The following is a 144,179-nucleotide window of genomic DNA, read 5'->3' on the forward strand; positions in this document are numbered from 1 at the left end:
GCGTGCATACATACAGATGGACCTACTCCTGAATCATATAGATTTAATGATTTTCAAATTTATTTTGTATATTATTAACTTTTGAATAAAGTTTTCTTCATCTTGCATTTTAAAATTACATTAATAAATAAAAACCATAAATGTTTGATTATAATGTTTGAAAGATAAAAACAAATATTAATTGTAATAAATATTCAATTGTTTATTTGTTTATTATTTACTTATTAAAACATAGGCAATATAAAATACTAGCAGGTAGGCCCGGCGTTGCTCGGGCAAAAGTAACGATAGCGAAGATTAAAATTATTACTTTATAGTCACAGAAGAAAAAGAGTAATTTCATCAACAAACTAAGTATTTCTAAAGAAAGGTCGAATTTGAAAATCGAATGTTCTAATATTGTTCGATGTTCACAACGTGTTCTGATTATATTGTTCAATTTTTATCGAATGCTCTAAAGAAGAAAGGTCGAGAAAAACCGAACTAATGTGTTTAAATTTGAAAATTGAATATGTTTTAACATATTACTCTTTTTTCTTTCTTTTTTTTTCTCCCGCGCCGGTAAATCTGGCACGTCGCTTTCTCTTGTTCTCCATTGTCACGTAACACTTCCATTGTTACGTAACATTTCCATTGTTATTTCACACTTCCATTGTTACTTGACACTACCATTGTTATTTAACACTTCTATTGTTACTTAACACTTCCATTGTTGATGGAAGTGTTAAGACTTAATCCTGTCTCTCTCCCCCGAGGGGAGGTATTTTGAAAAATCCCTTCTTAGTGTGCGTCCTCGTGACGTACTCTGTGTACCAAATTTCAACTTTCAACTCCTAACCGTTTGGACACGTCTCGATAATGTATATAGAAGCCTTAATCCTGTCCCTCTCCCCCGTGGGGAGGAATTTCGAAAAATCCCTTCTTAGTGTGCGCCCTCGTGACGTACCCTAACTGTGTACCAAATTTCAACTTTCAGCTCTTTACCGTTTGGGCTCTGCACTGATTATTATTATTATTATTATTATTATTATTATTATTATCAACTCGTCTCAATTATACATATAGATACTGAAATTTTAATAAATCGTGAATTTTTAACAAATAGCAGTTTGCGTTGACGTCATTCGAATTAAATTTCTCAATAATCAAATATTATTACAGGTAAACTAAAAAGTGAATATTTTTAAGTAGAAACTATTTATTAAAACTGGAGACATTCAAGAGGGAAAGTAGTTATACAGCTTTATTGACACTATGTCAATCGGTGTATATTTTGTAACCATCGATGATAGAAAGTCGTCAAAGTAAACTTCCTGTCGTTGACAAGTGCCTCAGAAAACCATTTTAGTACATTTACTAAAATTAAATATTATATTTTGTATTAATGTATTATTAGTACTTGGCCTTGATGATTAATATTTTTTTTTTTAAATAAGAGAAGTGTATAATCTGTACGGTTTTTAATACACAAATTAATAAATTTGTGAATTATAATATTATATAAGCATAAATTAAAAGTATATTTACTAATCAATAGAATATATTCAGTATTTATAGAGCATTTTATACTAGCTTATATCTGCTGTAATTTAATCTATATTATATTAAATATAATCATATAAATTATAATTTCTATTTTAATTTTTAATTAATTTACTCTATAGATTTATGTATTCTTTAGAAATAAATCATTGTCGTTTTAATGTTTAATTATTTTCTCGCAAGTTAATGATTTCAGGAAAAAATTTAATTTTTGGCTAAAACAAAGACATTAACTCATTTTGTTTCTACTCGAAAAATAACATATTTTTCGCTAATTATAACTGTGATTTTTTCTTTTCTTGTATATCTAGATATAAATCACTTTAAATGTTTATTACCATCATATAAATTAACAATAGACACTTCATAACGTCCCTAGAGATGAGATCGAAAAGCTTTCATGATTATTGTTTATTAAAGCTACAATTTTAATGATTTGAATCAAATAGAATCTTTATTAATTTGTTTTTCTCAAGAAGTGATATCAGCCTTAATCGTTCAATTTATATTACAAATTATGTAAATTTGTGTCTAAACGTCATAAAATTCTATTCTAAATTAGGACTTTTAATTTTATTTCAAGTCCTTGATTTAAAATAAACGAAAATCCTTCGTATTGTTTACTGTCTACAAATTTATAAAAGGAAACATTTGAAATTTTGATCTTAATCAGTTATTACCTTCTCTGTTATTTTAATTTACTTAAACTAGCTTCATAATAAATGTGTCAAACTATAAGTAATTGTAATTTTCCAGAAATTGATTAACAAAACTCGTGTTTTTTATTGATAAAAAATTTTTGCATGAGTAACGCTAGAATAAATAATAGTTGTGTAATGTTCTTATCTACACATAATCAGTTATATCATACCACTATATTTTCTTAATCAAATATGTCATTCTACGAAGCGACAAAGGTATTAATATTAATAAAACAATAATAAACTTCTTATTTATTATATTAAAAATTGAAAAAAAATTATAATAAAACGATATTTAACAGTCGTTAGTGTTTTTCCTTTAATCCCATCAGATGAATAATTAAACAGTTCGTAGACTATATAAAATTGGATTAAGTTATTTAAATTCCCAAATAACTTATACAAATTTAAAGTTATAGCATAGTTTATATGTATTTTAATTATAAAAGAATAGCAAATAAATACTTTAAAAAGCTTGCATTCTGCTAAACTGATGATGAATAAATTAACATAAACAGCTTAGGTTCTAATCCCGTTTATTCGTTTTAAAAATGTATAATATTGTTATTAAGATATTTAAGAGACAAAATAAATATTTTTAATAATTAAAAAAGTTTTAATCTTTTTTTAATTATTATTTTTTTTAAAGTAAGTTCTGTGGAAGCTTTTTTTAAATTTTAAATAAAGCATTTTTGCAAAATTTAAGAAATTAAAATAAGTTATAAACAACTTTCTATGGTCTTCACTCAATCATTCTAATTAGGAAAATTTATCTACAAAAAGTTAGGAATTCCTTTATTTATTTAAGTATATGATTATGTTATTAGTATGGAGATAACACACATTAAATAAAGATATTTGTCTAATTACATCCTCTAAATAAATATCATATTAAAATATTCAGAAAGTAGTAATTACATTTGTCAATTTTTTTAAAAAAACGTCTTGAATAAATTTAATACACTACATAAATCATTTATTTAAATTTTCATATTAATTAAAACCCCCCATTAATGAATTGAAATCAATAATAAGTTATATTCATAATCTCATTTCAAAGTCAGATTATAATTTTATTTTCATTAGAATATGAACACGAATGTGAATTAATTTAATAAAAATATTTTACTACTGGAGAAACACACACAATAAAGCAAAGAAGGATTAATAATGAAATCATTCACCTAAAAACTATGTAATTATAGTTACTATAAGCATTCTCTCCCAATCAGTGGCTCGCAATTCACTGGTTAGTAAACACTTCTGAATAATTTCATTATTCTCTAGGATTATCCATGAAAAAAGTTTGGAAAAAATTGTTATAGACAATAACTATTTTTTCCGAATTTATACTTTATAATATTTTTTCTTATTTAGTATAAACTTAAAATATATTAAATAACATATGTAAGTCTAACATGTGTTTAAAGGCGAAAACATTTCATCAATCAATAAAAATTCATTTCAGATTTTAAAAAAATATATACTTTCACATACTTAAATAAATATTAATTTATATTCTAAGTCGTATTAATATTTAAAATTTCATTAACATAGAGTAAACAAAAGAGCAATTTGGTAAAATTATTACCAGACTAATTGTTATTTTGGCATAATGAATGCAAAAGTGACATTAATTGCTATTGTTTAATAGTTTTTTCCGAAGGCAACCGGTCTACCCTCGGTCACTATCTTTGGATACTAGCCAATTATTTATTACCTTTGACCTTTCTAAATAAATGACGTCATACAGATGTGAAATAGAAATTGATCCAAATTATTTCGTTTTCGTTTTACTTTTTTTTAAATAGAAAAAAAAATTATTTTTAGGAAAAAATAATTGTTAAATTATTTCTAAATTTAAAAAAATAATAATTATTTTATTAAATTTGTATTATTTATTATAATTTTATCATTAATGTGGTAAAACTGTGCTTACCTATTTTTCCTTTCCCGATTTCGACCAATTAAATCATCAGAGTTTAATTATAAAAAAACGAAAAAAAAAGGTGAAATGTGATTGGTAATCGGTTGCTATAGCGACTAAATGACGTCACACAGCGATAAAGTAAAGAAGCGAATCGAATTGTAATTTTGTAGAAATCCGATAGGTGGCGAAGAAGCAAATATCTACTAAGTACTAGCGTTCTGCTCAAAATTTATCACATAAAGTATTTGTATTAAGATCTATTCTTAATACTAAAAGAATATATTTAAAAAAAAAAATTGAATTTTTGAAATTAAAAATCGATAACGGATGCGATTAAACAAATTTTATTTTAAATGATAAACCAAATAGATTCGGTTTCGAAGCTGAAATTTGTGACGTCATATAGATATTTAGACATATGAAGCTTGAAATTAGACGTCACGCCCACGTGGTATTGTTTGTTGGTTTCATTTCAACTGTCATTACCTTTCATTTTCTTACGTAACGTGGATTTCTTTTATGTTATCTTCTGTTTCTATTTTTATTCTATTAACTTACAGAACATTTTACGCGTTAGCTTCTTTTACAATACGTTAATTTGCATAATTTTAAAACGAATTGTATGCAACGATATTGTTAAAAATACACTATTCACAAGCTAACGATCGATATAAACATCGCATTTCTTACGTAACGATGTGGTAGTTTGAAATTTAATTGTACTAAGACGTACGTCGTTTGTCTGTCTTACCAGTTAAGTCTATTTATATTTCGGATCATTACTTTCACTTGGGATTTTAAAGTTATAATCATTTAATGCTTTATTTATAAATTTTTTTTATATAATTGCAGATATCTTCACTTAAATACACTTATTTATCTATTAACGTATGCATACCAATGAATTAAATATAAAAAATTCATATAAATGAGAGAATTGATACCTTTGAAATTTCATACACAGTTTCTAAATTGAGCTATTAACGTTTATAATACTTTAAATAAATGCATTAAGAATAAAATATTACGATCAAATAATGAGATTTTTTTAAGAAATTAAAAATTTTCTAGTGTAGAAAATAATTCAAAATTGTTTTATTAAATTGGAGAAAAAAATTTAATCGATAATGTATGTCTATCAAATCTACAACCGCTTTAAATTAAATTTATTAAATTGTGAAGCATTTTAATAAAATAATTTTAAGAAATCTCGAAAACAAAAACATTTTACAAATTGTTCGAAAGATATAATTCGAAAAAAAAATAATAAATAAAAATGTGCAAGTATGCAATTGGCACTTGCATATTTTAATTTTTAAGAAGAAACTAGTCAAAAAAAATGCATATTCTTTAGCATACGTTTATGCAAAAAAAAAAAAAAATATATATTTTAATTTAAATGATAGTTTTATTACTGTTTTATTCACTTATTTATCTTAAAACATTGCTGATTTATGTCTTTTTCTAATATAAATTCAATGTATAATTTCTTTCTGTTTCTATGAATTCGTTTAATAAAATTAAGATGAAATTCAATTAAAATAAACTGTGGACTTTAAAGAAATTAATCCCGAAAGATTAAAATCACTTGAAGAAAAAAAAAATGAAATTTTTTATATCCCAAAACAAGATCTTTCAATATAAAATTTAATGATATATTTTCTATAATAAAGTCTTCCTTGCAGCAATTAAAATAGAAAGAAATTCATTTTTGATTTTAACGAAAATTAACTGGAATAAAAATATTATAAAGACATAAATTGCAAAGAATTTCCTATTAATTTATTTTATAATAAATCGTATTTATTATAAATGAAATTTTTTCACTCGGACAATTATAAGGAATTTTTGATTGTTTTTTTTTTTAGGCTTTGTGCCAAGCAATATTACTTTCACTCTTTTATGATAATCAGACTATAATGTTCTCCTGGTTGAGATAAACTGGAACAGATATTCTTTAAAACAGTCAGATTTTAAAAAAGTAGGCATTATCATAAACGATATATGGAGTGATTTATTATAGATTAATGCAAAAAAGGAATTTTTATTTAAGAAAATATTCATGTCAGATGTACATTTTTTATTTGTATTTTGAAAAGATTTGCTCGAGAAATACAATAAAATATTTTTCTGTCATAAAAATGCATATTTATTATTTTTGGATTCCTTCATCGGAAAAGTAATCTTAGAAAAAAATAATAATAATAAGTAAAATGCTATCTTGACTTCTTTTTTACAGTTTGAATTAAATTTCTGAATATTTTAATAAAAGAAAATCCGGCTGAAATTTATAAATAAAAACATTCTTCTATAAATAATTTAATCATAATACTACAATGATGACAAGCATAAACTTATAAAACTTCAATACTTATGCTACCAGCAATGTAAATATATTAATATCTTCTGAATTTACTATATCTACTTATAATTCTAATAAATTATCCAAGTAATTTTATATTATATATTTAAAATATAAATAAATTTAAAACTTATAATAAATACTATATTAGATTCGAGTTAGAAAAAAAAAAATTAATGTTTGACGTCCTTTCAATTGAAATAATAAAATAATAAAGATTATTTTATTATAAATGAAAAATGTTATACGAAAAATAATATAATTTAAAATTTATTTCATTATAAATAATTAACAATTTGGATATTAAAGAAATCTATAATTGTATTATATCAATTATAAATTATAGCTGTGATATAACAACGTGTGTTATATTTATTTGATAAATGGTTTAGTTTTAAACAAGAATTTAATAAAAAGTCTTTGGGGAAGCATCTCCTGTTCTCGCTTCTAGACCTTTTTTTTATTATCATATTGATTATAAAAGCATAAAAAATAAATAGGATGCGTAGTGACTTTAATGTTATTCCTCCCCTACGGACAAAGCAGTAATTCAATTAATTTTTCAGCGATTCATAAGGACGTTCCGCCTGTCTGGAGTAAAACATACAACTCCATTTGATTATTGCCATTTCAGAGAAAATAGATGAAAATATTGACATAAGCGAAACATAAACTTTAGATATTGTATTCTGTGTGCTAGACAAACTAGAGGAAAATATTAATTTAACAAACATTTTTTGTACACTAAAAGCAATTTAACAAAACAGGATAATAGTTGAATCTATAATCCAACTTGTCCCGCAGGGAAAACTTAAAGAAGATTATGCTCCCTAGAGATTTTTGGAAACAAAAAGTAAAACGACTTTTTTTCCACTGAAATCTCTATTTTTTATTTAGTAAATTTCATATATTTATATACGACTTTTATATTCTTCAAAAAATCATTAAAACAGTAATTATCTTTACTTAATTGGAATATCCTAAAATGGTCAGTTGACATATTTTCCGTATCCAAAACACATAAGGATGAATTATGATATAATATTTTCGTTATTAATTAAATGAGAACAAGTAAACAATCGATATTAAGCAAACAGATTGAAGTGAATAATTTATGGAGGAACTAGCTTTAAAAAACTGAAAATTAAAGTTAAAAACAAAGTAATAATTTTATTTATAATTATATTCTGCGTTAGTCTACACCTTTATTTACAATGCAAATATTTAGAAATTTACCCATCGTTTAGTTAATTCGAAAAGTTATCTCTTTTTTTAAATATTTATCATTAAATAATTTTTTTCGAACGAAAAAAAAATATACGATTTATAATTTTTCTGATGATAAGAAGATTAGAGAAATGTAACGTGTAATCTTAAAATAAGCTTAAAAAGTACTATTTTATATATATGTTCCAACAAAGTTAACTTTTTTTCCCTGGAGTACCTGTACAAAATCACTTTTCCAATATACCGAACACGATATTTACTTAAAAGAATGTTTTGTATTTATCTTATTTTTAATGCTAAATTTATCTTTTATCGACTTTGCAAGAAAATTTACTTTGATCTATTTCTAAGAATCGAAATATTTTCGATAGACAAAACATAAATTAATCGTAAATAAATCAACTGCCTGGTAGAAAGGTTTGATGAAAATTGAGACCTAGAAGATTCCATCCATCAACGGACATAATTCGAGCTATCAAATCGTGTTACATAAGGCATGATTAATATAACTTCTTAATCATTATTCATAATAATTTTATCAAATAAAGTAATTTTTTGTTTAATATTTTAAAAATATTTTTTCGCTTTTATCAAATGATTATGTTAAACCAGAAGCTTTGTGAATTGTCAAACTTCTACAGTGGGATTTTTATATCTAACCTATTATACCAGAAGCTCCATCAATCCATTCTTGTAAAAAGAGAAGCCAGTCTTCTATCTGACTCTGTCGATATTTTATATAGACTAATAACTTTTCTTTGTTTCTCCATTAATTCTGTTTCTGTAGCGACAACCGCGATATTATTGTTATTTTTCTTACAGTGGTACATTTACCGATGCTATCGTTTATTTACACAGAGTAAATGTCTTTCTCCAAACAATGCTTAAATATTATCGTATTAGTTATTATTTATTTTTTAAATTAAATTTGCCAATAATCTTTTATAGACATTACCTACTTATATAATTCGACTAGAATTCCGATAGGACATTTAATTTACGTTTACTTAACGAAATATCGAAGATTTATATAAAAGAACGTTGACTCGTTTTAAAATTTAAAATAGATGTTTATTTATTTTACGTAGTACTTAAATTTTTAAAGAATCTTTCTGTCCTGAAAATACTGAGGATTTTATTTTGTGGACTTTCTGGGCACAGCGCATTGTAGTTCCATGGGATCTCAGGCAAATTTAAATTAGGGGAGCCCATGTACAGTGTTCACTTCAGACACTTTTCTTCGAGGGAATGTTTTGAAGAATCCCCCGATATTCTCGTTCGTTTTTAACGCAATCTTGAAGGGTTAAGTTCTGCACCTGCACCACACTAGCCATCTAGGGTCCCTCGATACGGCGCCAAATTTAAATTTCGATATTCTTACTATAATAATGAATTCATAAAAGATTGATTTGTTGGGGCCCCGGGCAATTGCTCTTTTTGCCCATAGGATAACGCACCTCTGTTTATGAGATCGATGAAGTTTACAACGGGAATTGCTGAGTGGATTCGACATAACCCCTATGAAAATTGCTTAAACAATTCTCCTACAGTTTAGAACAATTATTACGTTAATGAATAATGTAACAATCATGAAGTATTATATTCTAAAATAATATAAAAGTTTTTTGCTGTCGTCTCCTTTTATATAAAGCAAAACCAAATGCTATGAAAGATCTCATTTAATGTAAACTATTCATTGATCAAAATAATAACTACAGTTAAATGATATCTAATCAACAGATAATTACTAAAGGATTTATAATTATTCTATGCATAATTAAAATATCTTAACATGTAATGCAACTCGACTCGCGTGTCTAATTACGTGAGAAGCATTAAGTTAACACAATCGGTCACACATTTCATAATCGAATTGTATTACTCTTTAAATTAATTCTTAGCTTCTCTGTATTGACAAACTTTTGCTGCCAGGAATAAAATATTACATTCATACAGTAATAAAGTCTTTATGCAGTTTTGTTGAGTCGAATACAAATATATTTTAATTAGTCTTCATTAAATTCTCATTTTCTGATATAAAGATCCACAAGCTTCTAAAAATATTAAGAGATTGATTATTCTGCTCAACATCCATAACAAATATCTATATACTGTACTGTCAAATGCACACACACTGGATGTCCGGGAGACAACTATTGATTGCCTGGACTTGCCTGGAGTAATGTTTCAAACATATCTTAGCAGGGTTGTGACAATTGGCACAAAATTCTCTATGACATTTCTTTATTCTTCCTTCTCAGAATGATTTTAGAATAAGAATTTATTATAAAAGCTTAGATTGTGATTTTAACCTTTAAGAAATGTTAAATCATTGAAAAAATAACGCACTGACGACTCTTAACCTTTATAAGTCATTAAAAACTAGAAATAACATTAACTTTCCTTTTAAAATCAATGCAGTTTCCTAAACGTTTGCATAATTACGTGCTCAGGAATAAATTCCCAATGTGCCAAACTCGTGTCTAGTATTATAAATGATCATTTGTCATCAGTACGGTGTAAGCGATATAACATTCCCATTCCGCACAAATTCTATAAACAAACTCGGCTGACTTGTTAAAATTCACCTATATATTATAAACTTATAAAAGGAAAGATATTCAATATATAAATTTATATACACTTTTTTTTTCTAACCTGTCAACGTCGAAAAGTAAATCTTTTCCGCTTTTCTCCGTTGTTCGAGTGTATATTTGTAGTTGAACACGGATTATATATTCTACGTCTTTATAAATAAACACATGCTTTATATATAAGATAAAAATAAGAAAAAAAAATCTCTGATTTATATAATGTACGTATCTACTGGTAAAACTTAGAACGAGAGGGTATTTTAATTTAGCATAGAGTAATTTGTTTACGGTCGCTTCTGTGGGATAAGCCCGTGTTTACAGTATTTTGGCGCCTTCCGGTGAATTCTCTAAGGAATTCTTCTTTCAAAATATATGAAATATTCATTTTTCTGATGAATAATTCAATATATTTCGAATAAAACTTTTATACATTTTTACAGGTTATAACATTAAAAGTTTCCATAATTTGGCATTTTTAACGGTGATCTTAACATTATTTCTATCGAAGTAGTTCGGTGTTTTAGCAAACAATTTAATAAAATTTTAACTATACTCAAAAAACTGTTAGCGTAGAATCATTTTTAAATTTTATTGATGATATGACATAAATTTCTCGTAATTTATAAGATATTCACAATGCTTTTTTAGCAATAGAAGTGGACGAGCAGAATTTAAAAATCTTTATAAAGTTAATTTAAAAAAAAAACAAAATAAAATAAATGAAAATATTTTAAATCTGTCATCTACGTGGAAAAATTCTTAGAAAAATAAACGTATTCCAAAACAACTTATAATTTTATCCTTGAATTGATATTTCTATCATAAGGTCAAACGAATCAACTCTGTAAATAAAAACGGACTTGTTGACAAGTTTTCTGTCATGTTCAGGATATTTTTATTTTTCCATAATACATTTCACAAGCCATAAATATTATTAATTGATACGTACGTTAATTTTAATCTAGGTTATATGTGCTTAGAAGTATGTAATGTTACTATAATTAAGTAAATATTTAGACAAAAATCATTCCAAAAAATGATAAATTTTGTTCAAATGGCTAACTTTAATTACTAATAAAATCCTGTATTTATTTTGAATACATTTTATGTCGATTAACAAAAGTTTATTTAGAAAATAAATTTACAATAATTTATTACATTTATATTGACTACGACAATTCAAAATTGTAATCATAATATATAAATTTGACAACAAAAACAAATAATATATTTAAAATTTAAACAATGTAAAATATAGTATTTGAAAACAATATTTTTTTAAAAAAAAAGCATTGCCAAGAGGTGAAAGCATTAAAGATTCAAAGATATGACTAGATTTCTTCGGATTGTTTTCTTGTATAAAATTTTTATCATCTCATTTCTTTTAAATTACTTCGTATAAACATGTTTTTTTTTTATTATTTGTTATACGAAGGAAACGTCTAGGTAAAACTTAAAATAATGCTTTATGTTTTGTTCGATTTGTACAAAAAGAATTTCGATATTAATTGAAATATACTGAATTTGAATGGAGTATCAACAATTTTTAATGATTCATCTACAGATTTATTTATTTTGTTGGTTAAATTTTAAAAATTTAAAACATTAATTTCCGAAGCAAATTAGTAAATAAGAAAAAATGTAAACTTTTAATTTCAATCTTCTCTTATTTTTATGTTTTTATTTAAATATATCTACGTGTAAACATGAAATTTTGAATTCAATTTTTTCTCCCCTTCTTTCTTTCGCTAATATATAAGTAAATTATTCACAGATATATTGAAAAGTAATAATATTCCATAGACAATGTAATTTATTTTTCCCCCAATAAGTCTGATAACAGTGGCGTAAATACAAGGGTGTACTTGCAATCAGGGCCCTAACAAGATAAGGGTCTTCGACCCGAGATAAAAGGGAAATAATTACTTAAGACTTGAAAATGATTAATTTTGCTAATGATAATGAAATTTTATACTTTATGAGTAGGTGTTTTTGGTCATTTTGTCATCTTAAACTGGAAATAATTGCAATTAATTAATTTCTGGGGAAACTGAAGGTAATGAAAGCAAGTTTTAAAAACTCTTCTTTTGTCTCACAAACACTAGGTGAGGCATTTTCTAAAAGACTCAAATTTTTATTAATTAACATTAGATTTTTGAAAATTAAAGCTTTATCAGCTTATCTTTATATATATATATATATATATATAAATCAATTATTTCTCGATAGTATGGTAGCATGTGTTGATTACATACCTACATTGAATGGCCGGATGGCCAAGGCAATTAAGGTGTAAATACAATTAATTTTTTTATAGCACAAAAAAAAATTATTATTAGGGACTATCTTTTGTTTCCGCCACTGTCAAATAGTACTGTAAGACATGACAATGAAAAAGTTAAAACAAACACATCTGATCCGATGCTGTAATTTTTCGTAAACAATAAATAGTCTGCATACAAATAAATAGATTGTATACGCGATCTATGCAAAACTCCACATGAAAAATGGTTAAACTAGAATGCCATAAAGTGTATGAAAAAATGAACTAAATACTTTTTGAATAACTTTGAAATACTATATGGTCTGGCTTTCATCCGTGTAACTCCGTTATCGAGATTAAGGAAAGACAGACAGACGGACGACAGTGGAGATTTATAGGTCTACAATTTATGCAGGCCCAACAAAGAAATAAAAAAATATTTGGCACATATTTCCACTTTAACTGAGGTGTATCAGAGTTAATTATTTTAAAAATGATAATGTTTAAGTGCAAAAACACAAATTTTGCCAATAAAATAAGAGCAAATTTTTATTTCCCATACTTGGCATGACATTCTGATTTAGTCACTTTTTATGCTAGAAGTTTATACCTAACAAGTGAGATAGGTCATGTTGGCTCTAAAAATCATATAAATATAGTTATAATTTTTAGCTATAAGTTATAAAAGCCATATAACATGATTTTTTTTATAGCTACAATCATAAACCAAAGATGGCGAATCTTTGAGTCTGCGTGCCAAAATAGGTATATTTTACCCTTAAAAAAAATTCATGCGTGCCAAAACTTTACAATTCAAACAGCTATTTTTAACATATTTTAATTAGAATAAATTACAAAAAGCTAATTGAGAAAAGAACGGTGATATACTGAACAGAAAATTAAACTAATAAAAAACGAAAATTAAGATAAATTTCAATTTATGCAGTAAAAAATATACGTTGCGTGCCAAGCAAATTCTTCTGACGTACCATAGGGTCACCATCCTTGTCATAAACGATAATTATATTAAATTTTCACATTTTCTAAGGACTTTAAAAAATGTTTTTACTGAAAATTTCATATCATAATTGACATTATTGTTTCCAAAATAAAATTATGTAATTAAGATTTATGTTAGGAAAACTATTACACTATTAACTCATAGTAAAATTCATTCAAAGAAAACAGAATATTTTGAAATTAAATGACTAAATAATTTTTTTAAAATAAAAACAAAAATTCACTTATAAGTAACGACAAACACGAAAATATCTATGTTCTGATTATGATGCCATCTAATGTTAAAAATTAAAATTTAAACTCGTGAACGGTATAAAAAAAAATATGGCCAAAATGACGTTATTTGACACGCAATTATTGTATCTCGATACTAAAGTACCTGATATTTTACTTCACTCAGTTTTAGAAACTTCCGTTATTAAAATATGTAACTTATATAAAATATATATTTTAACAATGATAATAACTTCCGGTGGGATTTCCTAAGAAAATATTATAAGATACTTGCAGCGTATTGGTGTGTATCGGATACATACTTTTCAGATAAAAAGTCACTCCCAGACTTACGATAACAGTAACTAGTATATTAAAATATTTTCGAGTCCCAACAATAGACATACTTGTTATTGGTATAACAATGAAATGTTAAATGTTATACCAATAAACAATAAATGCACTACCGGTATATAACAATAACAGGCAAGTTTATTGATGTTTATCTACAAGTCATATTGGAATCATTATTGCCCCAAAAAGCAAGAATACTTTCTGAGTCTAAGATTATCGGTCTAATTTCAACTTTTTTATTCATTAGATTATTATTTAACCTTATAAAATTAAAATATCAATCGATTTTATACGAATTTCAGTATATTTGAAACCATTCAAATGGGATTAGCAAAAACAAGAGAATGACAATTTGTGTTATTGAGCTGCAATTTGAAAAAAATTGTAAATCTATAAATTTCCACTGTCGTCCGTCTGTCTGTCGTCTTTCCTTAATCTCGAGAACGAGACCAGATGTGAAACCTTAGGGAGAGGAGGCCCTAATTAACTATATATGCAAACCAGAAGTCAGGTTTTTTCAATTCAAAAGTTAAATTCTAAAAAAGTTAATAGATGACCGGCACGACTCTATTGTTAAAGGAAAAGTATGATTTACAGGGGCAAGTCAATACTAATTTGAGATGGAGAGCATATATTTTAAATTAAAAATTGTAGCCCGGCAAACTGTATAAAATTTAATGATTTTGGGGAGAGTTGAGTTTTTTGGACACCTGAAGAAGAGAGGGGGTTACGAAAACTTGAACCAACTGGGACAATGAGGGAGAGGGAGTAAAAATTACAAGAGAAATGTGGACGTAATTTATGGACAGCCTTTAAATTGGAGACTCACTACCTGTACTTGGTTCGAGATGCTATCATCTCTAAATTTTTCAATATAGTTATAATTGTAAGCATTTATAATTGTATTTTTCATAGTGTCAAAATGATAACAGATGATCTTCGAAATAATTCGTAACGGAGCTTAAACAGAAACAGTGTAACAACAATTCATATTGTATTTCTGTAAACTATCTGTATAGATATATACACACAGACGTCTGCAGAAAAATTTTTCGGGGCAAAGCTTGGAGACATAATTACATCAATATATTTTTATTGGGCTGCAATCTGGAAAAATTGTAGACCTATAAATTCCACTATCATCCGTTCGTCTGTCCTTCTGTAATCTCGAGAACGGAGTTACGTGAAAGTCGAGTCCAGATATGGAAAGCTTAGGGACAAGAGGTCCCGATTAACTATATACGAACATCCGGTATAAACCAGAAGTCATATGATTTCAATTCAAATATTTTCTCCTGAAATCAGTTAGATAGACAACCGGCATGACTATTGCTAACAGGAAAAGCATGATGTACAGGAACAAGACAGTACTAATTTGAGATGGAGAGCATATATTTTAAATAAATTAAAAATATGTTCAAAAATTGTAGCCCGTCATTGTGACGATGCCATAATAAATAATTGCTCGTTTAATTATTTAACTTCGCGTTTTTTCCCCACAAGTACATTATAGAACACAAAGATAGCCAAAGCATCTTATGGTCGAAGGCGCAGGGTCACTTTTAAGATTATAATTTTCGAAATTTTTTACCCGATTCCAGGGACAGCAAAGTACCCCGCTTGTCCCCCTTTGTAGACGCCCACGTACAGTATATATAATTAAAAACACATTGCCCATCTTATTTAATTTTTAAATTTGTTAGAAACTTTGAATAAAAACACGCAAACAAAAAAAAAAAAAAAGATTTATGTTAAAAATACACCTTCAGTTCGGTGAACAGTTAATGAATATTCTGATTTCCCACTATATAAAAGATGGATGGTGTTTGTTACTTAAAGTAGTTGCTTTCCTCGCATTTAAAAGTTTTTAAGTTTAATTAAACTTTCGTTTCCCTTGCCAGATTGGCATCAGAGATGGCCATATCCGAATATTACGGCATTCATCAAAAGAAGTGAAACTTCTCTAGAATATTAAACCACAAGTTCCTTAAGCGCTAAACAAATTATATAAAATTAAGTATACGTTTCTTTTCACAAGTGGTTCATAAATAAAATTTGCTTCTATAACACTTTCAAGATTTTCTCGCAAAACTCTAACCGAAGGTCGTTGAACTCTTAAATGTTTGCAATTTCATCTTGATAGATTAAAATAAGGATATAACTCACATATAAATTCAAAATAGAAAATCAGCAGTAAAAAGTTTTTTATATTCCACTAAAATTTTCTTATTCTTATAGCAAATATATTTGAATATATATTATATTCAAATTACTCAATATAAAAACTTTCCGTCTGCAGTAAATAAAATTAAGAAAATATGTAAAAAAAGCATTAGCTTATTTTTTTAAATTGTTACATAATGAGAATGATTTGGAAAATTTTAGAAAACATTTAGTAATGGTTAAAATAGAATTTAAAATAGTTCGATTTGACCGTTTGTTTTCTCTTTATAGTATCGAAGTTACTTGGTAAAACAATGTTATGTTCAAATAACCTAATTTAATAATGAGAATTACCTTAAAACTATATATAAAATATGTATTATATCAGATTATTAATGTAATGAATTATCTAGTTTTTATCTCTGTGTAGTCCACTAAGGAAATTTTTAGAGTGAACCCATACAATTCGTATATTCTAGTGTATGATTACTTAAACGATTTATCAATATTTCGTAGTAATTGTTACAAAAAACAAATATTTGAGAAAATAAAATCCTCTCCGTATTTTAAAGAATATTTTTCTTTTTCTACACTGCTATAGATAGCAGTTTAAAAAGCTTTATAGTTCAGAATAGGAAATTAGGCGCCATTAATTCTTTCACGTAGGTTATTATTTTGAACGAATGCCAATTTTTTCTTTTTTTAAAAAAAAAGAAATTCAACAATTAATTCACCTATATTGATTCCACAAATTACGAATTCTTATTAAATATTCGTGGGCGTTTAAATTGCTGGAACGAATGAAGAATTTGAACAATGCTCTCTTATTATTCCATTTATCAAGCAATAGTAATCACAATCTGATGCTATCGCATTCGTAGATGGGATTACAGGCATGTAATTTTCAACAAGTTTTCACCTTTTTTTTCCTTCAAAGTTCGATTTAAAATTACTGTTAATTAACGTCGACATAATTATACATAATTCTGAGCTGACAAATTTAATTATGACCCGCAATGTCATCAATTTACTTTAAAAAAAACTAATTCCGAGGATAGCTGTAATATATTAAAACTTGAATTTGTTTTTTTTTTTCTTTATAGTTGCGTGGATTATATTAAATTTTCTCATGGAAGACACTACGTTACTGAACAAGTTAAAGGCGACATCTCTTGATGTAAACGAAAAACATTTTGTAACCGGATCCTATCTCTTACAGTTTTAGTAATCAATGTGATATCGATCATAATACATCATTGGGGGTATTTTTTTGTCGTCCGATAATCGATTCTTAAGTAAAGCCTAAACTTATTTACTAAATTAAAAGATAAGAATTCTGAAGTAAAAAATATATATACTAAAATTCATTTATTATATGTAATAATGTTAACAGATTTTAAAATTTACTTTTGCTATGTACAGTACTTCTTGTAAATATTTCCGTTTAAAAATATCTTTGAAAAGTGGGATTTTCATAAGCGGCATTAAAATTTATGTCGTCGTCGCTATGATTTCCAGATAATTCCACCACTCTGCCCGATTTAAAAGTTTTAAATTCTCTCGTGGATGGAAATCTGTCTTGTAGACCGTCATTCATCGAAGGTTCTCCAGTGGAACATTTAGAAGATCCACAATTTTCTCTGGGAATAGAATATTTGTTCCTGTCTAATAATTTGGGATCGTGCAAATATTCGGTAGACGACAAACTAGCTCTAGGTATTCTTGTCAGAGTATAATCCGATAATTTCACGTCGAACGTCGATATATCAAAGACTGGCTTTTTCTTTTTCGCGCACCTCAAGCCGAAGATTATGCAGGCTATCAAGAGCACCGTAGCAAAAGAACAGGCCACAGCTAAATAAGCTAATGTCTCTCGGTCTAAGAAGCTGGCAGGAATTTCATCTTCATTAACGGGAATTTTTTCGGCTTCATAACTTTCGACTATATCGAATTCTCCACTTCTAATCGATAGCGGTTTTAATTCTTGGATTAATTTGGCAATCATCGCTTCGGAGGAACCATTTTCTGAAATGTAATTTACGTTTATATACAAGATACAACCGACTTTTGTGAGATAACGCGATGTGAATTCATCGGAATTTTCAACGGAACAATTTGATTTCAGCACCAACACATTCCTTCGAAGAGTAGAGACGTTGGTATGCGAATGGTTAGTTTCTTGTTCCGGAAGTGAAAAATTAAAATGGGTTGTTGTATCCTCCGCACTTCGATTATATGTTTCCTGAGTTCGAAAACTCGTATTGTTAGATATTATATCGGTCACATTTCTATTTATTTCGTCTTTTGATACCTCCGAAGAATTTGCAATTAGCAATATTAATTCTTCTTCGACGGTAAAGTTGTCCGGTCGAGAAACTTCAGTGAAATTTATAACTTGAGTTATATTGCTTATGATATCGCCGGAACCTGTTTCATTTTCAAACGATGTTTCTATAAAATGAAAATATTATATGTATATACGTTACAATTTACACTTACAATAATTAAATAACTTAATAATTAATCTTACCTTTTTCGGAAAAAAAGTTACAGTTATTATTGAGTATTTCCTAATAGAAACAATTATTTTTATATATATATTAAAATACTTTTATGTCTCAATATTTTAACGGTTAATATTTACCTGATCAGTACAAATATTTGTAGTATTTTGATCCTTTTTCGTTTCTGTAGCATTCAAAACCTTTGCAAAAACTGAAAAGAAAAGGAGATTTTTTTTTCTTTATCAAAGTTTCTTTCAATGTGTAAGTTGAAAAAATTTCTCTATCAAAAACTATTACCTATATTTTGACATACAAAAAACAGTAAAAATCCCAGAATAAAAGCCATGATGAAAGGAGAAGCGAGATCAATTCAAAGATAGCATCTGAAAATAAAAAGAACACGTTTACGAAATTATTCCAAACAATTTTTATAGAGATAAAATTAAATGTTTTCCTTTATAAACTTATATTAAAAAAACAATATTACAATCAGCATTTTCCGTCAATTTTATACATAAATTTAAAATATTGTTTCAGTAGTTATACTTATTACAACTTACTAAAAGAAAATAAAATGTTTAAATTTGCGTTATTAAAATATAATTGATTATATATAAAAAAAAAAATTTAATAATAGGAAAAAACCATCTAAAACAACTTTAATAACGAAGGTGATTAGAAACTGCTAAATGAAAACATTTAAGACAATGTAAATTTAAATCAAAGGATAAATAAATAAATAAAAATATATTATCCAATTTAATGAAGCACAACTACTGTACGTTGAGACACTACGATTTACTTTTAGTAAAAAATTGATAATGTGAAGTAGTTTTCGTTCCAGTAACGTCAAAATAAACAATCAATTTTGAAATTTAATTGTTAAAAACTTTATTAAATGTAGGTTTATTGATTGCTTGCTATCAAATTTTTTCGCTAAGTGAACAATGACTAGAATTCAATTATTTAAATGAAAAGTTTATAATTGAATTATAAATTATTTTAGTTCTGTTAGGAAATGAATTCTTTCCAGTTATTATACTAAAAACTCTCAGAAAGGAGGAAAAAACCGAAAAAATTCAGGTTATATGTATTTAATATGTATGCAAGTAGGCCTATGCTTAATTCTGTAAATAATTACGATGTAGCTGTACTATATATCTCAAACTTGTAAATGCTATGTTGTGCAAACCATTGCTTTACAACAGTTTCTCATAAATTTACATATGATAAATTTAGACTAAAATGACTTTTTTTTTTAAATAAAACATTTCGCTTGTATTGAATTTGTAACAATAAAGAAAAAGTCAAATACCGATGCTGAAATAAGAAGCAAGAGGCAGAATAAGAAGTAAATAAATAATTTACTTATTCGTTACGCACTCAAAAACATCTGGAAAAAATATTGATTTAATTCGATTATTAAAATTTGCTACAACTAAAAGTGCTTGCTTGTTTCCATAACTATCGTGGGTTTGGCCAGGCCCAAATGGAGATGACCGAGTGGTGAGGAACAAGAATCGCCCGTGAATAATTTCTAAGGTGTTTTTTCGAGTGCCCGAATTCGATCGCGAGTTTCTCCGAGCGCCTTGATCGCCTCGGCCATCCGGTTGTCAATACAAAGGTTTACCATACGTAGTGTCATTATATGTAAGAGGAAACAAACTTAGAGAAAGGGTATTAAGATTTTTTTTATCTTGATACGATTTTATATATTAAGAGCTTTTTATTTATAGAAATTACTGATGTGGTTTGTATAAATTAATTTTTGATTGAAAACCTCTTACACTAATGTCTTTATAAGTAAAAACAAATCAATTTAAATTTAATTCTCCTTGTCTTAATGCCCAAAATAGGAAGGAAAAAAACATGAATTTGTCCAAACCTACAATGGAGACAACCGGGTGGTGAAGGACGTGGCCTAACCAGGGCATGGGCAACCTGCGGCCCCCGGGCCGCATGCGGCCCGCGTTAGTATATTGTGCGGCCCGCGTCGCACAAAATATTACAAAACAATATAACGGTCTATAAAATAAAAATTTAAAATACTAACATCTACTCGTCTGTAATCGTACTAAATACCAAGAACCCGCTTCGTATATATATTCGACACAGCTAGAGACGGCCCTTGGGTTGATTCATTTTTGCGTTTTTAAGGGGTGCTACAATTGTTTACAAATGCACGTGTACTTTTGTTGACTATCCATACGCGCTTGACCCTTTTTCAAGACTAAATGAAGCTCGAGGGAGTAATATGCATTCGTAAACAATTCTATTGCCCCTTAAAGACGCAAAAATAAACCAATCCGAGGGCCAACTCTAATTGCAAGGTATCTGGTAATTTAACCCGACTTCACACGATACTTCATATTGAGCTGTAAAGTTTTACCAACGCTTTGTATCGTTGCATTTAATTTTTTGGTATTTTCTACATTTTTACTATTAATCTACTGTGGTTTGTCCGAATTATAGAAAAAGGTATGTTAAATATTTGAAATTTTACGAAAATAGAATTTTTAATGTGGAATTTCGAATTTTAAATATCCAAGTTAGAATTTCTGTTTAATAATAAATGTTACTATTAATTTCCAAAATTGAAATTAAAAATGTTTGAACTAGAGAATTATTAATATTTTAAGAACAATTTAGACTTAGAACTGGACAGTAATAAAATACAAAACCCACATATGAAAACGTTTCAACTTTGCATTATTTTCAATGCTAAAACTGTCCTTGAGGTTCGCACGTGGTTTTGTACAATAAAAGCTCGATATAACAAACGGTTGCTGATGTCGGTCTGGCCAAAAGTAAAAGAAAATTATTAAAAAAAAAAAAAAAACTCATTCCTTGTAACGGACTCCTGCTACTTCGGATTATTTTTTAGTCCTCGCAGACCATGGTTCTTACGGACTTTTTAGTCGCCGTTTCATTTAGTCAAGTCATTGTTTTACAGTCACTTCTCGAGTTACGATCACCTCGTCCGAAGTTGCGGAACCGAATCCCGTCGTAAGTCGAGAAGTGACTAGTTATTTCCCCATAGTCGTAGTTTTATTCATTTTATTTGACAAAAGTAAACGCAAAATTAATATAAAGTTTATTTTAATTATTTTTTCGGTGTAGATTTTCACCTTACATGCAGTTTTGGTTTTGTTTTCTGATCGACTTGTTTTTGGACTGCAACTTGAAAAATTTGCAAATCTATAAATTCCCACTGTCGTCCGTCTGTCTTTCCTTAAACTAGGGGCAGGAGGCCCCAATTAACTATTTACGAACTTCCGGTTCAAAACCGAAGTCACGTTATTTCAATTCAAAAATTTCCCCCGAAAGGAGTTAGATAAATGACTGGCACTACTAATTTGAGGCGGAGAACATATACCTTAAAAATTAGATTAATTAAAAATGTGATTAAAAATTGCAGCCCAGCATTGTTTAGTTTTGGTTTCATTTCGCCATGAGTGATGCGTCGTGGATTTCAATTGTTTGTAAAGCGAAGATATGGATCATAAAAGAAGACGATAAGCTTTAGATTTAATACAAAAAATAGATATATTTCGTTAGATTTAAGATGGAAAATATCAAGATGAAGTTGGTAAAGAAATGTCTGGGAATAAATAGACAACTTCAGACATTTCGATAGAGAGAGAAAAATAACAGACTTTTCTTAAATATGACAGTTCTACTAAAACTAAAAAGTCTTTTACTTTGTCTGATATAATTTAGGCTGCGTAATAGGGTAACATTTTAAATTAAGAAAAGTACAGCAGTAGTAGCCGTTTTTACTCTTCGTTTTTTGCTTTAATCTAACAATATTTTTTTTTATGTAGACAATTTTGATACAGGTGGTAATTAGTCTAAAGTTGAAAATCAATTTAATCAAGATCCCGTTCTAACGTGATTCTACTATATAATAATATACTGTTCGATATAACGGACGAGTCCGTAGTAATGAGTTATCGCGATAAAATGGACTTTCATTGTGATGAACCAATATCTTCAATTCCATAGTAGTTTGTTACATCGAGCTTTTACTATATTTATTAGTGCAGTATTTTATTCATTTTATTTATCCTCAATTTATAGATGTCAACAAGAAAGAAAAGAAAAATTGAAGATGAAAATCGAATTTATAATGAGTCGTGGAAATATGATTACTTTTTCATTCATTATGAAAAAAATCTTGTTTGTTTAATTTGTTCGGAAAGTATTGCAGTTTTTAAGGAATATAACGTTAAAAGGCATTACACCACTAAACATTCCAATAAATACGACCAGTTTACTGGAGACTTAAGAAAACAGAAAGTGGAAAAACTGATGAAAGCCGTAACCTCCCAGCAAGCATTCTTAATGAAAACAAATAATGAATCTGAATCCGTTACAAAAGCCAGTTATGAAATTTGTAATCTATTGGCAAAAACTCTTCATTGTTATTCTGATGGAATGTTTATAAAGCAATGTATTGAAAAAGCAGTTGAAATTATATGTCCTGATCAGAAGAAGATTTTTTCTAATATTAGTTTATCTCGACGAACAGTTGCGAGAAGAATCGATGAAATGGCAGATAATGTTGACGAATCATTAAAAAAACGAGTAAAAGCCTTTGAATATTTTTCCATTTGTTTGGATGAATCCACCGACATAACAGATACGGTTCAACTTGCAATTTTCATTCGAGGCGTTGATTCAGAATTAAACATTACTGAAGAATTTTTAGATTTAGTTGGGCTAAAAGGAAATACTACAGGAGAAATTATGTACGGGGCTTTAGAAAAAACCTTAGATAAAAATGAACTCTCACTATTAAAACTGAGTGGAATTACAACTGATGGCGCCCAGTCTTTCAGAGGAGAGCGACGCGGTTTAATTGGTATTCTCTCGAATAAATTAGCACAAAACGAAAATCCAAATGATTTATTTATTTGCCATTGTGTTTTGCACGTGGAGAATTTATGCGCTAAGAAAATTAATATGGAACATGTTATGGATATAGTAGTATCCACAGTGAACTTTCTGAGAGGTCGTGCATTGAACCATCGTCAATTTAAAGAATTTTTGTCTGATATTGATGCTGAAAATAATGACGTTGTTTATTTTACTGACGTCAGATGGTTAAGCAAATCTTCAGTTTTACAAAGATTTTACAATCTCTTACCAGAAATAAAATTATTTATGGAAATGAAAGGAAAACCTGTTAAAGAACTTTCAGACTGCGAATGGCTGACAGATCTTGCGTTTTTTGTCGATATTACAATGCATTTGTCAGAATTAAATATAAAAATGCAAGGAAAAAATCTTATCATATCTGAATTTATAACCTTTATAAAAGCATTTATATCCAAGCTCAAATTATGGAGCACGCAATTGCGTAACAAAAATTGTCACTTTTTCCCCACTTTATTAGAACGCACCGAACCTAAAAATTATTTTAAATATGCAGAGAAAGTCGAAGAACTAGAACAAGAATTTAAAAATAGATTCGAAAAATTTCTTAGCCGAGAAAACGAAATACGAATAATTACGGCACCTTTTTCAGTAAACATAGAAAACGTACCAAATGAACTTCAATTGGAGTTAATAGACTTGCAAAGTAATTTAGATTTGAAAGATACTTTTAAAGAAAAAAATTTGGTAGATTTTTATAAAACTTTTATCAAAGAAAATCAATTTCCTAACTTAAGAAAGTATGCGGCAAAAATTCTGTTTTTATTTTGTACAACTTACGTATGCGAACAGTTTTTTTCTGCAATGAATTTAGTGAAAAGTAAAACAAGAAATCGGCTAACAGACTCTCATCTAAAAAATAATTTAAAATTAGCAATGACAAATATTCAGCCAAATATATCTGATATATTACATTCGCATCAATTCCAGCAGTCACATTAAGTACAGTATACCTATGTTAATTTATGAATAAATATTTGTGATTTACCCAATCAATTTAAATTTAATTCTCCTTGTCTTAATGCCCAAAATAGGAAGGAAAAAAACATGAATTTGTCCAAACCTACAATGGAGACAACCGGGTGGTGAAGGACGTGGCCTAACGCCCTAACCTATGAAAAATTTTTCAGAATTCACCAACCGGATTCGTTCCTGTGCCCCTAGAGTGGCAGGCATGCCTTTATAGCCTTGGCATCCGACCTTCAACTTAAATTTATTTATTTATTTATTTTTTTTATTAAATCTTACACAATTAACTGCAGATTAAATATTTGCTCTCTTATTTATCGTAAATTATATACCTTATATATAATATATTATTAAAAACAATATGTAATTTGTTAAATAAGATTTTCGTCTTTGATTTCATCTCAAATTAGTTTATATTACAATTTTATATTTGAGTATTCCTTAGTATGAAAATTATTCCATTGTTCCTTAAAATGGCTATTATATATGAAGTCGATCCCATCAAATTCTAAAAAGCGTAGATGGTTTAAAATTTATATATTAAACATTTTTATTATGGTTTTCGATATTAAAAATGACGGCAATATTTTACACAATGCCACTAGCAAAACAACATTTTACTATTTTTATCACAACACAGATACAAACGAAATGAGATATCAAAAAATTGTATATACTATGTAAATTTCTCTTCACAGATTTCGTTTGTTTGAATAATGGAAGATATTCTAAATTTTTTAAGGTTGTCTCATTACTGTGCTTGTCAGATTCTTACTCAAATGTACTCACGCTTATATACTTGACACTATAATCAAAGAACGTAACTATAAAACCAGATTAGTAATTAAAATTTGTGGAAAAACGATTTAAAATATGCGCGCCGAGTAAACTATGTCATCAAATCGATGTTTGTGTTAAAGTTTTCCACAATGTGCTTAATTAATTAATGCAACACCTAAAGCTCCAGAGCTTTCTTAGCGATATTTATCTTTTCGAATTAAAATACACTAGAAAAAGTTTAGCTATATTAGAAATGACATTAGAGTAATATTAAATTAGTCCATATTTTTAAATAAATTTGAGTGAATAAGCTGTAATTTCTCCTCTTCTCATTGTATAATTTCTGCTTTAACAGCTATTCTAGTTGAAGCAGTGAGGAAATAAATTATAAAATATGTATTAAATATATAAAGTAATGCAACGTGTCACGTTTACATGAAAATATTCGAACTTTTAACTAAAACTAAACTTGCTAAAAACCGGAAAAAATCGATAAATTTTTCAATACAGTATTTAAAAGCAGGAAAAAATGCAACAAGAATTTCAAATAAAGAAATATAGAATAATTTTAAATATATATTACTACTTTTGAGTTACAATTTTTCATTATTTTTCGACTCGAAAAAGTGCTCGTCTCTTCTCAGCCTATAATTTAATTTAGAATACATGACGTGCTGTTTTTTAAGCAGCAAGATCGTTTTCTTCATTGCAGTTTTTAATTTAAAGATGTGTAAATTAACAAGAAGCTTTAGATTTTTCTTAGAGTAATTGTTTAATCTAACGAGTTTTTAAAAAAATATATATACTTGTAATTTAATGTAAATTTCGTCACAAGTTAACAAATTAATGTTTGAATGAATCTAATATCGTTTTGCAGAATATCACTCTTTTTAGATAGGTAATTCTAATATTGTTACAAGTAAAACTAAGTTGTACACTGTATACATTTAACTTTTATTTATATATTGTGTATTAAGATAATATTGAAATGAGGAAAATAACATTAATTATGGTTTTCTAAATTTTAAAAACTTACTTTTAAATTAGAAAATCATAATATTTTTACGGAAGAATTGCATCCACATTACATTACAATCATAAAAAAAAGCCAAATCACTCTCCAAAATTAGATATAAACAAGAAAAAAATATCCAAGATCAATCTTCTTATGAATAATACAAGTTTTCAATGATGAATATTGGCAATGTTAACATCTCAAATCAATTTACGCTATAAAATTGAATAAAAATCATTTCCTTTATAATATAAATACGAAAATATCAATTTTATCACAAAGCATAAACAAAGATATGAATAGAAATAAATGGTTTTCTTCAAATCTTTGCTTTCGAGAAAGTTTTTCCATTTTTCTAACTCCTGTAGCTACCAGAATCGTTTATCGATATTTTTAAAAGTTGATAGATGGATGCGAGTGTAAGAATAAGTTATTTTCTATTCAATGCTTGAATGTTGAATATTTTTAATGAATTTGTATTTCAATACTGTTAGAGACTTTCAATTAGTTTCATTAGCAGAGTAGAACGAAAACGAATCTGACTTCATTAAAATATTGGATAATTTGACATCCTTAATTAGGCAAAGAGATAATCTTATAAATTGAAATAAGAGTAAATAAAAGAATTTTAAAAAATAAAGAGTTATACGCTTTTCTTTCAAAAACATTAAAATAAATACAGGGGATGCAAAAGTAGGTATACAGTTGTTATGGAAAAAACATGCAGAAAAAAACGAAAGAAAAAACATTTATTCATTTATTTTTATGCATAAATTAAATAGCAAACATGGAATGTAATAAATACAATACAATACAATGTAATAAAAGATAAAAATAAACATCGTTACAATGCAGGGCTGCAATTTTTAATTTATTTTATTTAAAATATATGCTCTCCACCTGAAATTACTAGTGAGTTGCCTCTGTACATTACACTTTACCTTTAACAACATGGTCATCTATTTAACATCTTTCAGGTAAAAATATTTAAATTGAAATAAGATAATTTCCGGTTTGTATATAGTTAATCGAGGTCTCTTACCCTAAGCTTACCATATCTTGTCTCGTCTTCCATCTATCAAACTCCGTTCTCAAAATTAAGAAAAGACAGACAGACTGACGACAGTGGGAATTTATAGGTCTACAATTTTTTCAAATTGCAGTCCAATAATAATGAACACTAAACATCTATATTTCTCAGATTCATAACTGTGTACCTATTTTTGCATTTCCGTGTACCGTATTTATCTATAAAATCACTCAACTTTTAAAATGATCTTCGATATTCGATGAATTAACATTCTTCAAAAGTTGGGTTTTCCATATTACTAAATCAGACGAAACGATTCTACTTTTATTTTTAAAAAAATAGTTAATTTGTTTTCTTCTAAACTTTCTTTTTATTTTAATAAAATCAGTGTCAAAAACATAAGTCACTTTCATTTGAATTTGTATAGAAATAATTAATTTTCGTTAACTGAAAATACAAGTTCAATACATTTATTTCGAATTTACTTAGTCAAAATATAATATAAACTACTTTTTTACTTAAAAGTCCAGTAAAATAAAATAAGACAAAATTTATTTAGATTACTCGGAAATTTATCACGAACATTGGCTAGAACTTCAAAGTTTCGAAGACTACGATAATTCAAAAAGTCAACTGTGGAAGTAGCGACTAGTTCAGCAATTGTCTTCAATGATAATGTCCGGATTTAATGTTGTGTGTATATTGTCTAATGCACACCTTATTGACTCATTGACCACACGTCAATTTATGATGGATGCAACACTGTATGCAGCAAGATCAAGAGAAAATTAACGCTTCGACTTTCCACTAGATATATTCATCCAAATCTTGACAATGCTGTACTAATTACACTGTATGAAACTATATCTACAATGCTTCAAGTTAGACTAAATTTACGTTACAAAAATAACTTTTTTATATCCAGCTACATGTGAGGCCTTTCAAAACCGAACTCGATTCTGCATCCCCTTTTATCTTGTAAAAACTTTCAGTATTACACCAAATTTTTTTTAGTATGGACTGTCTTGCTACAACGATTGCTACAAGATTCTCTGCAAGTCCACTGTATATAAATACAGTACGGGACAAAATATTCGGATGAGGGTTTTCAACAATACCGAATTTCTTGATAGTCTTGAGTTTTGTTGTATAGTCGTAGTTAGCCGCGCGATCGCTTCATTATGTAGTTCTAGTGTGAATGCAGGCATACTGTGTATTAAAAGCAGTTTCGTTCATTAAAATATAAAATAAACGATAAAAAGTAAAGTATATATTTAGCCTGTGTACAGGAGAAAGCCGGAAAATCTAGAAATCCGGAGCACTTCCGGTTCCACTTGTCTACTTTAATTCCTACGTCAAATAAAGTATTGATTGATTGATAACCCATTATATAATTCACACAAGTTCATTTATAGGGGTATCGTGAATATGATTTGGAAATTTTAGATCAATATTTTTACCATTTTTAATTTGCAATCGTTTTTTAGTTATTGTAAATTTTTTATTTTTGTAATTTTTTGGCTCTGCACACTGTAGACACTAAGAGGACTTTTCCATACCCATCCTGGGTTTGGCCAGATTCACAATGGGAACGAGGTGGCGAGGAACGGGACCAGGGGTGCATAAACTTTTCGTTACAGATGGATCGATCTGTAAGATCGGATCAGTCTAAGTCTCGTGATACAGATCGCTTCTATTGTGTGTAGTTGGCGGAAAGTATACAAGTAAGATCGAATAGAATTTATTCCGTGAATAAAACTGCTGACATAATGGCAAAATGAGAGAGTGCACGCCATGCATTCTTAACGTACAATCTCGCAAAGCTGTCTCTTAATATTTATTTTTTTCATCTCAGCTTATCGGATATTTTAATAATAAATGATAAGTAAAGACAAGTTTTAAATACTTTTCATTGTCGAAAGTTAAACATATTTCTTTGCTGTCAACTATCAGCTTGACTTTAACCATGGAGGTCGCTATCTTTAATCTTTTTTATCCTATCCAAATGATCCTACTCTCTGCCTGGATTAGTTTGATCGAGATCCAGTTGATCCTAGATGGCGTTCGTACACACGGATAGAGATTGATCAGATCGCCAAAGTTCGTTTGTATACGGGATTTGAACGATAAGAGTAATCTTGGATCAGTTTGATTCCAAATGTATAAGAACCTCACATGTATCCGAAAAAGATTGCCCATGAATAGCTCCTGGAGAGGTGATAGGAAAGGAAAAAATAGGGGAGGAGGGGAAAACTAGGGGGAGAATAAGATTTGTTGAAAAAACAGATAATTTGGATTGGGTTTAACTAATAGGATAAAGCAACGCAACACGTGGGCTATCTATTAATAAGAAATGCCTCCCAAGAGGTCTTTAATGAAAAACTGGTCCTCTTTAGGTGTTAGACACGTGAAGAAAACTCGAAAAACTCCACGTTGGCGAAGCGCAAAACCGCGACCAACTATTAATGTTTAATAGTTTTATCTATTCGGTCATTGGGGTGGAGATAATAAAATACTGTTGCTTCAAGACGTTAGGAAATGCAGACAAAATAGTTTCTACATTTCCTATTTTGGTATCATAAAAATAGGAGTAAATAGAGTAGATAAGGAAACATTGTGGCGAAATGAGGAAGTTCAGGAGGCAATTAGAAAGAAGAAAGAGTTCTTTGAAAAGTTCGAGCCGAATGAAAACGGGAACAGTAATTTAGAGTATAAAACAGATAAAGACGACGTAGTACAATATATATGAAAAGTTAAATGAAATATAGGAAATTAGTTTCTAATGGTTAAAGGCCATATAGAGAGTAGCAAGGTTTAAGAAAAGAAAAAGTAATGATACAGAAAAGATGAGTTTACTGAAAAGAAGAAGAGGGTAAGATATTAGTGAAAGGAAAAAAATACTCTAATAAGTTTCTAAATGAAGGTGCAGATTTAAAGAATTACGCAAATAGAAGTCAAAGACTACGATTGAAAACAAACAGTTTCAAAGGACTATCTAAGGACTAACATGGTATTTCCAGATGTTCTTTTTTTAAAAAAAAGCTAATAGGATCTTTAGAAGTCATAGATGGCAGGAAGTAGAAGAGGAATATGTACCGTAATAGTAGTATAAGATACTGTACATACCTCAAGTTGAGACATGATAGACACGAATATAATAAACAGAATAGATGTAGAGTGACAAAAATGGCAGAATCCAAGTGGAGTGATATATGGAGGAGTACCAGTTAGATTAAAAAGGAAAGTTTTATAAGACTGTTGTTAGGACTACAATGTTGTATGTATTTGAATGTGGAAAGTAAAGAAATCTCGGGTTTAAAAAAAAAATGCATATAGAAGATATGAAGATGAACAGGTTTATATGTAGAATTAGTTTCCTTAGATGATAGGATTAAAAATGAGCACAAATTAATTTATTAGTGATGGACATTAGAGAGAAGCTTGTGAAATATAGACTTTAGTGGTTTAGACATGTTAGAAAACAAGACGAATTGGCTAGAGTGAGGAACTAAGAAAAGTAGAGGTGGGAAAAAGAAAATCTGGGAGTTTTTAGGAAACATTTTTAAGAAAGTTACAGTTAAATGAAGAGATAGCCGAAAATAAAATATTTTGGAGGACGAGCGCATCAAGATCAGACTTCGGAGGGAAAGGGATGAACGATGACTTGCATAATTTTAATGATAATATAAACAATCCAATTATCCCATATTAATACTATATGGAATTATAAATATTTATATTATTACTAACTCGAAATTATATGATTATCTAATTTTAGTTTTAATAATTACTCTAATGATATAATTATTTTTTTAATATTAAAATTTTCGTTTATTAAATTATCCCTTTGATATTCGTATTTATTATTATAAAATTTTACAACTATTAGTTAGTATTAAAATATTTTATCAACATTGAGAAGAAATTGGAGTAAATCAACTAGAAACAAACAAATAAATAAAAAGTTCACTATCTGTATACGAAATTCAACTTGTGACTCAGGCCCTGCCCGCGTTGCAAACAAATTTATCAAAATGTTTTTGCCTTTACGACAACCTTTCTCCCATCTCTTCCCCATTTATCGATCTACTGCTGCAAATTCGATTTCGCCCAAACTCTAAGAATCTCCCCTCATTCTTGCAATAAATTCTTCCGATTTATTGATAGAATTTACAATTTTGATTTCGAATCGATACTATTAAATATACAATTCATATTATCTTAACACTAGTTCACATTCTATTCTCTCAATAATCAATTTTAGCAAAATTTGAATTCGTTTTTTTAAGGGAGTATTAAAAGAAAAAGTTCTCCCGTTAAAGCTGAAAACACAAGTAAAACAAAACCTCATTTTAACACTCGAGTTTATGTTTGAAAGGAATTCGAAGAACACGCATTAAGCAACTGCAAGATCCAATACGAGACACAATTTTTATTCAAAATGGCTAATTCTAGGGAATATAGTTTATTTTATTTTTGTTTTTTCAACTTTAAGAAAGTAATAAAACTTTTTTCTACCGGAAAAACGAATATTTTAATACTTTTGCTTCCAAAAATACAATAAAAGCTACAATACATCTGTGTAATTCTTTATGAAGACAGACAAAAAGCAGAGAGGTTTAACACATAAAACAAAACATTAAAAAAATTTTAATTAAAGATAAAACTAATAGTAATAAATCGGTGTTTAATATGCAAATTTTTTTTTAATATAAAACTTAAACGATTTATAAAATATCGCTTCAGAAATGTATTAAACAACAACATGGCTACTTACGTCCTAGTGCCTATCCTCTAAACGGTGACTCGTCATCTTTATATACTGTGACAAAAATATTTCTAAACATGAATAGATCGTTAATTTCGAAGTGGAATTATTAATACAGACACGTACTGTACTCGCGTATCATCTAATATTATACATCGATATTTACAAGTTGTTCAACGACTCCGGTGAGATTTTACTATTAATTTACATGATATTATAATATAAAATTCTAGCGTGAAAGTTAATTACAATTAGAGTTTGTAGCTGTAATTTATTTATTATAAAATTGAGATTTTAATTAATTAAAATGCCAATTAATTTTTTCATTCATAAATTCCACTTTCAAAAACTATATTATTACTATTTATGGTTTAGAAGGAAATGCTCCTTAATTATTTCCTTTATTTTAACAGTGAAATATCCGGCAAAACAGCTATTTTGATATTACATTTAACAGTCAAATTATATTCATTTCATTACGAAAGTTAAATGCTTTTATGGATTAATAATGTAAAAGTCAGGAAATCTTGAATATATTAATATTAAATTAATAACAAATTTAATCAACACGTGATTGCACTTTTAAATCTCGGCACATTTATGATTTAAATGACACATTATTATACTCGAAATAAATGAAATTATATCGAATAAAGACAAATTCCATGATAAAAATGGAAAAATCATGTTTAAACTAAGTAAAACATGTTTTATAGTTACCTGCGTTGTCGAAAACTAGTCTTTGTGTCTCTTCCAAGATTTACTAATATTGTTCTCGAAGGCGCAACACACACCCCTACGCTAAAGAAAGTAAAGTATAACTTCTAACAAAAACAGGGGAAGTTCAATTCTCGTCGAGGGTAAGACGGGAATAGTCACGTGAGCACCAGGTGTCTTTTAAGGTCCATTCAATAGTTAAGGGCGCGAACAGACGGCCAAATTGGTCCAAGTATAGACACCGGAAGTAAATAAACGACACCAAGTCAAAGGGGGGGACTTAATCGAGATTGTATATAAAGCCTTTCTTAACTGATTTCAGATATCATTAAAAAAAAACGAATATCTCTAGATAATGCCATTTTCTCAATGTAAATATGCATACAAAGTATATTATTTACGATAAAATTTATTAACAAAGAAGAAATAATCATAAACAATTTCAATAGAATCTTAAGAATATTTTTTTTAAGGATTATTTGCTATTTATAACGGAGTTTCTTATGAGATTTGTTTTTTTTTTGAGTATTTACTTTTTTAAATATCATATTTATAAATATTCTTTTCCTTATCAGAATTTTGTTTACGTCGTTTTTCCACGTTTATAAATTTAATACGTTTCAATGTTTAGCAGAGTACATATTTAATTCTTTGGGGTTTTTTTTAACACTACAGTTGTTAAATTTTTGACAATTATTAAATTTAATAAAAATATTCTTAATAATTTAAAATAAAAATTAATATTTACACTGCAACTTAATAATATTTTCTAACATAGATAAGTTTTTACTGTTTTCTCCCTGTGGACCCTTAATGGGTCTTTCCCTTAATGGGTTCGGCCAGGTTCATAATGGGGGCCGGATGGTAAGGGAAGGGGTTCGAACTATTCGGGATGGACCACCTACCCTGGAGTTTTCGGCCTTCCCAGATGATCTCGGATCCCCCCGAGCGGTATGCTAACGCTTGACTGCATCCACCTTCATAGATAAGTTCGAATTTGTTGTTTAGAATCAAGACTTTTTAAAATCAGTTTTAAAATATAATTTTCCAAGACATAAACAAAATTTTAAATAAGAATTTTTTTAAAAATATGATTTTTGTAAGAAATTTTTTGAAATAAAGTTGAATAATACCCGAAAAAAATTTTCATATCAACATATAAACAAATTTCAAATCATCTTCTGATCTGCAATTTGTTTCATTCTTAACTTGTATTTTATTGCGTTTGTCCAGAACTTATTTCACTGTCAATTTCACTTTGTCATTTGGATCCAAGGTGACTTTCTATAGGAGTAATGTCGACATGACAACAAATTCGGATGTGGATTGTCTGTCCCGTGTATCCTAGCTAAACTCGAAAATAATGTACAGCAATTCCAAGTTATTATCACTCTGCAACGATCTCAAAATTATTAGAGATTTTACTCTCACCATATTGAAAACTGTTTAAATTATTAATAGAAGTAAAACATTATTTTATATTTGTTATATTTTTAATAAGAATTTATTTTAATTAGTGTTTTTTAAAAAAATCACGGTACATTTATCGATATAGCTCTTAACATTCAATTATAATTTACATTAAAAACTGGTTGACGAACGTATGTCTGAAATGCATACGTTTTTTCAATTTAAAATTTGAAGAGAAATATAAAAGTTTATTAAATCGATCTTTGTGCGAAGATGTAAAAACGTTATTACAGAATATGAGACAAATATAACGTCTATTAAATTTTTATCTATTATATACAATTCTATATACAGTAGAGCGTCGATAAGTGGAACCAATTGGGGAGTGGGGTCCTTCCAGTTAATGATTTGTTCCAGTTTCCTACTTTGTACGAAAAAATACATTAACCTGACCGATGTTCCACTTATCGACGCTCTACTGTAATATATATATCAGAGCTTAACTCGGCTCCCTGTCACCCGGGGCAAACTAAGATCCTGGCGCCCCTCTGTTGTTCCGGAAATTTGGGACGTCGAGGACAAGAATGAGTCAGTTCTCTCTACTGTTCCCCTTACACACCCTTTCTTTTCGGTGCCCCCTTACTTGGTGGCCGGGATACTTGCCTCCCTGTCTCGCTAGTTTCATCTTTGTGTGTATACATATGTAGATTCTAAGGTCAGAAATAAGCTTAAATTTCTCATAAATGTGCTTAAATTCCGCTTCTAACCTGCCGAATAGTCATATCATAAACCAATTTTAAATCTCCCTGAAAAAGGATACCGCTGTTAGTTTTCCACTTCTGTATTACTAACGTGTTCAAACTGAAACTTTATATTAAATGTTAAAAATTGCTTCTGAATAAATGGAAATTGAACTTGTTTTGATAGAAGTATTGAGCTTCAATTGTTTTATAAAAAGTAAACGCCCATGTCCGGACATTTACATCAATTCTTATAAATTATTTTGTTTCATTTTATAAAAAATGACGTGTTATTCGAAGTGAGTTGACATTGAAAAACTTTGCTTTCCAACTTTATTTTACTGTAAAGCGGATGGTTACTGCAAAATCTTAAAGTGAATAAGGCTTTGTTTACATTTATTACAGTAAGATCTGCAGTACTTGGGCTACATTTACTTATCTCGATCCGTTGACAGTAGCATAAAAAGTCGACAATTGTAGTGTTCGTACTTTGGCAGGAAATTTGAAAAGTATCTATTACTGTTAGAGTAGATCTCGAATACCAAGCGGAATTTGAAAAACATTTATAAAGGATTTTAGGTTTATTTTTGGCACTAAAATCTAATTCCTAAAAATTTGGCAGGGTGTTTCGTTACACCCTGTAGGCTATATCACTTCTATGGTGTCTAGTTAAAATAGCTAACAAATCAAGAATAAATTAGCTAAAAAAAATTTAAGTATTGGCATCAATTTGAAAAAATTATAGACCTATAAATTCTCACTATTGTCTGTCTGTCTGCCCTTCCTTAATCTCGAGAACGGTGTTAGATATATGTAAGTCCAGACAAATATGAAAATCTTAGGGGCAGGAGGCCCGATTAACTATATAAGAACTTCTGGTATAGACCAGAAGTCACATAATTTCAATTCAAAAGTTTTCCCCAGAATGGACTTAGATACATGACCAACATGACTTAATTGTTATCAGGACAAGTATGATATACAGGGGCAAGACACTATTAATTTGAGCTCGAAACTAAATTAATGTTAATGTTACCAATAACACAGCTTAATGTTATCCAAACAAGTGTAACATTAATCTGTGTTATCGGTGTGTCAACGTCTATAAACTTCTTCACAATGTGACGTGTTTAATATTGCAGCTTTTTATAATGTTATTATTAAGGTTTAATGTTTCTAGACTTTTGTGTAGTGTATGTGGTATAACACTGGTAGAAGAGAGGACAACAGGTACAATAAATACCTTATCTATCCTCCAAATCTATCTTATTTCTTGAGCAAGCGAAATGTACTTGTTGATATTATTATTATTTACTAAAATATATACTTTAATTATTATCATTTACTTATAATTTACTCATTTAAAACATTCAATTCAATTAATTAGGAGGGGGAATACACATTAAAAAAGAAATTTATGTACAATCAATTTTAAATATGCACCCGATTTAAAAATAAGAATATAAGAAGACAGTATATAAAATCTGGCAGTGATATATCAGTTTCTTACGAGTATTTTACAACGAGAAATTTTCATAGCCATAAAAGGAAGCGAATGAACCTCTTCACAGCAGCAGTCGAATTTATTCTACAGTACATAGGAAACGACCGACAGTAGATAGAAGTCGAATTGAGGAGCTAGATTTAATACAAAACGGAAACTGAAGTTCTAGCACAGAAAATAGAATATAAAGGAGCTTTCGAGATGCTAGTAAACAAGATTTAAATCAAATACTTCAAAGGTTAGAATATTATTATTCGAGGAAAATGTGATTTTTGAATGAATCTATGTTCGATTGCTTTAAAATGTTCATAATTAGTAAATGAAGCTATTCTGGAAAATTTTAGGAATAAGACAATTCGTTAAAAATTTATTTATTTCTCAAAAAATGATAACAAAAATAAATAAATAAGATTCTCTCGGCTCATAGATAATTTTCTATTAGATTAATAATTAAATCGAAATAGTAAATAATAACACTATCAAGTAATTTACCAGCATATTAAATTAATATCTAATTATTTTTTGTGTACAGATATTTTAGAGTAGTAGTCTTAAAATATCATTATTTAACAATGAATTCATTTGTTAAAATATTAAATCTACCCGACAAACCAAACATTTATTTTAATATCTTAATAGTGTTCTCCATAAAATTAGATTTTCCTATCATATAAGAATAGAATAACATTAATTTATAGATTTAAATTAAATTTTATTCTAGATATATTATTTTTAATTATAATTATTCCTAAAAAATTTGTTTCTATAATTTGCCAAAACAAATGATGAACGTGGAGTCATTCTTCCAAATAAGATGTTTGCTGATCTCTTAGAACGTGCAATTTGTAAACGTCATTTCTGTCGTCACAATTGCTGTTAGGATTCGATAAAATCACGTTTTGAAACCAGCAACGAGTTGCTCAACTTTCCCGGCAACATTTAAAACTTTGCTGGCGCTATCTGTTATAAAACGTTTCTAAACAAACAACATTTTTAAACAAACGTTTTTGTTTAAAAATGGAAAACAAACCTTAATTTTGAGGCTAGGAATGAGTTCTATAAAAATTGCAAATGCTAATAAGGAGTAAAATCGTTATTAAGTCTTACCCTAATGGAATACGATACATACGATCCTCGTTATCTCCCCACCCCGTCGACCTTTAACCACCAAAATTTAATAGCATCAATCCCCCTAACAAAGAAACCTCCCTACAAAATTTCAGCAATTTGACAAAAAACACACGAGTTATTTAGCTTCAAAGAGGGTGAACAAAATCGTGCCCTTCCCCCAACATTCATACATACAGAAATTACCCCCGAATTTTTTTGAATTTCTCGACGTTTCAAGGTGTCCCAAGTCCAAAACTGTAAAACATCTGGGGGGGGTCATTTTTTGCCGGATCGCCATACTCTCCCTTTGTTATAACAGCCGGGAAAGTAAAAGTTAACAGTAAGTAAAATTAATTTAAAGACTACATTCAGATATAAAAGAAATATTTTCATACCATTTTTGATATTAAAGATAGCTTAAATATTGACAATATCATAATATTTATTTGAACGTATAATTATTTAAAAAAGCAAATGATAAGATTTATAATAACTAAACATATTTTTAGATGATATTCAAAAATTCTTGAAATATAGGACAATTATAGTAATTTTCGTCTTAATTCCAATTCTGTATATTTAATGTATTTATCAAATCTATAACATACATTTCATCCAGTTTTGATGGTGCTAATTACTTCTTAATGGAGACATTAAAATCTTTTCATTTAACAAATTAGTTTCTCGTTTGAAATGATGATTTGTATAATTTACAAGAATAATAGCTTTAAAAATATACAAAAATTCATAAGCATGACTTATCTAAAGCAAATAAACATCATAGTCATCAATTTTATTGTGATAAAAGGTGTAAATTAACTATGGTTTTCATGGCAATATTGTCGTGCTTCCACAGTCACAACAAATTGCTTCGAGAAGTAAAATTGCTGATAAGGAAATGATACAAAAATCTAATCAATTATAAATCTAAAACATTCGATCCCTGGTTAAAAGGGTAAAAAAAATGGCCGAAAAATTTCATAAAAATCATTCGTATCGATCGAGATAATTATGTCTTTATCATCTACGTATAAAAATGTGTTAGGCTTTTACTAACATTCTCATTATTTCACTTTAGGTTAAAAAAAAAAAAAAATGCAAATAATGGATCCGGTAGCTTCTAATTTCAAATTATTGATAATAAATATTAACACAATTATCTTTTCTTTAGCAATCTTAATGATTATTTTACATCGAAGTGATACATCTATAGCGTATCAATTTAAACTACAATTTAATAATCGCAAAAAACTTTTATTAAACAATTGAACACAATTAAGTAAATAATGTTATTCACTTACATATTGCTGAATTACAGTATCAACAATGTATCATTCGTATTTTACTCATAATGTTGTCAAACTGATATTCAATAAGCGGTTGGCCGAAGTTGTTAAATAACGTTGTTTCAGTCACGTTCGTCAGTTTTAGTTTTAGGTTACGTTCAGCTAGGCTCTTCTTACGTTATGTTTGCGCTGGCCAATCAAAGAAGACATTATTTGTAACATTTAAATAACGCCTTCTTGATTGGCCAGATACAACGTAACTTAAGAAGATCCTGTTTGAACGCAGTCTTATTCCTTATATACGTGAAGTTTTAGTTTTAGTACTAAACTATTTGGATGACTAAAATTAAGTTTTAGTTACTTTTTTATATCCGGCCAATATTGCTAATTTTAGCTTCTTATTAAGTTTTAGTTTTTGTTTAGGATGTCCGCCTATAGTTCTGGAGATCCGCGATCATATCCTGCGAGCAACTTCAGGAATTTTTCATGGACGATCTGTCTCCGGATATTTTGGCGTCAGAGACGGGCTCAAAATATCCGGGGACAGATCGTCCATGAAAAATTCCTGAAAAAAGTTGCTTCATTGTGAGCATGGCCGAATGGAGTGGATAAAGGACACCACAGTCAGAAAAAAAACGAAAAAATTTAGCTTTTTACTAACTACAAGAGAGCGAAAGGATATAACTATACTATAAAAGACAGGGCTACAAACAAGATTTTTAAAAAAGTACGTATTTCATAATGTGGTTTATTAATTTTTGTCATATAGATATATAAAGTAACACAATTCAGTAAGGATGGAGAATAGATCTAAGAAAGAACTGAACGGATGCAAAATGAATACAGTATAAGTTAAATACAATATACTGTTTTATTAACATGCAAACATTTTTCTGTTTTGAATTGGCAAATTCACCCGTGACACTCTCACTAGAGACTCTGCGGATGTTCAGTCGATCTTCCGACAGGGAATTTCTAAAACATGTTTTTAACCACCGTAAGCGGAGAACGACCTTTACGCTGTTGCTGTGATAACAGGCTAAACGGTTGGATTTTCAAAATTTTCTTACACTGAAAACTCTTCACTTTCTTTACAAATGTCTAGTGCTTGAAAGACGATATCTTTCTTTCCACGAAATCTCCAATTCTTCGTCACACGATTACTTCTGCCATGAACCGTTGAACGTCGATGCATTCAAAAATGCATTCCAGTTTTGAAGAGGGTTTGACAGTTGGCTTCATAAAAGTTTGTCTGCTTTTGAGGTAAAAAACACTGCAAACTGCAAAGTATTTCTCTATGCTTAATGAATCTAGGTTTAATATGGTTGTTGCTGCTTCCTACCTAATCTTTGAATACTGAGAGCGTTATTATGATTCTCCATAAGAATTTTGCGCCTCAAATATATTGCGAAACTCTTCAGTGACCTTCTACCTCGTGTTTTTTAATTCCTTTACGGAATTCTGTGCAAAGAGTATTGTTTCAGCTAGGTATAGGGCTTTCTCACCGAAAACTCACTCAGGGGTGTTACGATGGAGTGACATGCCAGAAGGATTTGACATTCCATAAATTTGGAATTACCACAAATATTTATTAAAGCTTTTACTTTTGACTTTTACTGTCCTGTGAACACTAAGTAAACCCTTTTCCACACCCATCATAAACGATTGTCCCTCTCAAAGTAATCAGATGCTTTCTTCTAATTTCTGTATGGTTTATTTACCAATCCTTTAAAAGAATGAGAACTGACACCGTATTTTTAGACAGAAATACTGTACATGTCCTTTACAGAAAGGTGCATCTTCATTCTGGAGTAAGCCAACCAATACAGTCTTCGGTCAATGACTTTGGAAACGAAAAATTCTTTTTTCGGAACAAGAAATTCATAACTTTTGGAGAATATCAGATGGATTTGTATGCATGTTTCCAATTTATTCTTAAGAAAATAAACAAATAAACGCTACATCTGCACAAAATTCATTCCAAGGATGAGTTTTGTGTACGCTGTCGGTTGATTAGTTGATACATGTTCTTGTCAGCAGTTTCATTAGTCAATTCCACTTGTTTTGAGACTTCACTGTCATCATATAACAGATTTATGCTCGACACACAAACTGATACGACACACGCCACTCTCTTACGGATGCTAAGAGTGGCACCTAGAAAGTTTCTCTGCAATCATTTTCCACCAGTCTTCAATGTGGCGGTGTTCATAGTGTTCATTTTCCACCAGTCTTCAGCATGGCGGTGTTCATAGGACGGTGGTTTTTCTTATAACGATATTTCATTTTTTCGTTTTTTAAATGAAATAATAACATGATTTTTTTTTTACAAATCATAAAACCATTGGTAAGAAAGTCTTACATCGCATATATCAGACTTTCGAAATTTGCAAATTAATATATTTGATCTACCGAATCAAATGATTTTGAACATGAGCATCGATCCATGTAAGACAGATTTTGTTTTTGTACCAATCTCCCGATGTTTTTCACGCCAGAAGGTTGACAATCCTATGGATCTCTGACTATTTTTCTAAATGCTTCGTAGCGTACGTAGAGGTCTTTGTAGTTTCGGCTTTAATTGTAAACTGCATTCGTCTTCTCTCCCAACGTGTTTTTATTTTATGCCATACTACAAAAATTAAAAAGAGAAACGAGTGTGAGGCTCTGGACAGGACCGAACCCTCAATAAAATTTGCGTTAAAATAGTTTTTTGAAAGAAAAAAAGGAAGCTAGAAATAATTTTTTGTATGAAAACGCGACGCGAACTTTTAAACAATAGAAGAATGTAAGTCCTGAGATCGCCCATCACCGGTTGGGGATCGAATTAAACATCGATTTTTACCTCTTCCGCGATCTGAGCTAATATCTCGTTACACTTAGTAACGAGTGATCAACCTGTTAGAAAGCTTGAACGAGGAAAAGCGACCAACTGGAATGGGCAATCGAGGATAAAAATTAATAAACCTGGGAATTCAAGAACGGGCTTCTTCACCCGGAAGTTTTAAGTGTCGGACCGATTGTTGCGTGTGTGTCTCGTGCCCATCTTTGTTTCCGTCTCCCATCCTCGGATCGACATCTTCCCATCACCGGAAGTCGACCGCATCGTCCCGGACGTCGAGAGAACTGTCTTTCGCGACCAGGGACACTCCATCATTTGTGACTATCTTGGAAAGAAGAGGAAGACCCAGAAGCCGCTGCCGACTTAAAACTTTCAAGATGGCGGAAATCTTGTATGCTGCTTTCGTGTCAAATAAAAAGGTTTCTTGTAGCCGTAGAGTCTATCCATGTTTCTCATAATCTATGTATCTTATATACTTCAAAAGCATGGACCCCATGCTTTTGAAGTATATAAGGAAACACTACCAATAACTTTACTTTTACCAAAATTTTTAGTTAGATAAGTATGATTAAATCAATTAGAGCATGTATTGTTGATGTTTTTTGTCTGAAACTACCAATATCTTGTAGGATAGAACCTTCAATTTTTACCATAACCCGACATTATTTCTTATATATAAGTTTTTCAAAAATTCTGCTTATAATTAAAAAGTAATACAATGGACGCTAAGTAGATATATCTGATCTATCACCTTTTTTAAAACATGTATTATATTTTTACAAAGATTTAAGGAAAATAACTAGATATAACAGATAAATTAAATTCGTAAGCTAGAGATTTCGAGAAATATCTGCCAAAATTTCCATTAACTTTATATTAATGTAGTCCCAATTGTACACGTTAGTTTTGATCTTACGAATCTCCTCGTAAACTGTAAAAGGAAGAGAAATTAATTCGTGCATATCATAAGTAAATGAAGTAAATGTATCAACAAAAGAGGAATTGATTCCTCTATAATCATTGCAATAATTAGTAAATGCATTTTCAGTTTTACTCGATTCTATATATTGATTATCGTCTACTAAAATTTTGTTAATTGTCGCAGCAGTTTAGCGTTTATTGGAAAATTATGCAATTTCCCCAGAAAGAAAATCGATTAATAATTATAGTAAGATCTTTCGTCATTAACTACAGAACGTCTAATTTTCAATGTTAAGTTTCTAATTTCAGATTTTATCTTGGCTCTCAATACCATCACATCTTTTTCGACTTCTATTCCTAAATAATTTTATCTTCTTATTATTAATTTTTAGTATTAGTTGATTTAATATTTTTTAACCTACATTATTTCTAAATTTCTAAGAAAATTCCGGCATATTTACGTAAGTCCAAAATTCCACATGGTAATGGAACTGGTATACAAACATACGAGAATGAGTATTTCGCGTATGCGCATATTCGGCGACGTCAGCCAAAAATCAGTTTCTACGAAAGTGATGCCAGCTTAAGGTTTTTATTCTAAATTTAGGGGGGAAATCAGCAGAATGGAGGAGATTTAGGGAGAAAATGTAGTCTGCTCATATTGGTTCGTGAGGTTTCAAGGTCGAGTAGGAGCTTCCAAAAGTCATATTACTTATATTTGTTCTCTCAGCGAGATCCGGAGCAGGTCACTTCATCACATGATGCTTTTGCTCAACTGTACCATTGTCGCCTACACTCTAAAGTGAAAGCTATGGATTGTCAAAAGACTAATAACTTATGTTTCTGATATGCATTGCACTTGAAACAAAGCTATTTAAGGGAAATTTGTTTTAATTTTTAAAAAAACTCTGCAAGTTTTAGGGGAATTTCAGGTTTGTTTAGGTGTTTTCACGACAGAAGGTTAGCAACCCTATGGATCGTCGACTATTTGTCCAAATGCTTCGTAGCGTACGTAGCGGGTCTTTGTATCCCCAGCTTTAATTGTAAACTGCATTCTAGTTTCGAATGTAAGCAAACAAATGTACAAAAGTTTTTAATTAATTAATTTATTTTCATAGATTTAATTCTAATAAATAAATAACTTACCTTTTTGGTCTGTTATTTTCTGCGAAAGTAGTTTAACAAAGAATTCGGTCGTTTACCGGACATCTTCCAGTAAAAACACCGAAAAACAAGATTGAACTAAAAATGAAAACGTTTACATCAACTGTATTTCCTCTTTTATTGAATCACAACATTATTTATTCAAAAACATTTATTTAACAACTCGACAAATTTTTACAATATCTCTAAGTCACTATTTCACTTCTTAACTCGACGATTTCTAACCGTAAAGTAGAATTTTTTTTTTTTTTTTTTTTTTTTTTTTTTTGTTATTTCTCGTGTCAGTAATACAATACTGAATTTTGGCTGGTTCTGAGAATTTTGCCAGGTGACACTGGCTATTTTTTTCTTTTGTCTAATTAATATAAATGAGAAAGCGGGCTCGATTCATCTTAGAATATTTGGCAGTAATTGTTTGATAACTTTTATCTACGAAGAAAGAGAGTACATCAAATTAATTTTATTTTTAGTAATTACATTTTTAGATTCTTAGTACAGATGATGTTTCCTCCTTCCAGAAAACAGTTGTATTTTTAAAATATTCGTTACTCCCGGAAACGAGTTAACCCTTCTAGACAATTGGAAACAGTGGTATTGCATTGTCATAGATACCTTGCAGACAATGGCTAACTCAAAAATTAAAAATATTGAATAATTAATAAGTATATTTTTGTTAAAAAGCGCACGACGATTCTATTGCGGATAAAACATATTATATCGCCGTCGCATTGTTTTTTTTTTTTTTTAAATCACGTTTTGAAGTTTAAACAATTAAATTTTAATTCTTTTTTTGTATCAAGAAAAGGGCTCAAGCTCCTTTAGCCCTCGTCTTGTATCCAAACAATGAAACGATGATCTTGATAAAAGGGTAAAAAATTGATAAAATATAACTTTTGTCATCGGGAAGTCAACCTTAATCAAATCCAACAAATTATAGTATTTTTATGATTTAGAATTTAGCTGTAAAAAATGCTCTAAAACTTTCTTTTTTGCGTTAAACAAATTTCTGGTTTGTAACAAGCCTTATAAATAGCAAATCTTGAGATTTATTTTCTGTTTAATGTGCTTTCTACCAAACGAAAACTTGTTCCATTTTGTAGAAGGACCGTTTGGGCAGGTTTTACTATATCTATTGCTCATTATAAAACAATAAATATTTAATATCTGTATGTGCCTTTTTATATACACATATATATCTTTTTTCCTCCTTTATTTTTCTTCTTTTATATATATGATTCCAGATTCCTGGTATGATAAACGAGCTTTCTACCGTGCAGCCATCCGGCAGCTCTCGTTTTCGAGAGTTTTCTATAAGTTGACCAGACGGCTGCACCAAAGTCATTATAGATGCTGGAAATAATTGACATTTGTCTGTCGAGAGACCATTCGCTGTCTTTTCTATTTTTAGAACGAAAAACTATTCACTAATGTTTGAATGTTACCCAAAGACTATTATTTCATGTTTCTATATTATACCTATTTTGATGTTTTTCATTATAAACTACATATATATTGAAAAACGCAATACATTATAACAAAAACGAAAATAGAATTCATTTATTTCACCGTAATATATTACTTAAAATAGATTCTATAAAAATAATCGCACGCATTTTATTCACGCACATAACAGGAATTTGTAGATTATACAATTCTCTAATTTAACAAATTATTTATTATAATTATATAAGAAATAGATATTATCAAATAGAGAAAGTAACATTTATTATATACAGTATATATTTTTCAGAATAAATTTTGAAAAATTCATATGAAAAAATTTATCTAGTTTAAAAGCAGTCGGGTAATATATTATATGCAGCACGAAATTGCCAACTGGAAAAACACCAGAAAGTGTGAATAGCAACAAATCTAAATTGACTTATGGCAGCTTCATCAAAAATTTTACCTTTTTTAACTGAAGAAATTAGTATTAACATCTACAGTCTCGATTTTGTTAAGATAACTAAAATTTGTAAACATTTTCAACCAATATTCCAAGTCAATTTCAGTATATAACAGCAAAATTTTCATCAAAAATCAAATATTTAAATAAAGTAAAATCAAACAAATGATAAAAGAATTACACTCACTTTCATTTCTTCTCTTTTTGGTGGAACTATCTTATGATCATCTACTTTTATTTCACCCGCTGGCATTTGATTTAAACACTGGTCAATTATATTAAGACTTTGACGCATTTCTTCAACACGACACAAATATCTAAATCCATCACAAAATAATTTATATTAGATAAATGCATATATTCAAACTGAAGCTTATCATAAACTTCATATGGTTGTGTTTTACGAAGATCCCATTTGATTCTAATGAACATGCAAAAATACATTTACCTGAAACCATAGTTCAAAGCATCTTCAGCAGATACTATTCCAATATCAATTGTGCGCTGTTTCCATATTCTATTATTTGTTAATAAATCTTCAACTTCATCAATTCGTTGACCAAATTTCTCAGCCCATTCATATATATCATCCAGTAATCCAATTGGAAGATCCTGAGAAACTCCACCTGGTCTAACATAAGCTGCATGCATACGAGCTCCCGAGACTCTCTCATAAAATTCCATTAGTTTTTCTCGTTCTTCAAACAACCAAAAAATGGAGTTATATCTTGCAACCTGTTTATGTCTGAAAATGTTTCTTGTTTCTTTGAGATTCAAGATAGACAGATTCAACTGTATATATATTTTGTAATTACCTCTAATGTATTTTGCACGAACAGGGATGTCAATATTTAATAGCTTTTCAACTGCTAAGGAATAACATTCTTCATTACACATCATTGAAACATAATCTAATCTGTCAAAATAAGGCAAAACAAAAGTAACAAAATTTCTCATTCGTTAATTATAAGTTTATATAAACTATAAAGTATAGTATTTAAATATTTGGGTATAATTTATTTTGTGCATTATGAGCTCTGTAATCGCCGAATGTTTTATTTTATCAAATGTATTGATCACCCAAAATCACATTGTGACGTAAATAATGTAAATGTTTTTTTTTTGGGTCGAGTTTAAAAATTTTACTTACAAAGAATTTAATGATATTTATTGATAGCGGCATTCAGAATGCGATGTTTAAACGATGGAATTTTTCGTACTTCTTTCTGTACTTCGATGGTTGTCGCTGAGCGAATCGATTGCTAACATCCGACTCCCTCTGGGGTTCAATAATGATATTTGAAAACTTTGATCGACTTCCAGCAATTATTTCTTAAATATAAGTACTTAAGTAATATTAATAACAACACATTTATTTAAATTTATTTTTCCTATAATCGTTTTTAAAATTAATTGAATTTACTTAAAATTGAAAATAAAAATTTTTATCATTATCATTATCATTATTATTATTATCTACTTTCGCGACTGTTCGATTGATTATTTAGGCTAATTACAGTAAAATAAATAATGATAAATAGCTCTTATTTATAAAAAAATCACTTAATTTAAAATTATTATATTGTTTTAAGTAAAAAAAAAATCTGAAAATTATTACAATTAGACAAGATTAAAAAAAAGCCAGCAACGAGTTGCATAACTTTCCCTGAAACAACTTTCAAAATTGCGTGTGGCGCCATCTATTGTGATATTTTATTTAAAATAACTTTTTATATTATTAATTATTATAAAATGGAGCTTAATTTTGAGGATAGAAATGAATTTTATAATAAAAAAACATCGTAAATGCTAATAACGAGTAAAATCTTCATTAAGTACGGTCCTTCTCGGGATATAACACTATCCCTATATCTCCCCATCCCGTAGAGTCGTAGACCTTTAACCATCAAAATTTAATAGCATTAATCCCCCTAATACACGAACCTCCCTGCAAAATTTCAGAAATTTTCGACAAAAGATACACGAGCTATTAAGTTTCAAATAGGATGAACAAACTCCTGTAACATTTATACATATAGAAAACACCCCGAATTAATTTGTATTTCTCGACGTTTCAGGCTCCTCTGACTCCAAAAAAAAAAAAAAAAAAAAAAAAAAAAACAATTGGAGAGTCGTTTTTTTGACCGATTGTCCCACCATACTTTCCCACTGTTATGTATAATAGCCGGAAAAGTAGAAATAAATAACTAACAAAATATATATGTTGATGACACGAACATTTTTCAAAGACGTCTAGAAAAACTATTCCAACGATATATAAAATACGGAAAGAATAATTAAAATTTTAATTTTGGAATTTTCCAATTTCTCTAATATCAAATAAACAGGCGCATTTGTAAATATTTGAGACGATTTTTATTGAATTTGACAAAAAAAAAATATCAATACAGGTTTAAGATTCGTATGGTTATCACGAATCTTGAACGGTAATAATAAGGAAAGGGAATTGAGCGTAAGAATTTCACTTCTCTGACAACTTTTGTAGTTTTAATTACACATATATATCGTAAATTCTTCCAAAAATGAATCGTAGTAAATTTTAGCAAATGTAAAACAGATAAATCCCATTCAATTAACACAAAAACATTTATAAAATAATCCAAAAAAAAAGCTGTTGCCTAATACATCTCCAGTCCAAAAAATATGTAGTAATACTTGGAAATAATGGGTTTTTGGCAATGGTTTATCGTTGTAATATATGGACTACTTTTTTAATACCAACCGCATGAATATAGACTATATATTACAACAGATAAGCTTGCCAAAAACCATTATTTCCAAGTATTACTACATATATTTTTAAACATGTATTATACCCAACAGATATTTTTCTTAAAAACAAAAAGATGAGTATGTTGGATGTACAGTACATTAGACAACCACTTTTTTGATTATTTTGAGGTTGATTTCATGTTAATTGGCTAAGACTTATATGAGTTTGCTGTTAAAAACTAAGATGTACAGTACAGTACATACGCTGAGCAGTGGATATTGGTTCCTAAATGCATTCGTATGAAATACAGTAGTACTTGGAAATAAGTTTTTGACAAAATTATTCGTTGTAATACAGTTTATAAACTGTCTGTACGATTGTTATTATAAAAGAACATGTGAAAAAGACTTTGATGCTCTTTTTAAGCAATAATGCTTCTTGTGGTTAGATAAAGTATAGTTTTTAGAAATTATTTTACAATATTTTTAGTGAAAATAATGAAAATAAGAATTTCTTATATCTTTGCAAAATGCTCGAAGGACGCTCTAGGGCAATGTTTCTCAAACTTTTTGGACCGCGACCCCCCTTCTGCAATTAAAAATTTCAAAGGACCCCCGAAGAATGAGTATGTGTCGAAAAACATCCCGGAGGGAGGGGTTAGGCTCGTATTTAAATATTTATATTGTTTTTATTATTTATATGTGCAATTATTAAGTATGTGTTATTATTAAGTAAAAATTATTTTATATATCTTTTATTTCTATTATTTCTAAACATGAACTCATAGTAAATTTATAAAATATTTGAAAAAAATTGATCTGGCATCAATTTTTCAGCGACCCCCCAAATATTTTTCACGACCCCCACTTTGAGAATCACTGCTCTAGGGTACGCGAATACAATTTGACTACCATTGCTCTAAACTAATTACATTATTTAATTTTTAATATTCTGCTATATTGAATTTATCAACATGAACTAAACATTTAATTTTGAGTTGTTCGTTGTTGTAATTACAAAGTCGTGCAAACTATTACTTTCCTCCTTTGGTAACCGAGGTAGTAAAGATAGCCGCTCTAAATCAATTATTTTGCACTCAGGTTTACGAACCCCCTGGAACTCGCAACAATGATCCAGAGGGTCATGCTTAAAATTTCCCTTAATTACGTCATCGAGCTAGAAAATTGAACCATTCACGAATAGACAGTAATTATTTTCAGACAATTCATCGATGACTGGGGAGAACTATAAACTAAGCGTGTAATCTTACGTTATCAAAACTCACTCCCTCTTCCCATCATCAGTAATTATTATATACAAACGAATCATCCTTCCCTATAGATTGCTGACGTAATACTTCAATGGTTCCTTAGTAATGATATATATTAAAATTAAACATGTCGGAAGTCACTCAAATATAATGTTATAGTTAAATTTACGAAAAATGATATTTCGTTTTCGTTGAATTTTAATCTACTATGCTGTACATACAATATGAACTATTTTCGACAGATACAAAAATTATTTTTCATAATTATTCTTATGATAAAATAGTAAATTTTGTTAGACTTGACTGTTTTCATTAATAACTCGTACTAGATGGTCATAAATTTAAATATATATATATAATGAAGTGCGCGACGTCAATCACTTCGTAGAGTTGAAAATTTAAACAGAACTTAAGGTCTGTTTGATTTCGTGATTACATTTTTACATAAATTCGACCTTATTTCGTCATTCGAAAGTTATTGACGTCAAATTGATGTGCTCTACTTCAACCAAAGTTACATTCAAAACTATAAATAGTCGAAAAGTTTTGTCAAGATTAATTAATAACAATGAACAAATATAAATCAATAAAGAATACTATTAAAAGAAGTTCTAATAAAATCATTAATCAATGGATTGAAGATAAGAGTTTGTTTCGCCGGGACATACCATAAGCTTATAGCTTACGTGAGTTGATATTTGTTATGATTTGTAGGCCAAAAAGTGGAATATTTTTTCAGCTGAAATTTACATCTGTTACTATCTCTTGTTTTCATCATTGCATTATTCAAATGAAGGTTTCCTTGTGGCCTTTTCTTCTTTCTTCTCTATTGATTTTCTTTAAGCAATTTTTATGCGCTGTGTTTTTAAGTTGACATTATTTTAATAGAATTATCCTGATCTTAAATGGAAAATTTATATAATATTCGCAATATATTATGTTACATCCTGTATAAAATATAGCATATCGATCTCGTAAGGACTAAATGATTTTGGAATTTCTTCTTGTTAAAGGTTTATATTCTTAGACTAAAAGGAATAATATAAAAACGATTTAAGTTTGTTATATTTTGCCTATGACTACGAATTAAAACTCGCTGTCGAGGGTTTACAAACTGATATACAATTTTTCATAATTTTCCTACACACATTTCAGAATGTTATTTATTTTTTCCATCACGTCAGATTTTGTCAAATCGATAAAGTATAAAACCCATATATCAATGTACACCAACGTATATTTGACTATATGGCCGAGACGGTAAAGGCATCTCGGCCATAACCTGCTGCTCTGGAATTTTTCGAAGACCTCACCAAACGACTCCTTCAATTGTGGGCCAGGTCGAACCCACGTTGGATCTGAAAAAAGACCCTCTTAGTGCCCACGGGATGGAAAGAGTAAACGTATTTGTTATGACTTGTATGTGCTATGATCAGTTCAACAAAAAATTATCTATTTATTATTGTTTTTAGAGAAAAACTTATGTAATCAACATAAACATCAAGACTGTAAGAAACTAATGAGGGCTTTCAGAGAAAGAGAACTCGAAGATAACTTATTAGACTTAAGACCTTACTGGTTACTCGAAAGCCAATTCAGCTAGAAAAGAGGTTAATGAAGTCTATATTTTCATAAACAAGACAGGTAAAAGTGGATTTGAATCTGGAGTCCATTTGTCTCGAAAGACCAGAAATAAATGACTCTCTCTCTTTCTAAAAAAATAGTCCTGTATAGAGACGAACTCTGTTGTTTGTAAAAGCTTACGAATGAAATTCAAAATTTGAATATTCTAAATAAATTTTATTTCATGATATAAAAGATTTTACTTCCTTTTGATATGATTACTTCTAAACTGTTTTAAAATTAAATTAGTTTCTTCATATGAAAATTTGTATTTTAGATATTGTATATGCGGTATTTGCAATTTGATTTATATATTTACACAAATCTCTTTATTTAGTTTTTCGTTGTTTATTTAGTATTGTTTATGTAATGTTGGAAATAGAAATGCACGTTTAGAAACCAATACAAAAAGTGCTGAATAATAATAGAAATTTCTTTTAATTAATACAAAAAGTGTTCGTTCCAAAGGCAAATATTCATCTTTTGTCTTTGGAAAGTTTCCTTATAATACTTAGTAAATTTATTACTAAACTTTTCTCTAGAACGAGCATAATTTAATGATGCAGATTAAATTATAGTTTCTTTAAGTTCAATGGGAGATTTTTGGATTTTTCTTACATAAAAATCACGATGACTTGCCAAATTTTCAATCAGATTTAAGTTCTGGAAAATTTCCAAATCAAAGAAAAAAAATATATATATTATGAAAAAATTATTTACGTTCTTTCTTATCATGAATAGATAAACTTATTGATAAGATTTATATATATTTAACGAATACATGAAAATTCTGACAGACCTATTTTTACCATATTTTTTCTTATTTATTTATTTCTTTGTAATGGCAAATAGCTAATTTTTCCTTACTTTGTTGAACACAAAAAATAATAATATCTTCCGAATAATGGATGCTAATTCACGCTGCATTTATCGATCAATTCATTAGATAAAGTGTTTATTCTTTATAACGAAAGAAATATTACTTTAAAAATAATGATATTTCATAATAAACGAAATAAAATTTCCGCTAAAGAGATTCATTATAGAAAACTATCGATCTCAACCGACAACATTCAACTTAGTCAATTATGAATCTTTTAGGAGAAAACTTAATATGACTTAATTGAGAAGTAATTCTCAGTGGTTAAGCATCTGAAAAGCTTTTCAGTAAGCCTACCCTTCCTAAATGTTCAACTTTATCGGGAGATTGAAAATTTCACTTTAGCATATCGAATAAATTTGTTTTATTTGCTGTACATGAGGAATCACATCTATCACATTTTTGAATTTATCTAGATTTCCTGTAGAGGTTTCATCGCGTAATAACTTCCAAACCCTCAAAATATTTTACTGGAGGACATTAAAAACTAAAAAAATGTTCATATAATCCCTAGTAAAGTAATTTTAAACATTTCGATTTATCTTAGAAGAAACGTTAACAATACGTAATATTGAACAAGTTTTACCGAATTAACATTCTGAAACTTTTTCCTGGTGATGAATTGAAAGGTTTGCAAGTAGCTGAAATTTTGTAATGTGGTCTTTCAGTTAAATAGTGAAATAATTTTTAATTTTTAATCAAAAAAAGACGTGTAAAACTTTTATAAAAATTAACTATATCTTGTAATTTAATTTAGAATTTAATATAGGAAACAATGTATTTCGTAATACAGCATTTGGATTGCCAAGTGTGTTTAAGCTTATCGCCCAGTTTAACAAGTTATAAAAATTCCATTGCCGTTCTCATTCACAAGAGAATCATTAATCTAATTCACTGTATTTTTTTCTCTTGAAAAGAGAAATCTGGAGCATTATTTGTTGTGACTGAAAAAGAAGCGTGTGCGACACCGTAACACTGTAAAAGGTGTAAAAATATTTTAAATAAAAACAATTTAAAACTTAACAATTGCACGATGTACATAAATATAATTTTTTAAACTTTTATCTAAATTATAATTTCACAAAAATGTCTAAACAGCGATACATGTTCTTTAACGTTGCTCGAGCAAAAAGTAACGATAGCGAAAATTAAGATTACATTATAGCCAATCTTACCCGTTTTGACAGAATGCAAGAATTAGGTCCCCCTGTTTCCAGACTAATTACAGAATTTTTAGATGGGTCTAAAAATACGTTCGATTTCCCGCAAAAACGCAAAAAAACACATCTGCGCCTGTAAATCTTGCACGCCGCTTTCTCTTAACACTTTCATTATTACTTAACACTTTCATTGTTAACACTTCCCCGCGGGAGAAAGTGTTAATAACCTCTCTCCCCCGGAGGGGAATTTTGAAAATCCCTTCTTAGTGTACGTTCTTATGACGTACCCTAACTGTGTACCAAATTTCAGCTTTCAACTCCACCGACTTCCGGATTCTCTGTGAGACGATGTCCCATCACTCCGACTCTCTGGTCCCCTCGCTCTAAATCTATCTCCTGATGTTTACTCATCTTACTCTTCGAAAATCGCGAAACAGCTCAACAACGCAAACGAAAGCAATAGAAAACAGAGTATTGTGGCTAACAATAAACTAGCAATTGTTGAAAAAAATGAAAGTTTTTGTCTACGAATTTCATTCTTTTCTCCTTTAAGCGTTTATACAATAGATTTAAAAGAATATTTTTAAAGTAATCATACAAGAGCTTTTTTAAATGGTTTAAAGAACAGAAAAATTTCAAGTCTTAAATTTAGTCATTTATACGAAGTAATTCAGACAATTCATGAAATAAAATACAGTAGGTGATCGGTTAACAAATATAATCCGTTCCAAGACTTTGTTCGCTGTCCGAATTGTTCGTTAACCGATTATCGATTTACCATAGGTTTTTATGGGAATTTGATTAATTCGTTCTGGAAACCCCCAAAATAAAAAATATATACTTTTTTACTACGTTTATTTATATATAATAATAAAAATACATACATACACAGTCTTGCATTTTTATTAGTCATGCTTTTCCATTTGTGGAGATTAAAGAATCTGTCTAATGTCAATTGCTTTGCTCTCTTCTTCAGGATTCTCCAGAAGTAATTAATAGCATTGTAATTGTAGATCCCTAAGCCTATTAACCTCAACCTGGTTGGATACATTCTAAGACCGTTGTTCCTGACATCCTGCCACTTCAAAAGATCTTTAATAGCAGACATCGGCATTAATCCTCTTTTTCAGAAGAAAACATATCTCGCCGAGTTTCTTTGTGTATTTCATTCAAGAGTTCTTGGCGTTTTTCTGTCGTCAGATCAGTTTCAGGTTCCATTATGAGCTCTTCAATGTTCTTTATTTCTCAGATGTAATTTTTGTTACTTTAGCTGCTTGAGTCTTCTTAATTATACAGTATCTTTCTTACATAAGATTGAACTGCAGCCTACTGTAGAACTGTTCAAGCCGTACTGCCTGCCCAGCAACATCAGACATCTTCTGCCCACCTTTGCTATTATACTCACACCTTTCGAAAATAAAAACCGACGCAAAACTTAACGAGTGCCCGCCCGACAGTCTCGTGAATACTATAAAAGAATTGTTTCTGTCAGAAAAATAAAAGGCTGGAATTACAAGGGACAGTTTCAAAGCGGAGGAATACTATCCGATCAGTATATACCAGGTTAAGCATCGATGTCGACAACTCCCATGCTCCGAAAAGTTTCGAATTGTTTCCTGAAGACAAGGGAAGACCAATCGGTATTCATTACTTTACGTCGCTTCTTCTTGTGTTTGTTCTGTGAGGTGTTCGTTTCCGAACATAAAAATCTTTCGCGAAAGTGTTCGTTATCCGATTTGTTCGTTAACCGATCACCCACTGTATAAAATTAAAAAATACAAGATTGCAAAGTGACAAATGTCAGAATAAATTTCATGCAAAAAATTGTTCGATTTTAAAAGAGTAATCAATGTTTTGAGTTTATATATGTAGAAAATAACAATCACAGAACAATAAAATTGAGTTTTGTACTCTTACAAGTTAGTTGTGGTCTCGAGAATTTTAATCTTAATTCATGCGATATTACTACGAAGGCTGAAATCAAACTTTAAAAAAAAAACATCTATTTATATAAATAAGGTTGTTTGTTTGTTTGTTCGCTATACACTCTTAGACCGTTCGACCAATTGCTACGAAACGTGACAGTTACGTTCAAATACTTCTAACTTGGACAGTGTTGTACAGTACATCTCACCCCAACATATCGGTTGCATTTCTATAAATCAATTAATTTTTATCTACATTCGATTTGCCAAGTTACACGTAGCGCCATCCATTGGCCAAAATTTAACAAAACAAAAAATTAAATATAATTTTTACAAAAAAAGGATATAATTCGAAAATGTATATATTATTTTAACTTAATTACAGCGACAACGATATATCGAGAAATGGACGTTCATTACTGAGAGAGATATGTGTCAATAATGATATTGAGACATATGCTATTGATGTCTCAATAATGATATTGAGAAGTTTCCTTGCGTGGAATCGTAAGTGCTTTTTTCCCTCTTTCCGCTCTGTGGGTACTAAGGGGGCCTCTTATAGCAAGCCCAGTATGAGAGAGCAGAGCTCACAATGGGGCGGAAGAGTAATCGGGTTGACATATCCGGTCGGATCACCACCGAAAAAATTCCTGGAATTTTTTCCTACCCCAGCGTGTAGGCTGCCACCGCGCGGCCGTCGGCCATCCGGCCGTCAAGAACGAGTTATTATGAAAAACATTTTGAAGCAGGTCATAAAGCACTTAACTAAAGTAAAATATAATTTCAATGAGTTTTGAACAGTTAAGAACTTTAAAGCTAAATGAAATAATTTAAATAATGCATATAAAGAGGTTCTTTTATATTCGAAGATAGGCAATCCACTGAATAGGCTATTAGGTTTCATTTTACTTAGATAGGTTTGATTTTTAGAACTTTAGGTTTGATTTTAATTAGATAAAAATAAATACTCGAGTTAACTCGGAAGTAAGTTAAAAACTTATTATCCGTACAGACGTAAACAGAAACAGGTACACTGGGTGATCGGTTAACGAACAAATCGGATAACGAACACTTTCGCGAAAGATTTCTATGTTCGGAAACGAACACCTCACAGAACAAGCACAAGAAGAAGCGACGTAAAATAATGAATATCGATTGGTCTTCCCTTATCTTCAGGAAACAATTCGAAACTTTTCGGAGCGCGGGAGACGTCGAAATCGACGCTCAACCTGGTATATACTGACCGGATAGTATTTCTCCGAACTTTGAAACTGTCCCTTGTAATTCCAGCCTTTTATTTTTCTGACAGAAACAATTCTTTTATAGTATTCACGAGACTGTCGGGCGGGCACTCGTTAAGTTTTGCGTCGGTTTTTATTTTCGAAAGGTGTGAGTATAATAGCAAAGGTGGGCAGGCAGACGGCTTGAACAGTTCTACAGTAGGCTGCAGTTCAATCTTATGTAAGAAAGATACTGTATAATCAAGAAGACTCACATTAAGGAGTAACAAAAATCACATCTGAGAAATAAAGAACATTGAAGAGCTCATAATTTTTTGCTTACATCTCTCCGATAGATGACATTTAATAAAATGAATCTTTATAATAAATCCAGTGTAAATAAAACTGGACAAATTACTAAATTCTGAAGATAAATATAGTTATATATTGTATTTGTTCAATACCTTCATACAAAATCTAATTGTATTTTGTAAAAGACATAACTATGTAAATCAGCGATGATCTATCTACGTCATTCGTAACAAGTAACGATGAAAAGTATCAATAGTCACGAAGTAAAAGCATATTTAATTATTAACATTTTTGACACTTGGATACTTCCGCATGTTTAGTGACTTCCGTTTGATAAATTTGTTTTCTGAATTTTCCTGTTAAAATATTTAAATAAAACCATTACTATCATTTCGTAAGCATATTGATTTCCTCTATGGATATTAAACTATTCCATTTAGTACTGTACTGTACACTACTTGAATGAACTCTACTTGAATGAACTCTACTGCAAACAGCTTGCATTCATTGTATACGTACAGTACCTTGTATTTCAATTCTCTATTATCCAGTGTTAATATGTTACTCTGTATGAAAGAGTGAATAACTGTAAATTGCAAAGGATGTATTATGTGAATTTATTATTATTATTTGTTTATTTCTATAATTTGTATTAAACTTTTAGCAGGATTCAGTACGGCACTCTAATTACATTCTGTATGTCAAATTTTTCATAACTCCGCTTAAGTTACAACTCACGTGGCCAATAATTGTGGCCACATAAGTGAGGATTTACTGTACTTATTTCTTAATAATAACTTTTGTTACGACAACAAACAAATAAACTTTTGTTATAAAATAATAATATAGCTGACTTATTATGGATTTAATAGAAAAAGATATCTTGTTAAATAACTCTTTTCATACTGGCAATAATTCCTGTATTGTAATAATTCGAAATTTTTTCTCTCGGAAGATAGAATTATTGGTTAATAGAATAAAATTATTCTTCAATAAAGAAATGAAAGAAAACGAAGAAAAACACGTAAACCAATCGTCATATATCAATAATAATGTAACATCAATTCTTGCATCGAGCAATTCTCACAAAACGAAATTTAATTTAATTATTCCCGAATTAATAGCATTAGGAGGAAACGACGATAGTGTAAGGATTATATCTTATATAATTGGCATTTCGAAACAATAACTAGAAATAAAATCAATACGTTGTGTCTATTTTCTAAATTTGTTACAGAGATCGAGTGTAAAAATATGCTCCGAAGAAATCGAAAAAGATCTACCATGTTGCAATGGAAGATATTTACCTGCTGTCATGTCGGGCCACGGTAAGTGCATTTGTCGAGACTTATTTGATTGAAAAGTAATTGTAAAATTTTCAAAAATTTCAATTATATCGATGGGTTTCTTTAGCAATAAATTCTCTTGCCAATATGAAGTATTAGGATCTGACATTTTTGATTTTTCATGAGCAATTCTGGTCATAATTTTTTAGTAGTGCTGTCATTTTCAATGATTAGATTCTTCTCTAATGCATGAAATTCAGATTAATAACATAAATTGTACGAAGCCGAGAACTTTTTCATTAGTAAGTCCTGCATATACATTAATGGATCATCCTAATCTGACCAGATCTTTCCATAAGTAAAAACAGTATTTATTACATTCAGTAATAAATACTCTTCTAAGTATTCTCTTAAATGAATGATTCTCCTAAGTAAAAGTATTCTCCTAAATAAATGATTCTCCTAAGTATAGAGAGAACCTTTTCAAATCATCAAAAGTCCACATACACACACATACTTTGGAAACCCAATAAATTCTTTGCCGCAAAAAAGTCGTTGGCATACCACGTTTGGCACGCATGCTAAGGGCATATATTCTATCTTTAATAAATACTCTGTACACATATATAACTCTCTGTCCTGTGGACACTAAGAGATTTTTTTAGTGCATTATGGGTTCTGCGAGGCCTACAATAGAGTGGCCGGTAGTGAGGGATGGCTCCATGATATTCGGACTGACCACCCCCGAAATTTTTCTGGAATTTTCAACCCGTCCATATTCGATTCCGGGTTCCCCGGAATATTAGGGTACACCTTAACAAATACTAAAATAACGTAACATTTTTTAAATTAAATTCAAAATATTCTGATAAAATTTCCTTTATATTGAATTTTTGCCATCCATGTTGTAACAGACTACAGTATATAGTAAAATATTCATTTGAGGTCAGATTGACGACACTAGCTCCAACTATGAGCAATTATGAGCAACGTATCTTCAACAATTATGAATTATTACAATCAATAAGCTAGAATATACTACACAGTGTGGCTGAAGCGACGCCATGTTTGAGGAAAATTAAATACACGTCCATCATTTTCCTTTTAGTCAAGGGAACGTGACGTGTGTTGTGTAAAGGCAATAAGCTGGAATATTATAACTCGTCGATAGTATCCGTCGTTGCCACCAAGAACGCTGTAACCATTAGTCACGGCCACCATATGTAGTATATTCTAGCTCGTTAATTACAATACTTACAGGGCTAGTTGCCAGATCCGACAATTTTTCGCCAATTGGACTAATTTTGAAGAAAATTTGTCCAATTGTCCGGCCGTTTTTATGTCAATATTGCCTTTTCTTTTGCTTATTAAAAGCATTTATTGTCGACTTTTTATTCCCTATCTACAGATCGACATTAAAAAAGAACAGCAGCCGGATGCACAAAGTAAAGTGACAGCCTACCGTTCTGGGAATCCGAGATTCCGGGAAATTCTGTCTGGTCAAGAAACTCCAGAATTTTACGGGGATGGTCCATCCGGATATGGGGCCCATCTCTCATTACCCAATGTTGCCTGGCTAAACCAAGATTGGAATGCTAAAGAAGGTCCTCTTAGTGCCCATAGGGCAGGTTTATAAAAACCATTAAAAACGAATGCCTGTTAATTGAAAACCTCTAGATTTGGCTTTTCTTGGCACAAAACAACTGTTTTTGCAGCATTTTTATGAGCGTTTGCGTGAGCTTTAGCTGATTTCTGGCAAAATGCCACACGTACGACAGCCTGAGATAGCAATATAAACTGTAATTTCTTTTCACTTTTGTTGTAAACAAATGTCGTACAATTTTTGCCCAAGCTTTATTAGATAAGTTTATTTCTAAATGCATTTTATACTGTAATTGATTATTGGTTGTTATTCTTCATACCGGTATCACTAAATACATTTAGTGATACCGCCAGACAACTAAGTAAAAATCACCGAATGATCCGAAGAGTAAAAATATTTCATTTGGTCGTGAGGTGGTTATAACAGGAGTGCGTGTTACAGAGCCATCAATTTGTCCGTAAAGAATTGATCTCTCAAATAATAAATTCACTCCAATGAGTAAACAGCAATAACATTCTTAATTTAAAATTCATTCCTATTTAAATTACTTACTGCGGATGCACCAGAGAACCATGCAAGTCTGTACCAGGGGTGGCGAACCTGTGGTACGCGTGCCCAAAGTAGCACGTCAATAGAAATCATCTGGCATGTGACTTATCATTTCTCGCCCGTCTTTTTCGATTAGCTTCTTTACATTAATTCTAATTAAAGCTTATTCTTTTCATTTGTTTAAAAATGTCGTTATTCGAAGTCAATAATTTCGATATGCATAAATATTTTAAAGATAAGTATGCTTACTATATGGCACGCGTATTCAAAAATGTTCGCCATCCCTGGTCTATACTGGTTAATTCGAATTCTTGACAGAAGTATGTCTCGCTTCCGGGCTCATTTAAAACTGCAATAAATATCAAACGACAGAAGAATTCCTTTAACAGTATTTAAGACTAATTAATTAACAAAAACAAAAAATAGAATGAAAATATTGTAAATTGACTTTTTATTGTATTATATTTAGACTCATTACTTAGCCTTAAAATAGCCCGTTAAATAAATCCGGCTGTTTGTTTGATATTTAAGATAATTATCCGATTAGTTGTTCATGTTATTAAAATTCGAATGCAGTATTAAAATAATTACTTTAATCTAAATATTTGATATTTATTATATATACAAATATTTTTCACAGATGATATATCTTTCATCGGCCAGAATAAATCAAATAGATCAAAACAATCAGGTGGAGTTGAATCACGTGCCATTCCTGATGATTAGCAATGCAATGAGCTTTATAAAAAATATAAAATGTTTTATATTGTGAATTAAAGTTTTTTGTATTACATTTAAACTCGTCGAATTCTTATTAACTCCAAGGAGACAGACTCTATTTCGTCAGGAGAGCGTATAAAAAGTTATAAGAAAAGGTTACTTCTTCCAATAGTGAGACTAGTAATACAGTATTTATCACGTCTTTCTTAATTATTCACAACTAACAGAGACCGAGACTAAAACAGTTTTCTTTATTTCGCCTATTTAATAATGATGCAACGAATATTCGGTTACTATTCGGTATTCGGCCTATTTTTCGCTATTCGGCCGAATACCGAATACCTAAAAACAGGAATAAGAAATAACAAAAACACGGTAAATTAATCATTTTGATATTTAGATTTAATGTTATCAGGTTAGTTTGTTTGTTTATATTTATTTATAACTTATAACCTGCACAAAATAAAAAACAAAATAATATTAATCACATGTATTCACATTATAATTACAAAGATCAGCACACGTACACACCTATTCGTTCGAGAATCGTCGCACATCTGAGTCTGAGGGTCTGACCCTGCCTATCCTTCTTTTTAAGCGCTCGTCTTTGCTCTTCCCTTTCTCTTTCCTCTATCGCTCTAGTCCACGTATGCCTATGCATCAGGGCCGTGCCGTGCTATGATGCAGAGAAGCGGCCGCATCAGGCGGCACCTTAAGGGGGGCGGCACAAAGAGCGAAATCAAAATATTATTTGAACCATTCAATAATTAAAAATTTTTACGCAATGCTTTTCTATATTGGTCTATGTTATTCAGATATTGATGTATACGATTTATGATTCATCGCACGCCTCTGCCTAAGTGCTTTCGGTACCCTTAGATTTTGGTTTATGGTGCAAATTTTCAGTTTTTATATGACATTTTAAACCTCAAGGCTAGAAAATTATTGTATCAGTCTCCAGTCAATATTTTGTGTCGAAAATGAATCAGATATAAATGCAAATAATCGTCAAGAAGAATCACGTGACATATCTCGAATGCTACCGTATTCTATGAACCTTTGAATGTTTTAAATAATTTGTGCCAAAATAACTTAGTTACTTTGTATCCGAATACTGTTGTAGCTCTGAGAATTTGATTAACACTCCCTGTCTCTGTAGCTAGTGGGGAAAGAAGTTTTTCCAAATAAAGATTAATTAAAAACTACTTAAGAAGTTCAATAAGCCAAACAAAACTTAGAAATCTATCATTAATTTCTATTGAATCTACATTGGCTGCCACGCTAAACTACACATCCCTAATTAACGAATTTGCTTAAAGTTAGAGGAGTAAAACTGTAGTTGATAGTTGATCTCAATATTTTATAGTAGTTTATATTTTCAAAATAAAAATAGTATTCGTACATTTTGTGCAGTTAAAAACAATCACAATCGAAGGTTATTTTAAAGAAAAAACATTTAAGGGGCGGCATTTCAAACACTTGCATCATACTGAGAAAATCTACCGCACGGCCCTGCTATGCATACATCAGAATGTGCGCATACGATACTTTCGATTCGTCGCTTTCCCGTCGTAGATTTCCCATTTTACAATTACGTGACTCATAGCCTGGTGATAACGGAGAAAAGAGACAGGACGTCGGTATAAGTCAGTTATGATTTCATAGATTCGAGACAGCTTGGTAGCCTGAACGGGCCCATGCTTTCGCCCGTGCACGCTAAGTGACTTTCATTACAAGCATTTAGCTTTCCGAAGTCTATGAGAACAATTATTTGGCATTGACGGCCGCGAATTTCGCGCCAATAAGCTGCTTGTTCGATTGTTCGATTATGTTATCAACTCAATTTCAAATTTTTTTTTGATTGATTGATTTATTGATTTAAATTAATTCTTACAATGGAGGAACAAATTAGTTACATAATGTTATTAAATATACATAAACAAGTAAATTATCACAAAAATTGTAAAGATTTAGAGAAGAAGGAGAAAATCTTAAATAAAGTAAATTTTGACATGTCGTCATTTTTCAAATGATTATACTTGAAATCTTCTCCTAGTACAAAACACTTTAGTTGATATATCACTTGACAAGATCCAAACAAATGTATTAAAAGGTTCTCTTCCTCTTTACTACCGCAATAACTACAAGACTTCTCTCTCGATATATTTATCCGATAACCCTTTAACATAATCCGAAATCTATTAAGTCTAAGTTGCATAATAAGGCTTTTCGTGGAAAAATTAGTTTCACAGTTTAAGTAGTTTTTTGTACACCAACCCTGGCGCATTTCGAACAAGTTAACTCGTTTAGCTGAAGTAGACGATATATCCTGATTCCACAGTTGGTCTGACTTAGTTTGAATTATATCATTTAAGTGAGTTCTCAACAATGAAGCTGATCGTGTTGAAAACAAAAAGGAGTAGCCCAAGCTATCAAAAATATTCTTAACTGAAGCAGGCCAACTTTTCTTATCAGGTTTAACTGTTGTTAGCAAAACATTATAAGTAATTTGGCGCAAGTCATATGAGGGTAACTCCATAACTTTTGACCAAAACAGAAGAATAGTCTTGACAAATTTCAATTCCAATGGAGGTCTTCCCAATTCAAGACGAACTGCAGAGCTTGAAGCTGAACGCTCTATTTTAAAAAGTCTCTTAAAATATTTCATCTGTACTTTTTCTAGTTTAGACAGAAACTCCAGTCCCCAGACCGGGAATAAATAAGTCATCTTAGAACCAATAAAGGCGTCAAAAAGTTTAAAGATACTATTTATAGAACTTAGCTTCATTCGTTTTTGTAGAGTAAGCATATAGCCTGTCTTATTCTGTATGTCTTTGGCTATTAAATCGAAATGATGATTATACGCACCTGACGAAGAAAAATGTATTCCTAGATACTTAAAATATGGCACAAAACTAATTTCAGTATTATTCACAAATATCTTATCAGATTTAAGTAGTCTGCCTCCGTTGCGAAAAACCATTTCCTTCGTTTTTTGTAAGTTAACTGTAAGATCATTTCTTTTAGCATAATTAACTAGCAGAGAAAGTTTTCGTTGCAAACCCGTTTTTGAATCTGCTAGCAGAACTACATCATCAGCGTACATTAAGCAATGCAGATCAACAGATTCTCCAAGAGCAAATTCCGAAGTTTCAAAGGTAGAAAACAGTTGTGGTAAATCGTTAATAAATAATATAAACAACAGGGGGCTTAAAGGTTCCCCCTGAGGCAACCCACTACCGGAAATGACACCTTTAGTATTTGCCAGATTGCCTCTCACATGATATCTTGTGTTACAAAATAAATTTTTTAGTAGCTTAATGAACGGAGTTGAAACTCCTAACAAATGTAACTTTTTCCATAAAATATTTAAATTGATTCTATCGAAAGCCTTTTCCAAATCCACAAATATCGAATAGATTTTACGTCTTTTTCTTGACAAAACATACTGTATTAAACCATTAAGTATAAAGACGTTGTACATAGTCCCTCTTCCTCTAACGAATGCTCCTTGAAACTGGGAAATAACATTAAATTCTATTATCCATTGATTCAACCGATCTGCCAAAATTCCGGTAAACAACTTTCTAAAGGTATTTAACAACGCTATTGGACGATAGTTTTGAGGATTTAGTTTGTCTCCTTTCTTGTAAATCATCTGCAACAACACATTTTTCCAATGCTCGGGAAATTTTGATGTTTCCTTAATCTTGTTAAAAAGTTTAAGTAATTCTAAACATATTTCATCAGGTAGGTGCATAATAAATTCATTTTTTATACCATCCATACCAGGGGCTGATTTTCTTTTTAGTTTACGAATTGAAATTTTTAACTCAGAGAGTGAAATTGGATCATCTAAAATAGGAGAGAAATTATCATGGTCAAAATCAAGAATTGAATCAGAACTTGGGTGGCAAAAGTTATATTCTAAAAAACGTTCCCAGTCGTGAAGAGGAATTTGATTATCGGATTTCTTTCTCCTGTTAAATCTATTAACAATAGACCAAAACTGTACAGAAGATCGCGCAGACTGCAACTGTCTACTAATATTTGACCAAAAGTTCTTCTTTTTAGTCTTACATAAAGAACGAAAGATTGCTCTAGAATCACAGTATTTTATTAGATCTTCATTACTACGGGACATTCGAAACCTCCTCAGCGTCTTGTTCTTCATTTTCTTCGCTGTTCTACAGTCTCTGTCAAACCAAACTGAAGACGGTAATTTTGTCATTCCCAGGTATGTTATCATTCTACATTGTTCAGCTGATGACTTGATCAAATCCAGAATAGCAGAATAACTATCCTCTATTCCACTACCTAAGACAATACCTACATATCTGGCCGAAACTGTTTCAGAATATAAACTGGCTTTGTCTTCTTTCCAGATTAATCCTTTTTTCTTGTCAATCAAGTTAGATTTTCTATCCTCGTCAGTGTCTATCAAGATTTCAGAAATGACCAAATGATGGTCAGACATATAATCTTCAGAGATAAAAAATTTATTCAATTTCTCTACCAGACTCTCGCTCAGGATCACTAAATCAATTACTGAAGCACCCAGTTTGGAAATGTAAGTAAAGTCTGCTGGTGATTCAGAAGGATATCGACCATTTATTATGTATAAATTATAAGTTTTCACTAGTTCAATAAGTAAGTTTCCTCTTTTATTACAAATTTTATCATTTGATAGTCGGATGTTTGAAATCGCATCCCCATGATAAATAGTGTCCATACTCAAGCCAATTCGTGCATTAAAATCACCCATCAGCAGAAGATCATAATCTGGAGTATAATCAGAAATCAAATCCTCCAATTTTGCAATTAAAGTTTCAAAGATAGGAATATGAAGATATACCAATATAACCATCATTTCTCGTAGCCCTTTATTTTTCTTCCGGTTAAATTTCACTCTAACAACCATTATATGTTGCCATGACAGCAGCAAATTTACTTCCCCCAAATCTTCATTTATACCTAGAAGCAACCCGCCGGAAGGTCTACCTCTTCCTAAACTTTTAGTAGCCATTACCTCAAAAACTTTTAATCTACAGTTAAGGCTTTTAAATCTCGAACACAGTGGGGCTGTAGACCAAGTCTCGGTTAATCCCAAAATATCAGTTTCAGAAATATGTTTAACAAAACCACTATTACTTAGATTAGTCAGGAGGGTACCCTGAGAATTCCATGTTGAAACTTTCAATCCAACTGTACACTTGCTCGGATCGGAGAATGAAGATTTTGAGAATTTGCCAATCGATTTTCCACTAAAAAATCAAGTTTCAATAATTCTCCTTTATCTAGGTCGTAAGTATATCTCTCATCGCCAACCTGCAAAACATCAGCCAACAGTCGAACTCTCCTGCCTTGCAGCTTATAATCGTGTAGAAAAGGCAGAAGCTTCTTCCGTCTCAGTCTTGAACGCCAACATAAATCATCAAATATTTGTATATCCTTCAATGCATCATGTGCCTTTATCTTTCTAACGTTACCGAAAATTAATTTCTTGTCTGTAAATGATTGCAATTTCACCAATACAGTATCTGATCGGTTAAATTTCACTATCTTAACTGTTGAAATTGACCTTGATTCGCCTATCAGTTTAGAAAACAGGTTTTGCACTTTCCTATTCAAATCGGAATTGTCGTCTGTTAAACCCTTTATCAAAATATTTTTCTTTCTCATTTCATTCGACACCTTGTCTATAGAATGCAAAATCAAACTGTTTTTTCGCTGCATATCATCTTTAATTTTAAAAATTTCTTCTAATTTAACCTCCAACTGAGTTAATCGTTGGTCGTGTTCATTATGCAAATTAACCAACCAGTCAATCCTCGTAACAACTTCATTTAGAGTCGAAAAAAGCTTTTCAAACCGGTCGTCCAAATATGAAATAATCTCCCTAGGAATGGACTTACTTGAATCTGTCTTTGAAGAGAAAAAATCCTCCAGTTTCGCCGACTTCAAGGAAGGTTCGCTCGGAGAACGACGTCGCTTCACAGTAGATATCGGTGATTGGATCTGTGAATGCGGCGGAGTACGATCAACCGGACCAGGATTTAATTCAATACCACTTATTATTAACAGCAACTCAAACACCATTATCCAAAATTCGATATTTTCCATAATTTTAAAATTCCAAGTAAGCTCACAAAAAAGTTCTCCACCACTCTTTGCAACAACCAATTTCATATTTATTTTCACATTTTCACTTCGCGGTCCTTCTCTGTTCTTTTTCCGTTATTTACACGTGTAGGTCATTTCATTGTTATCCACATTTGATATCATCACTTATCACATACTGCCATGACGCTCTTGTCTGTCCGCTACAACTGTCAAGAATTAACGCGATTGGAGAAGCGTAGTGACGGCGGGCCAATAGAGAGTAGGGTCCTTGCCAGAATGCGGTTTGCGCGCCAATTTTCGTGCGTGCGTTAATCAAGCCGAATAGTTTGGCCGAATATTCGGTATTCGGCCTGAGGCCGAATATACTATTCGTTGCAACATTACTATCTAAGAATGCATTTCGGATTGGTAATTTTCTAATCCCCATTCGAATTCACGGCTTCAGTGTCTCCAACATAACGAACAAAAGGTTAGTTCGTTTTAATATACTTTTGTTATGCACAATGATGGATATAGTGCACAATTTGTACATATCCTAATGCTGTATTCTGTACATATCAGTCTCTTGCACTTACTGGCATGCTTTCTTTGTCTATTTTTGATGGGCAAATGCAACGCTTCTTCCATTTCGCACAGTTATTACCTCTTAGAAGCAGTGGCGTGCCGTGACATTTGATGATAGGGAAGCTGTGTTTCTGTAAGAAGCCGACTTCCAGGGGCAATCAGTTAATTGCGCGTCAGTGATGACCTAGGGTCCATTCGTACGTGCGTGGTGTCGGAAGAGACGTATCTGACAAAAACCGACAAAAAAGAAACATAAAATAAACATATAGTATGTACAAAATAGTTTGCTTTAGGACAATCAGTCGTTCGGACATCCTGGGTGTCGATGTGGTTCTTTGATGGTCGATCGAAGGTGGCCCCGGGACAGTGGCGTTGACAAGTCTGTAGGGCACGGGGAGACTTCCTCTGTTGGCGTCGAGGACACGGTCTAAGTCCGAAATGGCACGGGTTACGGGTTGGCACAACAGACAACAAATTGTATTTTTTTTTTTTTTTTTTTTGCGCGCGTTGACACACGGCGTTTTGGTTATTCGGAACGTTAACCGAGTGCGAAGTGTCCTCGATTGTCGGGGATTATATCAATCTCCGTTCTTTCTTTCGTCCATTTGATTGGTCATTCTCCTTCAATCGCACTTCCCGAGTTGTTCGTCCCTGGTTACTAAACGTAACGCGAGACTCTTACCTGGAGCGCAAGAAAAGTCAAAATCGAAGATGAATTCGATTTTCCACCGATCATAGGACGACTTCATTTTGCAATTTATGGTTTCTGCCTGGCAGTTTGATATAAACAATGGGTGTCCGACTACAAACGACTTTTTCCTATGTTTTTTTTTAAACTAATAAATTTTTCTCTAAATTAACCGTTTTTTCGCGTCTTTCGTGACGGGTCAAACCTGTCTGGAACCTCACATTTTCATAAAAGTACTGGAAATACTGGAAATAACAAAAATAAACATTTTATGTATTTTAGTTCTAAACTACAAATAATACACACATAATACAAATTGATATGATACAAACAATGATAGAAAAACTTAGTTTATAAAAAGTTTAAAAAACAACTCTATTCGGCGATTTTTTCCGCAAAGTCGTTAATTAGTTTATCATAAAAGTCGCTGGTCGTCGACTCCATCGACGTATTTGAAAGCTCTTTTTCTATCGAAAGCGACGCTAGCGATGACAGTTTTTCCTCCGACCGAGTGTTCTTGGCCAATATATGAATTTGCTTCGTGGTCGAAAAACTGCGCTCAACAGACGCACTGGTAGATGGTACCATAAAAATTAATGATATTAAACCATATAATTCTTTTAGTACGTCTTTGTTCGGATCGACATTAATTATAACATGTTTTATGTTTAAGAGTTACTTGTCAATATAGTCCGGACACGAATATAAATATTGCGATTCACTACGTAATTTAGATAAAAAATTTCCCATAAAATTTACTTAATTTAAAGAATTAAAACACGCTTGGAAAAATTGTTTTTCATAATTTTAAAATTATTAATATCTAAAAGTGATTAAAATTCTAAAGATTTTATGTCTGAAAATCTGTCAATGTAATTACAGTATAATTAAAAGAAAATTATAATTAAATATAGCTTTGCAAAGAAACGTACATAAAAATAACATTGAATACTCTTTACTTTTTAAATCTTAAACAATTCACTTAGTCAGATAGCTCCCTACCGAGTGGCTAAGGGATAGAATCGATGGAAGCGTTACACGTGTGTAGCTTTCACCAGCTAAACCGGTTGAGGTTGGTGCTCTGTAAAGCGCATGCGCCAATGCTGTCTGGCTGCTTTACACCACTCAGTTATTCTCGCCGTGGAAGCTGTCTCGTAAGCGCTTCCATTCCGCCACTGATATTCGAATATACACATTAGCAATCTTATCGTTTTTTTCACGTGTAGTATAGAAATTTGTAATAAGATACATAATGCAGTTATGATAAAATATTAATTTTAATTAATTCAAAGTATTGTGCGTTAAAATATGAAAATTTATATTTTAGAAACAAGAGGTCATTGAAAGATGAAAGCGACGCTTCCACCGCTTCCAATGACGGCACGCCACTGCTTAGAAGGATTTTAACTTTAATGTTCTGGTTCATAACACGACAAAGGTCGAAATGTGCTTTTTCATTGTAAATATTTTCACAAGTTGAAACCAAAGTTTTCACAAACTATAACTACGAGCAAACTGTAATTACGAGCAGCTCAAATTAGTAGTGGCCTTCCCCTATACATCATACATTTTCTTTAAGAATAGAGTCGTGCAGGTCATGTTTCCGGGAGGGGGAGTTTTGAATTGAAAATAAGTGACTTCCGGTTTGCATGGGAAGTTCATATATAGTTATTTGGGGCTTCCGGGCCTCCTGTCCCTAAGGTTTCCATATCTGGTCTCGGATTTCATCTAACTCCGTTCTCGAGATTAAGATAGACGGGCAGAAGACAGCGGGAATTTACAGGTCTACAATTTTTTCGAATTGCTGTCCCCTGAGGTCACGGGTCGACGGGAACTAACGGATTGGAATGTTTAGAATGTCGATGGGAAAAATCCAGCTTTGACTCTGACTCTAGTAGACATGACAAAATTTGAAAATATATGTAGCATTCCTTCGAAAGCAAAATTGTCGCGTTGAAAGTAATGAAAGCAAAAAAAAAAAAAAGTTCTTAGCCGTCAGAAAATAAAATATCATGGCCAGCGAAAGTTTCGAAGTTGGATCAACACTTGCAGACCAAGTCGAACGGCGGTGTCAAATTGATTAATTAACCGATCAAATTAAGAATTTAGGGGAGAGATCTTTAAACATAGGAAGTGGCATCGAACTCCGAGTCCTCTTCTCGGAGTTCGATGCCACTTCCTATTAACGCTTGGTCTGCCTCTTCGTCCGTGCTCGCGATGGGACCATTGCCTTTAGGAAGTTGAAACTGGGAGGAATCAGAGGAGAGCGCCGCCGAAGTCGAGGGACCGCGGTTTTGTTGCTGCGGGTGGCTGCGGTTCCCTTGGCCTAGGCGGTGATGTTCTTCGGTTTTACCCAACTCGTCTTTTGAACCCGGATGCGACATTCTGACCGGATTCGACACTTTTCACCTGGACATGACGCCTTTACTTGGACGTGACCTTCTCTTATCCGGATGTTCTCACGGACTTGTCTCCCGAACGTGTCACTCGGTCGACGACAACGGATTTGACTCCCGATTTTGACCACCCGGACGTGACATGTTTCTTCACCGAACACGACATTCGGCCGACTTTTCTTCCCAAACAGCTGTTACGAGGATTGAGCTTCCTGTTAGGTTAGGCTAGGCAGTGGGGTAGCTTCGGTTCTCCGGGCCCGGTGCGAAACCAGATTTGTGGGCCCCCGAAAAAAATTTTTTGGCAGGGGTGTCCTTTTTCCGTAATGGTAATCGGGAAAGTCCAAACGAAAACAAGTAATTTTTTCTATAAATTTCGGCTTTTGAATTTATTTATTCCGTTAAAAACATTGCCTTTAGACATTCAATTTCTATCGTTTGATGAATGATGCGTTAGGTATTTTTTTGTTTTGTTTACGTAAACGTACTAAAATATTTTTGTGTAGTGGTTTATATAGTGTATAACTAGATTGTAGTTAAGTTGCTGGTTTTCCTGTGTGATAGGGGCCCCAGCTCGAGCATCCAAATGCCAAATTTTGCTTTGTTCTGATTGATGTAAAAAATTTTTCGGGTCTTTTTTTTCTTGTGATTTTGGGGCCCCCATGGGCCTATCGCTTTCCAGGGGCTCGGTGCGGACCGCACCTACCGCACTCCCCTAGCTACGCCAGTGAGGCTATGTCAGGTCCTTTGCTCGCATGACACCGTTCGGGAAGAAAGACTATCTGATAAAGGTAATAATGTTGACCTTAGATAATAAATGAATCAACTTCTTCTTTTCTCACTGTCTTTGTGTTTTCTAGGAACATTTGGGAGGGAGAACAATCTCCCTCCCCAACTTTACCACGAAGAGGACGGACGAAGTGACCATTCATCGTACAAGCGAATATTTTCCGAAATTTCCGATGGTAAAAACTCTTTCGTTTTACTTTTTAACACATCTTATTCTTGTATCGTAATTTACCGTTTTTCTGTTTATAGACATGCCGAAGATGTTCTTCGAACACGCACGCACGCACACACACACACATGCACACGCACGCACGCAGCATGGACATAACATCACTGTACACGAAGAGATACACCTTAATTAGCAATGTCTTACCGTCCTTATTTGTAAATTTTATTTTTTACTGCCTACTTGGACAATGATTATTAGTAGGACGTTAACTGGTGTTTAATATTTGATACAAAACTGACAGTTAGATCAGAAAACAGAACTTTTATTAAATTCACCTGCAGTAGTAATTTTTCCTGTACACATATACATATACGTGTTTCGGGTTGACACACCTCTCATCAGAAGTATTACCAAATACAGAGTAAGTACGTATCCTAATTGCTTGTACATAAGAGATATTTTTATAAATTTAACATTTGCCAAATTACGTAGGTTCATTCCTATCATAGTAACTTTCTCCATGAACTTTACATCATCCTGATGATGTAAATATTTTGTACGATTTAAAGAGTGGTGTGGAAGAAGCAAACTGTATATCCATTGCATGGTAAATAATGAAATTTATAACTAACCATATATATATAGAGGAGCTTCAATAAGGACTATAGCAGTAGCTAATAGTATTGTATTAACAGGAAGAACTTTTACCTTCATTTCCTCGAAATACTAATTTTGCTTCTTACTCCTTTCTTCCACAGATATCTTAAATTCAAATATCACATCACATGCCAATTAAGAACTGTCAGATTAACAAAATAATATAAAAGAAAAAAGAAAATTGCTAAAGTTTACATTTGAGAACTAAATTTAAAATAGAGCCAACTAAGGTTTTATAACAGAAGATTGGTTAGAATGCAACACATCATTATATAGTTAACCTCAGGAATTAAATTGCAGCCAGCCATTTCTCTTTCCTCCCAGAGTATTGTTCATTCGGGAATGAATAAAACTTTGTACCAGGCGGCGCAGTAATATAGGTAAATATAGGTAACACTACAACCGACCACACAACAGTTATTTTTTGAAGTTTTGTGTGGCACAAAGCTGTGGTTCATTATCACAGGTAGAAAACAAGCACCGCGTTTCATTACGTATCCAACCCAAAGACGCACGTGTTTTCCCGAAGCAGTTTTCTTTGCCTGCATACAGGTGGCGCTCAACTCCGTTCCACTATCTCTATAATACTATTTTAGATGCAGTTTTTTGCATTTTTGATTGTGTTTTAATAGGGTACGTCAAGAGAATGTACACTAAGAAGGGATTTTTCGAAGTGTTATACATTTATAATAGATAGATTTTGACCCACAGCAACGCGTGGCTGGGTCAGCTAGTTTAAAATATGTTTTTATATGTACGTACAGTACATGACGTTATGGTTTCGTTGTTTTCTGACATCAAAGTTCACAGCAACTTCGCTAAATTGTCTGATTATAGGTCTACAATTACACATAAATGGACTATCCATATTCATGTCGTCCTTATCCTGAACAGTTTGTAAATATCTATCCTTTCCAAATGTTTCAGCCCAGGTAGTTCTATCACGTGGTAGTCACATACGACAAGGCCCTCTGTTTCATCTATAAGGAGATAGAATTCTGTGCTTACTACATCGGGCTAAGGAGTAAGGAAATTGTTAGGGTTTTAGAAAATCACCCTAACAATTTCCTCACTGCTTAGAAATGAAAAATATGCCATCGAGGGAAAATGGTGCCTCGGCCGAAACAACTTGAAAGGTTAGAAATCTACAAAGCCTTCGGGAGAAGGGCAGTAGTTAATGTGCATCACAATATATGGTAACAGTAAAGTACAGTTGAATCACATTTTTAAACATTTATATAGTAGAGTCCGTTTAAGAAAGCACCTCTAAGTGGACTCTACTATATAATAGTGGGGATCACTGCGTAATGCTCATTATCTGAAGTAAGATCACCCAGGATTGTTAATGGTATTCGATTCTTTTCATTTCTTCGTGTCTTAGGTGTGTGTAACTTATAACACACTCGAAAACATTAAAATTCATTATCACATAATTTTACTCTATTTTTCCATTGTTCCTATGTTTCCATTCTTATATCATCAATTTTATTGTTCTGTCAAATAAATCAGTAAATACAATATGGTTGCTAATCGCCAGTCACATTACTTTCACTTCTTCCCTGAAATAGGCTACAATAAGTGACCTAGCTGAAAAGATGTAAATATCCTTGCTCCATAATTTCTGAATGTTGTCTAATGGGGCATACAGTATTTAAAGAAATAAGTACAGTACGGCAGTGGCGTAGCGAACATAACTGGTGCCCGGGGCACGACACTTTATTGGTGCCTCCCTCTCCCATCCAGAAAGAGTTTGTCTTGGAGACCATTTGGGCACCCCTCTGCAAGTGGTGCCGGTGCATGATAGACCCCCCTTGCACCCCCTCGCTATGCCACTGCAGTATGGCCTTAAAGTAAGGTTGCATGATCTCCGAAATTGGTTGCTAATCACTTGCCTTATGTGAATATCAACACGAAGGTGTTGAGAACGTCACATGGAACCAATTCGTTCACCGAGACAGTTATAGTTACTGTATAAGTAATGAGAAGACGCACGAGTATTTTTATTACTGGTAGTCCCACTAAACAATGATTTTTCTATAGGTTTTGGTTCTTCAGTTTCCAAACATTCTGGTACTTAATTGGAATAGTCTGATGGAAATTACAAAAAAGTCGTATCATTCCCTGATCCCTGTTACGGTGGACACGGGCGAGTCTTTATTGCTCTCAGCACTCTGTTCGTCTTGAATTTCGGTGGAACTTTTAGATGACTCCAAAAAATGTCTTAATAATTGGCAACCTTTCACTTCTGGAGTCTCCCCGTTTTACTTTTCTCTTCAAAATTTGGCATGACAACATACAGTATAATTAAACAAACAATTTAGCTCAAATAAGTTATTTTAATAATGTAAAAGTGAAATAACACAAATTTGTCGTTTTTCTGGTGAAAAAAATGGAGAAATGACTGGATTCAAATAGGAAATGTTGCCAACTTGAGTTCATTTCATTTTTAGAAATCCGAAATATAGACAAATGACTTATAGAAAAATTTTTTAACAACACTAATAATCGTATACTTGTAACTGGAACTATAAGCTATTAACCAACAGGAATAAATAATATATTATTTACATAAATAATTAATATTTCTTTTCTAGGAAAAAAGATGGAGCAATGGAAGCAACCTTTTGCTTCATCATTTTCCAGAACAGCATATATTTATTCAGCCTTTATCTGCAAAGTAAGGGCGTGCAAGAATTATCGGGTACATAATTGCTCTGATGTAATTAGCAATGAGCAGGAAGATGAAAAACACTTACAAAGAAATTCATCTCTACAGGGAAGCTGAACTTACATAACTCTTCAAATTTTCAGGAGTCTTTTTCTTTTTAATTAATTGAATAAACTGTGGAATGTACTCTACAGCTCACAATTGGAACTCTATTTCTATCATCAATAGGAGCTTTTATAATTTTACCTCCTGTTTTTATGGTAGGGTAAATTCACTGATGCACCAAAGAATAACCCATTTTGGATAATGTACGAAATCAAGCATCGTTTACATGAATCTGACAGTTCTTTAAACTATTATCTTGGATTACATTTTAGGAGACATTCTGTATATTTAACGTCCAATTAAATAAATTTCAATATCTGTCCACTCTTAAAAATAATTTATAACAATACATCTAAATTAAGACACAATACTATTATTAAATTTACAAATTTTTTATTGAAAACAATTTAGTCTACAAAATTAAGATTAGAAACTGCATATTTATTGCATTTAAGTTTATAAATGCTTACTTATGCTTTGATTTACAGAATTTTAAAAAATTCAGTGTTTGCATTTACAATTTATATATGTTCTAGTACTTGTACATTGCAATATTACCAAAACTTATATTTAAAATTGCAAAATTGTGAATGCTATAAAAATTAGTACATAATAAACTAATTTGTGTTAACAAATACATTTAATATTTATTACATAATAATATAACAAACTTTATTATATTTAAAATATTTGCATATTTTATAATATAACAACTCCATTGCTACTCTCACTTCATAAATGAAAAACTAAACACACATCTCTCTGTAATAAATTAAATTAACATGGATAAAACAATATATACATAAATGAAAATAACTTGAAACGGAATAACTTTTTAAGTCATATATGAAAAATAAATTAATTTCTTATTTTTCCATTATTATTTTTAATTACAAAAATACTAATCCAAAAGCAATAGTACACTTAAATTATATACAGAATTTTCTTATATTATTAGTAATTAGTAATTTTCTGTAATTTAAGTGTTCTTAAATTACTACAGTTTAAAATACTATCCTAATATTAAATCATGAATATAAAATTGTTCAGCATTGAAGTTTTGATAATTTATTTACTAGAGCATTTCCAAACAATTGTCTATATTGTGGGCTGTGTGTGTCTAATAAAGAGTAGAGGGTTTCATAATATTTAGTATTTTGCAAATGTTCTGGATCTATAACATCGAAACTTTCAGAAACCACACGGAATCCTCTAGGTGACATTTCCAAACACATTTTCCTATTCTCCTTGGTTTCGATATTTAAATAAACAATTCTTTCAGTAAGTGGCAATATTTCCGAAATACTAATACCACTAACTGCAAATTTTACATCACTTATAACACTTTCAGCTTCTTCTCTCCAGGTAATCCCATTTTCTTGATCGCTATTATTATTCATTTTCTTACTAGAATTTTCCAATATGTACATATATAAATTTACAAATTAAATTAACAAACAAAATTTTAGATCTATCACTAACAACAAAATTAAATCAGTAGCTTTATTCTCAAATAAAAGTTAAAAAGCTTTTTTTTTTTCTGTACATTTGAACTTTCAAACTGATTTTATTTTAATTCATTAAAAAATATAATTAATTCTTATTAGATACTTTAATAAAGTAATATAATTTGCTGGGAATATGATTATTATTTTTACTTTGTATTGGTTTATTTTACGTAATATTAATATTCATCTTTCTTATCTTCATCAATTTTTTTTTTTATTGTGTCCATTCTGTTGCATTTTTAAAGAAATCAATTACACTATTTTTATAAAATTATTTTGGCTCTTTATGCTCTATGTTCTAAATGGTAATTTCATTTAATACACAGATATAAATTTAGGAATTGGAGTGCATATATATATATATATATATATTTTACTATTTGAATGAGTTTTGCTTTTATAACACCTTTTTTATACTAGATGTTTCAAAATTCTAGAAGTTTTGGATTCCAAATTTTGAATTTTGAAACATCCAGTATAAAAGAGGTATTATAAAAACAATGTATGCATGAATAACTTTGGTTATTAATGTACATAATTTTATTGTAAAATTCATTGTAGAGCAAATATTAAAAGTAATTTTTCTACAGCCTATCTTTCAGAAAAGTTTATCAAAATGAAACAAAAATAGAAGGTTCTAATGCAGACACAAAGAAAGCAGAAAATGTTGTGTATGAATAGTATATGGATTGTGTAAAACTAAAAATCTTACACTACATAACAAAATCATAACCATAAAAGGAGTAATGTCAAGCATATTTTAACCTTTTAAGCTGTCTGGACAAACATCTGAACTATTTGAAGTGGAACATTAATTTACCCAGAATTTTAAGTGGTACCTGCTGACACTCAAACCCTGTAAAAAGCAAGACTATACTGTATTTGACAGACATGGAGGTTAATCTTGTTGAAAGATCTGTCTAGTTTATATAAATGTATATAATCTACAAAATATAATTTGATTTTAACAAGAATTACCTTATTGTTTGGAAAATGTCAAAAAATGCCAGACTAAATAATATGAAAGTAGTATTTTTGTCTTCCCTGTGTTGAGTGCATATATATATAAAATTTCTTTAATCAACATATTTTGAAATAATTTAGAATGTACAGAAATTAGAATAATGCAAAGCTTATGGAAGATAATGTTTTGCATTATATAAATTGTGAAATGAATGTTTGGATATTTCTTGCAATCAGAAATTAAACAGACTGATGTATGTACATTTCGGACTCAATATAACATGGGTCTTGTGATCCATTGTTTATGTAGGGTCAAAAAAAAAAGTTTCATACTCTGTGTTGTTCATAAGAAAATGTACACTAAACTTTCAGTTAGGTGAATATTCTAATTTTTTGTCTAGGAGTTGTATATCATGTGTCAAAATTTTTATGACTTGTTTTATTTCTCCCAAAGCAACAAGATGGCAAGTATACATCATAGCCAGGGACAGATGGATCAATCAAGAAATTGGGAAATTTCCAGAGGCACCTACAGGACTGGTCCCTTTATATTCATAGGCACTGGTGCCAGTCCATGTAGTACTCACACTGCTTGAACAAGTCCCATTCACCCATGATCCTAACTGGTAAAAACAAAATGATCAATTTTATGGAAATCTGATGTGATCAAATACCAACTTCTGATTGCAATCTTAGAAACTTTCAAACTTTACAAATCACAATAAACAAAAAATTAATTCATTTTGAGCTTAAGCCAAAAATTGTCAAAAAGTTAAATAATATTTGGAAAATTATTGGAAACTTACAACTATATCTTACAGTAGTTAGTTGGGGACATTGGAACAAAAATAAAAATTTACATGCGTTGCCAGAATTTTAAATTAACTTATAATAAATATTTTATAATAAAATAGAAAATAAATAATAATAATAAAATAGTGACTAAGCACAATAATGGAAATAACTGAATTAAAACTGCATTTTAACATGTGCTTGTATTTTTATGTATTCATTGAGTATTCTAGTCATTTGAATGCAATTCAAATTTATGAGAATTTTCCTCATAAATCAAAAAATGAACGTTCTTTTAATACAATTAAAATATATAATATTTTTTGTAAATGCCTAATGACACAAAAGAAATAGTAATTATAAATAATTTTTAGAAGCAATTTTAAATTCCTCCATAAAATAAAAATATTTATTTTCTGCTTTTTTGAGTCTACGTCATTTATCTTACTATTCCAATTTGCCAAGCACTTTTAGGTTCCCACAACACATCTAGAGGGACACAGAACTTAATAATAAATATCAAACAACTTGTGTCAAATAGAGGGGGTGATTATGTATATTTGTGTTTACTATGTCTGTAACTTTTAAAATTAATTTTAAATTGATTGTATTTATTTTTGTACATACATAAAAAACAAGAATTTTAAGAAAGATGACTTGGACTAGGATGCAAAAAGATATGAGTAAAATGATGGCTTCACATTAAACTGAATGTGAAATTTTTGTCTAGTGACCATTGAATATTTATGGTTAGGTTATGCCCTCCAAAGATGAGTTGTGAAAATTCAGAAGTGTTTGGAAAATTGGAATAGTAAGTAATGTAGACTCTGAAGAGAGTTAATAAATGTTGAACAGAAAACTACTAAAGAACCACATAAAAAGTGTATCATAAAAAGTTATTGTAATTGTTATTTTGTTAATGTGAAAAATGCATGCTTATTGAATTCATTGTTAGCATAACACATTAGAATACAACTTGCAAAAATATTGATGACAGGCATTGCAATTTAAAAATAATAAAAAACAAAGAAAAGTAAATATTTTAAAATTCAGAAAGAATATTTTAAGAACAGTTCAGAAAAAAGGTAAAAATTTACAAATATGATATGTTTGCAACATAATTTTTGAAACAATTTGTTTTAATTATTATATTTTTATTATATTATGAAATGAAAATTGCTTTCAATGAAGTTCATTTAATTTACACATGTCAGTCCTTCAATGTGTATTAAAATATCAATTTCCAATAATAATGAAAATCTGTATATAGGAGGGAAAAGAAAACTGAGGAATACCTAGCAACAATGTCTAATTAAATAAATTGCTGATAACAGAACTGAGAAGAAATATTAATCTATGTTCATAAAAAGGTTTGTATATTCAATGTTTAATTATATTGTAAGATGTAGCTGACATAAAACAATTTTCTACAAATTTACTTATATTACAAATATTTAGCCTATATAGAATTTAAATAAAAATAAGCAATTACCATTAAACCAGCAATTAATTGTCCAAACAAATGTTTTCTTCTGTTTTGAATGATCATTGTCAGGTTTCAATGAAAATGGAATGTTTGTAAAAGAACGTAAATTCCAAAATTTAAAGTGTTGCACATCATGAAGATGCATGCTCAATGATGCATTTAAAAAATTAGTCTTCCAGCTGAATTGAGGATCAAGGAGCATAAATACACCATTCAGAAAAGTCTTACCACATTGTCTTCTTTTGCTGTCAACAACAATGTCCAGGTTGACTTTGCCAATGCCCGATTACTCCAACAGTGTGAGGACCTGGCCAACATCAAATATCTCCAACAACTGTAGACATTGAAGCATTTAAAGAGGGAAACAGCAATTAATTTTAAAGACATGGACACATCAGCAGCTGTGCGTTCCTTTAACCAATGATTGATCCTTGTCAAGTTTGTTTGTTTTTATATATTTTATATAAACTTAATATTTTAAAACTGGAATCCAGCTGGAAGACTAATTTTTTAAACGCGTCATTGAGCATGCGCATATCTTCACAATGTGCGACTTTTTAAATTTTGGAATTTACGGTCTTTTGCAAACATTTCATTTTCATCGAAACCTGACAATGACCATTTAAAACGGAAGAAAACATTTGTTTAGATGACAATTAATTGCTGGTTTAATGGTAATTGCTTATTTTTATTTAATTATATACCAGTAGCATCGTGGTGATTGTATATATAAAATTTTGCAAACTGCTTCAATTACTTTCAATAAACATTGTTATATAACTTATATTTACCCAGATATGTATATTTTGTTGGCATAATTATCATCATCAAAACAAAATGAAAAATAAGTGAGCTAATCAGCTTGCTTACTTTCTGTATCTAAAGAATTTTTAATTATGTTTTAATCTTACATTAAAAATTACTCAAAATTTTATATCATTCAAAATGCACAAATAATTAGTGCATTTCCCTGTCACAGTGTGTCCAATTTCACAAATCTAGAGAAACTTTATTCTTGTGATGAAATTATGGAACATTTGCATGTTTTGTGGACTGGCAAGATATTAGAAGACATAACACTATTATATATGAACGTTACAATACACAAGCAAGATAATCAAAAATTAATGATAGACACAAATAATAAAATACTGTAATTAGACATGGGTTTTATGTTTGTACTGCAAACTATATAAGAATTCATACACACACAACTTAATATAATACTGCACTCACTGTCATTCATATATTCTCCATGTACAAACGGCACACACAGATATAAAGGGTCTTTCAAATTGAGCGCCTTTTTTAAAAATAAATAAAATATAGATGGCGCAATGAATTCGTCCAGGTATTTTGACAGTTAAAAAGTGTGATGTATGACATTTATAAAAATGGCTTCGTACACGATACAATGACGTGTTCAAGTTGTTGAATTATTTTATGAAAATCATCGTTGAAAATGTAGCTGGTAATGCTGTAACAGTGAATGGTGTTTGACATTGTGAGATGTTAACTGAATTTTTGTGGTCTGAACTAAATGATATTGATCTAGAAGATATATGGTTTCAACAGGATGGTGCAACACCTCATTTTGCTAATGAAACAATTGCTTTATTGAGACAAAAATTTCCTGAAAGAATTATTGCAAGAAATGGTGATGTTAATTGGCCACCAAGATCATGTGATCTAACACCATTGGACTATTTTCTTTGGGGTTATGTAAAAAGCCAGGTCTATAAGAACAAACCACAATCGATTCCTGAACTAAAGGATGAAATTATTCGTGTCATTGGTGAAATAGGCCCTCAATTATGTCAAAATGTCATAGAAAATTTTAACAAAAGAGTGAACCACTGTAAAGCAGCAAGAGGTGGTCATTTGTCAGATATTATTTTTCATATATAAATGTCATAACTGATACTTCAATTACCAATAAAAAGTTTTTAAAAATTAATGCAAATTATGTCTTTTATTTATTTTTAAAAAAAAGTGCTCAATTTGAAAGACCCTTTACAAATCTGTGTGTGAGGTTTATACAGTACACTAAAACATTTTCAGGAATAGTTTTACTGCAGAATATATGGAAAATTGTTATTCTGAATTGCTAATATCATTTTGGTCTGACTGGTCTGAAGATGATGTTTTTCAAGTCATATGGTGATTCCTCAAGTGGATACAATACTTCTGAAGCAAGTGATTTGTGATTGGTTCATGGTAGATAATGCAAAGATCCAAATTTATCAATAATTTGTGTAATACATCAGTGCTGGTATCCATTTGGGATGTTTTCCTTGTAGAAAATTCCTTGTATGTTCTATTATGTTCATTTCTAACCTCCAGAGTTTCTTCAGAAAGTTAGCCAATTAGAAGAATTGAACTTAAGATTATGTCCTTTCCATAAAATAAAATTTTATGTGAGCTTACTAGAATCACCTACCAGTTACATTCCATCAGATATAAGTCCTATGTTTCTTTTGTATGTGCATCAAATTTATCCACATTTATGGCAAAGTCAGAAGCTAAACATTCTAAAATAAAATTGAATTACACAAACTCTGCATTAATGCTGGTAATTTTGACATATTTTTTAAACATTTTAAAAAAATTTGTGAGCTGTGTTTCCATCATTTGTATTTCCCGAAAGTTGTTTTGCCAAATCCACTAAAAGCCCTAATTCCATGCACAGCTTGTCTTGTACTTCACTTCCTTTTACCTTTCTTCAATTTCATGTCTATTAACTTTGCTTCAGGCCTGCCATGACTGATTTCAGGTTTACATGATAAGTGGATTATACATTCCATAAATGTATCCACGAGTGAAAAGGTGACAATCCTAAGATGATGTGTTTATTCAGTGGTTGATTCATTCCATGCAGTGCTGTGCCACACAGGTAACACATTTGGATAATTTGTAAGATGCTAAAGTATTGCAGAGCTTTCCATTTGTCATACAGAATATTAATATAGCCTTTACAAGTACTTCCTTTGTATTTACAAATATTATGGTAGGACACAAGGCCAAAACTTGTGCTTTCATCTTCTTCACTTTTTCCACAATTATCTCATCAGTTTCATTCATAAAAAAATCTTTATGGGTTGACAATACCTCATGGAAGCAGGTCCCAAATTTCATCAAATAATTTTTTATCATCCATTACTATAACAATAAAGTTGAATTGGAACTGTGGACAAGCTGAATATATTCTCATCTGTTTGATACCTTCAGAAAATTTTAGTATGTATAGTATGTACAGATACCTAGTTTGAGTGGATCCTCACAACCACACTATATGAACATCTTGAATCTGTCTTCACACAAAGTCTGTAATATCTCTATTTGATGCACAAAATATAATAGCAGCAGAGTCCCAATTCCGGAAAAATTATTTTGCTTCACAAAGGAGAAATTTTATATTTTATATCCCACTAGATTTGTGAGATCAAACACAGTGTGTCACGAGCTGAAGCTCTATCTTCCACACTATTTCCAGCAGAAACTGTTTAATACGGCTTAACGAAGCTAATGTTTTTGGCTACATTAAGTGACTTCTTCAAGTTTTACCATTCGGAAATTAAATAATTTCTGATGGAAATGGAGTGGAAAATGGGTTAATGTTACCTATGGTTCCAAGATGGCGGCTCGTCTGATTCCAGCAAGGAAACAGTGGGGACTGAACGTTCTAACGATCCTAATAATTTTGTTGGTAATAATTATGGTAATTTATTAGAGTAGGTTAGGTTAGAACGTGCGTCCCCACTGTTTCCCTTCTATTTGCTGGAATCAGATGAGCCGCCATCTTGGAACCATAGGTAACATTAACCGGAAAATGTAACTTAATAATTGTTTCATTTTTATATATTGCAATTTAATATATTAAATGAGCTAGTTTGATGTTTTGTAGAAGCTACTGTTAGGCCATATATACATTACCTAAAAGTACCTTCGGTGAAAGTTCATCCTTACATATCAATAAACTTCGAAATAATTTGTTTACCTCCACTCACTTTCAAAACTGTCTTTCTATTATTTTAAAAAACCACTACTAGAGGGCGCCCTACGGATTGAACAAATCTTATTAAAATAGCGATAATATCACAGATTAGGAAATTGTCGTAATTTACGTTAAAAAATGAATGACAGAATTTCTGTATAAATTTTTATTATTTTTTATTTTTTATAATTATAAAGTTTCAAACGACGCACTCTTTGCAATAACTTTATTTTTGTTTTCACTCTACAAAGGCAAATGGTAACTGTCCAGATTGAGGGTGTAGACTAGTTACATTCCTTGACTGTTAGAAGAACGTTAATTTCGAAAATCTAGAATATTGTCTGAGAAGACAAAAAATATCTCTGGCCTTGGAAGCAGTGATGTCAGTATTGGGTTAAGGCTGAGGTAAAGGATGTCGGAAATGCTTAACGCCAGGAAAGTAAGGTGCTGAAACGACGAAAACAGCTCAGTATTGCAAGAGAAAAACCTCCGCAATAACTTTTTAAGAAAAATCTTTCATGAAAGCTATTTTACAGTTAGATCTCAATCCCTGGCTGTGAGCAGAAGATGCGAAGAATTCCCGTGTTAACCACGAATATCTATACCCGGAATGTCAGAAGCATCAATAAAAGTGGTAAAATTCATAATGTAATACATGAAATGAAGAGACTAAATATCGATATAATGGGAATAAGCGAGACGAGATGGCCAGAAAGAGGAGAATGCTGTGTTTTAGAATACACAGTACGCCTACATTACACCGGTAAAAATAAATAACATCACCGGAATGGAATTGGTGTGAATCTAAATGAAGCAATAGTGAGATCGGTACGCAGCGTAACACGACTGTCGAATAGAGTCATTACGACCAAACTGGAAGGTAATCTATTCAGGATGAATGCCATGCAGGTTTATGCACCAACTGCAGATAAAGGAGAGGAAGAGATCGAATAATTCTATGATCAGATCAAGACAGCGCTAAAACACACAAAGAAAAGTGAGATTTCAACGCCAAAGTTGGACAGGGAAGGAGGAAGACATCGTTGGACCGCATGGTCTCGGAGAAAGAAATGAAAGAGGAATTCGCCTCATACTGTTATTCAGAGAGGAAGAGATTATCACCAATACTTGGTTCAAACTGTCTCCCAGAAGGCTTACACCTCGAAATCTCCGACAGATAGACCAGATAATATTGTTAGAAATCAAATAAACTTTATATTCATATTCTTATTACATTTCCTATGGTAGCTGTATTATATGTTGATCTAGTAATAGTCTCTTTAATCCGAAAAATATTTTGACGGTAGACTGTCTCGCAGCTTATAAGCTGTGAGACAGTCCACCGTCAATATATTTTTCGGATTAAAGAGACTATTACTAGATCAATTTATATTCATAAACAAAAGATTTCGTAACAGCATCACTGCGACCAAGACCTATCCTGGTGCAGACGTATCATCAGACCGCAATCTGTTTGCCATCTACGTCTGAAACTGCATAAGTCTATCCCTAAATTACATAACATTGCTAATGACATTACCATATTCAAAGATGAAGTACAAAAAGCGACAATAAGACATAATACAAAAGGAATTAGAAAAGATGACAGCTTATCAAAGAGAACATGTGTAGAAGATAAATGGAAGGGAATAAAAGAGATAATGTAGAAAGTTAGCAATAAGCAATTATGCAGAAGGGAACGAAAGAACAAGAAAAAAGAATGAATGACTGATAACACACTCTACTTAATGGATTTAAGAACTTTCAAAAATCCAGACAAACCAAATATGACGAAATACAAAAGTTAATCAATCTGTCGAGAAATAAGAACCGGAAAGGCAGCTTTATAACCGAATTGTGTAGAGATAAAAGAACACCAAAAAAACACGATCTCTAATGTACACAATAAGATCATAGAAACTACTGTGCAGGCAGAAGATATATGCATTGTTGAAAGACAAGGACGGAAACCTAGCAGTAAATGTAAAAGACAAGCTTAATATATGGAAAGAATACATAAAAAAAACTAATCAGTGACAAAAGAGAAGAACGACCTATCAACAGTAACACTGGACCACCAATACTAGAGAATGAGGTAATAAGAGCTTAAGAACATCCGAAAACGGAAAAGCCAATGATCCAGATGGCATCCCTGTAGAGATGTTGAAACTTCTATTAGAAGCATGCTGTCCATGGAAGCTGTGGAAGCGCCGGTTCCCTTGTATTTTCTAAAATATGAATACATATTGTGTGATTATTTTCATATTTTAACGTATACTTTGTATTACTTAAAATTAATATTTTATTATAACCGCATTATGTATTTTATTAAAAATTTCTATACATGTGAAAAATAATGATAAGATTTCTATTGTATATTCGAATATAAATTGGTGTATGCATATTCCCAATGGAAGCGCCGTATTGTCGAATACGGACAGCCTCCACGGAGAAAATAATATCTGAATCGTGTAAAGTAGCCAGATTACAGGCATTCGCGTAAGCGCTTTACAGAGCACCAACCTCACGCGGTTTAGTTGATGGATGCTACCCACCAAAATATCGTACAATGCTTCTAATAATTCCCTCCATTAGCCTCTGGTAGGGAGCTATTTGACTAATTACATTGTTTTAAGATTTAAAAAGTAAGATTCAATGTTATTTTTATGTACAGTACGTTTCTTTACAAAGCTATATAATTTTTTTAAATTATAATTATATTGAAAGATTTCAGACATAAAAATCTTTAGAATTTTTATCACTTTTAGACGTTAATAATTTTAAATATTACGAAAAACAATTTTTCCAAGCGAGTTTTAATTTTTTAAATTAAGTGAATATTATGGAGAATTTTTTGATTTATCTAAATTACGTAGTGAATTGCAATTTTTATATTCGTGTCCAGCAAGTCACTCTTAGACATAAAAAATATTATAGAAAGAATTATATGATTTAATATCATTAATTTTTACGGTACGTCTGCTGAGCGCAGTTTTTTTCTACCATGAAGCCAGTTCATACATTGGCAAAGAACATTAAGTCGGTCGTCACTCGATAGAAAACGGGCTTTTAAATACTTTGATGGAATCGTCGACGATTCCATCAAAGTATTTTTGCGATTTTTGTGATAAAGTAATTAACGACTTTGAGGAAAAAAATTGCAGAATAGAGTTAGTTTATAAAAAATAATAATAACAAGTTTTTATATCTTTGTTTCGTGTCAATTATCTATTCTAGAATTAAAATAAATAAGCTGTTTACTTTTGTCATTTCCAGTATTTGTTTAAAAATTTTTATGGAAACAGTTGGGTTTTAGAACAAATAATCACGGATCTTAAAAAATAAAATAATTTTAACTCCAGTACAAGGACTGGCACCAGTACAACGCACTTGGTAAGAATCAGTCTATAGATATACTGGCCAATAATTGTAATGATATTATACTGGCATAATAAATATTTCTGCCACTTCGAGCGCTTCGATCCCCTATAGTCGTAAGTTTGGCTGCAGCATAGGGAGAGTCGGCTGTAAACATTAGAAATTCTTTTAATATATGAAATTTTCTCGTTTTTAACTCATATATTACTATTGTTTTTTTTAAAGGACTGCTTATAAATACTATTTTAATTCGGTTTGAACATTATTTATTCGTAAATATCATTAATAATTATATTTCTATTAACTGTCACTTTCACGATTTTAGACTTTAAATTGATTAGACTGTTTGTTTTTTGCTTATAATTTGTGTTCATTTTTAAATATTTTTGGGAAGAAAAGGGAAAGAAAACGTAGTAAAAAATTTTATAGTTAAGCCTGTATATACATTATTAACATGGGATGTCTTCAGGATTCCCGAAAATGTTCTGAATCAGGAAGAAAAGGAATGATGAAAATTATATACATTTAGTTATGGAAATGTATAGAAATGTTAAACCAGATAGGATAGATTTAAAGTGTTACAAAAAAAGAGATTTAGGATTTAGGGCGGCTTTAGAGTTTATCGAGGTTAAGTCCATAACTTTTTATTTATTAATATTAGGTAAGTTATTATAGTTTACAGTGAGAAAAGAGCTATGATATATGTTATTTGCAATTTATATTGTGTTTAATAATGAGATAGAGAGAGATTAAAGTTGAGCCAAAAACGTTAGAGAGGGGGGTTAAAAGTCAGTAGATTTAGTTCTTGGATTTCAAATATAGACTGTTAGAGGAAAAAGAGGAAATTCCAACTATGTAGACAATATATTCAACATATATATTTACAGACACATAGAGATGATTAGAGGATGATGAGTTAAAGGTTGACAAATCAAATAGGTAAATGTAGGATGGCAAAAATTCATACAATATTATTAGATATTGACAGTGATAGTGATTAGTGATGACATGAAGGCTAAAAGAAAGACGTTAATGATATTTTAAACTTATATAAATAAAGGACAGACAGGGGCGGATCTATCTAGGGACTAATAAGGCTTAAGCGCTGGGCCCCCAAGTGTCAAGGGCCCACAAAATTGAATTATCATAAATTTTAACACTTTTTCATTAACAATGAGCACTTATCGATATAAAGTTCGTCATTCAACACCATTTCATAAATAAATATATTTCAATCTTTAAATTGGGGTTTAAAATAAATTTTAAACCCCAATTTAAAGATTCTAAACGTAACAAAAAATGGTCTTCAATAAGTCCTAGGCCCCGAAAAACCTAGATCCGCCTGAGGACAGGTGTAGTAGGCCATTAATAAATCTTTCATATTTTACTTTTGATAGTGCAGAATATTATATAATTACCGAACTATGTAGAGCCAATGTGAGTGTCATAATGTAACTTCTCATGTCAGAAATACAAAACTATTTCTCACTATACTAAATTAAGTAAAATTGTATAGCACACTTTATGTAGTGTTAAAGTTAATAAATTATTTAAAAAATAGTTTGTCTTTATCTGAATTAAATTTCTATGACTATTTAAATGTATGAAGATAAGCTATGGTTTTCCTAATTGTCATATATAAGTAATAAATTGAGGTCGATCGAAATAAACTCCGCTCGGACTATGTTATCGCAGAGGCACCTCCAAAATTGAAGAAAAAGAAGAAATTCCCTCTTTGGTCGTTTTAAGAAGTCGAAATAGACCAGTGTATGGACGGGTGGGATAAGTAAGATCTTCGGACGTTTGCGCAATCGTCGAATCGTTTCGGGTAAGTGCAATTCTTGTAGACGGAATATTTAAATTCAATTTTTTCTTTTCACAATCTTTAATTTTATTTTACAGCCTTTGCCTTACGAAGGCCGAAAAAACGGAATTGGGGGAGTTCAAGAAGTATGGTACTTGGAGTTTACAGTCTTCCAGTTCGTCAGTTGTGATGAAAGAGGTGTAATTTACCGACCTGTGACTTTTTTTTTACCGGACTTCACTTTGTAACTCGGATATGATGACCTCACGCGGATTTGACAGTTTGCTTCGGACCTCAAAACCCGGATGTGACGGGATGATGATCCTCGAATAAGCAGGGAATCATTTCCTTCGGACTTTTGTGAATTAATCGTGTTTGTGATTTAATCAGTAGACCGAGTTTCGAACTCTTCATAAAACCGACTGAAATTTATATAATCTTAACGATTTATTTTTGCCTTAATCGTGTTTGTGCATATATTTTAATATTTATATTCAATTAAAATTTAATTGTTTTAATTATTTGTAATCTGTTTCTTGAGTTATGAAAGATTACGCTATTAATAATACTTTGCGCTAATACAATAAAGTTTACAAAAAATTAAAAAATGTGTTAAAAACCTTTCGAAACAGTTTGAAAGTAAATTCCAGAAATTTACCATTATCGAACCCGTGGCTACAATTTTTTAAAATCCTTTGCTACACAAGTAGACATTACTGAAACTGCTAAATCTATAGCAGAATTTCTTTAAGAAGAAGCATCAATAATTGAAGAAGAGATTTTAGGTTTTGAAAATGACATCATATTAAAATCTCACGATGCGGATGATAACTTTTGGATTTTAGTTGATCGTAAAAAGTATAATATTTTTTTAAAAAAAGGAGCCTTCAAAATCAAATTCCGTTTTGGTTCTTGCGCTTGGCCACTGGTGGGCCAGCGGTTTAGTAGTTAAGTTAAAATATTGCAGGATTACTTGTTCTTTTGCAATTTTTTATGTATTAAGTTAAAGTTGAATGTTAAATATAAGTTTTTGCAATTGTTGTAGGTATCAGTATTTATATAATAGTGACTAAAGAAGATCTAGTGAAGTCCGAAATGTATCTCACGAATAAAATTAGTCTTTTATTGATGTGATCTCGATTTTTTAACGCTCCAATACAGTTTGATAAGTCTCGTATATCATACATCTGCACCAATTGGAAGTTTGAGATAATTATGTAATTAAATTTGATAAATGTTTTAAATGTTTCCGTTTACACGTTCTAAAACAAAGTACACAAATTCTTCGTAACACAACAAAAAAATAATAGAAATTTATTTCCTCCACATGTAAGCAACACTCTGGCACCCGACAATTAATTAATAATCACTACACTGCACACACACCGATCAACACCGATCCACCACTCCAAAAGGAATGCACTAAAGGGGGCCACACACGTTAAGGAAATCCTTTAAGAAATAACTATGCAGGCCTGGTCTTGAGGAAATTCAGAATTTCCAAGAGTCCCTAAGTTTTCTCCGTATCTAGAGAAAAACCCCCATCTCCGCCCTCTCGACGGCCCCACATACCAGATAAACTGTTTGATAAAGCAAATACATCTCTTATCAGATATAATATAATATGTTTGCATAGCAAAATTCACGATTTAATTTAATAAATAAACACAAATTTCCGTGCTACACAGTACATTTTGTAACATTTTACAATTGTAATTTTGATCATTTTTTAAGTAACGAAAATCGTTACCCTTTATTTTTTTTTAATCGAAAGGTGAATATTTGAATTTTTGATCGAATAACAAAGCTTCGATTTTTTAATTAATTATTCTCTTTAACAAATATTAGTTATAATTGTGATTCCCACTTTCTACGCACTTTCGTTCATAACAACATATAACCCGAAGTCACGTGAGTTGCATCACATGAATGATTCGCCATGTTTTGTGGGGGAAGGTTTGTGCTGTAAATGTTATGACAGGAATTAAAATAACGGTCATTCTTCGCTTATTCCCTGTTATTTGATTTAACTTTCGAAGAAAAAGAAATGTAAGTTACGTACGAATTTAGTTACGAATATAATTAGTTTTATCGTAACACAGCTGTAATTTAATATTATGAGTTGATAATCCAATTACAGTACTGTACAGTACATCCCGAATGGTTTTGGTTTCGATAAGTTATCTGCTAACATAAATTTGTTAGGTATTGTCTAGATTCGTATGGTCTTCAAGTAATTAATTTTAGTAAGTAATAGTTTATTTGATTCGTATTCCAGCCGTGGAATGATTATTTGAGCTTTAAATAAAGAAATTTCCATAAATATTCTACATTTGTAATATTTAAACTTTATTAACAGTAAGCCTAATGTGGAAAGTTCTAAATGATATATTTAATAATTTTTATAATTGTTATGTATATAAATTACTAAATTACATATGAAACAAAAATGTAATTAATAAAAGGATAAATCTCTGATGTTTTTTTATTTGTTTACTTGTATATTTTAGAAGTAAATAATCATTCTAAACTATAAATATGTATTCTGTAATAGGAATTAACGAAATTTTACATCAGTTTAATGTTAAACGTGCTCGTAGCTTTTCGAATACGCACAAATACCGTATTTACTCGCACGTAAGACGAAGTTTATATTCATTTATCACATCTTCAAATTCCTAGGTTGTCCTATATCCGCCAGCGAAAGATTCTTTGCATTTTTGCAAATAATTTTTGTGAATCGTGTATTTGCATTTTTTACCGGATGTTTATCCTCTTGTATTTAAAAACATAACATATATCTGGGTTGTTTGAATTGTTCTTGTATATTGTTGGGAGTAAAGATGAATAGCAATAGGAAAAGCAAAGCTTGTGAATTGAATTTCAGATTGAAATTCAAAAATCACATATAAGTTTTAATTCGTTCTCACATGAAAACAGATGATTATTCGGAAATCAGAATTTGGAGAAACTCTTAAGTGTAATCGATGGAGAGTGGATTCGACTGTCAAGAATTGGCAAAAAAAGATTCCCAATTGTCTGGCTTTACGTGAACAAATTATGTCGATTTACAAGAATTTTCCTTAAAGTTTAAAATGCCAGTAATTTTTGCAGGACAATGTGCACATTTATGTTTGTTTGATATTTTACTTGTGATTAAACAAAATAAAATTAGAACTGTATTAACAAATCTAATTCTCTTTATTTTTATCTTTAAAGCCGTACTTTATCCTATATGTGAGTAAATATGATACATAGCCTTACATTTTCAAATAATCATCTTCAGATGTAACATGAAAAAATAAATAAATTGCACAAGAATAATGAGTTAGGTTAAATACTTATTTACAGTTTCTTTTATAAAATTCAGTTAATGTTACCTTAGGTAGCCAAGATGGCGGCTTGTCTCTAATTCCAGCAAGGAAACAGTAGGATGCACGTTCTAACCTAATCTATTCTAACAATTTGGTTGCTAATAATTATGGTAATTATTAGAATAGATTAGGTTAGAATGTGTGTCCCACTGTTTCCTTACTGGAATTAGAGACGAGCTGCCATCTTGGCTACCTAAGGTAACATTAACCTAAAATTCAAAATAAAATTAGATAAATTATATCATAAATTGTTATGACTAAAAATTAATCGGCTTATGGTACAAGTTTATTCAGAAGTAAAAATTTTCTAGTTGATTAATATTCACATGCTTTTGTTTAAAACCTTAACAAAATTCTGTACACTTAGTCTGAAACACATACGTCAGAATTATACAGCATCTATCTTAACTCGCAAATTAACGAAGTTATCGTTATAGACATAAAATTTTAAATAATTTTTAAGTTAATGATGATGCCTTAAAGTATTTTGTGTGTAAAATATTGTAAGGAATCTTGAGTGACAGATCTGACAAAGTAACAAAGTATTACATGTTCAATTTATTTTAATATTATTTTGTATAAGCATAAGTATATTAATTCTAAAATATATCAGATTTTTTATATTTAAATTATTGTTTAAATAAGTGTTATATTTGTTTAATTGAACTAAATTAGTTAAAGGTAATTTAAATAATTCATGTTGTTGTATATAATAAGCTGAACATACAAACCAGAATACTTAAATATTTCTCATATTTTCTATTAGATGACAAATTTTAATGCAATCCTGAAATTGTATCAAAATTTTAAAGGACTTTATGTTAAAGTACTTTATTGTTTAACATAAAGTCCTTTAAAATTTTGATACAATTTCAGGATTGCATTAAAATTTGTCATCTAATAGAAAATATGAGAAATATTTAAGTATTCTGGTTTGTATCTTTGATTTTGCATTTTGAAATATATAATAAATAATAGCTTAGTTGCATTTTACATCAACTATTAATATGTACAAGGCCAAAGCAATTGTGTTTTGAAGAACATAAATTAACTTGATATTGTTTCAGCTAAGTAATTCAAATAGACAGAGATTAGTTTCAAGTTTAATTTTCAATGTATTTTATATTGTCTAGAAATTGGTAGCATTCGAATAACCCTAATCATTCTTAACCTTCTGTAGATTGTATCCATGGGGATTCCCTGGCTTTTTTCATTAAAATGTGACTTTTTCATAGATATTTGTCATCTGCAGTTGTTACTTCATCTATTCTCTTACCTGTACTATTACAGATGTAAAAATCATGGAAAAAATTTTTCTTTTGTCAGTTTGAGCATGTGGGAATTCCTGCAGCATATTTTACGGTATACGGTATGGTTTTTACAATTGAAAATTCCTCAAAAATAAAAAAATTGAGTTATGTTTACATATTTCATACATGAAATCTTTTTTTGTTTTTTTTTTTATTTTATTTTATGAGTGTATAAATATATCAATAGTAAATAGTGAGAGAATGGTGATTGCTTTGCAATCATATTCACTATAGTATTGAAATAAACAATTATAGTGATAGTTCATTGAGATTGCTAATACTACATTTTGACAATGAAAGTTAAGTGCGATTAAGCTTTTTCAACAAATGGATTATTTTAACACCATTTTTACAATGGAGTTTACCTTCTTTAAGTAGGTTAATGGTATGACATCACTCATTTATTTTGCAATGTTTTTTTGATTTTGTAAGTTTATCTTGTTTAATTCAAAACAACTTGATTGTATGTAATATTTTACTATATATAAAAAATGAGTGATAGCAGATAGTCAAATTTGCAAAAAAATAATGTAAAATTATCTTCAAATTCTGAAATTTTATAATTCATTATTGAAATGTTTTAATTACCACTAATGATAGTACAGTGGAACCTCTGTATTCGTCATTAATTTGTTCCTAAGGATCTAACGAATATGGAAAATGACGAATATAGAAACAATTTTTCTCATAATAAATAACTGATATTCAATTAATCTGTTCTTATCCTAAAAAAAGATACAAGAATAAAAATTTTGTTTTTTTATAATACTTTATTTTTATTGTACTAAATAAATACAGTATACTGGTAGAAGTGGAAGAAGAGTAAGGTTATTATTGTTTAGAAGACGACATACCATCAATTAAACCATTAGGTAATTCAAATTATGATCTCGGCATATCAAATTCTTTGGCTAAGTTGGAAACACTAGAGAGATTGAGGTCGAAGTTTTCATCTCTAAAACATGAATGTTGAGAGTCGTCATCTTGTAAGCCTAGAAGTTTGACAATGGCACTTGGAATATCATTGGAATAATACTCAATGTTCCAAATGCCATTATCAAACTTCTAGGCTTGCACTCAACGTTCACGTTCACATTTTAGAGATCAAAACTTTGGTCTACTTTGTTCATTTTCAGATTTAGCAATAATTTTTATCTGTATTGTTGTTCTAACAGCTTTCCTTTTTTGCTGTTTTTCTTCAGTGTGCTTTGTTGGAGCCATTGGAAATTGAGTTTTTGAAAATCATCAACGTGAGAAACCAAGAACACACACGACTGCACAAAGCAGACTGATTAACTACAGCTAGCTGACATAGTGTTGCCAACTCAAAATTCAAATTTATAACTAGACATTTTCGAAGTTAAGACAATGAAGAAAATATACATTTTCAAGTCTATGTTTTAATCCATTTTTCACCAACCACAGAAGTAACAGCTAAAAATACATGAAGATAAACTTCACGAAAAAACAAACAGTAAGTAGAAAATTCACCTGGTTAAAACGATATCAACGTCAGCCTTTCTATGGAGGATCTGACGTTTTCACATTAAAAACAGAAGTATAATCTTCTTACCATACCATCAAGTCCTTAACATATTTATAACTGGTCTGGCCCTCTAGTGGTGGTTCTGAGTATTCCAATTTCATTCATTTACATATCGTTACATAACTCTGAATATCTTCTATTTCGAAGTTAAGACAATGAAGAAAATATACATTTTCAAGTCTATTTATTTATTAAAAAAAATCGATACAACTGTCGATTCAAATACTTCCTTATCCCATTTCCAATCGTCACATTCTACTAACGTTTTAGTAAAACTATCTGGGGAACAAGTAGTAGCGTTCGAGTCATAATAAGTACACTGATGCTCATCCAACGAATCATCTTCGTTTCCAGCTTCGGGTATAGCATATTCTACCCAAGGTTCATTGTAGTCTGATGTAGAATTATCACAGGTAGGAACGTAACATCTGCTTCGTTGTAGATTGCTTTTCGGAACGAAGCTATGCATATAGAATAGATTAGAATTTAACTGCAAACCTCCGAATATCTGCAAAACCCCTACCAGCAGGCATATGTAAACCTGAAATTTCCCAAAGCCCAAGTGATAGAGAATCTTAGTGAATTTCATCTCGTACAATTAAACCATGTCTGTAAATTTTTTTTTTTTTTTTTATAAGCAAATTTAAGATTTTAATTTGTAAAAAAGTTAATTATCTCAACACCATACAACCGCAATACAAAACAACAAAGGCAACGATATGTAACGATATGTAAATGAATGAAATTGGAATACTCAGAACCACCACTAGAGGGCCAGACCAGTTATAAATATGTTAAGGACTTGATGGTATGGTAAGAAGATTATACTTCTGTTTTTAATGTGAAAACGTCAGATCCTCCATAGAAAGGCTGACGTTGATATCGTTTTAACCATGTGAATTTTCTACTTACTGTTTGTTTTTTCGTGAAGTTTATCTTCATGTATTTTTAGCTGTTACTTCTGTGGTTGGTGAAAAATGGATTAAAACATAGACTTGAAAATGTATATTTTCTTCATTGTCTTAACTTCGAAATAGAAGATATCCAGAGTTATGTAACGAACTAGACATTTTAATAAAAATATTCAAATCATTTTGTTTCCATTAAAATTGTTTGAGTTTTTATAGCTAGATAGCATTATAAAAATAGTTAGGCCATTATAATTTAGGTAATATGAATAACTAGATTGTTCATAAATCCATTAAATCTAGCAAAAAATGAGCTAAATTTGCAACATTAAGCTAATACAGCTAGCTGATAGGCTCAGCGTGCAATTGTAGCATCACTGCCGTTATTGGGAATGATGACAGATATAGAAAATACTGATGAATGTGGGGAGGAAAAGTCATTAAAGTGTGACATATATCGAATATTACGAGTATAGAGGTTTCCACTGTGTTTGAATTTGAATATTTTTTTTATTTAATTTCTTAATTTATTTTATCCTTAATTATTATAAGCAATGGTCAAAGAATAATATGTTTTTATTCTACAAGTTGTATGTGTAATATTAAAAATAATTATATTTTTTCAGAAATAAAGAAAACATGCCACTTCTATATTCAGTTGTATCTCGAGGAACAACGGTACTTGCAAAATATGCAAGTTGTGCTGGAAATTTTTCAGAAGTTACTGAACAGATTATTGCAAAAATATCGCCAGAAACACCAAAACTAACATATTCTCATGGAAGGTAAATAAGTTTTAAATTGCAAATTATGTAAACGTTGAGTTTTTGTTTAAAAAAATTATAATTTTTCCTATTAAAATAGCAATAAAAATAATGAATTTCAGTTTTATGTGTTTGCAATAAAAGTTTTTATGTAAAATGAACTTCACAGATATCTGCTTGTTAATTCATGCTTTTTGTGCAGCTACATGAAACTTCAAACACTCATAAGTTCATCCTTTGAAAATATGTTTGATAAAAATTTGTTGTTTTTGATGCAGAATTATAATATGCAATGAAAAAGTGTTGGTTACCATTTAAATTTATCAAGACATGACACCTAATGCATACCTCTAGGCTAAATTACTTGACATTTAATTATTAGTATTATTACACCTTTATATAATCCAACAATTGTTTGGCATTATGAAAATGAAGTCGACCTCATTTTCACTGATTGCAGCGCCAGGACTATAACAGACAACTGCAGGACCCCCTGCAGAATTTTTCAGAAGGCCTGTCTTTCATTTGTTGCAGATCCAGAAGCAAATCTCAAGACAATCTTGAACTTATTCAGACTTATAAATATAACCTGAAATGGTTTTTAGTGGGGACCATTTATATATTAATAAATATAATTTTGTTTTATTTTCATTTATTTCTAACTAGCTGATATGCCCAAGCATGTTTATAAATTTTATTATTTCTATCTGTAAAAAGCCAATAAGGCTCAGAGTACGTGACATTTACTTTGGGAGATGTAATTTCTTCTGTACTGTTTTGTTAATTCATATATCTGTGGTGTATTGTTAAAATCAAGTTTTTTTAGCCATCATCCATTTGAAAAATCAGTCTAGGTTTGGTTTTTTTTTAAATTTTATTGTCCTTTTTGCAATATTCTCTTGAAAATTGCTTTAGTAGGACTCATTTTAAATTCTTTATTATAAAATAAATAAAAATACCAATTCTCTGGCATCAAAGTAAAAATATTCTCATATAAGTATTATTAATACCATTTGTTCTTCTAGAATGTAGAAAACTATTTAACTTTTCAGTAACTTTCTCTTCGTTCTGGCAATAGTTTGTTTCAGTTTACAGAATTCAGTTTAAACAATAATTTACAGTTTTTTGAATTTGAATTCATGTAATTCTGGACACATCCAATTGACTAGCACTTTGTTTCATTACCAACTAAATGCTAACTGCTATTAATCAGTCAGATTCCAGCAGATTGTATCAATGTGCTGGCCACATGGGTCTAATTTTGAAAATCTTGCAAATTGTAATTGAAAATAATTTTGTGCATTTTCATATATGTGAAAATGTATGTATGTATGTATATATATATATATATGTGTGTGTGTGTGTGTGTGTATATATACACACACACACACACACACACACACACACACACACACACATACCTTCTACAAGAAATTTAATTGTAAGTTCTTAATTAAAATTGCTTCATGGTCTAACTGACTGACTGATTCTAGTTGTGGGCCCCAAATATTGCTGGGTCCTTCCATATTGTGGTGTCTGTGGAGGCATTATGACCCTGTGTATAGCATCTATTATAGCAGCTATCCATTATGGCATCTATGATAAAAGCAATTGCTCCATCTTATGGCTTCCTTGAAGTCTAACATTCATTTTTGGTTCAGTGATTTTTTTGCAAGATACATATTTTTTGAGTTTTTTTTGTGGTGGATTGATTAAAATGAAAAGAATTAAAACTAGAATGAAATTCAAGTTCAGTTGTAAGCAATATACGGTTAATACATATTAATTGTATATTACAGTTGTTGTATTACAACTGAACTTTATTCCATTTTAAAGTATTTTCCTGTTTTAATAAGTGTATTTACTATTTGATAATGATTAATTTCATAGCTTTATTCTATATGTTAATATGTTTTAATTTGATTAAAAATCATTTTAATTACACAAAATTTGTATAAAAATTTGAATATCAAATAATCATCAAAATAATTTATGTATATTTTGGAAAATATATTATTAGAATGAGATACATCACTTTTTCTGAAACAATTTTATAACAACTTTTAAAATTAACATCTGTTGTCCTTTTATGGAAAAATGGGCTACTTTATATAATAAAGACATTATGGATTCTAGAAGCCATTTATTCAGTAGGAAACTGAAATGTATTATGTTTAAGAATTAATAATAACAATTAAACTTAGTTTTTGAAATTTTTATAATTTTGAAAACATCAACACAATCCTCATTTAAAAATCATTAAATAATAATTTTTCATTTCATGTTTATACTTTATTTAAATAAAATAAATCAAAATGAATGTCATCTCATTTCAGTTTTATCATCATAATTAGGCTTACCATAATATTTTTTTCTCAAACTGGGACAATTTTGAGAAATTACTCAAAACAGAAAATAAAGTCTACTAGGATAAGTACCTATGATTGAAAAGGTTATATAAAAAGTTGTTAACAAAAAACAACCAGTTAAATGCAATTTTTAATAACTCAACTGAACATACCTTATTATTAAGAACTTATTAATATTTATCACAAATGTTAACTTTAAAAATTTTTTGTCACTTAAATCTGTACTTTAAAATATGACAATATATTTGAAGAAGTTCCTATTGTTACTGGGCTTGCCTTATGTTTCACACATTTCAAGTGATTTTTAATGTCCGAATGCCTACCATGAGTTACTGAAAATTCTGAAAAGCACAGTTTATATTTCACTTTGTCAATACAATCAAAGACTTTTTTCAAAAACGGATAATCCTTTTTTCAATTATCAGTAAACATGCAGATTTTTTCGAGTAAAGGAGATTAAATTAATTTAATTTACAATACAAAATAATCACAAATGCCAACTAGCAAATTGAACTCAACTAAGATAGGATATGTGCAACAATGACATGGCCAGTGTAAGGGTTGTCAACTCAAATTGAAACAAAATATCTAAAAAATGAAATAAAAATATCTGGATCTCATAGGCTACATGCTATTATAAATTCTGTGAAAAAACATCTGGATGAAAAAATAAAACATCTAAATTCATTAGGCCATATGCTATAAATTATAGAGGAAAACATCTAGACAATGTACTTTAAAAGTACTTAGATCGAGATACAAAATATTTAGATTGGCAACAGTGAATATAACAGAAGATATTAGTTTCCAAATTGCCATTTTACTCAAGCAACACTATTTTTACTTCTTGTATATTCAGCACTTTTAAAATTTAACCCAATAATGGGACAAAATGACAAACTGGCTGGGACGCCAGGACCACATCATGAAACTGGGACAATCCCTGTCAAAACAGGACATCTGGTAAGCCTAATCATAATGATAACTAATAACATTATTGTCAATATGTAAACAAAGGCAAGCATTTCACAATTTTAGCTAGGCTATTATTTTACATGTGCATAATGCATATGTAAAAATACTTAGAATATAATAAAAATTACAGATACATTTTAAATCTTCACTGGTTACTGGAGTATCTGATTCAATAGTCAGAAGAATTATTTAAAAAAAAAAAAAAAAAATTGAATTGGAAGGTTGGATGTCACTCTGATCTTTTGTTTAAGCAAGAAAGGAAGAAATTATCACAAAGGTGTTAATTACATGTAAATATCACTATATTTGCAAGAGCTTTTTGACATAATTAATGTCTTTGTGATAATTTCTTTCTTTCTCACTTAAAAAACAAACATGTATAACAATGTGTAGAAGCTTACTATTTCAGTTAAACTTTTAATTTTTGGAAAGCTCTGGAAGATCATTACTTATTTGAATGATTTTTATTTATACATATGATTTCAGAGATATTTTGAGAAATTAGTTAGCTGCTTTTTATTTCATTTTTTTCTAATAAGGCTATCTTATTATATGGCATTAATGAAAAACTTGATTTAAAATAATAGTGTACAAATTTTATATTGAGAAATCAGAAATTAGTAATGTGAAGTTAGTTGAGACAAATAAAATAACAGGGAAAACTATCAGAAAACCCCATTCATTTGTCAGAAAACCCCACTATCAGAAAACCCCATTCATATTCTTTAATAATGTCAATGAATTGACATTATTAAAGAATATTATGTAAAAATTACTATACTTTGTTGATGATTTATTTATCATCATCATCATCATCATCCTACTGACAATGAGATAGAGAATACTTACTTTTTGTAAATGATTTGAAGAACAGTTGATTTTAAATATATTAAGAAGTAAGAAAAAAGTAAAAAATATACAGTCAAACCTGTTTTTATGCGGGGGATAGGGACCGCATTAAAAAAAACGCATTAAAAAAAAATCTCACGAAACTTCACGAATGGCTGTAAATAATAGTTTTCGCAACACAATTAAAAAAATAATTTTTTTATGCGGTCAACAGGGACCGCATAAAAAAAGTCTCACATAGAAAATAACTCTAAACCGTACGAAATAGAATTTATTGACAACAGATGTCAGCACTTGACTGCATCGTCTGGTCTATCGTCTGTTTTACATATTTTTGTCCAGGTGGTGTTTTGTTGACTTAAAAAGTAAATTATTTCATTTTTCGCATATTCATGCAATAATATTACTATAATAAGTGCATTTATGCTATAATAAGTTTATTTAGCTATAATAAGTCAACGTGAGACATGACGAATCGCACGAGACTAGTCGCCAACTATACCGCACAAATTAAAAATTCGCATTAAAAAAATCGCACAAATAAAAATCGCACATAAAAAGAGCGCATAAAAACAGGTTTGACTGTATTTCCAAACACTAAATTTAAAATTGCAAAAATGTTCTGTGTAGCACATGGAGCACATGTGCTATACACAACATGTGGTGTGTATCACATGTGTAAAGATTAATATTTCAAAACGAAAAATATTTTAATACATTTATATATATATATTAGAATAAATTGTTAGATTTTGTAATGCATAATGCAATAACAATTCTTTAAGAATCTCATATATATATATATATATAGGAATTTTTTTCATTACTTAAATTGGATCATCTCCAATTACTTCTTTTTTGAAATTTAATCTGGAAATTAAGTTGCTGTAAATCTATTTAGAATTCTTTATTACAATGTAGTGCTAAATTATTATGTTTCAAAAACCTTGTAATTCTTATATATATTTTGATAGTTCAACTCTTAATTTAATTACAGTTCTTAATTTAACTTATTACATTAGTGCATTTTATTAAATTATTGGAATGATGATTTAATTTTGATAATTTTTATATGTTTTTATCAGCTTTTTGTTGTTAAAATATTTGTTTGTTTTGTTTTAATATTTTCTATAGTTCTTTCAATCTTTCCTAAATGATTTTCTTTATTGAAATTTTTAATTATGGAAAAATTATAATTGATTCTGAAATTTATGAAAATACAAAAATTGTAATTATTTGTATTTCCTTTTTTGAAGATACATTGTAGATTTGAGTCTTCTGGAGTCAATATTTTTTCAGATGTTTCTAAATTATTTATTAATTAACATTAATTTCCAATCATAAAATTTATTATAAGCTGGTGCAGTGTTTATCTTTCATGCAAAATTAATTAATAATTTAATTAAGTTGTAATCTAAAAATAGCCTGTAAACACCAGCTGTTCAGTTTATTATCTTTTAAATTTTAAAATTCACTATTTTATTCCAAAATAAAATCATTTTATTTGTTTTGAATATTCTGTAAAAGATCTTTGATTTTTATCATTAATACATCAAAAATGATTATTTAAGATACAAAATGCAATCTACTGAATGTTCAAACTTACAGTTAGAGTTAAAAAAGATAATATATGTATTATAAAATTCTATTAATTTGTTTAAATAAATCAAGTAATTTACAGTTAATTGTTAATATACAGAGAGATTCATTTTAATCACCACTCCACTGAAATAACTTTTTTGAGTTATTCCAGTGGAGTGATTAAAATGAATCACTCCTGCAAAAAAAAAAAATACAGTGGGTGATTGATTAATGAACACTTTTGCGAAAGATTTTTATGTTCGGAAATGAACACCTCACAAAACAAACACGAGAAGAAGCGACGTAAAATAATGAATACCGATTGGTCTTCCCTTGTCTTCAGGAAACAATTTGAAACTTTTCGGAGCGTGGGAGTCGTCAACATCGATGCTTAACCTGGATATACTGATCGGATAACTGGTATATACCTGGTATTCCTCCGAACTTTGAAACTGTCCCTTGTAATTCCAGCCTTTTATTTTTCTGACAAATAATTTATCGCGAGACTGTCGGGCGGGCACTCGTTAAGTTTTGCATCGGTTTTTATTTTCGAAAGGTGTGAGTATAATAGCAAAGGTGGGCAGAAGATGACTGATGTTCTGGACAGTATGGCTTGAACAGTTCTACAGTAGGCTGCAGTTCACTCTTATCTAAGAAAGACACAGTATAATCATGAAGACTCAGATTAAGGAGTAACAAAAATCACATCTGAGAAATAAAGAACATTGAAGAGCTCATAATGGAACCTGATCTGATGACAAAAGAACACCAAGAACTCTTGAATAAAGAACACCAAGAAACTTGGCAAAATGTTTTCTTCTGAAGAAGAGGATTAATGCCGATATCTGCTATTAAAGATCTTTTAAAGAAGTGGCAGGATGTCAGAGCAATGGTCTTAGAATGGCATCCAAACCAAGTTGAGGTTAGTAGGCTTAGGGATCTACAATTACAATGCTATTAATTACTTCTGGAAAATCCTGGAGAGAGAAAAGCAATTGACATTAGATGGATTCTTTAACCCTCACAAATAGAAAAAACATGACTAATAAAAATGCAAGACTGTGTATATATGTATTTTTATATATTACATATAAATAAACATAGTAGAAAAGTATATATTTTTTATTTTTTGGAGTCTCCAGAACAAATTAATCAAATTGTCATAAAAACCTATGGTAAATCAATAATCGGTTAACGAACAATTCGGATAGCGAACAAAGTCTTAGAATGGATTATGTTTGTTAACCGATCACCCACTGTACCCATCCTGCAAAAACATTTATTAAATCAAAAATGTTAGACTCTAAGGGAGCCTCAGGATGGTGCCATCAGTTTTATCAAAAATGGTGCTACAATTTGTGAAAATGGAATAAACTTCATTTTCTTAAATAGGAATCTCCATTTTCTATACATATGAATATAATGATTTTGCACAAAAAACCAAACTTTTATCTGAAACATTTTTTTTCAAAAGATGAACTTATCAGGCATTTATGAGCATTTGAACATTTGTGTGGTCACCACTAATTGTAGTAAATTATTTAAACATAATTTAATGGAATGTGGATTGTATGACATGGACCAGTCTAATGGCCCACACAATCACCAGACTTTGACTTTGCCTACTTATTGAGGGATATTTAAAGAATTTTGTCTATGAGCAGGAACCAACAGCTACAGAAGATATGCTCAGAAGAATTTGAGCAAACATACTTGGGCAAACATACTGTGGAACAGATTACTAAAAACTGTGACACATTTCCAACAAAGAATTGACTTATGCATTCAGGAAAATGAAGTCTTTGAACATCATTTGCAATAGGAGAAAACTCTGAGAGAAAAGGAGACTCATATTAATTAAGCACTCCTAAAAGTTTAACAGGAAAGATGTATTGGGAAAATTTAAGATGACCTAAAGCTGAGCTTGAGGACAGATTTCAAAAATCAGCAAAGGTCATCAGATCTTTATCATATGCTTGATTTCTTTAACACATTGTGGCATGAGTTTTTCTAACAGTTCATTATTTGAAAAAAAAAAAAAAAAAAAAAAGAGTTTGAAGATGATGAGTCCACCAAAAAAGAATAGTATTGTAATGATCTTTTTCAATGAACTTCACAGATATCCACAAATGAGCCTGCATGGAATGCTGACTGCTTAAAAATTCAAATGTTCATTATTTCTGGTAAATGCTTCTTTCAGAAAAAAATGCTTCAGATAAAAGGTTGTTTTTCATGTAGAATTATATTATGCAATAAAATATAGAAATCCTCCATTTAAAAAAAAATGAAATTGGACCTCTTGAAGTCTAACATTTTTGGTTTAATGAATTTTCTGCAAGATGCATATTTTTGAGTTATTCCAGTGTCTTGATTAAAATGAACCACCCTGTATAACATTTTAAAATTTTGAAACAGTTACTTTATTTTAGATTCACTTAATTGCCATACTTTATTGACAAGACTATGTCTTGTTTATAAAATCGTACTGCCTGATGTGTTACCAGCTTAGAGGTATGAAAGAGTACATGTCAGGAGTTGAAATTTGGCACAGAGTATTAGGTGCCCAAATCATGTGCGCATAAAAAAACCAGACTTGTAGGTAGTCAGGAGACCAAGAACTGAGACAAAATAAAATACAAAATGGCGACTCTCTCTACAAACAGGCAGTAGTGCGATATTTGTACACGCGTTGCTGGTTGGGAAGTTGGAAATACGAATATTGTGAAATCGAATTTTGACAAACATGTGAGTTGGAAAGTTTGAAAAGCAAATGTTGCTAAATTGAATTTTTACAAACAAATCTTTGAAAAAACCCATTTACCTGTCCCGTGTTATTCCCCACATATTTCTGGTTGCCACGTGCTAACCTTGATCGTTTGACCAGAGATATCTCATTTCATCATTGGAACTTTTTGAAACTAGATGGCACGTCTTTATAATTTACATTAAAACAAACTTTTGAAATATAATTATCTTTTCTTTTTGCATTTAATATATATATATATATTTCATTTGTTGTGCAAATTAAAAAAATAATTGCGAACAATACAATAGACACCATAATTTTTTTCAAAAAAGGGAAATTTTTGCATTGGCAAAAATTCGACCTGGGACGTCATGCAATGGAGAGAAATTTCAACATTGGATAGGTTAATTTCACTGAAAATGCATCATGGATGACCTCGTGGTCATGGATGTGGCCGGCGAAGTTTGAATGATTGCGTTCAAAACCAGCGATACCAAATATGATTGGAGAATGAGAACGAGACCCGCCGTGAGCGTTGAAGTGACCCCGCTTAGTAGTGAGTCTCCGAGACATAGTCTTGTTCCAAATATGGCCTTGACGCTTTACTTGTTATAATTATAAGAAAAAAATGTGATAACAATATAAATCTTTTGAATGTGGAATATCGATTGCATTAAAAAATTAGATACTTATCTTTATTATTATTTATCTTTGATATTATAATATATCTGATGAATTATTCACCTTATTTCTAATTATATTTCAGTGTTCTCCCCAGAAATCTTTATTAACAGGGTGGAATGAAGAAATAAAGTGGCAGCAGGTTGGAGTAAAAAAATATTGTACAATGTAAAAGTCTGTTGTTTTTAAATACAAGCCCACTTTTTATACAAACACATTATATAATATAGTCATCAGCTTAATATCACCATCAGTAATAGTCATCATATTAATCAGTTTCTAGAATTTGATGTCTCTGTCTCTCTCGCTCCTCTTTCATTTTCTATGTATTTCTTAAGTTTTTCATATATAAACATTCAATACATAATGCAATTTTTTAATTAAAGCCAAATGAACAACTGGATTATTGGGTTATATTATGGTCAGTTTTAATAATTAATTATTAAGTAATTAGACTAAAGCTAGGTAGGCCATTTCTTAGTAAATTTAAACTTTTTATTTATTAAGTTTACCAAAAGATGCAGCCTGACTGTCTACCTCTAGTCTAATTACTTTATAATAATTAAAACTGGCCATAATGTAGCCCAATAATCTGGTAGTTCATTTGGCTCAGGTCTTTCTTACTCTTTCTTTCTCTTGCTTTTTGTTATTTCTATTCCATGGCTTTTCTTGGCAGTTTGTATTCATATTATATTAATTGTCTTTTATTTCATCAATAATTGGTCTGCAATTGGAAAAAATTGTATATCTATAAATTACCATTTTCATCTGCTGGCCATCTGTCTTTCCTTAATCTCAAGAACCAGGTTAGATAAATGAAAGACGAGACCAGATATGGAAACTTTAGACCCTGATTAACTATATACAAACTTCTGAGGCAAACTAGAATTCATGTTATTTCAATAGGGCTTGCATTTTTCAAAACTAGTAGATGGTGCTAGTATTGGGCTTATGGATAGGTAGTTTCCTGTTGAGTTTATTGTGCTGTGTACACACTGTTTAAAAACTGCTTTTTTTAGCTACTTAGGTATTTTTGAAATGCCAGTTAATTATTGTTTGCCTCAGTGCCAATGATAAAAAACATTCAGGTAAGAAATTTCATAAATTTTTAGCTGATTCAATACGAAAAAGAAAGGGGAACATAAAAACTGTAAAAGAAATTAGTCAATACACTTGAATCTGTAGCAGGCAAAATTATAAGGATAGTTAATTTTGAATAGTTTAGAGCAGTGATTCTCAACCACTGTGCCACGGCACTTTAGTATGCCACAAGATTTTTGAAATGTGCTGCCACTCCGAATACCCATACATAAGCGACGTCAGACAAGTAGTTCAATTGGTTCTACCTTCCTAAGGCACATTTGGAAATTGTAACAGATGTTACTGGTATCTGCCAGTAGTTACCAAGGCATTTAGAAAATGTTACCTAAATAACCAACTGCGTTTAAAAATCACTGTTATGATGTCACCAGTTGTCCTGCAGTACTTACCAAAGTAACTGTGTGCACCGCCAAATTTTTAAATTATTAAAAGTGTATTGTGACGAAAAAAAGATTGAGAATCACTGGTTTAGAGTAATAATACTCTACAAATGTAAATATATTTTTAATGAACAATTGAATGGAAGGTTATTACATCACACTTAGTATTATAACAGCCAACCATTTTAAACTTTTGAATCTTAACAGTTTATATTTTAAACACTAATAACAAAATGCCAAGAAATAGTGAACTTTCAGAGGCTGAAATTCGACATATATATGAATTATGAGATGCTGGAAAGTTTGAAAGAAATAGCTACAATAATTAATCACTCTAAAACTGCTGTGGCCAATGTATATACAAAACAAGAAAATTATGGAAAATGGAGAGAAGTGGATACAAGAAAAAGTTAACTGACAAAGATAAACAAATGTTTTCTTCTTTACAAAATAACAAATAAATTAGCACCTATCTACTAGACAAGTGGCTGATAATTTACCAAAATCTGTGTCCCATCAGATAATATGGTGATATATTCTTGATAATAACAATATAAAATATTGAAAAATGAAAGTGATACCTAATTTGATACCTGTTCACAAACAACAAAGACTTTAATAGTGTAAATCTGTCATGAGCTGGACCAAATAGTGGAAAAAAGTTGTGTTTTCTGATGAAAAAAGTAGAATTCGATGGACCAGATGGTTATGTATATTATTGGCATGACGTGAAAAGAGAAGCCAAAGTTGGAATGAGTAGTCAGTCAGGAGGTGGCAGTATAATGGTTTGGGATACTTTTGGATTCAATGAGAAAACTAATATTGTCATTGTTGGTGAAAAAATGGATTCAGGATATGTTAAAAAAATAATTTAATTGCAGTAAATATAAGTACAACTTTTAACAAAGATAAAACTTTTGCTTCAGTCATTTCCTTCTGTCATTCACTTTGTTAAAAGTTGTGCTATTGTATTTTTATTAAATGTAAATAACTGTCGGCCATATTAAATTTTATTACTTTTACCATAATTTAATTGCATTTGGACCTTTAATTGGTGGAAATAATTGAATATTTCAATGAGACAATGCTCCACTCCATGCATCAAAATCAATTAAGATCTTGTTTATTAATGAAAACATAAAAAAAAAAAGTATTAGACTGGCCTTCTAGAAGTCCAGATCTTAGTCCAACAGAAAATTTATGGAGTATAATAACAAAAATAGTTTATGGTCAAAACAAGCATTATCATCAAATAAACCAGTTAAAATTAAAATAATGGATGCTTGAGAAATTGTTGAAGTGATTCAAACTATGCCTGATAGAATGCTTGATGTTATTCAAATGAAAAGATGTCCAACTAAATATTAAATTATATAAATTTTTCCTAAAATATGGTATTCTTATAATTATGTACATTTAAAAAATGCAGTTAATTTCAAAAACAGCTCAAAATTATTTTAATTATCATCAAACATTAATGACAATAATTTTTAATTTCAAATTTATTTCAAAATAGTATATATTACAAATTGTATATTGTATTCAGTATATTACAAATTGAAGTTGAGTAATTAAAATTAAATTGTTGTCCTCTTGTAATTCTATTACAAGATTGAAAACAAAAGCCAACAACTGTAAAAATGTCAGTTTATACTTATTATTTTAAGCTTGTTTATCTTTCTAAAAGTTTATCTTTCTGCCTTTGTCACTGTTGTCTTGTCTCCTAATTCATTTCATTTCTTTCATAATTCAGCAACTCTTACATTATTTAAGTCCATGTTTTTATAATTAGATCAAAATTGCTTATTCAGTTTCCATGTTTACTCACTGCCAGAAGTTAAGTATACATCAAGCTGACACTAGTGCCACAATTGATGAGATTTAAACCATGCATGCCCCCATTCAAAAATTTTCCTCTGGAAGGTGTTAGATTAGTGGCGTAGCATAGGTGTCAGTCGCCCGGGGCGGAGGAAATTTCACTGCCCCCTTAAAATTTCGCCCCCTCCTTAAATAAAATATGGGGAATCCCTATAAGTCAGTACAGACGGTGTTGTCAGTCGTTACAACGAGCAAGATGTCATTATTATACATTCATTTAAAGAAAGAGGATTCCCCAGTTTTGTCACAGAATAAGTAATGAAAAATTCTGTGCTCATTTCAGTCGGTCCGAATCGTAGGTGCGACAAAAATATGAAATGAAATGGTTCAAATTTTTACAAGATATTATTATTATTTATTGTGAAAAAATGCTGCCCAGGGCGGGCTGCCCCTGCCACTTCCACTACGCTACGCCACTGTGTTAGATAGATGTCCATCATGACACTATTAAAAGAAAAGTATGATAAAGTACAGCGGCAAGCCACTACTAATTTACGGTGAAGAGCATATACATGTATTTTAAATTAAATAAATTAAAAATATGATTAAAAATTGATGATCAGCATTGTGACAATGTCACAATAAACAATTTCTTGTCAATTCCTTCATGTTCATCACTTCATTAGTTTTTCATATTTTATTTTGTGCATGAGTAATAATATGCATAGTCTTGTTGGTGCATCTATTTCAACTTAGCTGGCTTCTTTCATCTGTTTTTGATATTTCCTACATTTTGGCTCCTTATAATATAAAATGTTTCTCACTATGGTGTTATGAGATGTAGTACATGTAGTCCATTTTTATTTTTAGATTTTGGCATACCACCAGATTCCATTCAGCTGTTTAAACTACTTTTCCTAGTTTTTTCCTGTTTCCTATGCTCAATTATCTCTTCCATCTTGGTTTAATTTCACTCCTAAATGTAAGTTACATACTGCAAGTTCTACATCTTTCATTTTTCTACTACTAGTACATATACTTCTCTCACACAAATATTTTGTTTTTTCATATTCATAGATAATCCACACACATTATTTTGAAAGGTATTTGAAAGAAATTATGCAGAAGTTAATTAACCAAAAAGGGAAATCATCTGCAAGCAATGCATCTGTAGGTAATTGACAATCCTGTTGTTGATTTGCTATCTTTATTATTGTGCTTATTAGTTTCTTGTTAAAATAACTATAGAATGGTATTTTCTGACTTAACTTTAAAGCGCAATTTAATAAATACAAAATTTGTTTACTTCAGATTTATTTTCCAAAAATGTAGAATGTCCAGAATAGCATGTATGTAGGCTGTTTTTTTCAAGCTCTGATGGTCAATAAAAAAAGACAAGTGTAAATAACAAAATGAATTTATTACAAAAAGTTAGGTACAAACATGGTTACTTTTCAACATAATCACCGTGATGATTGAGGAATTTGTCATATCTGTGGATGAGCTTTTCCATCCTCTTGTCATAGAATGTTGCCGCCAGTGAATTGAGATGGCTTTAACAACGTTGTTTTGAAGATTGTCATTAGTCTCGAACCTCTGCCCTCCTAACCACTTTTCCTGTTCAGGAAAGAGGTGGAAGTTGCTCTGCGCTAAATTGGGCTATACACTGGCAGTGAAGACTTCCACACAGCTTAAAACTTTTTAATGTGTGAATACTTCTACCTCTTTCCTGAACTGAAAATGTGGCTAGCAGGGCAGAGGTTTGAGACTAATGAACTAATGATGATCTTCAAAACAATGTTGTTAAGGCCATCTCAATTCACTGGCTTAACATTCTATGACAAGGGGATGGAAAAGCTCATCCACAGAAATGACAAATTCCTCAATCTTCATGGTGATTATGTCAAAAAGTAACAATGTAACTAACTTTTGATAAATTCATTTTGTTATTTACACTTGTCTTTGTTTTATGGACCACTGGAGCTTGAAAAAAATGCCCTTGTATTATTTGTATCATTGAAATGATAGAAGTTCAAGATGGATAATGTGGTTGATAATAAATCACAAGTAGTCCCAACAACTTGTATTTGGTGACAGAATTTTGTTTTAAATTCAACATAAAAGTAATGGTGATTAATTGGTTACAGTTAGTTTGTCTTTTTGTTTTTCAAAGCAATGCAAATCTAATGATAGTGAAATATGAATATACCAGTTATTTTTACATACAGTGTGTTTTATTGTTCAATACAGTATTATATTTAACATTTAATAATTGTACTGTGCCATCTGTGTGTGTCAGTTGCTTACACTCAAAAATAAGTTTTTTTATTATGCTAGTTTTAGCTGTCTTAAGTATGGGTGTTTATAAGTCAATGAATGAATGTATTTGCCAGTTATTTAATATCTTATACTCTATGCATGATGATTTATGATTCCTACCTCTTCTACATCTTTCAAAAGTTATATATTGATTGATATTATTGACATTGTAATTGTCCTTGTTTTCTATCGCTATTGACATCTTTGCATTTCTATTTACAACAACAGAAATTAAAATATTTTTAAATTCAGTTTTCTGATTCTTTCTATGCTGCAGAGACAAAGTAATTCCAATTCTTTTGGTTTTGCATTATTTTTCATGGAACATTACAATTTATAAGAAATATTATTTTGGCATATCAGTTCACCAGATCAATTAACCAGGAAGAGCACCCACCCAGAAGAGCCTAGGGAGAACACTGATTTTTATCTGTTGTTACTAACTGGTTAGTTTTAAAAAGAATATAAATAATTCACAATTAAAATTTTTTATTTTTAGTTACTTATTTCATTACGTTGTTGAAGAAGATATTATCTATCTCTGCATAACTGATGATGTAAGTATTTAAATATTTAAGTTTATTAATTATTTTAATTTTAAATTTTTTTATGTATGTAAAGTGATTTATTATAAAAAATAAATGTAACTGTGTGACATTTTTTGGTATGGCTTAAAGATAAAAAAAATACTAAAACCCATCCAAAACAAAAAGAAAATTCAATACTATGTGATTCTGGTTTACACAGGTTTTACTGTATTAGTACCAGGTTGTTCAATAAGTTTTGTCGTTCAATAGGAGATGGCGCTATTAGGTTTGTCGTTTTATTACTCTAAAAATAGTACTACTTTTTTATAAACACGTGTGAAGTTTCATGTAGATCTGTCAACTCATTTCTATATTTGCAGCTGTTCAAAGTTGACGTGTCAGTGTATTTTTTTACAATGGAAAAAATTGAATATCGTGCAGTGATAAAATTCTTATTTTTGGAAGGTGTAGCACCAAAACAAATTCATGAACGATTGGTAAAAGTGTATAAGGACTCTTCACCTTCAATTAGAACAGTAGAAAGATGGGTTGCTGAATTTAAACGTGGCCGTACAAGTCTTGAAGACGATCCACGTGAAGGACGTCCAAAAAGTGCATCAACACCAGAAATCGTAGCAAAAATACAGCATATGGTTTTGGAAGATTGTCGATTAACTGAGAGAGATTTAGTAGAAGCCCTAGGGATCTCATTAGGCAGTGTGAGCAATATTTTGGCTGATGTTTTGGGTTACAGAAAGCTGTGTGCACAATGGGTGCCGCATTCGCTAACTATGGAGCAAAAACACATTCGAATGCAACTTTCTCAGCAACATTTGGAGCGTTTTAGAAAAAATAAAAAGGATTTTGTGCGTCGTTTCATTACTATGGATGAGACTTGGGTCTACCATCATGATCCTGAATCAAAACAAGAGGCTAAGGAGTGGTGTGAACCTGGTACTTTGGCTCCAAAGCAAGTTAGGGTCCAGAAATTGGCCAAGAAGGTGTTAGCATTAGTTTTTTGGAATGCAAAAGGAATTTTGTTTGTGGATTACCTCCAAACTGGTAAAACGATAAACTCAGATTATTATTGTGACCTTTTGGATGTAAAAATTTAGTGAGAAAAGACCTGGTTTACAGGAGAAAAAAATTATTTTTCATTAAGGCAATGCACCCTTTCACACATCTCAAAAAGCCATTGTGAAAATCAGTGAATTAAAATACGAATTGTTGCAACATTCTCCCTATTCACCAGATTTAACTCCCTCTGACTTCTGGCTGTTCTCACATCTTAAAAAATTCATGCGTGGGAAACGATTTTCATCGAACGAAGAGGTAATAGCAGCCGTGGAAGCGTATTTCGACAGTCTTCCGGATTCTCACTTCAGGGATGGAATCCATAAATTAGAAGATCACTGGAACAAGTGTATTGAAGTTCAGGGAAATTATATTGAATAATAAAATGTATTTCAAACCATAAAATTGTGTTTTTTTTATCGAACGACAAAACTTATTGAACAACCTGGTAATATATTAAGATCTTTAACATAGAGATGTTAGACAATGTTAAAGGCATCCAAACTATTTTCTGAAATAAATTATGGTAAGAATATTGAAATGAAATGGACAGGATCAAAATTATTTTTGAAGAATTAAACACACAAAATTGTTAAAACACAATTTTTTAAGTTAAATAAGAAGTAAGAAGTAAGAAATAAGAAGTAATTAATGAGAAGAAAAAATTGCAGTGAAAGACCTTACTTTTAATTATATATCAAAATTGTATTTATTTTGATTTGAGTTAAAATATTTTTGCACTACACTTCAATTTTTTTTAAATTCAGATAGAAATTTAGCTAACATTAAGACTGGCATTTTTTCTTAATTTAAAGAACTTTCTCTTCTCAATGAATTTGTTTCTTTCAGAGTTGAGTTGAAATAGTAATTATGGAAGACAGATTCTTTCACTCCTTAATTTGTATTTTCTGTTATAATTAATTCTATTAGTTTTATTAATTTCATCATTTTCAAAACATTTTATCCAATTATCAGTTCACTTAAACAGATTATAGACAGCAAATTTTTGTATGTTTGAAATAATCAATAAACCAGAAATACAAATAAATCAAATGAATTATTATGCTTACCTACTATCAAAATAAAACAATGAAAACTGATAGCATTATCAAATACAAGCAATATTTATTTGTAGTTTTATACTTTTTACAAGGATAGTGTTTGATGTAATAGGATGTATGTTCCAATGATATCAGTATAATTTTTATAATTCATAAGTTTTTGCATTTATGCATGTATATTAAAAAATTATGCAATTTATAAAATCATACTGAGTTTTTATAGTAGTAACAAACTAAAAATTAGCCTCTGCATCTAGTATAAATAAAAACATTAATTTACATCGAAAAATTAACTACTGTATTTTACGGACTATAAGATGCTACAGACTATAAGACGCACCTTAATTTTTAAGCAGTTTTTTAAAAAAAAATACCTATAAGACGCTACGGAGTATAAGACGCACCTGAATTTTGGAGGCAATTTTTTGAAGAAAAAAGTGCGTCTTATAGTCCGTAAAATACAGTATTTATTCTTGTCAACACATTATTATTTAAACAACTGCTTCCAATCAAAGTATAAATTATCTGCTGAAAAATCATGCTGCAAAGTTTCCTACAAAATATTTTATAAAAAAAAAAAAACAGATGAAAACAAAATAAGAAAGGAAATCAAGAAAACAAGGATATTGGCAGATGCTACTAAGGAAGCAGAAGAAATAGATAAACAGACAAAGACCCTCAGGCATTTGAAGATGATAAAATACTCAGTGTCATATGATATCATAGATGACTAAAATATAAGATGATAAAATTATTATTATATTCAGAGAAATAAAACACCTGGTTGCTACTCTTTTTTTCTACATTACTTAATTAAACTACAACAGAAATATGATCATCATTCAACAGTTTAATTAATTACATTAAAGTCTTGTGATATATAAGAGAAAACAAAGGCTTTTCTGCTGGAAAGGCTGAAAATTTCCAGTTTCACTTACCACCATAAAAACTTTCTTTCCATTTACTGTATGTATAATTCATGTATGGAATTAATTTTTATTTTACTTTAGAAGATAACTTTTACTAACAGAAATAGTCTCTTCTAACATATAGCATAATGAATACATTTTTTTCACACTTGAGAAAGTAAAGAAAATTTATCTTTTTCAGTTGGATTTTTCTACTTTTTTATTTTATCAAATTTCATATATATTATGATCTTTCAAATTTATTCTGGACATTAATTAATTGGGCTATTACTATGCTATAATTAATAATTAGAAAGTAGGTAATTTATTTCTAGAGGTAGGCCAGGGGTCACCAAAGTGGTTGATATCGACTCCTGGTGGTCGATATAACATTATTGGGGGAGTCGATGGAAAAATCAAATATAACTACACATATTATTATGTTTTTGAATATTGTTTCAATGGATTAAATAGTACAGCGTTTTGCAGATTTAGAAAATATTGATATCCTATAATGGATTATGGTTCCATTTTCCACTCAAATTGAAAACATCCACATCAACTTGCAAGATGAACTTATTGAATTATTAGCTGACCTTGAAGAAAAATTGCTTTTTAAAAATTAAATTTCAGCAATTTCTGGACGAATATAAATATAACACAAAAATATACAAAACTTTGTGATATGATAAATCCTTTCTTGCTGGCATATCCAAGTTCATATATGGTTGAAGTTGGTTTCAGCCATGATACTTCCATCTTAATCAAACAGCGAAATAAGTCGAATGTGGAACTTTCAGGCGATTTAGACCTAAAACTTACAAATTTTGAACCAAATATTGCTAATCTTGCTAAGGATCATTAAGCTCATCTGTCTCACTGATTGTCAGTTACAAAAATTATTATTAACAAATATAAAAAATGTATTAAAGTAGTAAGAGCTTTTTTTTTTTCTTTTGCTTATAATACACACTTTTTGATGGGGGTCGATGTGAAGTTTTGAAAAGTTGTAGGAGGTCAACTATCAAAAAAGTTTGGCAACTCCTGAGGTAGATGTTAGATGCCATCTCTTATCTAAATTAATAATTATAATAATTTATATTATATAAAAATAATTCTTATAATTATTGATTTAGATAAGAGATGGCACCTGATATCTATCTCTAATACCAAATTACTTAGTTTCTAATTATTAATTATAGCATAATAATAGCCAATTACTTATATTGAGAGTTTTGATTAGTATTACTACATCGGGCTTTGGGATGCCAATATATGTGGGAATTATACTTAAGAATACCTTGAATTTTTCTCAAAATTTAATTTCTTTTAATCTCTATATCTCAAAAAGTATTACATTTTTTTGTTTATCTACAAAGAAAACTTTGGCTTTTACCATTATCCAAAACATTTGTCAATGCTTGTCAGATAGATCAGTTTGACACACAGTGTCATTCAATGTTTCACTGCATAAAAAATAAAAACAGAAAAAAGTGTGTAATTTTAATTTTAGAATAAAATAAAGTAAGTCTAAAGTAAAAAGGTATCACATTTGTAAAAACAGTGTGTAAAAAAATCACAGCAATAAAACTGATGAAAATGACTGATTGCTGGTACTAGTGTTAAAAGTTTATTTATTTAAGAATTATAGAAACTAATATTAAACAGTTTTTATGTTTTTAAATATTTTATTTTGTGATGATGATAATTTTTTCTAATTTTTATTTTTTATTTTTAAATTACAACTTTTAATAAACTGAAAGTCTAAAATTTTTAATTACAATTAACAGCTAACCATTAATTAAGGATCTGTGATATTTAATGCAAAATTTGAGTTAACCACAAATGTAGAGAAGATATGATAACAATAAGATGATATTTTTTTGCAAGTAATTTATTTTGTGTTTTAATACAGTCTTTATTAGGGATTCCAACGTCACGGTACAATATGATACAATAGTTTGGTAAATCCAAAGCATGCATATATACATATATATATATATATATTGATCAAGACAATATGATCAAAGCCGAAACCTAAAAAAAACAAACTTATATACTAACTTACTACTAATGATAGAAAAGGATATATTTAAGAGGATATAAGAAATAATATATAGTAGAAGTAGGATACCCAGGGTTTTTTCAACATATTTCACAATGCCTATTGTTGGGTGGGATGCCACACATGATTCTTATATAGTTGCCCATTGTTGTCTTCTACAATAAAATCCTGTCCTTGTCTTCTTTTCTTATACTTTGTTTTGTTTCACTGCCGCATCACCACAACAATAGACAGGATCCTTTCCTTAGACTTCTTTCTAAAATCTCCAGTCATTGCTAATGCAACCTGGAGTGCTCTACACCACGTCCGTATGCTTTCCAGTCTTGTTAAAGAATGTCCTGCTGTCTTTTTGGCCTCAGAGTCTTGTTCTCTCCTTTGTTCACCTTATTTCTCGGAACTGGTCATCCCACCCAAGGAAAAAGGATTATAAAGGAAAGTTCTAGAATGAAGGAGAAACAAAGAAACTAAAACTAACTTAAATTAATATTTACAATAAATATGACGTACACCCACAGATCCTATTTTTAGTTTTATATATTTATATTATTGTTATAAGCATTTTATGTATTACATTCATAGTAAAATTTGCTTATTATAATCACTTTGGGACTCACCTAGGCTGGTTATGATAACCAACCAAAAATATTAAGGGGATAAGTAAATAAGACTACAATTATAGAAACTGTTTTTATTGATTCTGACATTAAAAATGTTATATCAAAAAACGTGTAAATTGAAGATTTAGTAATTACAATAATTGAATTATTATTTATTTATTAACATCTTAATATGTTTGCTTGCTTTTTTTTTTGCAGTATTGTTATTAATAGTGTATGATTGAAGTATTGAAGTAAGAAATTCTAGCAGTTTTAGCTTGCTATACCAAGAGCAGATAACACTTAAAATGATTAACATTTGATGCTCAAAGCACTAATTGAGACTGAAAATATGCAGTCCTCATCAGTTAATGTTAGTGCTGTCATTGCTAACAATAATCTTGAGGCACTAAAAGATACTTTTTAAGTAATTTTTAAGATTACTGTTAATTATTTATCTGAAGATAATTGTAACTGTAATCAAAGCTCATAATTACAATAAAATTTTATAAGTATTTTTCAACTTAAATGTTTTGAATGTACTGATTCTGATAACAATAAATGACAGATAATAATTAATATTCATGTTTACAATAAGCAGATTCTGCTGTATCTATTTTGCTTATGTATAAGTTAGATATTTATTATTTCATTTTTTATGAAAATAAAATTTCAACTTTTAATACTAATTTTTTTTTTTCATTAGGAATTTGAAAGAGGAAGAGCATTTTTATTTTTGAATGAAATTAAGAAAAGGTTTGTCTTAAAACAAATTTTATGTATAACAAATTAGGCTAGGCATTTTATGAAATTTCTCAAATTAAAATAGATATTTAAACATAGTTTAAATTTTATTTGCTCCTAAAAATCAATGTCTCAAACAAAAATAACATTTTATTTTAAGTTTGTAATATAAAAGATGATCAGTTATGCACTTAGTATCTTCAGTTTCATTTTGAAATGGACAGTATATTATTATTTTATTCATTTCTGGTGCTTTAATAATAATAATAAATGCAGCAAACTCCATTGTTTAAAATAACTTAAAATTAAAAAATCTAAACATACATTGTGTGTCTAAAAACTTCCCAAACTGATTTTTTTCTTGGAAAGACAATTTGCACCATCTATTAGCTGATGTTGAAATAATTGGTATGAAGTTTTGTATGCAACATGTGCAAGTTTTGTCAGTACCAGATTAATAGTTGACAAGAAAGAATGTATTTTGTTCTGCATGTTTTTGTCTATAGTTCCAGTTTTGCAACAGAATAAGTGTTTATCAAATTTTGTTATAAGCTTGGCAAAAGCATGACAGAAAACCTGTGAAATGATGAAAGTGGTATGCAGGTAAAATGCACCATCATTTGGGGTAACATTTGACTGGTATAAGCACTTTAAGGATGGCCAACACTCAATAGAAGGCAACAAAAAAGTAGTAACAATCAACAGTTTGAATGAATGCCATGCAGGCTTTGTACTATGTCCTCACAAAAGACCCTTTATCTAACACTTTGTATAATAGCTGAGCATTTAAATATTGTTAAGGATATCATTTCTATTATTAATCACAAAGACTTGAAGTGCAAAAAGATTTGCATCCACTTCCTCCTGCATTATTTTTAATCTCAGAACAGGAAGGAATGTTTTCCATAAAAATATGTTTTTCATGCAAAATTATGGCAACAATTGACAAGTAAGGTTTCCATATCTGTCTTGACTAATACTGTTTTATATCTAATACTGTTCTCAAGATTAAGGAAAGACAGACAAATGGATGACAGTGGGAATTTATAGGTTACAATTTTTTTCAAATGCAGCCCAATAACATTCAAATACATTAAATAACAGTATCAGAAAGTACTCAGCAAACTAATAAACAGATATTTTTATATAGTTTTTGAATTAAATGAATTTCTTGGCAACAGAAAGGATGTTGGTATCTGTTTACATTAAATAAGTAAATGTGATGTATAGATGTGATTAAAAATGAAGAAAAAAGAAAAAACAATAAAAATGAAAATAAAAAATGTAAATATAATAATGGAATGTTCTCATGTATTTTTATTATTATTTTTAATTTTTAGTCACGAATGCATTTACTTATTTTATGTATTCAAATGTTATTTCATTTAATTTTCAAAGGCTCCTTGACGGATGTATTTTTGAGGTCTACTCTCCCAAAAGAGAGTAGACCTTTGGAGTGATGACATCATAAATCTACTCCTGCTACTTGATAGAGCAGCAAGCCAAATTCACCATTACCTCAAATATAAACAATATATGAAAATGAAGAGAACAGACTTTTGATGAAGTTTTTAGATAGATATATAACTTCTTTATTTTTATAAATCACCTGTTTTATGTGGCTTTTCATAAAGTGTGAAATTTATATTTATTAAAATTTTTCATGGCAGAAGAAAAAACTTTTAGTATTTAAAAATACTTTTACAATAGAGATGTTTATTTAATCACAAATAAGTTTTGTAGATTTCAGGAAGTTTTGTATTATAGTTTCATTATTTTTGTGAAAATTAATTTTTTTTAATAAGTAGTATTTATTAATTACAGTAGACCATAAATGCATAAGAAAAAAGTTTTTAATTTAATATTTCTTCAAGTATAAATTTTTAATGAATATTTATAAAATTATTGTTTTCAGATTCCAAAGTACTTATGGTGCAAGAGCTCAGACAGCTCTTCCTTATGCAATGAATGGAGATTTTTCTCGTGTTTTAGCAACTCAGATGGTAAATTTATTTAAACATTTTAAATTTTACTTTTTTAGAAGAATTTTATGTGAATTGAAAAGTTACTCAGTTCACTTAAATTTTGTTCTACTTCAATATAATTTAATTTTTAATTTAGCATATATTTTATGAAAAATAACTTTTCATTCTTCATAAAATGTTAAAAGAATGAAAGTTTCTGTAGAGAAATGTTCATTCTTTTGGCATTAATTTTAAAAACTAAAAATAAAATAAAAAATAACTGTATACAGATTTTATATAATCTTTATTGTATTATGTATTATATGTATTATGTACACAAAATCATTTTTTTTTTTTACACTGGCACATATTTATAGTACGTAAATCAGTTTGGCCTAAGACAAACTAGTTTGGCTAGTAACATATATATGTAATACAGTGTATATAAATATGTACTGCACACAAACAAATAATTATTTTTGAAATTTTGTGGCACATTGAGAACTATTGATCTAAGTATAAAAAAACAATAGCTTACTTATTTCAGTATCTATAGAGAATTAATATTAGTCAATAAATTATATATTTGTTCCAATAGAAACATTTCTCCGATAATAAAGATTATGATACAGTTGCTCGAGTACAAGGAGAACTAGATGAACTTAAAGATATAATGGTTAAAAATATTGGTGAGTAATTTTTCATTTGTGAAAAAATTACATATGCTATTTTATTAAACATAATAGTTTTATTTATCTAAATTAGAATTAGAATGGTTACTTTTCCTCATATGATATTTGTGTGGGAGCAGGTAAACATTTAGAAAGGATGGAATTTAAAAAGCTTCCATTAAAGAACTGGCCATCAATTACAGAGAGGCAGATACCTTCTCTTTCCTGGAAATCCTATATGAAATATTTTTTGATCTCATTTACAAACCATTGTCCAGTGAGATTATGTCAGTTATTATGTATCTATTCTACCCAATAAAATTTACATACTTGTTTTTAAAAAAGGTTCTTCAACTTCTATGTTCCATATTTATTCTTTAACCTGAAGTTGACAATTTAAAATTGTTGAAAACATTTGTTTATATAATTAAACTTGATTTTTTGATGTTTCTGAAGATGTTTTTTGCAAAATAAAACTGACATGATGAACCATTACATTGTTTTACTTTAACACAACAATCTTAAAAGATTACTCTTGGTATACACAAGCATCATGCTGCAGTAGAATATTTTATTTATAAAATGCCTTTTGCAATTTTTATTAATTTTATCAAAGTTTAGTAATTAGCCTTACCAATGTAAATGGCAAATAGAATATTTTTCCTGTGAATTTTTTACAATATATTTAGAAGAAAAGTTAATGAAAGTTTTCCTAAAGTCATTAGAGAGGTTGAGGCCAAAGTTTTAAACATGAAAATGTCTACGTTGGACGTTCAGCGCCACCTTCCTGTAAGTCTAGAAGTTTGACAATGGTGTTTGGAAAGTCAGTGGAATCATGCTCAACATTTCAAATGCCATTGTCAAACTTCTAGGCTTACAGGAAAACGGTGCCGAACGTCCGATGTACACGTTTTCACGTTTATAACTTTGGCCTCAACCTCACTATTGCTTTCTCCAAGTGTTTCTAAAGGCAACACTGTGATAATGAATAGTGACTTATCTCATCAATTGATCGTCAAGCAAAGCATGTTTTGGAAATGATGAGCTCAATGGGTAATTTTCTGAAATGAATTCAGTTTATTAATATTATTTATAAAAATATGAATTATAATATACAATGTAATAATAATTTAAAATAAAATATTTTTAAATTTTATTTTATTTATTATTATACATTATATTTTATAATATATATTAAAAATTATTTAAAATACATTTAGATACAGTTGCAACTCGGGGTGAAAGATTAGAACTTCTTGTAGACAAAACAGAAAACCTTAGTTCTTCTGTAAGTATTCTTGGTCATTTCTACATTATCAAAGAACTTAGATTTATCTGTTAAATAAAAAAATTATATTGTTGTTCTTGAGTGAGAGCATTCATGGGAAAATAAAAATTATTTTGAATTATATGTATTAAGTAGGATGAAATAAATCAGTATGTTTAGATATAAAGCTTAACTCAATACACATTATCTCAATATGGCTAATAATTAATTAGCCATATAGTAGTCCATCATTTGATTATAAAATAAATCAATTGTAGATTTTGAAAAATTTTCAAAATAATAATGACAAAATTTTTTTTTTAATTATCAATATTATGGAATTAAATTTACCTGCAGAAAAACTTTTCTTGGTGGTGATCTGAAATTTTGTTTTAAGTTGTGGATTTTCTAATAAAATAATTCAGAAATATTTTTTGAAACTTTTGTTTTTATAGTTGCAGGAGAACAGTAATATAGAATTTATTTTTAGAATGTTGCAGCTTTAATTTTATCAATTTTGGCATATGAATTTCTAGTTTTCATTTTTTAGAATTTTTACAAAATTTAAATGATGCATAAATAATATATAAAAGTAGTTGATATCTTCATTCTATTTAGACAATTTAAATATAATTCTATAATAAAATTTATTGTTCGTAACATCTCATTCTTTTATTTTTGTATAAAGTGAAATTTTAGTACTGCTGGGAAGTTTTTAATCACTCTATGTATACAAATATTTTTTACAGTATTACATTAATAAACTGTTATAATAAAATGTATTTATTTATTTAAAATAAATCATATTGAAATATTATTTTTAAATATTTTAGGCTGTAACATTTCGGAAATCTAGCAGAAATTTGGCTCGTTCAATGCTGTTGAAAAATATTAAAATTACAATTATTATTGTTGCTACTATAATTGTAAGTATTAAAGTTTTTTTTCATTTATATTTCATTATATACATTTAAAATTCTTTGTTTTAATGTTTAATTTTATTACTTTTAGATTATACTATACTTTATTGTGAGTGCTGCATGCGGTGGATTAGATTGGAAAAAGTGTGTGCAATGATGGTAAAACAATTGAATATTTTGTAAAGTTTTATATCAAAAAGAAAATAATATCCTGACATCTTTAGGGAACAAAAAAGAAAAACTTGTATATAATTGTGTCACAGAATTTCTGATTATTATAAAATTTCAAAAATATTGTTATAAAAATAAAATATAATATTAGATATTGAATAAATTTTTGAAATAAATCCATATCACTTAATATCTATAATGTTAAAAGGCATGAAACTGTTTTATATAATTTTAATGTTTTTTTTTAATTAATTCAGTTTGTTCAATGGCCTAAATCATTCATTTAGATTAAATTAAAAGAAAAGAGTAGTAAATTTACTCTGTTGTTTTTGAAACAGTCAAATTTTTTTAATGATGATAATTTTATTATAGTTAATAAAAATTAATGTAATTCAAATTACAAGCACATTAATAAGGATTAATTTTTAAGCATTATTTTTGATTTGGTTGCAATACTACCAATTTTATTTGACTAATTGTCTTCAAATACTGGTAGTGACTGAATTTTATCCTGAAAGCTTGAAACAATAACCACTCTTGGATAGTAGCTATATCTACTATTTGAGGATTTCTGAAAACTTAGGAAAATAATTTAAAAGTAATACTGTAAACTACTGTAGGTAGGTACCATATTTATTTGTTTAATAAACAAACTTAATAGGAAATATGTAAAATGTATAATATACAGTAAGCTAGACACAGACCAAATGCCAAAATTCTATCATGCTAGATATGGCTAATTACTAAATAAATTACATAACCAATTTGGCCCTAGAGGGAGGCATTAGGTGCCATCTCTTATTAACTATAATAATTATAATTTTAATTAATTAATTTTAAATAATTTAGAACCACTTATACAGTAGGTGTACATTTTATTACTAGTGTGTAGGAAGTAACAAAGAAAGATACCAGTTGCTATTTCAAGTGTAATTTGTTTAAAAATGAAACTTTTATAAATAAATATCTAAATTAATAATGACATAAAATGGATATGTAGAAAGGAAATAATAGTTGCCCTCAAATAGTAATCACAGAAAAAATATGCAGCTTAAAATAGGATCCTTGACTATTATTTGAATAAAACTGATATTTGAGGATTTTTTTGAATGTAACTATTATTTTAATGGCAACATTTTTAAATATGAATCCAATAAAAAGTTCCAGGATATTAAATCCTCAATTTTTCCAAAAATTAAATTAAAATGATATAATTATTTTTTATTTCTGTACAGTTATATTTCAATTCAGTTAAATTTGATAATTGAAATGATTATAATCTTCCTCTTCCTTTAATATAATGAAAAACAACTGGCATTTGGCAGTTTCAACTATCTTTTATTACTTTTAGAAAGCAGTTAAGTTTGACAAAACCCCTCTAAAAAGCATGAGTTCTACTTTACTAAAGTTATGTAATTACAATATAAGATACTTTACACTAGGCAAAACAAAAATGTTAAAATTTTTTTCTCTAAGAAGTTTAATAGTCGAACTTCTAGAGGGGAAAGTCTACAGTGACTAGAGTATTCACAATATTCTAAATACAGCTGCCATTCTTTTAAACATATTGAATCACATGTAACACAGTTTGTATAATATAAAACAGTCTTTCTACATTCAAATAGATCATGAGCCCTATTCATTAAAAATATCCAAATACCACTTATATAATTACCTGAACAATGTAATTATTTTGTTAATTAATAATAACATACAAAGAACATATGCATTTGGAGGATTTTGACACAAACAAAAATCTAGATCATATTTGTAGAAAAGGTACTCTTCAATAATCAGTATAGCCTTCTTTGGTATTTAAAACCTTCCTAATTAGGCATAGAATTAATAATAACACTGCAATCATGCAATGTTATTTTGTTCCACTCATCCTGTACATGTTACCATAATTGGTGGATGCTTTCAGGCCGAGCTGCATAGTCAGACAAACAATGTTTATGAAGGAACCAGATGTGTTCAGTCAGGTTGAGATCAGGTGATTGAGGCAGCCACTCAGATTAATATTTTGATCCTGAAGCCAGGACATTGATAAGAGCTCTTTTATTTATCAGCAAGATAATGATCCAAAACATGCATCCAGAAAAGCAATGTGGTAATAATCAACAGATTGTAACAAATAATTGTCAGGTATCTCTGTGTAAATAACACTATCCAATCTATTAGGTATATAGCATTCCGGGCCAAAATAGGTAATACAGCCCCAAACCATAAGACTACATCACCAAATTTCAATGTTGTGTGTACTTCCTGCTCAATTATAGACTTCATTGATGTAGTCCATACCCATTTTTGCCCATCTGAACCAATTTTGGAGTCATTTGACCATACAATTCTCTTCCAATCTTCTAAGGTCCAGTCTTCATAGAGTTTGGCAAAATCAAGACGTTTCTTTTAAGTAATTTGGTAAGTTTAGGCTTCTTGGGCTTAACCCTTGCATTCAAATTGTTACGTTTTAGGCATCAGCAGATCATTGAAATAATTCCTTCTATTCCTAAGTCATGTTTCAATTGCCTCTTGTGGTGATATATTGCAACATCCAATTGTTATCAAATGTAGGAAGTGCCTTTCTGTTTTGGTGCTCAACATTCTCTTCCTGCCAGCTCTTAAATTTTTGATATGTTAGCTTGCTATTTTTTATTCTGCATGCACTTCCACAATACGGAGTTTCTTCTCACTGAAAAGATTCTTCGTGATGACGCACATCAAGCAGCAGCTCATTTGCATATTTATATGTTAATATCTCGTTAATATGCATGAAATTGTTTAATGTTGATGTTATACAAATTAATTTGTGCATCACAATTCTCCCAATGCAACGAGCAGAATTTATACACCATAAGATATTTTAATAGCAAAAAATGAAAATAATTTTCATATTTTTATGTGAATATTGTAATAATCTTACAGCTGATTTATTTCCTTTTACTTACACATATGGAATAGTTTTTGCTATTTTTCTATAGTTTGTACAAACATTGGGAGGATTTTGATGCTTACTGTATTTACAGACAAAAATTATTGCTAATTTTTGACATATAATTTGTAACACAGAGTATGAGTTGAACAAAATGATTTGAATGTCAACAAAAGATCACTTTTTTGTTTATTAATAAGGGGTAGGACCCCTTCTGCAGATAATTCTGCCGAAGTACATTGAGGAATAGACATATAAATCACGAACAACATTAATGTCAATTTTTTACTATTCTTTGACCAATACTGATGCTAATTCCTTTGTGTAAGTAGCATGTGGAAATCTTCCTTTTTCTGAAGGATGCCCCTCACAGACCCAAAAATATTCAAGTCGGGTGACTTTGGTTTCGTGCTCTTTGAACCAAAGTCCAACATACCTAGCAGTTTGGATAAGAGCATCGCCCTCTGGAAATTAACTTTGGATCATGGGATGGAGTCAATCACTCAGAATATGCAGATAAATAGTGGCTGTTACTTTACCTTCAAGGGTGACTATCGGACTCAGAGTTGCATGATATTGTACTCCAAATCATATAGGAACCTCCGTCATACTTGACAGTGGTTTAAGGCAGCCAATATTGTAAGCTTTACATGGTGATTTCCAGACAAACACGACCGGAAGTGAGATACACAGTAAATGTCGACTCATCCAACTATATAGTATATTTCCATGTCTCCAGTGTTTGGGTTTTGTACTCTTTGTACCACTGCACACAGCTGTTTGATGTTTCGCAGTGTCAACAAATATCTGGTTAATGCAGCCCTGCCATTGGTGATATCTTCACACAGTGTACGGATGGTTTTGACGCCCATTACATAAACAGAAATTGGTAAATTTTCATTGACTTGCATCAACAAACAACATGTTTCCATTCATTGTATGCCTTGCAAATGTCATTCTTTGTTGCAAGTTCAATGAGAGAGGATAGAACAGAGTACATGGCTGCTGAAAATACAAATAAATTACATTCATATCAATTCTTTCAACATGTTTAACAACACAACTAACATTATCTACATGCTAAAATCATAAAGAAATAAAACATTGAATTTCACATACTCTGACAAAATTCTTTTTGATATGGAAAAGACCTCTGGCAGATAACCCAATTGGTGTTCTAACAAATCTTTTCATGAAATCCAAGATCTAAAGCGAGAAATGTATGGTACATATATAATCTTATAATCTTAATAATATGACTGCACCATCACCACCAGCGAGCGAACAGGACTATGCGTCCTCTTAAATGAAATTCATACAACTGTGACATGAAGGATATATGGAAAACTACTGAAATTTTTCGTACTTTCAAAAAGCTAGCCAAAAAAGCTATCATAATCATCAATCCGCTCCTTCAAAGAAGGCCTCATCGGACAACATAATGGAATTTAGTGTAAGGGCCATCTCAGCCTAACTCGTGCACGTGGTATTTGTTATTTGACTCGGATAGCCATTCAGTAGCACACTCCTAGTGCTACTTCTATTTCTACTTACTCTATTCATATTTTATCATTGTAACTTGGTTTTCTTAATGTTTCTCTGCTAAATGCCTATGTTCTGCATCCAGTTTGTAATTGCATGTCATAAGCTATGACAGCATTCTCTCTTATGTTCATTTCCTCACTGTGCCTGCGTGTCTAGCTGTATCGCGCAATTTTATGTTATGTATATATTGTTTCACCACTCTTATTGCTGCATGTAATCTACAATATCACAATTGCTTTACATTTAAATTGTACACTATCTCCCTGGTAGTGCCTCTGGCAGAACAGGGAATGTATGAATATACGTTAAATAAATAAATAAATAAATAAAAATCTTAATAATATAATCAAGATAGGTTGGTAATAATAATAAAAGCATCAAGTTATATAAAGCAGTAACTCTAGCAGACTCAAATAACACCATTAGATTTACACTCACATCATATGAACATGACACAACATATAAAAAGTATAGATTAAGCAATCGTGGGTTTTAAAAGGCACTCATGGCAGACATTCCTATGACTTGGCCCAGGATTTTGTTGACAAAACTGTGTCAAACAGCTGGTTAGTTTGGCGATGCCTCTTTGGGGAGATGGAAGGATTCATGATTTCCATACAGGATCAGGTCATAAATACTAAAAACTACAGAAAACACATACTCAAAGATACAACACTCACAAATGTCACATCATGCCAGAAACTATACAACACATCACTAGTGGTTGTAAGCTCTTGACACAGACAGATTATTTACATAGACATAATCATAGCAAATATAATACACCAAGCACTTGCAAAGAAACACAAATTATTAGACATCCACGAACCATACTACAGATACATTCCACAGACAGTATTGGAAAACAACACACACAAAATGTACTACGACAGAGTCATAATCACAGATAAAACAATTTACCATAACAGACCAGACATCACACTTATTCACAAACACAATAAAATCACATACGTTATAGGCATATCTGTTCCAAACACTCGCAATATACCAAATGCTGATTTTTTTTCAGTACATGTAAGTACACAGAACTCGCCCAGGAAATAAGGCATATGTGGAGGATGGATAGGGTGCTTATTGTACAGTACCTGTTGTTCTCTCCTCTACAGATGTCATACCACACACACTACACGAAAGCCTGGGAACATTACAATTGAATAGAAACACATACATCACACTACAGAAGGCCACTATATTTAATACATGCCATATTGTTGGGAAATTTCTGAATACTGACACTGATACACTTATTTAATTTTAGTTTAGTTTTGGTTGCTATGCCTTGACTCTGTTCCAGCATAGTACACAGCCACCAGTGTCAACCCAATATAACTCACAAAACCCAGCATAATAATAATAAGCACAGAGCCCAAATGGTTAGCAGTTGAAAGTTGAAATTTGGTACACAGGTACCCTGTGTACCAAATTTCATGAGAATGCACACGAAGAAGGAATTTTTGGAAATTTCACCCTCTCCAGAAAAGAGGAAGAGAGAATTAGTTCTAGTCAGTATAAAGTGTAAATAATGAAGGAAAATAAATAGTGGCACATACAGTATAGATTTTGGCAATTAATAAATAAAGCTAGACACAAATTTTAATCATTTCCACCTTTCCGGTAACCCAAAAACGATAAATCCAAAATAAATGAATTTGAACGAATATTTGAATTTGTTTCAAATCGAAATATAATGTTCCAAACAAGTTCTTTCAGATTTCAGATTTTAAAATTAATCACCTTATTCAAGTGAGGTTATAATCAAGTTATTTCCCATTATAATGAAAAATTTTCTGATTTTTTTTAATCATTTTTTTTTTTGCGTTTTAGTAGCATACGCCCTGAGAATGCACACTAAGAAGGGATTTTTGGAAATTCTCCCCCACGGGAGGAGGAAGAGGGTTAAGGATTTCCCCGAAGAATTCTGTTTCTACTGTACTATTTTCGATGCGATTTTTGTCGGAAATCGAACATATTTTTAGACCATCTAAAAATTTTCTAATTAGTCTCGGAAGAGGGTGAACCTAATTCTAGATCGGCTATAATAATAATCTTCGCTATCGTTACTTTTTGCCCAAGCAACGCCGAGCTCATCTGCTAGTAATAATATAAAATCAAAGTAAATGTTACCTCGAGTTTATACAAAAGAGAAAAATCACTCGAACATAAAATGTTGCAATTGTTGAAAGCTAATAAATAAATAATTATAATAAATAACTAAAAATAACACCCATCAAATCGTTTATAAATTATATCTCGCCGCATCAGTGACTCTTGATATTGCATAAGAAGACACGAGCCAATAAACGAATCAATTAAAAGCATGCCTCTGAATTATGGATCTAAATCGAAGAAAATAAAATCCCAAGCCATATGCAAAAGTTTGTATAATAAATGACAATAGCCATATTCTAAAGGGAAGAAATACTCCCCAGCGTCATTTATGATGTGGCCGGAGAGTCGGCACCTCTAGTGCCCCGCCAGGATTGACACCGCCGTGTCCTATCGGACACGGAAGCCGCGGTACTCGATAAGCTGATCACGCGAGCGGCCGCTAGTGTGGATGCCCGGGCTCGGGATTAAGGAAGGTGGAGAGAGAGCACACCGGAAGTGATTCACTCGGGTACTAGGTTAACGACTAACAAAGGTTTAATTGCAAGAGGAAAAAAAAAAAAAAAAATACATGATACAAGGATATCGAAACCGATATAGATATACGGGGATTAAACCTGTCCATTTAACGAACGAGAGAGAGAGTTCACAAAACAAGCGCGTGGAGATAAATACCTGGAGTAGAGGATGTCGGAAGAAATTAGTGGTGATCGTGTCCTTTTTTGTTGTTGTTTTGTCGTGTCCTTTTGTAAAGAGTTATCCACGTCTTTATGACAATGTTCTGCAATATTCTTCAATATCCAAATGGGTACAGTCACAATCACTTTTAGGAGGAAGGTCGGAATGATCGTACTATTCGAAGAACGGGCGACGATTGCGTAACTTGTCTTTCTTAGCTAGGATGTATTGATGACATCGAGACATTAGGTCAAGAGGTGGTGGGAAAGCGTCGTTTCTGCGTCTGAGAACTTAACAGATACTTTTCTCTCAGGTGGAAGAGTTGATTATAAGGTGACGTTATGGGATAATAAAGTAAACATATTAAAGGTCAGGATTCGGATCCTCACAATGATATACTGTATGTCCAATGTCGTTTAACGATATTTTCGAATCTTTCAACGTTTGCAGGATTTCTTATTTGTAGAAATGCATAATTCAGTCTCTTCAAGTAGTTGAATACGAAAAGAAGTAGAATAGTTTAAGTGAGTATCGAAGTGAAAAGATTATAGGTGATGAAGATAAAGAAAATAGAAAAAAATCGACACGATAAAAAAATATTTCGAATCGAGTCTTGTTTGAGAGAAAAGGAAACAAATAAGAATCTATATGGATTACCATTACGAACAGATAGAAGATAGAAAATAGAACATAAAGCGAGTAAAATTAGAATATTTTGATAGAATTTCGGTTCGACCTTGTTAATTACATTGGGATTGGGATAATTTTTCTCTTAAAGTCACTAAACTGAAGACAGCTGTGAATATTTATCATTAAAATCGTCGATGTAACAAACTCTATCAGAAAACATTGAGATGATTTCATTACATATGACGTCAATCCGTAATGTAATGAATTATTAATAGCGAGGTTGAGGCCGAAGTTTTCAACGCGAAAACGTGTATGTCGGACGTTCAGCGCCGCCTTCCTGTAAGCCCAGAAGTTTGGCAATGGCCTTTGGAACGTCGAGCATGATTCCACTGACTTTCCAAATACCATTGTCAAACTTCTAGGCTTACAGGAAGGCGGCGCTGAACGTCCGACGTAGACATTTTCGCGTTGAAAACTTCGGCCTCAACTTCGCTAATGCCGAAAACATGTTAAAATAAACAGGGCAGCTCTTGATTGGTCAACCGTCGGACTTACCAATAGTATATAAGGAGACGTTGTGACGGGAAATAGGCAATGTTGCCACGTCTACCGATCTCGTTGATCAATGGCGACGAGAAATCCAAAAATGAGTGACCAAAAGTACGATAGTGGTGGTGAAAGTTCTAGTACCAATGTTACAAAAAAAGAAATCTGAACAATTCTACAAACACGAAGGGGAAGCCCTGCCAGAGTTCAAAGGGTGGTTAACCCAAAGTAAAAAAGGGCGACAATTTGCACTTTGCAATCCTTGTGGCAAAGACATAAACATTTCAAGTAGAAAAGACGCTTTACTTAAACATAGTGTCAGGAAATTTCATATTAAAAAAAGTGGAGAAAATTTCGAGTAAACAAGTCTCAATGATGAAAACTTTTGCCATATCCGGATGAAGGCAAAAGCAATTGGAGGCATCAATTAAAGAAGATACGTTTTTGTGACAGTTAAAAAATAAAAAAATTAATCTTTATAATATTGGTATTAAATCTGTCTTATAAAATCACGATGACTCTTGTAAATCGAGTTATCCGATAAGAATAAAATACAATACTAATATAGCTCTATAAAGTTTTCCCTGAAAGGTGTTAGATGTTAAAGGAAAAGTATGATGTACAGGGACAAGCCATTAATAATTTCAGGCGGAGAACACATATTTTAAATTAATTTAAAATATAATTAAAAATTGCAGTTTACAGTTTTCGCCGATCTCTCTTCAGTCTATAAACAATAAAATTGTTTTCTTGCATACAGTTAATAATATTTTTTAAACAAAGATTCAAAATATTGAAAATAACTTACAAAGGTACAATCTGCGACAGAGTTTACAACGATATTTTGGGCCGGTCGCGACAGCGTAACATTGTTCTTTTATTTTTATATATGACGTCATCTATTAACATTCCGCTATTCAAATTAATTAAGTTAAAATCGCTACATGTTCTGCAAATTTCCGTAGATATACATGGTGTTGTAGAAATAAACTTTTAATATTATTTTTACTGCAATGTAATTGGGTATTTTTAATTTAAACTCGAACGGATCACCGGTGTTCTCTCCGCACTTAATATTCCGTTAATTAATTAACTCATCTGCCCGTGCTTTTCTGTAATCCGTGTAATTTCTTTTCAAGATATTCGTCTATGTAGTATTGCGAAAATCTACTAACGGTCTACATTTATGTAATTTTTAAAATAGGCGTTCTACTCTTTGATACAGCCAATATAAATCGCTTTTCTTTCATTAGTTAATTTACATATAAGCACAGCTGGTCACTTGAAGCTGTGTTGCGTTTTTTTGTTTTATTTTTTAAAAAATGTTCTAGAAAAACACACATCGGTGTGTAAATAGTCTGCTCCATGTTTAAATCCATGACGTTTTCGCCGAACCGCGTAAGAGCGCTCTGACACTTCAAGTTTTCGTCATATCCGGTGTTTTGTGGTCGTGTCCGGTTTGAGTCTACACTGTTATATAAAGGAATTTATATTATATAAGATTTTAGTGCTTAGATGTAACGAATAGAGGAAGGTTTGAAAGAAATGGTGAGAGAATTATGTGGACGATAATCATTTTTGCATAATTTGGCCTCGTAAAATGAAAAAATAGACATATTTATGCCGAATGGAAAATTTAATTCGGTTTTTTTATTGTCGTTAAGCAATTGTTATCATTGTTACGAAATACATTGTCGATTGCATTATTGAAGGCTAAATGACGAATTTTACAATAAAAATGGTGATTTTATGGGGGTTCGAAAGGGATTACATTGTTGTGGAGCAGAAAAATTGATTGGAAAGTGTAGGAAGTGTGTGATTGTGTAAGAATAAATGAATAGACGCGCGTGCGCGACAGACTGGAACACGGTCAGGCACATCGTTCATATATTATATTATTTGTATTTTTGGTGGTCTTCCCAACGGGACAGTGGGCCCCAGGACCGCCGATATAGCGAAAATCCCAAAGGGGGCCCGGAGGGCGGCTCAAGAACGGGATAAGCCCGGAGAGCGGCCCAGCCACAAAAGGGGCCTGTGGGGCGGAATCGGAATCCGTATCTAATTCCAGGGAGTCCCGTCGCTTGCCGTTAAAATTGCCTTTAGTAGACGTTTCCCCCTTTTTTTACTTTGTTCAAGAACTACCGTGAATCGATCACTAGTTTAGCACATGGCGGTGTATGGTGGCGCCCTTACGAGAGGTCAGTCGGGCCGCCATGTTCACTGCCATAAGTAACATTAACCGAAATGGCGATCGCGCGATAATCGGAAGTCGCATCGCTCTCTCCGCTCTCGTATCGCTGTTTAACCCTACTGGAGATGACCGTAGCCCGACGTCACGGTTTGCAGACTTTACCGCAAGATGGCAGCACTAGCAACTATGGCGCCGTCTGCATGAGAGCATTAAAAAAGTATGGTAAGTGAAAAAGTATGATAACTTTTTATTTTTCGTCTCCGGTCCAAAAGTAGGGTATCGTTGAACTCGTCTCGGTCCCCTCAGTTCAGATATATACTCAAAGTCCCGAAATTCCATAGATAGTAATCTATAGTACACCCATAGCTTTTTTCCAAACATATTCCTTAAAAATATTTCATCACTTCTTATTTCTAAACTATAGGTATGTGTCGTAAAAATCCTTAAATGGTTATTGATACAATACGACCTTTTCATACTCAACAGTGTATAGCTTTTACAATACAATTTACTGACTTAATTTCACGCCCTATATTTTGTTGTACCATTGTTGGTCAATTTACATGGCATTTGAGATATTTTCTAAATTATTATCATTATGTTTTACAATTTCAATATGTTGTTTGAATTTACGTATATAAATATTTTTCTGTAAGTGAAAGATTTTAATATTTTTATCAATTTGACAGTTTCTATTTTCGATATGGTTAAACCATGGAGAATTATTATATTTTAATCTTATTGCTGCCTCTTTAATCTGTAATTCTAAAGTTCGACCTGTTTCACCAATATAATCTCTTGGATTTGACAATTACAATTAATTTTATAAACTACACCAGTTTTTTCAATTTATCAATATTAGTCTTATATGTTTCTAATGTATTAATATGGACTTTATGTGAAATTTTATTGGTCAAATACGGGGGCCAAAATTACATTATCCACTTTCAGAATTTTACTACAATTTTCATAAATATTAGCGATATATGGGAAGGCTTTGTAGGCATTGTCTTTTTTTATTTTTTATATTAAATCTATTTTTATAATATTGTGTCTGCCAAAAATGTAAAAATTATTGTATTGTCCTGTTTATATTTAATAGCTTATCTTTGTTTCTGTTTACTAAATTGAATTTTATGGTAAAATACTCGGAAACTCTAAATTATTAAAGCCAAACACAAATTAAATAGCTTTAATTTTTACAACATGAACTTAAATTGGATAAAAGCATTATTAAATAATTATTATTTATTCGTGTATATCGACTTCTTTCAAAGAAATAACCATTTATTGTACAGTTTATGTAAGCTAAAAATTATTCTGTTGTCTTTGATGAAATCTGTTAAAATTTACTAATTTGTACACAAACATTAAATTTTAAACATAATTCTTCATATTTCTTGGTGTTAGCTTTTGGTCACATGATCGTTCTATATTTATCGCCTTGGCAGGAGATTTCCCAGTGATCTTTTTCATATATAATTTGCATATTTGTGATACTACATTACTAATCTTTATTAAACAGATCTAGACATTTTATATTACAGTAGAGCTTCGTTTATCCGAATCAATTGGGGACTGCGGTTGTTCGGATAACTTATTTTTCCGGATACGAAAAAAATATATTAACTTATCCGATGTTGAAATTTTTCTCCGCTGCGTGTCGCTTCGTGTTGAATTTTTGTCGATTTTAAGCCTAACGAAAATTTTTATAAGAATCTAGGCTATTGTATGGTTAAAAAATATTTCTTTATTTTGTACAAACAAAATAAATATATTGAAAAATATAAAAACAAAAAAATTACACTTTAGAAATTAATCTAGTATCAAAAACGTTCGATTCAGCACGACACAGTCCGACTGGAAAGCTTTCGGTTAATCGGCTTTCGGATAAACGACGCTCTACAATATTTAAATTTGACTAGATTAATTTAAAAATTATATAAAATTTTTAGTGTTTAGAGCAGGAAAGTTTCAATGGCACGAGAATTGACAGTCCTCCCATGACATATAGTTGGCAAGGTATTTTGCATAGTGATTTTTTTTAATACCTAATTTGCATAATTATAATGTGTAAATTATTGCACAGGAATATTTTCAGTCTATCCCATATACATCTTCGCGTCAGATTTTGTAGAGTCTGGTTTGGTGTTCCTCGTTTTTTATCGAATTTAAAGCCCTGAACAAATTTAAAAGGCATGTTTGAATTCGTACTAGATAGAATATTAAATGAAAAGACAAAACATCTAATCATACTGAATTTTCCGTTTAAAACCGAGGACAACTTGCAGGAATTAAAAAAATTTATAAATATTGATTTGGGTTTAAAGGATATAGAAATAGAAGGTTTGGTCCAACTAGGAAATAACTTAGACAATCAAATGATAAAAATAATGACAGATTCGATAAAAGAGAGAAACCTAATCCTAAATACTTTTTGGAAAAACCGACCAAAAATGGAAAATGAGAAGAAAAAAATAGTCATAAAAACTGATATATGCTTAAGATCTAGAATTACAAGAAAACACCTACTTATTAAAATTAAACGTGATTTCCCAGATGATTCTAGAATACAAATAAAAGATGATTATTTTATAAAAGATAACCGTATTTATACGATTGACATAAATACGAATGAAATAATATTAATCAAGCATTTTTTAGGTCAAGCAATAAAGAGTAAATCTATACAACCAGTAAATCAAGGGAAAAATCAATTGGAAATTAATAATAAGAAAGAGAATGCGAATAAAGAGAAAATGGATATAAATAATCATAGCAAAAGTGATAAAAAATTGCAGAAGGAAACGAATAATATGATGCTATAAACAACCTACAGCGTGCCCAGCAGAAAATAATACAAAAACTAAACAAGCACCTGATCACTCGCTGAGAGATATTTATTCTTAACACAAACGTTTTCAATCCAATAAATGGATCATCATCAGGTAAAATAGAACATTACAAAAAATAGAACAACAAGTTCAAAATACAAAAAATATAACGGCTAACCAATATGTAACTAACAGCACAATAACGTTTCTAAATATCAACAAATTAATAAAAATGCTGCTAAAATTAAAAATAAAATATTAATATATAACAAACAAATAGTGTATACAAAATATTAATACCTCTGCCTTAATAAACAAATTAATAACACTAAATATTAACACTGCTTAATAAGCTGTACAGAGCTTTTCATTTAACTATACATATTAATAAAGCTACTGCTCTTATTTGAAGTTTATAACTGCAAACTTCCATGCGGAAGGAAGTCCATCGGCATCTCTTGCGTTGATGCAATTCCCTTTAAGCTTGCTTTTATAGATTTCTAATTTTTCGGCCGTTCTTGCCAAGGTCGGGGAGTGTATTTGTCTTACCTTTTTTAGTAAAATGTCGTAACCCTAGACCAGGGACCCCTAGATTATTTGCCTTTGCTAAGACTCATAAGGAAGGCAAAAAAATCAGACCTATTGTGGAAAAACGAAGAGCGCCTACGTTCCTCCTTGAAAAACGGTTGCATGAGTATATCTCCTCCAAGATGGAAAGCAATGAATTGGTGGCTAAGGATCCGGTAACGGTGGTCGAAGAACTACAAGAGGTTTACTTAGTTGATGACAAAGTTGGGACTGTATTGGATTACGAAAATCTGTTCCCTGCTATCAAGATTGAATCTTGTGTAGAAGCACTTTTGGATTTTTTGACCAGAGTAAACCCTGCTTTAGCACATCATAGGAATGAGTTGGTAGAGATGGTTATCTCGTTTGCTGCGAGTCTTTCTTTGCGTTTGAAGGACAAACGTATAAGCAATGCCGAGGGGTCCCTATGGGAAGCCCAATTTCTGGGCTATTATATGAGCTTGTTGTTAGTAGGCTTGAGGTTAAAGTTTTGCGTAGTTTCAAGAACAGCATCGTATACTACAAAAGGTATGTCGATGATATATTCATAATTTGGAAAAGCAATCGATTAATTGCTAGATTTATTGACAAGATCAATGATAATGAAGATGGCCTAAGCTTAAAACTAGAGCAAAAAAGCTCGGTTATGATACATTTTTTGGACATTAAGGTTATGTTTAGAGAGGGACGTATATCTACCGGGGTATTTATTAAACCAACTCATAGCCCACTTTATATTCCGGCTGGCTCTAACGATCCCTATAAATATAAATTAGCAGCGTTTAGAGCGTTAGTTAGGAGGGCTTTTTTATACTGCGAAAGTGTTATAGACAGGGATGCAGAAATAGAAAGAATCACGCAGGTAGCAGAAGCATTGGGCTACAAGAGGAATGTTTTAAAGGGGATTATCAATAAATTAGAAGTTAGTACCGATGCAGTACCTGGTCGTGGGCGTGGTCCATCTACATACACGAAATTTACGTACAACAAGCGCTTAGGAAGCATTATGAAAGAAATCGCACATATAAAGGATACAAAGATAATCTTAAAAAGAGCTCCGAATCTGTACAGAATTCTTAGAAATGATAAAGGGTTAATTAAGAAAGAAGATAGGTCCGGCGTTTATAGGATTCCATACGAGAATCAGATGTTAGGAATAAGTAAAGATTATGTTGGGGTTACTACTAGGAATCTAGGGGTAAGGATAAAAGAGCACAGATATGATGTTAGAAAAGGTTCTAATGCCACAGTATTGTCACAAATGGCACAAGCGGAAGGCTCAATAGTAAGATGGGATGAAGCAGATATACTGAAACAAATACACTCCCCGACCTTGGCAAGAACGGCCGAAAAATTAGAAATCTATAAAAGCAAGCTTAAAGGGAATTGCATCAACGCAAGAGATGCCGAGGGACTTCCTTCCGCATGGAAGTTTGCAGTTATAAACTTCAAATAAGAGCAGTAGCTTTATTAATATGTATAGTTAAATGAAAAACTCTGTACAGCTTATTAAGCAGTGTTAATATTTAGTGTTATTAATTTGTTTATTAAGGCGGAGGTATTAATATTTTGTATACACTATTTGTTTGTTATATATTAATATTTTATTGTTAATTTTAGCAGCATTTTTATTAATTTGTTGATATTTAGAAACGTTATTGTGCTGTTAGTTACATATTGGTTAGCCGTTATATTTTTTGTATTTTGAACTTGTTGTTCTATTTTTGTAATGTTCTATTTTTACCTGATGATGATCCATTGATTGGATTGAAAACGTTTGTGTTAAGAATAAATATCTCTCAGCGAGTGATCAGGTGCTTGTTTAGTTTTTGTATTTTTTTTTTTTTTTTTTTTTTTTTAATATGATGCTATTTAGCTTTTGGAACTCTCAGGGAATTCAAGGGAAAATTCAGAATAAATTAACTAGAAAATTTATAGAATCGAACGAAATTATTGGAATTACTGAGACATGATTTTGTTTTGCAAATAAAGTCTGTTCCGAAATAAAAGAATGAAAAGCACACTGTGGAACTGATTTCCATCAATAAACAAAGTATTTTCATGTCGCTACAGGATAAATATAGAGCTTTATTTTAACATTTAATCAGTCATTCCTAGGCCCAATTGGCTCCCGATTATCAGTAATTTTGCCACACGAATGGCCATTTCTGTCTTTTCGTATTTGTTTGCAAAGAACATTACATAACAACAGAAGGGAATTAATTATTGATTACTTTTTGATAAAATTATTGTTCTAAAAACTTTAAATTAAAATCCAAGTAAAAAGCTACTCTTTAAAATCCGACTTCGAGTGAGTTAAGAAGACAAAAAAAAAGGACGAAAAGATGTTATACTTTCATAATTTTATTAATTCCATTTCCCAAATGCATTTCGCAAAAAGATATTAGATTTTAATAATATACGATATCCAAAATTAAATCTAAGAATTAAGACTCATAAACCTGGTAATATATGTCGACCATTGGTGGATTTTTAAAAAAACAGTTTTATATAATCTTGAATATTACTTGAAAATCTACTTGCAGAAAATCGATAGATCACTCTACAGCATAAAAAACACAGATGAATTAATTAATGGACTATTAAAAGGTAAAATTAAAAAAAGTCACTGTCTTATGAGTTTAGATATCAAATCCATGTATCCATCGATAACACTAGAAATGATTAAAGAAACCATAAATAGATATAATATACCTGAGCACATTTTAATTTTTATTGAATTTATATTTAAAAATAATTATTTTAAAATTTACACAGACTTTTACCGACAAAAGAATGGAATCTCTATGGGATCGGTCGTCGGACCAAAACTGGCTGATATCTGCATGATACCGATTGATGAAAATATATCACAGGCTCCAGGTATAGAGTACTACGCACGTTACGTTGATGATATATTAATTATATATGACTCACAAATAACTTCATCCCAAGATATTGAAAGCTATGCAAACAGTTTGAGTAACAACTTAAAGTTCACCAGTGAAGAAGAACAAAATCAGGAATTAAATTATTTGGATATTACTATATTGAGAAAGGAAAACCGATTGCTATTCCGTAAGTACGAAAAATTATGTAATACAAAAAAGACTATTAATTACAAATCATATTGTCCCGTAGAAACCAAGAAAAACGTCTTTACTATGGACCTCAAAAAAATAGTGAATAGGACATCCTTACAAGAAGACATAGATAAAGAAATAAAACAACTTTTTAAAAAATATTTATTGAATGATTATCCAAAGAATTTATTATGTAAGTGGTACAATCAATTTGTAAATTACAGATATAATGTAAAGAATCATATTGATAATATTATATATGTTAAATTTCCGTATGTACATAAACTTTATGAGAGATATAAATTAATTTTTAAACAGTATTCTATATGTATCGTGGCAAAACAAAAGAACAAATTGTCGAATATAGTTAATGTCATAAACAAAGATGATGCCAATATGTTAAACAAACTTGATGTTGCAGGTGTAATTTATAAATTATCTTGTACTTGTCCACAAACGAAGTCTTACGTCGGAGAAACCGGAAGGAAGTTAGAAGTACGTTTAAAAGAGCACGAGGCAGCAATAAGATTAAAAAGAGAAGAATCGCCGTGGTACCTACATTATAAAAATAATTTTTGTAACATAGACAGAAATAATATAAAAATACTTTATAAAGAAGAAAATTGTTTAAAACGTAGAATAATAGAACATTTTTGTATAAAAGAATATGCAAATTTAATCAATCTGAATGACGGTATGCAGATAGATGCATGCTGGGAAAACATCATCCAGCATAAAAGGAACGGAGGTTACCAAAACTCAACTACCCACTGATGAGGCGTTGCGAAATGCATTTGGGAAATGGAATTAATAAAATTATGAAAGTATAGCATCTTTTCGTCCTTTTTTTGTCTTCTTAACTCACTCGAAGTCGGATTTTAAAGAGTAGCTTTTTACTTGGATTTTAATTTAAAGTTTTTAGAATTGAAATTTTACCGATCCCATTGGTTTTTTTAAATTTTTTGAATAGTTTCAGCACTTTTAAAATTATTGTTATATGTTGTCATAAGGAACAAATAGTCAAATTCCTTCTATTGTTTTACAACACGCTTATTATTTCTTTATTAATGCCATTATTTCACAGCGGCACTATCACAGACTGTACGTATAATTCGTCAAAGCCTATGTTGTGACGAAGTCGAAATTTCGAAATTTCACGTATGGGCCGAGATTTTCCAAGTCAAAATTTGCCATGTAAAGTCTATGGGCCGATTGCCAGTTGTAAGCTGGTCGGGCGCGACATGTCAATGGACATTTAGCTCTAGATAAACGTTTATTTTGATCTTTATGACGAGCATTTAACGTGAATGATGCGGTGACGATATCAGTTTTTCAAAACGCGCATGCGTGTCCCGCGACCGCACATGTGTATTTTGAACGTCAAGAAACACGACATTGAACATGCACGTCCTCCGTGAAAAATGCCAGTTTTAAGCCGCTTTAAACAGAAAGTTATAAGCGTGTCACCGCATTTGTGCTTTCGTGTCAAGCCGAACACATTAAAACCACATTTTCCCATAAAATACCTAGCATCATCCCCATTTTTACATATTGCAAATGAAACTTCGATCTTCATAAACGTTTGTTGTCAGCCTAATCCCTAATCATATCACCCAAGTTGCCATAACTTAATAAAACAAAGAAGCAAAGCGCAAGTTAGAATTAGCTTACATTTCGGTTTATAATTATTAAATTGACTCTCGTTTAAAGCAACTTTTAATACAAGAAATTTAGAAATATTTTAAAGTTTAAAAACTCTCAGAAAACAACTGCGACAACAAATGTTATATCACCAATAGAAGAGTGATGAAAATCCGAAACCGTTATTGGCAAACAAGTGGATAATGTATACAGTACTGAATAAAATGGAATTGTCGATAGTGCGAGGTCACAAATCATCATTTCATCGTAAAATAAAAACAGTCATTAAGACTATTTATCTCAACTTTACTTTTTGATATTCTTTATGGTAAAGTCAACTTTCTTTCCTATCCGCGTATAATGATATTTATATTAGATTTTATTTTGTATTCGAAAAAGTAATTGCAAACATGTTGACTCTCGTTTTTTTTTATTTCTAAGAAAACTTTCAATAAATTAAGTTTATTTATTCGATCAATTCATTTTTTCCCCCATTACTCAAGTCACAGGAGAACCAAAGGAATAGCGAAAAGCTGAAATTTTCGTCCATGTACTGTACTTTGAGAGTTTAAAGGCTTCTCAGTTCTGGTGAGTTAAATGGAAATACTTTAACGTAAAATATAATTATTATTGTATAAATGTACAATACTATTTCATTAAATAATTCACATAATATATATGTTGTTAAATTAACAGAATCTTTAATAATTAATCGCTTCTGTTTCCATTAGGTAATTCACATAAAAAGAAACATCGAAAAAAATCATTCTGTGTCATACAATTTAACAAAGAGGTAAATATAATTCAATATAATATTTATAATTTGGAAACTTTTACAATTGTTGTCTCGTTACAGTTAACTAAAAGCTAATTAAATGAATAGAATAACGAATTCCATCGAAATATTTCCAAGTGGAAAAGAATTTGGAAAGAATTCTAACAAAAGAACAACCTTTCAGAATGAGTACAGACCTTTAATAATATCAATGGCTATACTTGGGTTAAACTTTCAGAATAGATTTTCTCCCAATGCCATATTCATGCTGATAGGGGCTAAAATCTTCCCTATTTTTATTATTTACCATTCGTTTGTAAAAATATCAAAAGATAAATCATTTACAATCAATTGTTTTATATACGTGTTCCAATCTGTCGCTTTTTCGATTTTTTTAGTGTTCTTGTATCATTTTCATATTACAAAGCATAGAATATTAAGTGAAATCGAAAATATTCACGAAACTGTGCAGATTGAAAGAAACAATGGGAAAGGATTTCTTCTGTTAAAATGTATTTTAATTTGGATAAATAATGTAATTCTATTCGGAATTTGCTATTTTTATCGTTACGAAATGGTGTTTACGTCGAATGATACGCACATTT

At 30.3% G+C, this 144,179-nt stretch overlaps 5 protein-coding genes and 2 pseudogenes across 9 annotated transcripts; 4 read left to right on the top strand and 3 right to left on the bottom strand.

The window, feature by feature from the left end:
* Positions 1-17,741: 17,741 nt before the first annotated feature.
* LOC136985239 (uncharacterized) lies at positions 17,742-33,399 on the bottom strand. Of its 3 annotated transcripts, none has more exons than XM_067282478.1 (6): positions 33,094-33,399; positions 20,189-20,266; positions 19,171-19,256; positions 19,014-19,084; positions 18,900-18,939; positions 17,742-18,820 (listed from the first exon to the last, which is right to left on the bottom strand). In XM_067282478.1, exons 3-6 carry the CDS (start codon positions 19,217-19,219, stop codon positions 17,814-17,816), a joined length of 1,167 nt encoding a protein of 388 aa, XP_067138579.1. In that variant the 5' UTR covers positions 19,220-19,256; positions 20,189-20,266; positions 33,094-33,399; the 3' UTR covers positions 17,742-17,813. The 3 variants fall into 3 exon arrangements, with proteins under 3 accessions (XP_067138579.1, XP_067138581.1, XP_067138578.1); XM_067282480.1 differs by lacking the exons at positions 20,189-20,266; positions 33,094-33,399 and adding exons at positions 32,383-32,444; positions 32,540-32,588; XM_067282477.1 differs by lacking the exon at positions 20,189-20,266.
* Positions 22,954-24,753, top strand: LOC136985252 (general transcription factor II-I repeat domain-containing protein 2B pseudogene; annotated as a pseudogene).
* A 12,731-nt stretch (positions 33,400-46,130) lies between the features above and the next one.
* Positions 46,131-46,930, bottom strand: LOC136985253 (NADH dehydrogenase [ubiquinone] iron-sulfur protein 2, mitochondrial pseudogene; annotated as a pseudogene).
* An 11,024-nt stretch (positions 46,931-57,954) lies between these two features.
* On the top strand, positions 57,955-61,267 carry LOC136985233 (uncharacterized). Its single transcript, XM_067282468.1, has 3 exons — positions 57,955-58,244; positions 58,335-58,425; positions 61,176-61,267. The coding sequence occupies exons 1-3, from the start codon at positions 57,957-57,959 to the stop codon at positions 61,259-61,261; spliced, it is 465 nt and encodes a 154-aa protein (XP_067138569.1). The 5' UTR covers positions 57,955-57,956; the 3' UTR covers positions 61,262-61,267.
* Positions 61,268-76,457: 15,190 nt separating this feature from the next.
* On the bottom strand, positions 76,458-76,811 carry LOC136985255 (GSK3B-interacting protein-like). Its single transcript, XM_067282504.1, has one exon. It carries the CDS (start codon positions 76,809-76,811, stop codon positions 76,458-76,460), a length of 354 nt encoding a protein of 117 aa, XP_067138605.1.
* A 4,858-nt stretch (positions 76,812-81,669) lies between these two features.
* LOC136985256 (uncharacterized) lies at positions 81,670-82,068 on the top strand. The gene has a single exon (XM_067282505.1). It carries the CDS (start codon positions 81,670-81,672, stop codon positions 82,066-82,068), a length of 399 nt encoding a protein of 132 aa, XP_067138606.1.
* Positions 82,069-91,231: 9,163 nt separating this feature from the next.
* Vamp7 (Vesicle-associated membrane protein 7) lies at positions 91,232-124,188 on the top strand. 3 transcript variants are annotated; one of them, XM_067282472.1, is made up of 9 exons: positions 91,232-91,385; positions 97,101-97,259; positions 112,557-112,614; positions 118,995-119,044; positions 120,948-121,035; positions 121,595-121,685; positions 122,888-122,955; positions 123,768-123,860; positions 123,946-124,188. In XM_067282472.1, exons 2-9 carry the CDS (start codon positions 97,114-97,116, stop codon positions 124,009-124,011), a joined length of 660 nt encoding a protein of 219 aa, XP_067138573.1. In that variant the 5' UTR covers positions 91,232-91,385; positions 97,101-97,113; the 3' UTR covers positions 124,012-124,188. The 3 variants fall into 3 exon arrangements, with proteins under 3 accessions (XP_067138573.1, XP_067138572.1, XP_067138574.1); XM_067282471.1 differs by having other exon boundaries at positions 91,233-91,394; positions 97,109-97,259; XM_067282473.1 differs by lacking the exon at positions 91,232-91,385 and adding an exon at positions 91,497-91,582.
* Positions 124,189-144,179: the final 19,991 nt, after the last annotated feature.

Source organism: Centruroides vittatus, unplaced genomic scaffold, assembly GCF_030686945.1.
Source record: "Centruroides vittatus isolate TY-2023 unplaced genomic scaffold, ASM3068694v2 contig_956, whole genome shotgun sequence".
Taxonomy (NCBI): Eukaryota; Metazoa; Arthropoda; class Arachnida; order Scorpiones; family Buthidae; genus Centruroides; species Centruroides vittatus.

Coding starts and splice junctions, on each gene's coding strand:
- Vamp7 (XM_067282472.1), top strand. CDS start 97,114: ATGCCACTTCTATATTCAGTTGTATCTCGAGGAACAACGGTACTTGCA. Junction 121,036..121,594: donor GTGTTTTAGCAACTCAGATG/GTAAATTTATTT, acceptor TTGTTCCAATAG/AAACATTTCTCCGATAATAA. Junction 122,956..123,767: donor CAGAAAACCTTAGTTCTTCT/GTAAGTATTCTT, acceptor TAAATATTTTAG/GCTGTAACATTTCGGAAATC.
- LOC136985239 (XM_067282477.1), bottom strand. CDS start 19,219: ATGGCTTTTATTCTGGGATTTTTACTGTTTTTTGTATGTCAAAATATA. Junction 18,940..19,013: donor CAAATATTTGTACTGATCAG/GTAAATATTAAC, acceptor TGTTTCTATTAG/GAAATACTCAATAATAACTG. Junction 18,821..18,899: donor TAACTTTTTTTCCGAAAAAG/GTAAGATTAATT, acceptor TTCATTTTATAG/AAACATCGTTTGAAAATGAA.
- LOC136985233 (XM_067282468.1), top strand. CDS start 57,957: ATGGATTTAATAGAAAAAGATATCTTGTTAAATAACTCTTTTCATACT. Junction 58,245..58,334: donor TAGGAGGAAACGACGATAGT/GTAAGGATTATA, acceptor AATTTGTTACAG/AGATCGAGTGTAAAAATATG. Junction 58,426..61,175: donor TGCTGTCATGTCGGGCCACG/GTAAGTGCATTT, acceptor TATTTTTCACAG/ATGATATATCTTTCATCGGC.
- LOC136985255 (XM_067282504.1), bottom strand. CDS start 76,811: ATGAATAATAATAGCGATCAAGAAAATGGGATTACCTGGAGAGAAGAA.
- LOC136985256 (XM_067282505.1), top strand. CDS start 81,670: ATGTTAACTGAATTTTTGTGGTCTGAACTAAATGATATTGATCTAGAA.